Here is a 144,179-nt window from a genome sequence, read left to right as displayed (position 1 = left end):
CACATAGGAGATACAAGTATGTTTCAGGTTGATTTGGATGTCTTTGTTCTAAGCTCTGAACCCTTAAATACATAATCTTCATGTTCTGTATTTAATTGCAGATTTACCGTTTCACGAGAGTCTGTCATACAAACACATGCAGGTGAAGCCTTTACCTATGACATTTCATTTGATGCTCAGAACATCCTGAACATGCAGGGTAGTGTAGGAGGACATGTGACTTTGAGAACCAGCATGCCGAAGGAGATAGTGAAATAAACCTTGGTTAGAGACTTTCTTTATTCAAAGGTTTTAAACACCCCGTAAGACAGTACCTGGCAGCTTTTAACCATAATCACAGACAGCACTCTTACAATCCTGGCAGCACGCTGTGTAGTCTTGCAAGAGGCTATACAAAAAGTTTAGAAATAAGAAAGTTAATTTCCATATTTAGATTTATTTTATGCTACAAGAATCTTGACATTTTCTGGGGGTTATACAATATAAGGTTGCCATTTAAACTTTATTTTGAGAGAGTGTGAAAATGTATATAGATTAATACATAGATGTACTGAGGACATGTGTAAGAATAGCATGCAGTACTCGTAAGTTTAGAGTCATACACTATATGTGCATCTAAAGAAATTAGAACATCAGCGATAAGTTCATTTATTTCAGAAATTGAACTGAAAAAGTGAAAAAAATATCTAGATGTAATACACATTTTGTGAGATAGATAGATAGATAGATAGATAGATAGATAGATAGATAGATAGATAGATAGATAGATAGATAGATAGATAGATAGATAGATAGATAGATAGATAGATAGATAGATAGATAGATAGATAGATAGATAGATAGATAGATAGATAGATAGATAGATGTGGTTGTTGAGTGTAATGCAGGACCGAGCTATGACCAATGTTCATACTGTATTCCCAGCAACGTTCCAGTCTTTTCCCTCTTGGAATCTTACATTATTTGGATTTTTTCTCACTGGATCTTGGACAATTCTTTTGTGTTTTTCTGGGAGACACTAATAGCCGTTAGCCACTTCCTTGTTTTATCCCCTGCTGCGCAGTGACATACTAAAAATAAGCACGAAAGGCTTTATTTACTAACAAACTGAGCAAAAACAAAGCATAAAACACCAAAATAACAACTAATATGCCAGCAGGACATGATAATATTTAAAAAAGAAAAAGTTGTATGTAACGAGAGTGAGCTACTGACGTATATTTTTTTTTTTTAAAAAGTCAAATAGTGTGGCTATGCATCTTTAAAGCCTGTTTTTCTTTAAAGCCTGTTTGTCCTATATACTTTATATAGTTCAGCTGTACTGTGACAAATGTTTTTTTCATAATCAACAGTGACATGCTTTACACACAATGAAGTTCCTTGTAACATTTATACATGTTTATAAGTCAGATGCAAATTTTGATTTAGCCTGCCATTTAGATAAACACAGTAAAATTTAATCCTCAACTATGTCTTTGTTTTTCCAGTGACAATGTTTCAGTGGCTGCCTCAGAGCCCATTAGGCATAAGGTACAACATGTGTTTTACCAGTAATTTTGTTTTGCACATTTGGTTACTCAGTTTGATAATTGATTGGCCTTTTTCAACAAAACTCCAGTTGCTGAAGAAAAAGGGACACATTTCAGCACACTGCCTCTTCATTTTATTGATTTTATGCTGTGCACAATGGTACTCATTGATGATACACAGAGCATGTGGCTTGAACAAAGGTTTAACCATATGCAGGAGGAGTCTTACAATGGAAATCAAAACTTTTATTTGACCAGATTCCATTTTGTGAGGTGAAAAATACATCTGGCACAGTTTGGGTACACAATTGTGCCAAAATCACAGGTCTGCCTGGCACACTGTCCACTGAAACCTATGTGGAACAAATATGCTTCAGCTGGTTCAGTCTAAATGTGCTGCAGTTATAGTAATGATGTGGATCTATAAAATCTGAGCCTTCTCCTAAATTTTCAAAAGATGTTCAATTGTGTTTTGCAGTGTTTAATTTGAAAAAAATAAAATACAAAATTAGTTGTGGCTCAATAAATATGCATTTTGCTTTGTTTAATCAGATATAAATAAGGCATAGTGACATTTGCAATAGTATTTCCACTGCAAAAATATTCTTACACGCTTCACCTTCACAGATACCAAAAAGTTTGCATTTACAGTTTATAGCTTTGGAGCTATAATGGAGTAACATAAGGTATGTAATTTCAGGCAGAAATTACTTCTAAAACCCTCTGGTTTAAGGGTATTTATGACCATCACCCCAGTCCGCCACTCTAGCAGTGTTGTCCAAGTCCTCCATGTGACATTAAAGAGTCATGTCAACCATGACAGCCCTACAATGTCCAGAGCCTTTCAGGTATTCAGACAGAATCTCATTCCGTCTGGCACGAAACAAACACATATTAGTTGATTGATTAATATAAAAGGTAAATCTTCAAGCATTTTTGAGTTTATCTATTAAATGTTTGACTTTGTAAAGAAAAATGCAGACTATTATTTCAGTTTTCTCCTCAGTTTCTGTAGAATGAGAAATGTATTTTTTCTTTTTGTTGAATTTGAAATAAAATAGTGAGTGATCGCCACACATTTATATGGATGCAATGGCTGTTATAAGGGTTTTGATCGTTATTCCGCAGTGATCACCTACATAACAGACCTAAACAAAAACTGCAATTAAAGCTGATCAGTTTGCGGAAAACAAGATCAAAACCTTAAAAGTAATAAAAGAACGATTTTTGGATGTGCTTAAAATGTTATAAACTTTGAACTCTTTATTTTAAAAATATTAAAAAAAAACAGGCAATTGTTGAGTCATTGGTATTGATCAACCACACTTTAATACAATTCCCCTGAACTTATAAACATTTGCTGCAATGAAGCTTTGAAAGTTCTACTTAGTAAGTGCCACTTGTTTAAAAAAGAAGTTTAACGAGTGACAAAGCTTACAAAATGCTGCACTCTGGGAAATTGAGACTACTGGTGCAGGCTGAGCAGGAGGATGGTGAAGCAACTCTATTACCCCTATTATGGGCGCTATGTACAAAGGAGCTTTTTTGAGTCAGAGCTGTTATACATTATATTGAGAATTCTCCCCATGAGTGCTTTCTGATCAATGCGGTATTTACTCTCCATCTTAAAGGAGAATTTCTGATTTGACTCTGACATTTTAAGCATGTTCTTTTTCACATTTGTTTTTCTTCTGGCTGTTATGTGTCGGACATAAATCGAACCTAAAAAAGGTTCTTTGTATTCTGGATCTTAACACACCATATGCATATTGTCTGCAGGTATCAACACATTTTAAATAGGTTCTGTCATGTTTTAAGACTTGACCACTTTGTTAAAAATCTTTCACAGAGCTTGCTTTGCTTTGCAAAGAAAAATATCTTAACTGGTATTGCAATGTTTTCCTGCAAAATCTCTTCAATACATCTGGCTTAAACTCCCATGGCTGTCTGTGCGTAATAGTGCCGGCTCAAACAGAGGTAATATATGCATGTCTCTGAAACAATCAGTCTTGTTTATTCAGACCCCTTGAACCTCCAGGATCAGAAAGTTTCAGCAATGAATTCTGATTTGCTAAATCCCAGTCCAATAAATTGCCTCGACTCTTCACAAACATCAAAACAAACTCTCCCTTTTTGTGCCACCAGCTGTTAGTTCTTGGTGTGAATAGCAGCTGATAAAACACTGGATGATAGAAACATAGCGGATTCACCATTTGTTTATTTGAGCATATTTATTCTTACACAGTGTCTGACTCCACCTCCTTAATTTCCTTTCTCCTAAATATTTGCAGCTCATCTTTCCATGGTTACTGTCTGTCAATGACTGGTAAAAGCTTGAAACTAATGAAGCCATTGGATTTATTTGAAAATGTTGCTTGGTCCAATTAAAAAAAACTGTACTCAACAAACACAACTAGTTTTAGTGAATTTCAGTTTGAGCCTTGAGCTGAGAGGATGACTATAATTTGCAACTTATACTTTTTGAAGTTGCTTGGTAGGAGCCACAGCTCTGCTGAAAATGTAAAATCCCAGTTTATGATCCAGCTGTCATTTTTCAACTTGAATGAGAGTGAAATGAAGATGCAATTGGAAGTAATTGCTGAAAAAAAAACACAGTTGCTGTTTGAACATCTGTTACTTGTCATTGTCTGTAATTAATATGATAGATGATTAGGTATCCAACCCACTCTCCTTAGCTTTACAAAATCCCTGTTTAAGATTTTTTCAGACTTAATAGTTGAACAGCAAAATAGGGCCCTAAAGTGGTCAAATATCCATAAACTGATAAGGAATTAGGCCACAAACCACTTCAAACATTCAGCATGTAGGGGTTATTGAACCCTCATCAGTGCAGGCAGTGTTTCCAGTCCTGTAGCATGGTACTAAACAATGTTATTATTGGTTTATTGCGGCAAACATTTGATTAGCACCTGGGTCAAATGTTATAGAATTGGTGTATATGTCAAGGATTTATAGTGTCTTTAAGCAGTAACACTTGAAACAGCTTGGCATATTGGAGTGCTGCTTAAAGCCCTAGTGTGCAAGATTTTCAAACTGGCGCACCACTAGATGGTGCGCTAAATGAATTACAAATGAGTGTGTAATTACTATTTTGGAAGCTACAGTGTACCACAAATGTGACAATATAAACATGTCCTCCATGTATTAGCTGCTACTCAGAGCTAATATCTATGATCATCGTGTGAAATATTTTTTGGCACAGTCTCCAAGTCAAGGAGGCTTTCTAACCTCAAATATTTCGAGTTCATCACCAAAAATAAAGGGTTATGCATTGTTCCATTTGTTTGGTTGGAATTTTCAGACTCAGACTTAGACAACTTTATTTGTCATCCTGCATGCACAGAGTGCGTACAGAATGAAATTTCTTTTGCATACAGCTTGGAAAATCAAGTAAAATTTAGTAAATTACAGTGTCCATTTTGTGGCTTCAGCAGTTCAGAGTCCAACTTTCTGCAGTTCAATGGTCTGATGGCATATGTGTAAATGTGCAATATGCGAATGTGGAACAGAGTCCATTTTGCGTTTTGCGGCTTCAGCAGTTCAGAGTCCATTTGTGGCTTCAGCAGTTTCGGCAGTTCAACAGTCTGATGGCAACGGGGAAAAAGCTTTTGCCTGACCCTGGTGGACCTGCAGCGGAAGCTGCGGAACCTCTTCCCAGAAGGCAGCAGGGGGGGAACAATCCGTAGTGGGGGTGTGAGGGGTTCCCGATGATGTTAAGGGCTCGGGACACACAGCGCTGTGATGAAAAGTCCTTGATGGAGGGAATAGGTGCCCCTACGATCCCTTCTGCTGTCCTCACCACTCTCCTCTCGTTCTTCCAGTCGGCGGCACTGCATCCTCCACATTACACAGAGAGAGAGCTGGTCAGAATGCTCTCTATGGTGCTTCTGTAGAAGGTCTTGAGGATGGACGGGGGCAGGCGGGCTCTCCTCATCCTCCGCAGGACGTACAGTCGTTTCTGTGCCCTCTTCACCAGTGATGTGGTGTTCACAGACCAGGTGAGGTTGTCCGTAATGTGCACCCCCAGGAACTTGGTGCTGCTGACCACCTCCACAGTTGAGCTGTTGATGAGCAGTGGAGCGTGGTGGGGGGAGGTTCTTCCTGAAGTCGACGATGAGCTCTTTCGTCTTCTCCACATTCAGGATCAGGTTGTTTTCTCTGCACCAGCCCACCAGCTGCTCCACCTCCTCTCTGTATTCTTGGTCGTTGTCATCTCTGATCAGGCCCACCACCGTTGTGTCATCAGCAAACATGATGTGATTGGTGGTGAACCTGGGAACGCAGTCGTGTGTCATCAGGTTGAACAGAAGGGGGCTCAAGTCGCAGGCCTGAGGGTAGCCCATGCTAAGGGTGATGACATCAGATGTGTTCTGTCTGACCCAGACAGACTGGGGTCTGTTGGTGAACCTCCGAGTCGAGCATTTCAACAGGAACGGGCCATAAAGTTTTAATTACGAGTCTGAAAGTTGGTGCAACAACATTCACATTCATGATCGCTGCCTCCCGCAGCGACATTGAGTAAAACTTCCTACTTCGACTTTTTTAATGCAGTTAGTGCTCTGTTATTTATGTAACATGTAATCAATCATACATGTACCATCTTTCAGTGTTCATCAGACGGGATGTTTCATCTCTGTTTATATGCACAAAATACCACGTGGAACAGCATTATTGCTATTGTTTTAACAGCAGTACCTTGTTCAGTTTAACAGTTTAGCACTGCTTAAAAAAGACAAGGACTGAGATCAACTGTAACTTTAAAATGCATTCTGAGACACAGGTTGGCTGTATTTGTACAACTACAAGGAAACTAGAACGTATAAACACATGCTAAAAGCTTTTCACAAATTATAGAAAGAGTTTGATTGTTGTAGTGCTACTTTTTAACAGTTAGGCTTTGACAATAGTATTTTTGATATGCTAATTTTATTAGTGTAATGAAAAGCACATAAATGGTATTTTAAATGATACCCCATTATAGATGATTAGTTTTTGTGTCTAATTTCCTTTATAAACAAACGTCTCATATGAATGAAAAAAAGTTTTAAGTCTGAATAATTTAATAATTATGGGTTAAATGTGGGCTGGATTTAATAAGCTTTTCTCACCTCCCCTTTCTCACCAGGAAATGGTTAAATTTTACTGTGGTATTAATACTTACCTCTCAATCAATATACATCAATAGAATTACTTAATGCCTCTTTAGATGCTCATTAAAATTTATAGCTTACTCATATGGAATAAGGATTTTGTTCATTATATCACTTTATTCACTCCAACAAACTTCTTGTTCCTGTGCATAGCTGCAGTGATTGTTGATTGTATTTTGCTACTAATCAATGTAGCCTAGGTGTGCTGTCTAACATTTCTGGTTTTCTGAGTATGTAAGTACAATTTATTTGTATAGCACTTTTTGCAGACATTAAAATCACAAAGTGCTTCACAATAAAAACAACATATAAACCAAGCACACTATGATTCTACGTATATCCTAGTTACAACCCTTTTTATATAAAACATGTCTGGATTTCTAAAATCCTGCTCATACATGTGGTTTCTTATCTGTCAACAACATACAAGTTTCCTTCATAATAACTACATTAAAAGAAAAATATTTTTGATGTCAGAACTTAAAAATCATAAATACCGGCTTATTAACAGCAGGATTGCTTCATCTGGTAGATATTGTATTCCTGGAAACGGCTTCCGATATCCAGCATAATTATGTCAAATCATGTCAAAGCTTTTATTTCCCCTGAAGTATTTATCACCTCCTGTAGTTGTAAGCCTTCTTTTTGTATCACCCATAGGGATTCTTGCAAACTTTTTGCTAGTGACCATCTCCAGGTCTTTGATGTTGGAAAAGCTTAATCAAAAAGCTTCATTGCCATCACTCTGGGCTGTAAGTCCCTTAACAGTTTCTTGACAGGATCAAAGTTTGGATTCTAGCTTAGCCACTTCAAAAATTTAGGCACTGCTTTCTGAACCACTTCCCCACAATATGGAAGATTTATTTTCCATGTATTTCAAGCTGGATGGCAAATGTCGCCTAAAGATCTGCAGATTGCTTGATGTTGTCCTCCAGCATCTTTCTAATTAATGCTGTTTGCATTGAGATCTCTGAGGGGGAAAAGGAGATACTTTTGTCATTGTAATTCTCTTTTAGGGATCAAATCTGCTTCATAATGGAAATACCTTCAAAGTATCATCACCACTAAGGAAAGCCTTAGGAAAAAGTTTTGCTAATAAAATTGTACAGAGTTTAAAAATAAAATTAAATACTCTCTATTACAATTTGTATACTGTAGAAAGAAATGTCATGTTCTACTTTGCATCCATGTGTTACCTTTATATAATAGCCCAGATGTGCAAATTCCTTTTCAATTATTTCAATCTAACTTTAGTCACAGTATTTGAAAACCCTCACTTCTAATGCACTTCTGTTCAATGTGATATCTATGGATAAATGATATGCTCCTGTGGTATGTTACAACACTTTTGTTCATATGGCAGCAGAACATTAAAATAAAAGTGCTCTTTACACTACTTTTGAATTCATTCTTGAAGTTTGTAAATACAATGCGATTAATCATGATTAATCAGGCAAATTATGCAATTAATTGCGATTAAATATTTTAATCGTTGCCCAGCCCTAATATATATATATATATATATATATATATATATATATATATATATATATATATATATATATATATATATATATATATATATATATAAAGTAACACCATTAGGGCTATGGCACATTTATTCATTTAAATAATGCCACCTTTACATTAACTTAAAGTATAAATATTTCCTATATGATTATTTTAAAGTGGCGTTGACACAAATTATACACCTACAAGAAAATCTGTGTCAACTCAATTTTAGAAGGATGGCTGAACAATGCTGGCAAAAAAATTAATGAACATATAAGTTATTTCAATAACTGAAACCATCCCATCATTAATTGCATATGTTGAATATAGTCAATTAATGCTTTGAGTGTGGTTAATCATAAGAAAACTAATAACTTAACCTTAACTGACTAAATTGTATCTTTATACTTAATCGTGATTTGCTACCACGTCCTTTCAAAGCCTTTTCGTAATCAATGCCCCCCCCCCCACCCCCATGTGTTGAATGAGTGAAGTGTGAAAAAACAGCTTTAATTATCTGTCAAATAACTCATATCACTCATGCATTGACTTTTTCAGCAGATCTCTGTCACCAACTTGCTTTCTCTTTAGCAACAGCATTGTTTAATATTGTTTAATATTCTCCTTATGCCTTCATTAAACATTTCTAGTTCCACTAGTGGGAAATGCACACTTCTAGGCTTCTGATTTCCTGCCATTTCCATGGTGAATCCCGTTATCTGCGTTCCATCGAGGAGGGCTTTTTTCATGCTCATGCGCATGTTCAACTCAGGGTCGATTGGACGCTGTATTTAGTTACCTGATTGATATCACCTGTTCTGAAACCGAAAATGCTCAGTATGAAAAAGTGAGGTGTAACAACTCAAAATAGCTGCTTTTTACTCCGCCAAGTATTCTGAAATGGGGCCCAGAACAACGACGCACACCACAATCTACCCAACTATAAAGGCATCTGCCCCACCTATCAATCAGTGGTGCGCTCTGATCAGCACCTTGCGCACACAGAGTGGGACCCGTGGAACACCATCTCACCAGAAAATAACTTAGTTTATTATTATTTTGTTTCCATTTATTTTTTAGTTACTATGCAGCATAGATTTGCTGTGCGTGCTAAATCTAGATGCAATGCGCGATTGCGTGAAGATTTGTGGGAACATTGATTGGCATCCTCCCAAACATGATTACCTCATCCTCAGTATGTGGGGTAGCATTTGAAGGAGCCTTTAAAATCTCATCGGTGAGCTCAGTAAAGGTTTTTGAGTTATCTAAAATTTTAGCTTCATCTAAACCTTCAACTTGTATATTAAACCCAATCCCAACCAAGTTATTTAAGGAAGTATACCCTTTGATTAATGCTCCCAATTTAGAAATGATCAATCTATCCTTAGTAAATGTATATGTACCACAGGCTTTTAAAAAGCTGTTATTAGACCTTTATTTAAGAAACCCTCTCTTAAACAAGATGACTTAATAAATCACATACCTATATATAATCTTTTTTCCTATATAAAGTCTTGATAAAGTAGTTGCTAATTAAGTATGTGAACATTTGGAAAGTAATGACCTATTTGAAGAGTTTCAGTCAGGTTTCAGAGCTCATCATACCACTGAAAGAGCTCTGGTGAAGATCACTAATAATATTTTCATGGCCTCAGATAATAGACTTGTGTCTGTACTTGTCCTGTTAGATCTCAGTGATGCATTCAATACAGCTGATCACAGTATTCTCCTAGAAAGACTTGAACATACTGTCTGGATTAAGGGAAAGGCATTAGGCTGGTTTAAATATTATCTGTCTCACAGACTACGGTATATATATATATATATATATATATATATATATATATATATATATATATATATATACACACATACATACGCACGCACGCACGCACACACACAAACACACACACACACACACACACACACACATTGTTTTCACTAATCCAGTCTTTTTACACATCGCTAAAGCATGAATTGAATAGATAACAAAATGCTGCTAAGAGGAGAAACCTAGGCTGTCAAGTGATATACTGCATATCAGTCTATACAAAGCACTCAGATTACGCTTTTTAATCACATACCCACACCAGCAGGGCATTATGTGGTGGATCGCATTGCAATGACGAAGCATTACATTAGGACTTGAATTGGATGGGATATTCCATCACTAAAATTCCCCATGGTTGTCCAGAAGCATTCTCTGTTTGCTGGGTTTATCATAACAGCTTGAGACTAGATGACCCGCCAGATGTTTGTAATCTCACACCGAGAAGCTCATGGCTGGGGTCACAATCAGATAAGGACACATAGGCAGGGATTATGAAGAGTGACAGTGAGGAAAAGGCTATATATATTCCAATGTAATCGCTGATACATTGTAGAACCCCCTTTTCACCCTGATCAGAGACACTTACCTAAATACCTTTAGCAGAAATGTCACTAACACACACACACACACACACACACACACACACACACACACACACACACACACACACATATACTTACATAAAGGTGTGTGTATGCGTGCATGAGCATGTGTGTGTGTTTCTCTGCAGTTGACATATACTAAGATTACTGTATCCTTACACATTTTCGAAAGCATGGATAATGATGCCATGTCTTTACAAAGATCTGCTGCTGGCATTTATCTGGGCATTTATATTTGAATTCAGTTATGCACAGTTGTGGATGCATTTTAGGGTTAGGTTCAAACAGACCGCATAAATGTGTACACTGATGAAAAAAATAAATAAAAACTTACCAAGATTTCAAACAGAGATTTAACACCATCCCAGCTGTTAAGTGCAGGATGGGAAACAGGAAGCTGTGTGCCTTTACCATGTAGATTCATGCCTTTAGCATGTAGATTCAGCTATGCAGTCCAACCAACCAACAGGCAAAAGTTGTCCCCTTAAGATACACCCCTTGCAGATTTGCATAATGATACAGAAATGCATACATAAATGTAAAAAGGATACGCAGAAATAAATACCTGAATAAATAGGGTGAAAAAAGCATAGGAAGATTGAAACAGACAAAGATATCAAAACATAAATAGAAATAAATACATTTAAAAATAAGCAATAAACAAAGTAAAAAAAAATTACAAAAGGTAATTTTTTAAGGAGGGACTTATACATTTTATAAAACAAATGGCATCATAAGTTAAGAAAATTATATGGAAACACCAACAGAAAAATCTCAAGACATCAGCAAGGAAGGCATAGCTTTGCTGCAAATGGTTCATCCAAAGAGATAATGATCCTGAGCTTAACACCAATTTAGCTACAAAGTAGCAAAGGGACAACAAGGTCTTTGGAATGACCATCACACATTTCCAGCCCCAATCTATTTAAAATGTGTGGGAAAACCTGAAGCAAAAGCAAAATGCCTCGAAACCTGATTCAGTTACACCAGTTATGTCAGAAGCAATGGGCTAAAATGACAGTACCCTTTTGTAAGATGCATTAGCAAGGATATGCAACGCATACAGTATAAAACCAGTACTACACAAAGAAAATGTGTGTGAACTTCTAACTTTGAAGATGCACCTGTGGCCTTTTGTATTATTTTTTTTAAGTTTAAGTTGATCACAGTGCCTGATCACAGTGTCATAAAATGAACAGTTACCTGTTTGTTTTATGACTCAGATTATTTCATGTCCTTTTTATATTAAATGTTTTCTTTATGCCTCAAGAGTATTTCACACAGCAATACTGTTGTACCTGCTTGAATTTATACACCAGTGGCATTTTCTGTTACCTTCTTAAAGTTTTGATGTTTAAGTTTACAGTGCCAGTTAACAAGCTCTGTTCACATTACATTGGAACTGTCAAATTATTAGTGCAATATATTTTGGTGGTTCACAACCTCAGGGTTAAAGTATGCACTGGCATTTGTCATGTTTACATTTATTACTACACACAAGTCAAATGTGCTGTAATTTTTAATGTTCAGTTCCTGTTACCGTCACATTTCTTTGTACCAATTATACAAATACTTCCCTAAATAAGTGTGCACAGCAATATATACATCTTCCAAAATTTATTCTCAGGGATTTTGTGGTTTACAGTTTCAACACACCACTAGGCCACAGACTGGTCAAAGCACAGCACACTGCCACCATTTTGCAAAAAAAAAAAAAAAAACATGTCCTTATCTTCACATGACAGCTTCATGCTCAGTGGTATATTCGGTATATATGTAGCAAGGTGTATTTGTCGTGTACAGATTCAATCACCCTTTATATGTGAATGGATAGGAAGAGTCATCCTCAGGCATATTAGAGTTAGGAGGAGCATCTGGAAGGGAGAACGTTTTCATAATCATAATCATCTTATTTGCCAAGTATGTGTACACATACAAGGAATTTGACTCTTGATTATATAATGGTCACAGTGTGCTTACTTATACAGTCTGTGGTAAACAGGGAAGAAGTTGAGATAGCACACCGAACACAATAGCCAAACACGGGAGCCCAGTGTAATACCTGACTATAACATCACCTTTTGAGAATTGCTCATTCATCTTATTTCCTGACAGCTTCTTTCAGTATCCTGTTTTCCTCCAGCAGGTGGTTAATATCAGCATACCTGTGACAACAAAATCTGCATTCCAGCTGTTCTTTAGCATCTTCATCTATTGCACGTTGATCCACATCTGAACTCTGTGCAGCTTCATTCATCTCTGAAATCACGGGGTCGCAAGGGTTGCTGGTTCCTATCTACAGCATTCAATGGGCGAGAGGTGGGGTACACCCTGGACAGGTCGCCAGTATATTGCAGATGTTGAACAACCAGATTCCACAAATGCTTCATTCCACACATCACTCCCAATAATCCCCCTCCCATATATACAAAACTAGTCACCTTACATGGACACTGTGAACTCTATTGCACTGAGTAACTGCACTATCTGCATTATCATGTGGTCCATTCATTGTTGCAATACTTCCTATTGTTACATAAACTTGCACTACTAATATGGTCTTACACAAACTTTTCTGAACATATAAAATGTCTCTTTTTTTTGTTTTGCCATTCATGACAAATACTTAGGTTTATCACATTTTTTCTTTTGTCTTCTGTTTTTACTTGGAGCCCTGCAACTTAGTCTAAGTCTAGTACCGCCATTGGCCTTTTACATTTCTCTCATATCGAAAGTACTACTAAATCAGTGTTACTGTGTTCTTTTACGTGTATGCTCTGTCTCAAACCCCCAGTTCAGTTGTTGCAGATAGCTGTACATATGAGCTGGTTCAGATGGAAGTTTCTTCCTGGTAAAGGGGATTTTTTCTCTTCGCAGTCACAACATGCATGCTCAGTAAGAAATTGCTGCAGGTCAATGACTTTATGCAGTCTGCTCAGTTGAATAATAATTGTTATTCATATTATTTCAGGGCACCATTCAAGGAGCACCGTACAAAGAGAGAAATAAAACACAATTAGGAAAGATAAAAACAAGCAATATCAAAACAAGCAACAAAACTAGACAGCAAAATAAAAATGATAAAGAACGAAAATTGAAGGTTATGTTGGATATGCAGTTTGAAAGAGGTGTGTTTAAAGTCTAGCTTTAAAAAACAGACAGGTATTGAGAAAATCAGGAGGAAGTAAGTCCAGGAGATGGGTAGCAGACGGCTAAAGGCCCTGTTCGCCCATAGTACTGAGACGGCAGGAGGGACAGTGAGATGGATGGAAGAGGAGGACCTGAGGGAAGGCGAGTTTGTGGTGACATGAAGGAGTTCGGAAAGATAAGAGGGAGCATGGTTGTGGATGGATTTGAAAGTAAAAAGCAGAATTTTGAACTGAATGCGATAGTGGACAGGAAGTTAGTGAAGCTGCTGCAGGGTCAGGGTGATGTGATCAAAGGTGGGGGTTTCTGGTGATAATCTCAGCCGCTGCATTTTGAACGAGTTGTAGTTTATGGATAGTTTTATGAGGGGACCATACAGGATGGAATTGCAGTAATCAAGACGTGAAGTAACTGGATTATCGACAAGAATGGCACCTGTTTGGGGGGTGAGGGAAGGACGAAGTCGATTAATATTTCTGAGATGAAAGTAAACAGCCCGTGTGGTATTAATAATACGAGGAAAGAAAGTGTACTGTCAAGGACAACACCCAAGCTCTTTACCTAGGAGGGTGGAAAAATTAATTAATTATCAATATTAACTGCAAAACTGTGGACTTTAAGTACATAATTGGTAGCAATAAGGAGGACTTCAGTTTTATTGTCATTTAGTTTCAAGAAGTTGGGAGAAAACCAGGATTTAATTTCCTGGAGGCAAACGGAAAGGGTTTACATAGACAGAACCTTTTTAACGCATCTGTCTGTATGAATTGATAGAACTGACTTTGTAACATGCCTTGAGATAACATGTTGTAAATTGACACTGTATAAATAAACTGAATTAAATTTAATTGACACTAAACACATGCATACTACATGCATACATGCCTATTGTATTTATAATTATCTATCTATAAAACACACTGAATAATATAAGTAAATTTTGAGCTCACACAGAAGGCACATGGTAATTTCTTTTGCCTAGTTTGTAAGGCCCCATTTAGAACGCATGGTTGTGTGGGCAGGTTAATGACATAATCTTGAGAGTAGTTCTTAATCACAAACAGACTAATGAGATGGGTTGAGGTGTGTGTCCATGCGTTTCCATTTTGTATCTTGTTTTTTTTTAAGGTCAAAGAGAATTCAAGAGATTTGGCCAAACCTGTGCAATTAAGTAAGTAAAGCAAAGCCCGTAGCCTCTTTAATAAAATATGCTAAAAATGTAATTGTAAACAACTAACAAACAAAAGAAATGGTTGAAAGGCAATAGAATCAGGTTGTACTTCAATTCATAAATTTGACAAAGTAGCTCAACAAGGGAATCAATTTAATAATGTTTCCCAATGTTTTGTTATTCTCCAGCCTGCAGTGTGGTGCAGTGTGGTGATTTTTTTTTTCAGTTTTTTATTTATTTATTTATTTTTCAACTCTGCGATACTGAAACATGTTTCTCTCCATTAGAGAGTGAAAATTGGAGCCATGAAAGTGTAAAGAATTGGACATCAGTCCCCCTAAGCCCCTGAGGTACATCAAGAAATGTTGGCTTGCCAAGCTCTTCCTGTTAAGAGCATGTTCTGCCTGTGAAGATGGCTTAGCAGCAGAAAGTGCCTTAATGCAAGATGTAACTCTGTCCTGGCTGAGTCCTCCAGTATTTCGCTTGGTAATATATGGGACAGGATGTTGGAATGTTGCAATACAAAGGATGTTGATCCATTGGTTTGACTTGGAGACCCCCCCCCCCAACAAACAAACAAAAAAAAAAAAAATTAAAATAAAAAAAAATAAAAAAATAGAAAACCTCTGTGGAGGTTAACGATTGTGTTTTCATTTTAACAGCAAGAAGAAGAAATGTGACTGGCTGATTTTTTTTTTCTCATGTTATGTTTATGTAAATAAGTTGATCCATGTCCCTTGTTTTGTTAAAGTACAAAAAAGGAAAGAAAGAACTGAGAGAAAACCCACACAGAGAACATGCAAACTCCCCCGTATAAACCTGATCTGTTCACTTATCCTACTTTAATGAAATCAGCAATCATACTTCCCAGTATAAATGCTCCTTGTGCACTTAATCCACAGTCAGATCTTATTTCCGCCTCGGCTACTTTTTTTTCTTTCCTAGGCAATTGAAATTAGTTCAATTTTATTTATATAGCGGCAATTCACAACACGTCATCTCAAGGCATTTTACAAGGTCAAATTCATTCAAATCATACACATTGGTCAAAAAGTCTCCTATCTAAGGAAACCTAGCAGATGATTCTTGACAAGAAGCATTCACTCCTCATGAAAGAGCGTAGAGCCACAGTGGACGTTTATTGGCATTGTTGATGACTTTGCCGCAATCCCTAATACTGAGCATGCATGAAGCGACAGTGGAGAGGAAAACTCCCCATTAACAGGGAGGAAAACCTATAGCAGAACGAGGCTCAGTGTGAACGGTCATCTGCCTCGTCCGACTGGGGGTCAGAGACGACAGAGCAGAGACACAAAAAGAACAGAAGCCCACATTAATCAAGGAATCCTTTCAATGTTATATGGCAAATTGGAGAACAGTAAGAGAACTCAGCAGAGTGAGAAAAATAGACGCTGATGTCTTCCAGTAGCCTAAGCCTATAACTATAGAGATAGCTCAGGGTCATCTAAGCCTCTCTAACTAGAAGCTTTGTCAAAAAAAAATGTTAAAGACATGAAGACATGATTAACATATGAGGAGATATCAATACACAACGTACATACTAAAGCAGGAGAGGATTGCTGGTGTCTTGTTACACCATAAGATATATTTGGACTTCTCTTTCACTTTCTGAGTCCTCCAACATCTCACTCCCATTGCCTTGTGGTAGCAGTGTACACCAGGTTCCTCCACATGGATGGCCCCTAACGTCCATAGACTCAATAGATCGGGGTTCCTCCAAATTCCTTGAACACCCTATGTGGCACAGTGACCAACAAGCCCTTTGGTCTTCAGAGATTGATGTCTTGCTTAGTGATGTTGCAGGCTCTAGAGGCTTTCACAAAAGGTGTGTTTATACTGGTAGATCATGTAGCACTTAATTTGTATACAGGCAGACTTCATTTCACTGATTACGTAACTTTTGAAGGGAACTGGTCCCATAAGAACTTTTTAGGGGGTGTATAACAAAGGAGATGGATACATATGCAAATGACTATTTTCTGGTTTTTAATTATTTTTCTTTATACATAGTTTTTACTCACAGACTATTTTGTCTTGACCCATTACATAAAATAAGATTTCAAAATTATTTAAATCACAAGTTGGTATGCAACAAAATAGGTAAAACGCTAAGTAGGACATTTATATTTTCGCAAGGTATATTGCTGCATTTATTTTGCACAAAACTGCAGTTGAATTCATGTTTACAACCATGATAATTACATAATGAATGATTCTTTAATAGCTATGTTCAAATTCTTGTCAAGTGCAGAGCTGCACAATCTGAATGCACACTGTAGATGGAGAGATGGTTATGGCCCACAATGGACTTCAGCAAATAACAGCAAATCAAAAATGTTTCTGTTGTCAGCTTTGTGGTTTTTTGGTAGGTGAAATGTAAAAAAAAAAAAAAAAAAAGTGTTTGAAAAGTGTCTATATTTAACAAGATTATTATTTGGTATGATGTATTTTAAGCTGACTTTATTTTTGAAAGGTTTTTAATTATTATTTTGTTACATAAAAAATGTGAGAGCAATCAAAAGTAAACTGAGAGTTTTACTTTTTGGTTCAGCTGTTTGTTTTGCTGACATTCCAATGAAATTTGTCAGCAAATTTCATTGGAATGTACAAATGCAATGACAAAGATTTATTTTATCATTTATTTTTTGTAATGGAACACCTCTGGAAGAACCCCTTACCCAAAGGGGAGCAATCCACCTCTTTCCTTTGACACATTTTTTTAACTTTAACTTCATTCATGCGTCGGTTAGTCAGTACGACCCTGATTAGATAAAAGTACATAACTGGAACTAGTTAAACTCCTGATCTTTATGCTGGTTGTTAAGAATACTGTGCAAAACTCACAAGTATTGTTTTTTTCATTGCTTAAAATAAGCTTTGAGAATTGTACCAGAATCTGTAAAAGTGTACATAAGAGTTTGTGGATTATTAGAATAATTCTGATTAGTTTGTACTCATGTTTTTCTCCAGAGTGGATTAGCCTCTCAGAATTCTGGTGAGTGTTTTATGCAGTGGGTCTGGTATGAGGTCTGCGGACAGACAGGGACATTTGGTTTGGAGCAGATTACTGGACAGTATGCTAGTCTTCTGATGATAACCCCACATGAGCACAGATCTCCGCATGAACTGGCATAACATTGCTAATGGGAAAGTGTGCATGTATTTGTGTCTGTGTGTGAGAAGTGGTGATGATGTGTACATCGATGGCTTTATTCTTTTTAATCATATTAAGTTGGATCATTAGATAGACCGATTTACACAGTGCTTTTCATGAGGTGTGTAAGACCAAATCCTATTGGATATCAGCCTAATCTACTGCAAAAGCTCTGCAGCTTTGTTGGGCACGGTATCTCCCTCCACTCATGCCTGGATACAAACATCTAACATTTATTTATCAGATTTAGAGCTAGCAATAAATTGCAACTCTGCATTCTGTAATCTAACTGTGACAGAGAAAGCATAAGGACACAAATTGTTCTCTGATTCTTGAAGTGTGAATACTACAACGGCGCCACCACCCTCACACACCCAAATAAAATTGATGTGTTTAAAAACTAACAAACATGTATTATAGATGGCTACTTTGGGCAATATATTGGGCTAGTTCTTGTTAAAACTTGGTTCCCCCTCCAGAAATTCCCCACCATATTAAGAAACAAAAATGTAATAAGATTTTTTATCTTTGCAATTTATGTCCTGTTTGTTTTAAATGAATCTGACCTTCCCCAGAGGGTAAAAGCCTCATTTTAATGCCACGTCAATCTGAAATGCTCAAAGATTATTCCTCAGCTGCATTTCATAGCGTGAAATGCAGTCAATTCCTGGTAAAAATAGAACCATGATCCCCACCATTTAAAAGAGGATCAGGAAGGAGGTCCTGCTGGTATGACCTTTCGAGTGCGCTCTGGGGGCCAATATGGTGACAGTTCTGAAGTTGGCTCATGAGACCACTTAAGCAGATCTAGTGCAGTTGAATTACTAGGCCCAATTCCCTTATGATGTTTGGCTTTACACATCTCACGGTTAAGGCCAGATGTATTGCAAAAAAAATGCAGCATCTTTGTAAAAAGGCACATGGTAAATAGTTTTGTGAGTAATGTTTTATATATATATATATATATATATATATATATATATATATATATATATGTGTGTGTGTGTGTGTGTGTGTGTGTGTGTGTGTGTGTGTGTGTGTGTGTGTGCTTGCGTGTAGAGAGAGAGAGAGAGCTATACTCAGTAGTTTATTTATTTTGTGCCATCATAAACAATAGAGGTGTCCAGACCTCATAATCTTATAAGACACATAATCATATTAAATGACACAGACAGAGATCCATATCCACATCATTTATCAAACATAAAGTTTCCTCTTTTGAAGATGCCAAGCCTTTAAAATGCACTGAGCCAATTGAAGAACATAATTCTTAAAGAAATATTGCATATTATCTTTATCGCACTGATAAAACACATCTGGACAAACATCAAGGACTTTATAAAACAGTTTACTCATTAAAGTTTAAAGTCGTACACAAAGGACAATTAATCAAAAAGTGAATTTCATTTTTAATTTAATTTAAGTCACAAAGAAAGCATTTTGTTCCTCCACTGTGACACATTCAACATGTTTAATTCAATTCGTAGTTTTGATTTACGCAAAATGTAACTAGTCCATTTGCACTTAAAAGATCCAAAGTAAGAAATTTGTATTTGGTCAATATTATATTTCAGCATATTTCTGTAAATATATATATAAGATCGGCTCCTTCAAATATCCTCTCCACTTGTGTAGCCAAGGTGTATCTATTTGATAAGTTCCAACTAAAAATCTTTATAAATCTGTTGCAGTTGCATTTTATCTCTAATGTATCTGGCTTCACAAAGTTCCCATCCCATATCTCCATATAAGGCCAGTTTGGGTGTTTCTATGCACACCTAAAAATTAATGTAAATCTCTACATTGCACTTGCTCGCTGTAGGGCTGTTACAGCAGCCCCAATCCCCTTCTCGGTAGTTTAGAACAGGACACTGAACTCTACAGACAGAATCTGTACAGTTGCCAGCTCACCTGTCGCTCAGTCACCTAGTTCCACCAAGAGTAAGAGAACTGCCGAGTCCGTTCTTCCACTCCACGTCCCCCGGACAGGTTCTCCATACCTGCCGGTAAGCAGAGCTTCACGCAGCGTAGATCCCCGCACTTGCTCTCGTTAATCTGTCCCTTTCTCTCCCGCAGTGCTTTTGATCCCGACGTCCCAATCATTGTCTGAGGCTCTCTCAGTGAGCATTTATTCATGTGTATCAGCCTAAATAAACATCTTAACTGCTTGTTGTCCCCCGACTGTGTTCTGCATCTGGGCCAAACACCTAAAAACCATGACAAATAGCACATAATCCTCTACCTTTTGAGTCTGATTGGACTCTTATTCCTTTTCATATGTAAGAAATTCATCCACAATAAGTATCAAATGTTTTTTAATAATAGACAAAAATGGTACATGGCTTGTACAGCACTTCAACTACTCTGACGACCCCAAAGCGCTTCACACTACAGTCAGCCATTCACGCATTCACACCCTGATGATGGTGAGCTATGTTAGTAGCCACAGCTGCCCTGATGCAGACTGACAGAGGCGAGGCTACCATACATCGGCATCACGAAAGAAGAGGCAATGTGGGTGAAGTGTCTTGCCCAAAGACACAACGACTGAGACGGTCAGAGTAGGGAATCAAACCAGCAAACCCACAACTGCTTGACAAACTCCCTAACTCCTGCACCACTGTTGCAGGAGTTGGTAAAATGTTAGATCAAAAACTAAATGTAAATGTTGTCAATGTATGATGTGACTTTCTAAAATGAACAACTTCAGTTTTATCACAGTTTATCCTTAATCTCAATCTGTTACATCAGAAATAAATAGTATTCATCAATTTCTAAAGGTCAGGTCCATTCTCAGCAATAATAAGTACAATATCATCTGCATACATCCATATACAGACTTTTAGATCACCTACACTCATGCCCATATCGGCCTCTTTAATAACAGTTATCAAATCATTTTTATATAAAGCAAAGTGTGTATGAGACAAGACATTGCTTTGTTTGGCAATGTACAAGATTCTGAATTTTGATAAACACCCGCTATAGAATTATAGAATTTCCCATCAATTCCTGCTTTTGGTAACTGAAAACACAAAAACTCAGTTAACACAGTCAAAAAAATACAAAATAAATAAATCTATAAAACATGCAACAGTAGACGTTCCTTCCTGTGTCCTGGCATAACTATTGTAGCTAAAGAATATATATGATTAATGCAAGGTATTTTCCTTTGAAACCTATTCTGTTCCTGTGCCAGTAAATCACAATATATATAACTGACCAACCTATCATTGGTTGATCAGTTAAAGTTTAAAGTTTATAAATACAACTAAAACAACTAATGCCCCTTTAGTTCCTAGGCACTCAGGGATCAGTAGTTTGTGACTTTGGGATTGGTTAAATAATAGATTTTTGCAAATCTGATGGAACTAGACCCTGTTCAAAACAAGTAGAGAGATTATACAAAACTGAAACCAAACCAGGTAGTTTTAACAATTCGCTTAGACTTTTTATCATAACCAGTGCTTTCCCTAAGTTTTAATTTATCAATGGTCATTTTAAGTTTACTTTCCATAATGTGAGAGTTCAAATGAAGATTAGAAAAAAACTCTGTGGCATAAGATTTTCCATCTGATTCTTAAGAGCTACGGTAATTTTATTAAACATTATCTCACTGGGGGGGATTACAAGAAAATAGAGCTCCAAAATCAGATTCCTATATTTTCAAAACATCTTCAATAACAAAACACAAAGAATCATCCCCCACATTCAATTCTATGGGGAACTTTTTTTTATTTTCTTAGGCCTTAGCTTACTTTCCAAACTCCAGAAACCTTGAGGATTATAAATTTGATTAAATTCAGTTAATGCTTGACTTTGTTGATATTTTCTCTTATGTATTCTAAGTACTTTACTTACATGTATTCAACCATTCAACACACATCAGTTACTGCCTTTCAAAAACCCAATCAACAATTCACCTTCTCTGTTTACGGTCTCATTTAAACACAATATAGAGGGGATACTCACAAATAAATTACTGATACAGTCTTCCAGGCATCCAATTTGACTTTTAAAGTCCCCACAGACATTAACAGTGTCCACTTCAGCCAGAATATAGATTTTACCCATAGATCATTGTATAATTGGTGGGGATCAGACCGTTTATGCAGAACGAGTCCGGCCAGATCCCAGACGCATCTCGAATGATCCCATCCACCCAGGCAGATGCTGTTTGCCCCTCTCTCATCAGGTAAACACTTCAGAAGCCTCAAAGCCAACAAATAAGCTTAGAAACAGCTTCTTTTGAAGAGCTGTGAGAGCAATGGTCCCCTGTTGGGAGGCTGCAGTCCAACGCTTTTAAATCACCCCACTGTTACCAGCCCATCATTTGTTACAATCACCTTAATGTTACTGCCTACTGCACACTATCATCTCTGAATATCTAAATGCACATTGCTGTAAACGAAGACTCAAATCATCATTGTTCAATAAGCACCATACTGCCTCATATCTTTATCTGTGATTTACCATTTTACGCTAAAAGAAGAAATGTAACCCTTGTTCATTGCCTGTTTGTTTGTCAGGTTTTTTTTGCCTTCATTATGTGTAATGTTAACTGTAATGTGGACCGGAGCAGCCAAAGAGAAATATTGCCACAGTGACAAATAAAATATTGTTGATCCTTCCCAGAGGAGGTGACATGGCAGTAAAGCTAGGGAGTATTTTGTCATTGCATGTTTTAACTGAGCACAAACAATGCCATCATCAGACTTATCAACTAAAATGACAACAAACTGGAACAAAATTTTATTTTGCATGCTGTTTTTCTCCTGGACATATCAAAATTCTGCCCTGATCACTTCATCTTCTATCCTTTGTCATCTCAGCTGCCACAACACCGCCACCATCATGGAGGGGGACCCGCTGTAGTCCCTCAGTGAGGAGCTCATTCACCAGGCCCAGAACATTTTTCCCTTCAGAGTAGAGTAGCCTGGAAATTACATGAGAGTTCAAACCGGGAACTGGTCTTCACACTTCAATTTGTTTTATCCTTCTTATCAAAAATACTTATATATTTGTCTATGTTATACAGAAGTTGTTTTTCTTTCTGAGAAATCTCACTCTTTGTTCTTATTGACAAGAATCATCAAGGCTTTTCACTGCAGAATTCATCTGGTCCTCTAATGGGATTTTTAATAAGTTGATTTAAAGCGAAAATAAAAATTTACTGTGGGAGCTCTCTGCCATTCCTTTATGTATATCTATCTATCTATCTATCTATCTATCTATCTATCTATCTATCTATCTATCTATCTATCTATATATATATATATATATATATATATATATATATATATATATATATATATATATAGACATTCATATTGAGTAAATTTGAATTTGAAATGCAGCACATTTTCTAGATTAACACAGAGTGATGTTCTCAAGCTTTTTTTATTATTTTCTGCTCACCACAAGTCACGTGACTGTGGCTTGATGGGTTGAGTACTTGTCTTGCAATTGGAAGGTTGTAGGTTCAATTCCAGTTTTCCCTTGTCACATGTTGATGTGCCCTGGGCAAGGCACTTAATCCAAAGCTCCCTACTGAGCTGTGTATCGATGTGTAAATGTGTTAGTGAGTGCAATTGGGTGACTGTGACTCTAGTGTACAGTGGTGTGAGTGGTCAGTATGATTGGAAAAGTGCTATATAGGTTCAGTCCATTTACCAACACAGGATGAACATGACAAGGCATTAGAATATCAGCAATAGATCAAGAAGATGCCAAAGAATAGAAAATGGGATTTGGGTAATTAGATGTATATCAATAAATCCTTTAATTGAACAGTTGATTTATGGAAATAATTTGATTAAAAATGTGAAACTCACTATAAACGTTCATGTACAAAAACTTGCATGTGTCAAGCAAGTATTTATTTTAATGAGTTTAGTGATTATGGCTTACGGCAAATTAAAACATAAAGGTCAGTTTCTCAGAAAACTGCAGTATTACATGATACCAATTAAAAAACATACATTATGCTTCCAAGATGCCACTCAAGGAAGAGCTGCATTTGAAATGTGTTTTTTTTTAAAAAAACAAACATCAACATGTGTGACTCGCCTGTGCAAATTCTCAGTTATCAAGGTCATGGCAACAGCATAAACAGGTTTAAATGGTATGCAACCGAACTTTGGCTCAGTTGTTCTGAAAACATTTCGACACCTATCCAGGAGTCTTCACCACTTCTGGCAGCTCACACATGAGCAACCTGTAGTAAGATCGCTGCTGTTTTTAAGCACTTGGAGGCCCATTCCCCGAGGTGCATTCCAAGTCAGATGTTAATCAATGACCCACCTGTAACTATACTGAACGACCATGTGCGACTCCATTTAACTTAACGGTTCTGAATTAACCTGAACCTTGCAAGGCACGGTTCACTGAAAAAAGTGTTATGTCTCTTTTTATGCAGTGCATGTAAATATCTAGTTTCAGTTGAAAACATACATATAGAATATGGTGGTAGTTTTTCTTTTGGGTTGCTTTTTAAGCTACTGTCAGATTTTATCATACCATATTGATGGGAATGGCAGTTCTCTGAGTGTACTGATTTATTAGAATCAGTTAATTAAAATAATTTCTTCAAAAGATTCCTTCACTGAATCATTGAGTTCATGTAACTAGATTTTTGGTTCCGTATAGTTAAAATGGGCAACAAAGCATGGCTTATTTTACATTCAATGTGCTACTTAGAGCTGTAATTCCATTTTCTGTTTCTTTACATTTAAAATAGGCAATACTCATGGCTTTAGTGATACTATGTGTGCTATTTATAGAACTTTTACTGTCCGTTTTGTTCCTTTACTGTTAAAACAAGGCAAGGCAAGTTCATTTTTATAGCATTTTTCATTAACAAGACAATTCAAAGTGCAAACAGGAAATAAAGATCAAACAGGCTTTCATGCTCTCTACATACCTTATTTTCAGTTACTAGCAACCATAAATCAGTCAGCTCAGATGGAAAAAGTAAAAAATGTCTCTCAATATAACTTTTGAATCGAAAATCTATCACTTCTAAAAAAGATATAATTCCAGATTATGTCAGAAAAAAATCTATTGTATAATCCCTGTATTATCTTTTATTATTATTTATCCCAAATCACGTCCAGTCTTCCTATCTCAGTCCATTGGTTTAGTATGCGAAGGACACAGCACCACTTTCAGGTCAAATTCAATTCAATCATACAGACAGATTGGTGAAAAGGTTTCCTATCTAAGGAAACTCAACAGATTGCATCAAGTATTTGGAAAGCATTCCCTCACGATGGAGCAAGTAGCTACAGTGGACAGTCGTCCGCATTGTCGATAGCTTTGCAGCAATCCCTCATACTGAGCATGTATGTAGTGGCGGTAGATGGAATTCCCCTTTAACAGGATGAAACCTCCAGCAGAACCAGGCTCAGTGTGATTGGTCAACTGCCACAACTAACTGGAGGTTTGGGAAGACGGGGCAGAGATACAAAAGATCACAGAAGCACGCATTGATCCAATAATTCTTTATATGTTAGAAAGGGTAATTACAGAGGATCTGCCCCCCCCCCCAACCTGGATTTTGTCAGAGCTAAACAGCAAGCCAGATGTACCTACTATGAAGAGAAAAATAGACCCTGATTTCCTCCAGCAGCTCAGGATGTCCTCAACTACAGAGATAGCTCAGGATAACCTATGCCACTCTTTGTCAAAAAGGAAAGTTTTAGACATAGTTATAAAAGTAGAGTCATGGACTAAAACTGGGAATCAGTTCCACAGGAGAGGAGTGTGATAGCTAAAATATCCGCCTCCCATTCCATGTTTAGAGACTCTAAGAACCACCAGTAAACCTGCGCCTGTATTCACAAAGATTTTCAGTCTCTTAGAGAGCGCCTATCTTAGCCTAAAAAATCCTACCTCGGAGTCTTAGCTTAAAAGTGATTCCGATAGCTGCTGAGAGCGACTCTAGTCCCATTTACACTACCCTTGTTAAACCGATCCATGCCGAGCTCGGTCCGAGCTTGGATCAGTTAACCAAGCCAAGCTTAGTTCTGACGACCGTTTACACACCAAGCTATCTCTGTTCCTTGGATTCCTCGCCTCCTAGTGACGATCTGTGGTACTACTGCTCTCTGGGTTTGAGGGCGGCACCGAGCAAATCAAAATGTCAGTGCCCGTAACATTCAGGCAGTTGTGCTTGGTGATACGTCGTTGTTTGCGGCGAGTCAGGCGAAGACGGCAACTTTTGGTGAATTTACTTGACAGAGTCGGCTTTTGGGAAGTGGATAAGACAAACGAACGTCTTATAAGGATTTACAGATGCAGGAAACAACAACAGACGCTGAGGTTCATCACACTGCTAAGCAGAATCATCACTGGAAATTGTGTGTCACTGTAGGGAAGCTAGTATTTTTATGAATGTCTGAAATGTCAGCTGACCGCACGGAGATGACACGGTCTGCTCATGCGCTGTTCGTTATCAGATAAACGATATAGGGAAAAACCGAGCCGAACCACATGGAACTGGTCTGCATTTAACGCGGCCCGGTTGTGTCTAGCACGGTTCAGTTCAGTTTGCGTTCCATTTACACTCGATAGTTATCTCGGTTACCGAGCTCGGACCGGTGTCGGCTCGGTAAAAAAGGGTAGTGTAAACGGGGTATCTGAGTAAGGAAATGACTTAGAGAGCAAGTTTTGTTTTCCGGGGCGCGCCCGTGGCGGTTAGCGGTTAGCGCAAACCATATTAGGAGGCCTTTAGTTCTCGACGCGGTCGGCCCGGGATCGACTCCAATCCGCAACACTTTGCCGCCTGTCTTCCCCCCTCTTCCTGTCAGCTCACTGTCAATAAAACGCGTGCCACTAGAGCTGCAAACACAAAAAAGTTTTGTTTTTTCCTGCGTCGCTCTCACAGCGTCACGGGTTAACTTCGGTGTGAGTGGTTGAAATAGCACGTCGATAAAGATGACAGACAAGTGGCTTATCCAATCATATGCAAGAATTTTTGATAAGGCCCAGCCCTCAAAAAAGGCAATTCCTATGGAGATGTCCCAGATGGATGTGAGTGGAGCTAGGCGGAGCGAAATCCATATGGCTAGAGTCAGGTTACATTATCTTTGCCATAGCCTCAGATCCATAGAAAGACAATCCTATAACATTTACTTTAAACTGCAACTTTGTGTGCCAATGAAACTCAAACCAGGTATGGAATAGCGCATTGGGTGTACACTCAAAGTATATTTGCATCTTAGCCTGTCACATATTTTACCTGAGGTATCTAAATTTGCATAAAAGGAGATGGGTATTTCTGAATTTGTTACAAACCCAGCTAATTTGAAAATTCCTAAACACATCATTCATTTACATGCATAATGCTTTAGACATATATCAAAGTAATATTACAATCATAAACTATAACAAGCATGCACTCGCCGATAGTGGCAGAAATAGAAAGCAAAAAGAACAACAAAGGGAAGAATTATACAGAGATTTGATAGAAACAAGGATTGATAGACTTTGAGCTTTTAGTATGCAGATCAGCAAGCAAACTCTTTTAGCCCCTCCATCGAAATGCTCTGAAGTGAGCAGTCTAAACTTTCTCATATAAGCCTTCGCCTCAAGCCACAAAATCAAATATTTCAGTCACATTCACCGGAGCTAAGGAAAAATGTCTTATTACTTATGATCAAAGGTTTCTGTTTTCTGGAGGAGACATAGAGCGTCTGCCAGAATTTGCATTAGAGTTGAGGGTGGGTCATTTTCAGTGAATAAATAGCCATTGAGAAACAGGCATGATTATGTTGTTTTTGCGGCATTTTAAGCTCTTTTACTTTTTAAAATTGAAATGGGTAAAAGTTGCTGTTGAAATATCTAGGAAACCCTGTTTCTCACAGTTAATGAGGATGGCCAGGGTAAGAAAACCTTTGAAACTTTTGGAGCAAAAATATATATAGTCTTCTTGCTTTTCCATAACAACTGGTAACAACTGGTTCTTATTTGATAATCTTCATACCCATCCTGTATTTTTCCATTCAGTCTCTCCATAAATATAAACTGACCGGTATGTATGAGTCGCACCTTGCTATTACTGGGTTGGATAACCTTCTGTCTTTTGAGCTGTCTTGATTTTTTATTGGATTAGATTGAAAATGGTTTGAAAAAGACCCCTCAGAGATTTTGGTCTATCCTGTTATAATATATCTTGTATTTGCCGCATATTTTTTTTGCCAGCACAACAATGAAGCAAATATTCCATTCTAGCACATCCCCAGGGTTCTCTATTGGATTACAATTTAGAGTCAGTGGAGGTCACTGGAGAACAGTGAACTTGTTGTTCTTTTCAAGAAACCAGTCTGAGATGATTTGAGCTTCGTGATATAGTGGGAGTAGCCATCTAAAAATGAGTACACTGTGATCATAAAGGGAGGGAGGGATGGCGATGTGCTAATAAATGTTGAAACAGACTCCAACTGCTGACCAACAGATTTGCAAGGAGCAGGCTTAAAGTCTTTATTATGTTTAACAGAGAGGGGGTGAAGTAGTTTGCTGCCAGAGGCTCCAGCATGATTTTGAGAAAGTGAGGAGAGTCATACTATGTGTAGTAAAGTTCCCCTGGAAATTTTTGGATGTAATTTGAAGGAGATTTACCAAATTGTCTCCCTATAGTGTGGTGGGATCATTCAGAGCTCCAGGGTAATTCCACTGAAGGAACAGTGGTGAGTGGGCAAGCATGTGAGTCTCGGTAAGACTACATGAAGAAAGATATGGACAACAGCAGAGGAAGCCATTCACTTTGATGAAGCCAGTTAAGATTAAAAGAGGAGTGTGAGCTTGCAAAAACCAGTAAGTTCTCAGGTAGCCTTTTCTATCCAGATATTAACAGCTACTGAGCCAAGTGTTCACTGCGGTTCCTTTAACAATCTGCTTGTGAGCTGATAAATAGAGAGATCTTTAGAAGCAGTGAGATGATTAGAAACAAGAGTGACTGGAGTGAAAAAACACTGACAGTAAAGAGTGAACATGGGATTACTGGCTCTTTCTTTGGTGGAGTTTTCCTCATTTGGTTATTCTTTAGTTTCCAGTTCAGTCTAGTGTTTGTTTGTAAATTTCGGTTTATGTCTGTTTGATCTTGGTTAGATATGTTTCTTTGGGTTTACTTATACTTCCACAAGTTTCTCTTTCCTTGTTTCCCCCTGTCTGCCACTATGTAATCCAGCTCATTCAGTTCACTGAGTCAACTCATTATCACACATGTCACTCACCTGTTCTCCCAGTACCAGCTGTCTGTTGTTGTCTCATTGCTGGATTGTTCCGTTTCCATTCATTCTACCTCTGTCCAAGTTCATGGTTGCATTTGCCCATGGGCCATGCTGCATCCTGCTCATATTTGTAGATTTTTTATGTTTATTTTGATCAAACGTTTCAACTTGCCAAGCTGGTCCTCACTGTATATCCGCATTTAGGGCCCAACTGCAAAATCTAAACCTGACAATCACAAAGCTGTCAGGTCACACGACCTTTGATTTATGGTCAATGTGATAACAAAATAGAACCAAAGTTCTGCTGTCTAAGTAGGGTTTTGATAGATTGATTCATTGATTTATGTAGCACTTTAAAACAACCAAGACAACCAAAACACTTAACAGTAAGATCACATAAAAAGAAAACAACCATACAACATAAAAGCAGACAATTCTGTTCAATACAATTTATATAACACCAACTCACAACACGTGTCATCTCAAGGCACTTTAAAAAGTCATATTTAATCAAATATTACAGATTGGTCAAAAATCGTCTTATCTGATGAAACCCAGCAGATTATATCAAGTTTTTGACAAGCAGCATTCGCTCCTCTTGAAGGAGCGTAGAGCCACAGTGGACAATCGCCTGCAATGTTGGTGGCTTTGCAGCAATCCCTCACACCTGTTGTGCATGTAACGATGGTGGAGAGGGAGGCAACTGACTGGGGGTTTGAGAAGACAGAGCACAGACAAAAACGAGCACAGAAGCATATATTGATACAGGAATACATTCTATGTCAGAGAGGGTAATGGCAGATGATCTGGCCCCCGGAATGGTAGAATACCAGACCAGATGTACCTACTATGAAGAGAAAAAAGACAGAGAGAACATAAAGTTAAAAGTTTAAATAACAACAAATAATAAAAAAAATTGGAGAGCAGTAGGAGAACTCAGTAGAGTGAGAGAAATAGAACTTGATGTCCTCCAACAGCCTAAGACTACAACAGCTTAACTAAAAAGATGGCTCAAAGCCACTCTTATTAAAGGCTTGGTCAAAAAGTAAAGGTTCAAGCCTGGTCTTTAGACAACAAAATCTAAAAATCATAGATAAAATGCCACCATAATTCTTTGTATTAAAAGCCTGCATGAAAATATAGGTCTTAAGCTTGGATTTAAATATGCCTGGGTCTGTGGTGGAGCAAAGGTCAAAAGGAACTTGGTTTCAGAGTCAAAGTGCTGAAACTGACAATGCTTGGTCATCGGCCATTTTGGTATTTTTAATCAAAAGCCTTTCCAGAGGGTGTATAAAGCAGGAAAATGTTAGCACTGAACAAATGTAGCAGTCAGAATAAGTGTACAAAAGATGCCACTGTATTTACCATGGAACAGTGAAAGAAATAATACAGAAATTGAGAAATTATGGGCAGCAGTGATGCTATAATAGCTTTTTTTCTAAAACAGAAAATTGCTAAGACTTTTTTTTTTTTCAAAGTCACAATTTCAAACACACACACACAACATAATCCATTATAGCATTCCTATGGTTAAATTTTTTATGAGATACCAGATATTGAAAAGTCACCAAGGTTTGTTGACTGTTGAGGGCAGAGTTGCTCCATGCTGTCTCTCTCACCTGTTTCAGCTCACATCCAGTCAGTCCTACACACTTCTTTTGATAACATTTTCTTTTTTTTTTTAAATACTGTTGCCATGCCAGAGGCCAGAGCAGAATGCCTGTTTGGCAGAAGAGTGCAAGCTAGCAATCTGAGCCAATAGCCTGATTAATATAATATAATATAATATAGTATAATATTTAGCCATACAGGGCAAAATTGCAAAAACAGGACATGATTTTTTGAAAAAAAAAAAATTTCTTTATTCTTTGTTTACCTTGATTCTACAGTTGCATATATTTGTAAAAGAAATATTAATGTAATAAAAAATCTAAATGTTTCACCATATGTTCATCTGAAAAAACAGATTAATCATTGACATGAGTTTATGAAAAAGGTTGAATGATTTCGAACTGGGTGACTGTCAATACACTCACCTGTGTTTTTTGTCTCTAGTTGTGTGTCTGTGTCAATATAATGATCAACAAATGGTTATGTTTTGGATAACAAGGATAAAAATCTAATCAATTATTTATCAACATCTTCTAAATATTGAATACTGTCAGCTTTAAATAAAAGTAATTATATCTTGCTATACATTTTTAAACAAATTCCTGTTATAATTTAGTGCTTCTCTGAAGCTGTAATATATTTTTATCCAAGGAGATTACCATAGGAGAGAATCTCATACTGGCTCATACCTAATCTAGACCGCATGGTAGGAATGCACTAGGAGTCTTAAATAGTGGTCCCAAAACCTTAGGGTCACAGCTTGAAAGCTGAAAATACAGTGAAAAAATATTTTAGTTTAAAACAATGTTGGAATGGCGCAGCCATAGCCCAAAACTAAAACAAATAGAAAGTATATGGGGTCACTTTCCAATTTCCATCTTGTATTTATGTATATAGCAAGACCTTTTGAGATTTACCAGAGGAATAATGATTACAGCCTGTTTACCCCTGAATCAATACATTTTCTTTATATGGGAAAATAAACATTTTTAGAAGTCGTTAAAATCACAGTTTTTGATCTTTGATCTTTTTTTTTTAGTATTGCCAAATTTTACCTATTTTACTTTGATACCGACTTATCAAATTGATCAGTTTTGTTATATTCATGGGTTATACTGTGAATTTAAATTATTTATTTATTTATTTAGTGCTCCTCACATCTATTTCCTATTGGGGACAATAACAAATACAATTGAACTGTAGTCGTACATCTTGCATATTTACTGATGATTGTCTATATTTTATGACATAAGTTTCTTAAACCAATGAAATTAGTAAAATATATGCCAAAGACATTATGGACAAAAGAAGAAATATACTACCATATTTCTCAAACTATAATTCACACTTTTTTTTTCATAGTTTGCCCGATTCATAGTCAGGTGGAACTTTTATATAAATTTTAAATGGTAACGCATACTGACCAACTTGAACCAAGTAATAAACATTGCCATCTATAGACGCAAGAGGGCGCTCTGGCCTTGTGGAAACTTCATGCTGCTCCTGTACGCCTAAAAATTAATTGAACTATTAATTTATAAACAACACAGACTGAACACATGTATATATGATGTTTCACTGTTTCAATATGCATTCACCCAGCGGAGCTTTGCGTGGTGCAGCTCGAAGCCCCTAGACCACGACCGAACCCTGTTATTTGGCTGTCCATTAAACTAATAACAGCTAGCGCTAGCTTACTGGTCTGTTGTCTAGGCGGTTTAGAACTTATCTGATGCACGTGAGCTTTACGCTGCTCTCAAACATCCATGTCATACTGTTAGCTTAGCATGTATCTGTGCTCACGGTCTAATTTCAGCGTAATTTTGACAACTTTCAGCTTAACAGGCCATTATGTTGAAATATGCTGACGACAACTTTCTGGGTTGGAGTTGGTGGTTTGTTATGCTAATTTACCCCATTCAATTTACCAGGTATGTTCCATAATATTCAGCCCGTTGTGGATGCCGCTGTGTGATTGAACAAGTTGGTTTAAAAATCCTGCCAAAATCTAAAAGCATGACTGTTTGGTTATTTAGTTACTCTAAATTGTCTTAATGTACCAGCCTCCATGAAATCTTGAATGGATAAGCAGGTGTTGATAAAAAAAATATTATTTTGATTGTCTGTTTAATTTATTATAACCATATATTTGCTTTATCATGCCTTTAGATGTGAAGCTGTTTAAATGCTGACACGACAAGATAGTTAGCATGACAACCATTCTAAAATCCCCCATTCTACTTTTTACATTTTTTATTTAGAGGATTAACACACATTTTAATATGACACAAAGATAACCGTATTAAATACAAAAAAAGCCTTTATTAAAATACTTTATTAAGAAAAATTTCATGATTAAGGTTTTTGTTTGTTTTGCTTTTGGTCTTTTAAGCCTGTCACCTCTCAGCCACTATCCAATCAGCTCAGTCACCAGTCAATTAGCCCACGTCAATTCCACCTGCTGCCAGTAATTACACTCAATTCTTGTCACCTGCTCACCTGCCTAGATATAGCTGCCTCAGCCAATTCATCCCTGCCAGAACGTCTCTTCTGGTCCCGCCTCTTCTGATCTCATCTGGTCTTTTCTTGTCTAGTGTGATGTGCTCCAACTCTACTAGTTCCTGTGTGCTCAGCCATATATACTGTTCTGTTCCGTGAAGAAAGTTGCCTGTATCTGCATGGTGCTGTTCTGCCTGTTTCCCCCTGAGTTCCAGCTGCTTGCTTTGCCCGTTCTGGTGGTTTTCCCCGGTCCACATCGCCTGTTCTGGTCTGTCACTACCTGCATCCTCTTGTCCTCTGCTCATCCCTGCCTGCCTGCACCATCTGCCATAACTCATCTGTCAAGTCTGGTTATACTTGCCTGCCTCAGCTGTCACAACTCATCCTCACAATAAACCTTTTAAAAATGTAACTCTGTGTCCGGCTGAATATCGGGTTCACCAGCATAATTCATTACAAGATAAGGCTATCCATCATAGCACAATTGTATATGAAAATTGTAATTGTCCCTTACTACATAACAAATATGTAACTAATTTCAGTCTTTCCGTGTAAACATTTGGGGAAAAAGTGCTTTGAAGCAACTTAATATGTCAAAAGGGCTCCCATCAACAGTTTAAAATATTTAATTCTGAGTAGCTTTATTTAGTTTTTTGTTTGTTTTTAGAAAATAAAATAGCTTTTTACAATAAAATTAACAGCTTTTCTGAAGATTTACCTGTCATTTTAAATAAAGAAAACTACTGTACAAAAATTGTTTTCTAAAGAAAATGTGTGTTTTAAATAATTATTACAGAGAGAAAGGAAAAATGTGAAGCAATTCAGATGTCCAAATGTGAAGAATTCATATTTCCCCCACCCATTTAGTTAAATTCATGTTATTTATAATGTGCCATTTTACAACAAATAGCATCTCAAGGCACTTTATAAGACAAACAGATCCAATTAATACAGAGAAATATTCAGAAAGGCCAATTAAACACAATCCAATTATATTGACATTTGTTCCTTGCTAAGACCCTAATTGATGCCAAATACACATTGCTACTGCTACTGAGCTTAATTGTCCTCAATCACTGAAGGACAAGTTGAAATTTCAATTTAATACAATTTAAATTGCACAATGACTAGTCTTGCATTATAGCTTTTTGATTACAAAGTTCTTGGCCTATGGGCTAAGGTCCTTAAATTGCATTTGGCCACTATAAAATTAAGATGTGACCCCTGAAATAATCAATATAAGTTAATACAGCTCTCTGGTGAACAGCCAGGTGGTAGTACACAAAAATATTTTCTTAAAGGACCCCTGTTATGTAAGCAGTTACAAGTGTGTTCAAGTGTTGGAATTACATACTGGTTCTCATTGCCGTACTTTGCTCTATCTTACTTACATGTCGATTGTGTTCTCTATTTCCATACTGCTGCTCTGTTACTTTAATTTGTTCTCTTATCTAATGTCAGTTTTTCCTAACCTGACTGTCACCAGATGGCTGTAGGTCCGCTGAGCTCCACATATCCATTTGGACTTGCTGCCATTGGGAGGGATTTCAACACTACATAAAATGGATGAGCAAATCAGGATTGCCGGGCGGAATCTTCGTGGATGTGACGTATCAGAGAAGCGACTGTTTGGATTCAGACAACAATGGCTCGCAGTTAGGAAGCAAGTGATGACCAGTTTTGGATGATCTGACCCCAGCAAAAGCTGTCCCGTTCAGTATGAACGGTCATCTGCCTCGACCGCCTGGGGGTTACAGAAGACAGAGCAGAGACACAACAAGAGAGACAAAAAAGCACTGAAGCACACATTGATCCAGAAATATGTTCTACATTAGATGGTAATAGGGGGTGATCTGTCTTCCCTGGATGATGTCACAGTTAACAGAACGCCAGACCAGGTGTACCTACTATGAAGATAAAAGAGAGAGAACAGAAAGTTAAAAGCTGAAATGACAACAGTCATTTCAATGCAATGCAATGCAAAAGTGGAGAACAGTAGACTGGAGAAAAGTAGAAATCAGTAGAGTGAGATAAATAGGCCCTGATGTCCTCCAGTAGCCTATGCCTATAGCAGCATAACTATAGAGGTAGCTCAGGGTAACATGAGCCACTCTAACTATAATCTTTGTCAAAAAGGAAAGTTTTAAGATTAGTCTTAAAAGTAGACAGGGTGTCTGCCTCACGGACCAAAACTGGGAGTTGGTTCCACAGGAGAGGAGCCTGATAGCTAAAGGATCTGCCTCCCATTCTACTTTTAGAGACTCTAGGAACCACCAGCAGACCTGCAGTCTGAGAGCGAAGTGCTCTGTTAGGAACATACGGGGTAATCAGAGCTCTGATATATGATGGAGCTTGATTATTAAGGGCTTTATACATTAGAAGAAGAATTTTAAATTCTATTCTTGATTTAACAGGAAGCCAATGAAGGGAAGCTAAAATTGGAGAAATATGATCCCTCTTGTTGATTTTCATCAGAACTCTTGCTGCAGCATTTTGGATCAGCTGAAGACTGAACTGCATTTTGTGGACTTCCCGATAGTAAAGAATTACAATAGTCCAGCCTTGAAGTAACAAATGCATGGACTAGTTTTTCAGCATCGCCCCTGGACAGAATGTTTCTAATTTTGGCCGTATTTTAGTCATTTGCTTTTAGTTGTAGCTGTTCTGACACTTCATTAAATCCTTCAATAAAAAAAAATACTGAATTATTTGATGTTGTGTCTGTAACATAGCAGGCAGATCAACAGAGACCCAATTTGAAGTGTAAGAAAGACACAGATTACCCCTGTTAGTCCTATAAGATGTACCACCGCTAACTGAGTTGATAATAAATAGTATCTTACTAAAAATGTTTTGTGTTTATTCACATCTTTTTCAGTTCCTGAATATTGAATGGGTAATTTAGGCTTGCCACTTCTTATGTCCTTTTTATTACATTTTACAGTATGCACATGTTACAGTTGTATTTTGGCCAATCGGTGCAATGATTCAATTCAGTTTATTTATATAGCACCGATTTAAAACTTGTCACATCCAGGAACCTAAAAAAACAATAAAAATAAATGATTATAAGGAAACCCAGTTGATTTTGGCAAGTCATTGATTTGCAGCATTTAATCCTCCTGGATTAAATGTTGTCCCAGCGGAGAGTCAATTGCATTGTGCCATTGAGATTGCAACAATACCTTTTATTGTGCATTGAAGTAGGGACAGGGGAAAATAAAACTCAATCAAAACCAGGCTCCGTGTGAACAGATATCTATCAAAACCAACTAGGGGTTTGAGAAAACCGAGCATACATACAAACATCATATCAAAGCATTGATTCAGGAGTACTTTCTATGTGAAGAAAAAGTTCAAGTTCCTTAGTGGCTTCACCTAGGAGAGAAACACAGCTACGCTGATAGGCTCTGAACCAATTTTTCAGTCTAGAAGAGAAAAGAGAGCACATACAGTTGGTCAAAGTAAAAGTTTAGCCAATAGCTATGTCTAGGAGACAAGGTTAAATACTGAAAGATAGGGCCAAGCCATTAACTATAGAAGCAGCAGTATAGCAGCAGTAGCCCAGCCAATTCTTCTCTCCAGGATAGTGTTACAGCTAAACAGAACACCCGCTGTGATGTAGTTGCTAACAAGAGAAAATACTAAAGTTAAAAGTTTAAATAACAACAACAACAAAAATGCAAACTTGGAGAGCGATAGAGTGGTAGAATGTAGCAGAGTATGGGAATGTGGCCATCATGTCCTCCAGCAACCTAAGCCTATAGTAGCTTGACTGGAGATAGATCAGGAGGACCAAAGCCACTGGCCACATTGACAAGGTGTCTTCCTTAGAGACTAAAACTGGGAGTTGGTTCCACAGGAGAGGAGCCTGATAACTAAAAGACCTGATTCCAATTCCACTTTTAAGGATTCTGGGAACCACAAGTAAACCTGTCCGAGAGGGAAGTGCTCTGTTAGGAACATATGGAATAATCAGATCACTGCTGTATGAGTGAGCTTGATTATTACGAGCTTTATATTTGAGAAGGATCATTTTAAATTATATTTTAGATTTAACAAGGAGGGAAGCTAAAGTGTGAGAAAAATTACCATTTAATTTTCATTAAACGTTTTGGACAAGCTGAAGGCCTTTAACTTCATTTCATGAATGTCCAGATAGTAAAGACTTTCAATAGCCCAGTCTTAAAGTAACAAGTCAGGTCTGGTCCAAAGACAACATGTTGCTGTTATATTGCCAAAAGTATTCACTCACCTGTCTTGACTCGAAGGTGAACTTAGTCACATCTCGTTCTTAATCCGAGTTAAATTTGACGTTGGTCTACCCTTTGCAGCAATAACAGTTTAAACTATTTTGGGAAGGCTATCCACTGGGTTTTGCAGCATTTATGAGAATTTTTTTACCTTTCTTCCAGAAGCACATTTTCAGGTCATGCATTGTGAAGAATTAACTGCCCCCTGTTGGTGGATTATGAGATTACAACACTGATGTCAGACGAGAAGGCCTGGCTCTCATTCGGTGCTCTAATTGAACTCAAACGTGTTCTTTTGGGTGAGGTCAGGACTCTGTGCAGGTCAGTCAAGGTCATCCACACCAAAAGTTCATACGTGTCTTTAAGGATCTTGCTATGTGCACTGGTGCACAGTCATGTTGAAATAGGAAGGGGTTACCTCTAAAATGTTTCCACAAAGTTGGAAGCGTGACATTGTCAAAAATATCTTGATATGCTGAATCCTCCAGGGTTCCTTACACTGGAACTAAGGGGACAAGCTCTGCTGCAGAAACAACATCACACCAGAATCCCTCCTCGACCAAACTTGCTGTCGTTCCTTTTTTTTTATTTATTTATTTTTTTTTACAATACCACTGAAAGATGACTGTGGAATATTTAGGAGCAACGGAATACATGACCATACTCATCCCAGGTGGCATCCAAACACGGTACCAGGCTGGAATTCCCTGAGCTTCTGAGAGCAACTAATTTTTTCATTTTTTTGCATGCCTAGGTGCTTAATTTTATACATCTATGGCCATGGAAGTCATTGAAACACCTATATATATATATGTGTGTGTGTGTATATATGTCACTTGTCTATCTAGAACTTGCATTGCTGAAAACAGCTGTATAGATGAAGTTAAGATTAGTAGCTGGCAGTAATGCTCTTGATAGTTTAACATACAGTTTCTATGGGATTTGGGTATGAACCCCCCCCCCCCTTTTTATGAGAGTCTGTGTAAATACATAGGAGACATTTGAATGAGTCACACACAATTGCTGACATCCTTTAAGCCTGCGTGTATAGGTAAGAAGGAAACAAAACTATTTTTGGCTGTGGGTAATGTGTTGATTTTCCATGTTGATTTTTTTCCCCAAGATCAATTTTTTCAGGTCCTATTACTTTCTACCTCTAATTGACAACTGCAAAAAAGCTCCAGGCCCTTTTGAGGACCCTGTCGTCTAAACATTTCTCGTTCAGCATCATAAACTGTGTTGTTGACAAGATCTCAGCATAGATTAAAGCACATCATAACCCTACATTATCTTTGTCTGTGGACAAAGCACGGAATTGTTTCAGGCGACTTGCCCCAGCAGGGAGGTTTGATATGACGAATTATTTGTGTCCTAATATTTCATTCCAGATCGCCAGTCTAAAGTATGTATTATAGTTTTACTGCAATGCCTAGAGGGCCTCTGTTGCTCTGAAAGTCAATGTTTTGATGTGAGGTGTCATTTTTGAAATATTTCAGCAATTTTCATACACACATATAGTGCATCTGCATTTGTAATATATAAACCTCTGATCATATTCTGAATTTTAAACTTCCTGAGGCATTTCATCCTGCATCATCACACTGCATGTGCGGCACTTATTTATATCTTGTAAACATAGTGATATAATGGATGCTGACACTGAATATTGATGCTGCTATAAATTGCTGAATTATACCATCATCATTGAGGTTTCAAAAAGTTTAGCACTAAAAAAAGCTAAATGAAACAGGTTGGGATGTCCTAATCTGATCCAGAATATTATTTTCACTGGTCTTTTTTTTGGAGTCTCTAAATAAACTCTGTAAATACTCAAGGGAAATTTCTTCCTTTATCAATTTGCATTACTACTTCATACATTTGCGCTGTCCCTTTGTAGCCATATGCATTTAATTTGTCACCGGTGTATTTAAACGGATTGCACAGCCGTTAATTTTAATCTTTAGTTAATTATTTTCATGACTGATCAAAATAAAAAGTCACACTATTGCTTGCATATATTTCCATGTTATTGTTTTATAAAATCTATGTATTACACCCTATTTTCACATTGTTTTGTTTCTGGTCCATGTTTTTCCAGATGACACTTGTGAAATTTGACAGATTATGACTGCTGATCAAACCAAAATAACTCTTTAATCACCACTTTCAAGTTTCCTTACTGTAAACTATCAGTATAATACAGAAATTACACTATATCACTACATGTCAAAAAGTACAGAATACACAAGAAAGCAAGTACAGAATGTCCCTTTGGTTGATGTGAGCTGAAGCACAATGAGTGCAAATTGTCCTGATTTAAAAGGCACTATTTCGCACCCAGAAAATTCAAGTAGAAAATTATTTAAAAATTAAAAAGTGACACAGTGATGATAGGGCAACCACCTCTCAATGCCTGCTGTTACATTGATTTTATGTCAGAATCGCCCATAGAGAGCAATAAAAATAACTAAATCTACACCTATGTTTGTGTGCATGTCTTGCAAAACTGTAATATAGATCATGGCACATTGTGTTGTTGCTCTAACAAAGCTGAGCCCTCATTTTCTAGCGAAGTTGACAGTGAAAGAAAAAAAAAAACTTTACTGGCTGCTGCAGCTTAATGTCTGTCTGTGTCACCTGACCTGGTCTGCGCTTAGGACGCTGCCGTGCTGTCAAAGAATACTATTAAACCACAGCTCTCAATTTATGAACCAGGCAAAATTTTGTTTGTTTCTTTTTTTTCTGTACACAATTACCTAAATGACTAACTAGCCATTTCAAAACCGGGAGTAAACCTGCGAGTCTGAGTCTAGCACAGGGGTCACCAACCTTTTTGAAATTGAAAGCTACTTCATTGGTGTCATACAAAGGGCTACCAGTACTGACCTCTGAACTAGAAGAGTCAGGGTCCACCTTAATTTTATGTGAAATACATAAAAACATATTTTCCAGCTGCAGCAATCTGTCTTTCATTGTCAACAGTATTGTCGAAGGAAGGAATATTTAGATTTTTTTGGGGGGAAATCCAGACGTGCTAGTGCAATAACATAAAATTAACACTCAATAACACAGTTGTTATGAGTTATCCATACAAAAATGGTCATAATTACAAAAATGGGCAAATGGAACTGCAAGGATTACTGAGGGAGTGGCCGACAAAACTACACAAAGGAGAACAACAGCTATCAGGAGTCAAGGTTTCCTTTTTGATCCTAATACCGATCATTAAAAATGTTTAATTGGGAAATCTGTACAATATAATTTTATTCCTCCTAAACAAGAAAGAAATGCTCCAGATTCCCTGATATAAAAACATGAACTTTAGGTCTATTGGTATTTTAGGAAATGCCACACAAAATACACAACAGCTACGAAATAAGAACTTTTATTCATAATATATTCATACTTGTACACAAGTAAAATAAATGCATATCTATGATTTCATTGCAATCCCCAATGAATAAAAGGACAGCATTTGTTTTGAAAATGCTCCCCATATTTCCTTTCTTTCATGAAAATATAGAACTAAAATCCAGGGGAGGTAAAACATTTGTTTTTAGAAACATAAAAAAGAACATTACAACAAATGTATGACTTTGAATAAATAATGAGCAGGGAATCGTTTTTCTTCTTTAAACAGACCGAACATTCTTTGTGTGCATTCTGTCTCTGACTTCCTCTATGAAGCTTTTTATCCATGTTTGTTTTTATTTTATTTTTTTCCTTCGTTTTGTCTTGCTGTGATCTGTCTAAGCAGTAAAAGCTTTTAAGGGGGGAAAGGGAGGATTCTCCAAAGTGTAGCTTAGACACAGTACAGTTGAGTACATAGAGAACAAACAATTTTGGGCACCAAATCAATATTTACATTAGATCTGTTGTGTTCTGTAAAGGCATCCGTTTCTTTTATTGTACTCTTTTCATTATTGTTTGTTTCCAGTGGAGTAGGGTCAACAAGACTCCTTTCTTTTCAGTCACTGTCTGTTGCAGGTGTCACTGGATCTTCTGTGTCATTGTCATTAGCATAAACATTCTTGAGTCCTTTGTGCAGAGTGTTGTCAGGAGTCCTAAGACATGGCTAGAGATATCCAAATCATGGGAATGATGAGAAAGTGCAGCACTTGCAAAGTAGAGCTCTGGCTTTTACTGCAGTGGGCGTCCAATTTGGGTTTTTTGGAACACTTCTTTTTCTTTTTGTTTGAGGCTGTAGATGATTCTGGATTCTCGATAAATTCAGGGTTTAGGTTTCCCAGCGTCTTGTCCAGGTTGTTGGACAAGGTTCCCAGTGGCCCATCGTTCTGCTTATGCTGGGTCTCATTTTTTGTTCTTTCTTGCTGCTTGTATTTGGTCTTGGAAATGTTCTCCTTGTCCTTAAGAGGATTGTTAGTGATCTGGTGACCCTTTCCAGAAATAATTGAGGACTTGTCATTGTCTCCAAGACAACACCTGGGGATGTTGTCGCCTAGAGGACTTTCGGTCGAGGAAAATTTACCAGACTGTGCCTTAGAATTGAAGAGGGTGGTCTGGACTTGTGGTGTTTCGACACATCCCTCCAGTTCTTCACTTTTCAGTTGTTTCAGGTCCTTTCCTGCCAGGAAATCTGGGACATGGCACTCCAACTCCGAACTGGAACCTTTGAAACGTTTGAACCAGTCCCATAATGTCCTTGCCCGGCAGTCACAAATCCACTGATTCCCGTTTAAACGTAAATACTGGAGAGAAACCAGGGGGTCCATTGTCTCCCCGGTCAAGACAGTAAGGTTGTTGAAGAACAGGAACAAGGATTTTAATTTACCATGATCACTAAACGCTCTGGGTTGGACAAAGATTACCCGGTTCTGGTGCAGCAGTAACCGGTCCAGATTTATTAGGCCACGAAACATGTTGTCTGTTACTATCTTGATCTTGTTATTGTGCAGGTAGAGATAAGTGAGGTTGGCAAGGTCCACAAATGTGTCATCGTGCAGCGTGAGAATGTTGTTGTCCTGCAGGTAAAGATACTGGAGAGAAAACATTCCTCTGAAAACCCCAACAGGGAGCTCAGACAGGCCACACCTGTGCAGGTGGAGGGTGTGCAGCTTGGTTAACCCCCGGAAAGCGGTTGGGCTAATGGTGCGGAGGTTGCTGTTGTCTCCAATGTCCAGTTCCTCCAGTTTTTCCAAACCAAAAAAGGCTCCGGCCTCTATGTAGCTTATGTTGTTTGAGTAGAGCCAGAGAACAGTAAGATTGTGGCAAGAACTGAAGCTAGTTGACCTCACCACTGTCAGCTTGTTACTCTGGAGGAATATCCGTTGGCTCCTTACAGGAATCTCTGTAGGAATGGAAAACAGTCCTTGTTGTTGGCAAGCCACAGTTGGCCTGGGCTCACTGTAGCACACACACTTGGCAGGGCAGCTGTCAGTTTGAGGCAATAGGTTCAGCCACATCACCAGGAAAAGGAGTCGCCCCCCTGTGGAGACACAAAAAAAGAGACAAGCAGATCAGCAAATGAGGTATTAAATATCGAACGTTAAATCTGTGGAAAAAGGGGGCATTTGGCCAATGTGCAAGAAATAATAAACCAGGGAACCTTTCAGTATTGTTCAAATGATAGATCTACTTTTGGACCCTTTAAAAAAGTGACAGTTGCATTGAAATACAAAAAAATAAATAAAAAATTTCAAATGTTCTTTTGAAATGAGTTTGATGTTTAACACATTATAACAGAACAGTTAATCCAGTTTATAAAATGGATTCACGGGATGTTTTAGCTTTGATGTTATTTGTATTTAAAGCTGCAGGGGTCCTACCATCTGTTGACTCATCTTGAATTGGGTGGGTGACTTTTATATGGAATTAACGTGATCCAATAGGCAGACATAATGAATGGTGCTTTAGTGTTGCTGAGGCTGACTTGGAAGAAGAACTTACACACTAGGCAAAAAAAAAAGAGAATAATTTTTGAAGGGAGCTATAATGTACCACCTATTTATGCCCTATAAGGCATAAAATCTCAGAAATCTGGGGTAATACTATGGAATGACCATAAATTCTTACAACATGGAGGGAGTCTCTTGAGACCTTTTAAACAGGACATCAAATAGGTTTTTGAGGTCATACTGAAAGTCGCTATAAATAAATCTGATTTTCCACAAATTATGTAAAAAAAGATTAAAGTTAAATGACAGCTTTACTGAAGCTCTGCTGAAAGTGCCTTAAACTGTCATTCTTAATACACAGTGGGGATCAATGTTTTTGACTGCACTTAAAAACATTAAGACGGTTTCTAATTTCTGACCTTAGAAATATTAGGAGTTCAGATATTGAATTGCAAGTTTTGTCAGTTTTGGGAACGTGATTTAAATTTTCTAGCCATCTAGTGTTAATGGACTATGTTAAATGGGCAAAATTTAAGCAATTAATCTAATCCATTTATCTGTTGTACTAATTGGTTTCAAAAGAACAAAGTGATAACTAGAAGGAAGCTTTTTTAAAAGTACAGTTGATAGTTTAACTAGCTTGTGGATGATTCAAATGTAACTATACTGTAGCTACATTATTTAGTTTACAGTTTAAAGCCACGACTCAGAAATAAAATGCAACAGTTTTGACAAAATCAAATAAAAAGGTTACAAATCAAAATAATTAATTTAGGATATATATGTATTTACTTCCAACCCATAACTTGTTAACAAAATGAAAACGCAACCAATCTCACATTAGGTGGAGCAGTTTACATGACACAGCTTGCATAGGTTTATTTGTAAATGCATTTGAAGCAACTAGGTTTTAGAGTTTACAGAATTATATATATATATATATATATATATATATATATATATATATATATATATATATATATAGATAGATAGATAGATAGATAGATAGATAGAGATATATCAAAATCAAATAATTAAAGCTTTGCCTTTTATGATGGCTCATAGTGATCCAACAGAACCAGCTTCAATGAGTTAGAATTTTTTTGATTTCCTCTATAACCCTACAATTTAATTGATCAGACTTTGTAAAGATATTAATAGTAACTTACAGCATCACTGAATGGCTTTAGCATACAACTGTAATTTCCAAGACCATTCTAAATTTAAAATGTTCAATAAGTCTGTTGGCAGTAGGTTTAGCCTAATGTTGATTTTATTGGTTTACCCATGTTAGAGATGAGACACATTTCACTTACATTAATTACTTGTGCATGTGCTCTGACAACATTCTAAAAACTGAATTGGGGTTATATAACCACTCATAAACAACCCCTACTGACATTACACTGCTGGACAGCTGAGTGAGAAACAAAGGTTATCTACTGTTGCTCATGCATCCTTCACGCACAGATGAAGGTGTCAAGGTGCCACAAGCTAATCATATAATGGCAGATACCCCCCCAATTCTCTGAATCTTGTTCAACTCCAGTCCTTACTCAATATTTCCAATACACAGGTAAGGAATTTGAGGCTCTGCAGGCATGACAGATGGTGAATTTGTGGAAAAAAATGCTTGAGCCTTACTCATTCCTCCTTACATCCCTCCGCTCACCCTCCTCTCATTCGTCTGCAAAGTGTTGTGGTGCAGCTCATCTCTGGACCTTGTTAAACGGGGCTCTGGTGTGGCCTGACAGCAGCCCTCTGCTGCACTTTCCTTCCAGCCTCCCTGCTCAGCCGTCAGACTGCCACCGGAAAGCTGTCAAGACGTTCCACTCTTTCTGCACCGCAGCACTTTTCCCTCAGCACTGACTAACAATAGCGATATTTTACCTCACAGCACGCTTCGTGTATCTCCTATGTTGTTTTCATTTTTTTTATCCTCCCTCTGTCCTGCCTGTTCATTAACAGGCTATTTCCACCTACGCATTTCATGCCATGGCACGAATACCTCAAATCTAAGCACAATATGTCTTGTCTTTGTAAGCAACTATTTAATGACAGAATGATCCCAAAATGTCGTCAACTCCCTTGACAATATTAATCTCGGCCTATTATCACCATCATCACATTTGCATCTCATTGATGATAACCGCCTTATTCTTTGTGCAATAATTTGGTATCCCAACAGAAACCTTGGCATTAAAATATCAAGATTAGATCCCATATGGTTCAATCTATAGCCAGGGTTCTCAAACTGTTGTAAAGGTGGTTCTCAGGTTGACTTCAGTGGTAGTCTGACAAAATTTTTGTATCTATTGGGGATGAAAGTTATGGATTAACGATCTTATCAATCAACTAACGAGTAATTGATGAGTAGCCATTTTCTTAATAACCTGACTGTTCTCTTGTGTCAAGAGGATCTCTCTATAGCACAAAGAGAACATTTTTTTTTACAATGTGCTGAATTTAAAAGAAGAGGCACATCATTACATTTTATTGTGCCACCTGTATTAAAGACTGGCTGAATAAACAAATATTTTTTTTTTTTTGTTTTCTTACGCAGTGTTAAATTTAGACATATTTATAAAATATAACAAAACAGGAACCTATTAGGTTACTGAATATAAACTTTGCACACCCTTGCCTTCCGAGCACATTGGTAACTTTTTAGTTGAGAAGTTGACGCTGCATCCTGGTTTTCATTAAATAGTGTAAAATAATTCCACACTAGACTCCATTTGGATTTGTGAAATTGGTTAGTCAGTAGTCCAAGAAATTGTTTAGCAGTACCAAAGCAAATAATGTGACATTATTGTTAAAAAAACAAACAAAATAAGGTATAGAGCAAACTGAATAGACTGAAAAAAAATGACTCAAACAGAATATAGAAATAGCTATGCATTATCTGTAGAGAGTAAACATAACTTTTCTACACTCTTAGAGGTTCCATGTATACAACAAAATGTATTTAAGGGCTAAAAAAATGAATTTTTCATCATATGTCCCCCTTAAGATGTGCACAACAGCACATCCCAAACAGCGTAACGCTTTGAACTTCACCCTCACTAGCTTTGAATTCAGAAAGCCCTTCAGATGGAAAATAAAAAAAATTCAACTACAAGAACTGAAGTCCAGATGTTTAGATTTATTTTTGCTTTCTTTGTATTGATGTGCAAATAAACACATAAAAACATTTATGTAAAGAACCCCTACAATAGCCTGATAAATGTATAGTCCCTGGTAATACTTACACATTTTATAACAACAAATTAAAATATATGACAGAAACAATTTCTTAATTTTAGTCTCATGCTCTATCTCCAATTTAGTTTAATCAATTTTAGAAGAAAAAGTTGCTTCATCTCAATGTAGTGTACTCAGCCCCCTCCAGACACAGCCACATGGAGGACAGGAGAACAAAGCCCGCTGAAGTCCAAACTACACTACTCCACATTATTATTCTGTTTTTATTTATTTGTCTGCACCTACCCTGTTTGTAGGTAGGATCACAAACAAAATCACGGTAGTACCTAATACACCACAACAAAATTCAAAAGAAGAGAATGCTGAGCAAGGCTAGAGAAATGCTAGGCTAACGACTAAGTCAAACAAGTTGTGAGCGCATATTTTCTTTGAAAGTTGCTACAGTTTTGTTGTGGATTCTGTCAAAGAAAGTCAGAGTTGCCAAGTGCAAAGTAGGCCACTATTTTACAGCTTAAAAATCTCCAGATATCAATTTCACACGTACAAACCCAAAAAAATTTTATCTTTACAATTAAAACTATTTATAAAAACCCTTTTTAACCAAAAATGATATTTTCATGTGTACAGGTGGTGTAAATGCAGAAATAAATTGTTGTAAAATGTCTGTCTCGTTGCGTGGACAGCACTTTGCTCTAATTTTAAATCAGCAAGACAATAGGATTAGCAAATCCATGCACTTGGGGACTATCCTAATTACAGTTAGCAAAACAAGCTAATAACAATGTATTTGACAGCAATTTGTATTTTCAAATATTGTAGTAACATGTTCAGCAAAGGAGGCAGTACAGCATTATGTTTGTAAAATATTTTAACAGTTGTTATGTTTTTCTCTCCAGTGACCGACATTTGTTGCTTGACAGCTATATTGGATTCTGTAGTTAGGGTTGATAAGCAACCTCTTATTTCGCCAAAAATGGGACCATCATTACTGAACAACGTTCTTTAACCAAACATGCAACATGCTTTTATGACAACACAGAATAAACACAAAAGGTCCCAAATCCTGTTTAAATGCTATTGTAAAATGTCAATCAGTGTAGTGGTACTTGAAAACAATATATAAACTAGGCATGGCCCGGTTACCAGAGAGTTAAAAAGTCATCACTTCAACATAACTATTATTTTCACCATATTCCTACAATATTAAGCTCTTGCAATTATATGCTATATAAAGTATCAAATTGACTGGTAGTTGTACCACGGCTCAGTCTTTTGAGCTGGAAGATTTCCTCACCCTTTGTCACTAAAGGTTGAGGAAGGCTTTGTGGAGCCCAGTGGGCCAGAGCCTTATCAGTTTGAGCCGCTGTATCAAGGCACTGACTGAGCAAAGCCCGAAGCTAGTGCTGCTGAGGCAGTGGAGGCAAGTTTCAGGACGAGTCAGCAGCTGTCTGCCTCTGAGACAGGACTGGATATTAATTACAGATATCTGCAAAATAATCTTTCCTAGTCAAAACTCCTATTCGAAATATCTGTAATTAGATTTTGACTAGTTAAAACTCATACTATTCACAGTGACATTACAACTAGTCAAAATGACGTTATATATTCCAGCTAGTTAAATTGCTGATTAAATGTTAAAATGTCTTGCCACAGTCACAGTGGCAGAGCTACTAACACAGTTTCTCCAAATTATGTTACAAAAGCTTTTGAACCAATAGCAATATGGATTCGTAATTCAATGCAGGACCATCGTTTAACCCTAAGAGGGCACCACACTGACAATTTTAGACACAAAAGCACAAATGCACTAATTTGTCAAAATAATGACCAGGATCTGTAGACAGTATTATAGGACAACCATGTTAATAAGTTATTGGTAAAAATGAGTTGATTTGGAGGAGAGTTACCATTTAGGAAGAAAGTCAGCTGTTTGGAAAGTCACAAAATGGAAACTAAAGTTTCACCCATTATTGTCATTATTGTATAAGTACAATTGGTATGCTTGAAGGTAAGACCTTGTCTGTTAAGCAGTGGGCTGCATGATGAGTAGATAGACAGCATATTGTAATAACCAGTTAGATTCCCAGTGTATTTGAAGTATTATTGATTTTTTGATTTTTGACAATATCTGCTAATATAGCCAATCAAAACAATAATTACATTTCATGGATAACATTATTATATATGTTATTTTTCAGCAACAAGGAATAGATGTAATTTTCTGTTCATTATAAATTTGCGTTAATACGGTGATACTGTGGTCTATTTTTACATTTTAGACTAATATTTTTAAGCTCTTATTTCTGTTAATAACAATGATTTATTTGTGCTTACATATAAGAAAAGCAGAACATTTACAAGTATATTAAGTATATTTATTGAATATGAATGTTTTACCACAGCTACCTTTGATTTCAACACATAATCTATCTCTGTTGTCAAAATAAGGCTTTGAGCATTTCCTTCTCTCCTTCATAATCTGCCAGAAGCTTTTTTTTCCCTCAAAGATGCATTATTGTACCACAGCAATCTCACTTTGTTTAGAAGCATAACAACTTTTTCCCTATTAAATTGTGGTTCTTATCTCTTCCTGTTTAAGTAAATCATTTTACATCTTACAACATGTGGTTAATCAATCAGCTGAAATCACAACATTCTGCTGTTAGGGCCCTATTCTTCCACACTGTTTTCAGACTGTAGTCAGACTAGCCCACCGTAGTGACAGAAACTAGCATGGTGATAATTTGATGTTTTGTTATTTCCATAAATAACAAAACATCAAAATAATGACCAGGATCTGTAGACAGTACTATATGACAACAATGTTAATAGTTATTTATTAACATGGTTGTCCTATATTACAACCATGTACTATAGAAAAATCCCTTTTCTACACTGGGCGAGTATTTCATGTAATGTACAATATCTAAGATTTTAAAACTTTTTACTACAATCTTGCACATTGAATAACAATTCATCAAACCTTGTAACACACTAAGGCATTCATTGATTACTTTTTGATTCTCATAAGCCTATTAAACAAATGATGAGATGGAAAGCCCTGAGATTGTTCTTTTGCATGGCATGGTATGATTTCACAATATTCTCCATATTGGCTCTTCCTCACATTATTTTCCACTTGAAAAAGTATCACTTCAGTGTGGAATAATTTATTTATTACTGCCGCATGGTTTGAAGCTGTGGTGACAAAACAAAAAGACAACACTTGCATCTGTATCTATAGTTTAGTTGTTTGTACTATATGTTTGTACTATATGTGCATCTCCTTTGTCTTATATGTACAAAACTCTTTGACATGTTCAGAGTGAACATGTCAAAAATAGCCCTTTAGTTTGGCTATGATTGGAAGCTCCAAACTACAGTAGTTGCGAACTTTAGTATTATTAGCAACAAAAGGTTAGCCAGTCACAGCATTCTCACAGTGACACCCCAGTTCAATTTAAATCAATACAACTTTATTTAATGCCAAGGGGCACACAGAAGGAGCACAAACATAAGCACAATATCTAAATGCCCTTGTGACCTCAAGTATATAACTCGTCAAATCCAGTCTGAGCAGAAAGGCTCATAATAAGAGGGTTAATCAATTTTTATCAACAAAACAGACAAACTCAAGGCTATTTCCTTTCAAGCTTAACACACAGAGCATCATATCTGGGACTCATCTTTGTTGGCAAAATCCACATAGTTTTCTATGTGGTGTGGCATGTTTCCAACAAGATGCGCCAAAATACTGAAAGGAAAAGCAAAAGAACAAAGCGACATCAAAAAACTCTCTTCAAACCTGCGGCAGCAACAAAACCCAAAAAACAGACCATTGAAATGAACAAGGAAAAGGACAAATGCTAAAACATTGTCATCCCCTACGTTGCCAGAACATCCGAGAAACTCAATAGGAACATAGTGATGCATTTCAGACCGAACGACCAAACTCTCAGACAGGGGTTGGTTCACCCTAAGGACAACAATCTCCAAACACAATCTAAGCAGCATGCTGTCTGCTAAGTGCAGCGAGAAATGTCCAGACGTCTATATTGGATAAACTAGACAACCTCTTCACCAATGCAAGGCTCAACACAGGTGCTCAGGACAAGACTCAGCTGGGCACCTACACCTCAAGGATAAGGAGCACTCTTCCCAGGACAAACATTTTCAAATTTTGGAAAGAGATAGATGGTACTAAGAGGAGTGAAAGCAGCAATTTGTGCCAAAAGAGAAAAGACAATTCTACACAGAGGAGGAGGCCTCAGTTTCCAGCATTCAAAAACATACAGTCCAGCATTAAGCCTGGGGCCAAGTCAGTTTCAGGACAATTCACACCTTGAGTGTGACCAGACATTTCTAAGTGAACCAGGCCAACAACAGCACTAATGATGCCCTATTGTTAGGTGAGGTCAATCTGCCAGTGAATTAGATCTGCAGAGCAAAACGCCCCGACAGATTTAAAAGCTTAGAATCTCTCCCTCACTATGCTTTGAATTGAGAAATCTCTAAGTATGAAGAGCCAAATATCTTCAACCACAAGAACTGAAGTCCAGTTGTTTTTGTTTTTGAACCTTTTTAGGATTTGCCATGTCATGGGAAACTGAGAATCTTCACCAGCAGACTCATAAGTCACATACTAATACAAATATGATAGCACTTATCCATACAGACTTCCTTTAGACAAAAAATAGTGTGCTGTTTTAATATTGCAAGATGTGGTGCCCTGATTATCACTCCACACTGATGCAAGATTCACACACAGGGGAGAGGTCCTATCTTTTGTTTCACAATATTCAACACTGTGCTTCCAGACATTCTGGCTCTGGAGCGCCACAACCTGGAATTATCTACAACACTCTGCTCCTGGATTTGTCACTTACTCACCAACAGGCCCCAGGTGGTGAGGATTGGGAAAATTCTTACCACCATCAAAAACAACAATAGGATGAACAATAGGATGAAGCTAAAAAAAAGTGAGTATAGCATTTTTTTTTAAATTTATAGACAAAACTTGTTTGCTTTAAAGAAACTTGAGTGTACCTTGATGGCTTCTGACATATTTTGCTGAGTTTCACAAGTTTTGTGTCAGATGGGAAAAAACAAACTGAAAGCCAGTGGAGTGGATAAATAAAATCAACAAACCGTAGCCTCAGTTTAAATGTTGTGGTGCCGGTGCCCCAGCAGAAGCCAGAGTACACCACATTCTGTTGAAAAAAAAAAACATAAAGATGTCAACATGAGTGGAATGAGTGGGTGCAGACAGCTTTGTTTACTCATCAGGGCATCGCTTAGCCAGATCCCTCACTCATTTGCATATGTCCCTGGCATGTTTGCAGCTTTACACAAATGCTCAGTGCTCCTTTGTCTTACAGTTAAAATGCAACATCCATTTTAACACTTTTTCATGCTCCGAAATGCACTAAGTAGACAGAGGGCATGTTGGGACACCACATTCAGCCGGCCTCGATTCATCACGGCAGCTTTACTTTGAAGGGCTGGGGAACAAGAAGAGACAGCTAACATGTCTTATCCCTTTGCTCAGAGTGGAAGTGATGTCTGTGTCAGAGATGAATCACATCATTCTCCAGAGGGACCTCCTGGCCTCTTTCTGAAATTATACATTATTGTGTTGCTGCAAGGCAGGCCGTCATTTAATATAGTGGTAATTCCTTTCTGTGAGCTCATGTATTTTATACAAGTCCATCCATACCTAGATAAATTGTTTTTATATCATGCCCGGATGGAAAACTTTGAGGAGATGCAGAGGATATGATAGTTATATGAAGACCAATCAAAGCAAACTGACGCAGCTGTAAATTACTTGAAGGTAAGGTTGAAAAGGGCAATTACACTCACAAGGTCACAAACAAAGGTATCAAGAGCTTCACATAAAAAGGTAGTATTCAAGAACTAAATTTCATAAAAAGTTCTGTTTTATTCTGATTGTTGAAATTGATATGTTTTTAAAACTCAATCTCAATTTTGATTATTTATTTATAAAAAAAAAATTAAGCACTATGGTGAACTAGTGACAGGAACTGTACTTTTCTCCTTAAATCTTATGACACTGCATGTACTTATCAAAATGCAATCCTTTTTTACCATCCTGTGTTGTGCGTCCCTTTCTGGCCCCAAAACAAATTAAAATGGTGCATAAATTGTGAAAATGTTCATTCATTACCATAATTCCTGTGTTTTAGTCAGTTCATAGAGTAACACGTGACCACAATTGTTACTTGGAACAGCTTACACAGCTTCAGCCAGATGTTTGTTATCAGGGGTATAAATTTAGCATTAGCTGTTGAGTTTTAAGTGATTTATTGGAACTGCTCTTTTTCCAGGGTGGATTATACAACATACTTATCATTATACAACACACCATCAGATAAAATAAAAGCAGTAATTAGATGCAGAAGTTTCATTATATTGCATTTTATTCCAATCAAATCAGGGTAAAAAATTATACACAAAGTCTTATGTACACCCCTACTAATATTTGGTAAAAAAATAAAAATAAAAATCCCTTAGCAAGTTGCACCTCAACCTCATTGTTTTTGCAGGCATCAACAAACTTCTTTAGTATTTCATGACAGCACTGGTAGAGCAGAGGTCCGTGCGATATAACTCAAAAATAATATTCATTATATCAAATCCAATTGATAAAATTTTTCCCCTCCTTTTCATTTCACAAAAGAACAACTTATTTTAAAAACTCGCTTTTATGTCAAGCATTTCATCAGGGATTTCACCTGAATTCAAAGCGCAACTGAATACTAGCTGTGAAACATGCTTGTAAAAAGATAGCAGGCACTGGCCTTGCAAACAATGAAAATATTATTACACAATTAGCTAAGAAAAGGCTTTACTTCACTTGTGCAACTTCAAACTAACTTAGAAAATAAGTAAATTAAAGTGCCTCATATTATGGTAAAAAAGTTTCCTCTTTACAATATTTTAATAATAATAAAAACATCTTTATTGTCATTGCCATGTACATTCCGATGAAATTTGATCTTTGCATTTACCCCATCCCTTGGGGAGCAGTGGGCTGCAACTGTGCGACACCCGGGGATTAAGGGTATTGCTCAACGACCCAGAGTGACATCCGTGGGAGTTGAAACTAGAAACTCCCGGACACAAGCGCAATGCTCTAACCACTAGGCCACCACTCCGATATTTTGACAATATAGTTTCCTAAACATGTATTCAGCACTGGAAGCTATTCTCTTCATGGAAGCCCATAGAGTTCATTGGCAAAATAAAATTTCAGATTTTCCCAAAATAAGTCTTAAAAAATAGTAAATTCAAATTAATTTTCTTCTTCTTTTTCTTCCACTTATCCGTGATCGGGTCTCGGGGGGTAACAGCATCAGTAGGGAGGCCCAGACTTCCCTTTACCCAACAACTTGGACCAGCTCCTCTCGACATGGAGAAGCAGCAGCTCTAATCTGAGTCCCCTCCAGATGACAAAGCTTCTCACCCTATCTCTAAGGGACAGTGGAGAAAACTAATTTCAGCCGCTTGTATCCGTGATCTCATTCTTTAGGTCATGACCCAAAGCTCATGGCCATAGATGAGTGTAGGAATGTAGATCGACCGGTAAATCAAGAGCTTCGCCTTTGACTCAGCTCTCTCTTCACCACGACAGACCGCTATAGTGTCCCCTGCCTATGCATCTCTCACTCAATTTTTCCCTCATTCGAAAACAAGACCAAGAGATACTTAAACTCCTCCAATTGGGGCAGGACATGTTCCGTGACCCAGAGAAGTCACTCTACCCTTTTCCAGCCTTGCATTTGAAGGCAATGATCCTGATCCCAGCCGCTTCACACTTGGCTGCAAACCGCTCCAGCGAAACCTGTAGATCATGACCTGATGAAGCTAACAGGACAACGTCATCTGCAAAAAAAAATAATACGTTTATTTATACGTTCCTTATAAAATAAGAAACGTATAAATAGAGCTTCTTTTCAAAAAGGAAAGTAGAAGAAGAAGGCTGGTCAGAAACAAGCAGAAGCTGTGCACTGCAAATGACTCAAACTGCAGCTGATAACGCAAGGTGAGCAACATCGCTCCAGAAACAAACAGCAGGTGTAGAGCTCGAAAAACAACCAAATTGGTTGAAAATTGGCTCTTATGATCTCAGATAAGCAGGTCCCAAAAACACAGCCACACAAACAGCTGACATGCAGCAGGAGAAACAAAGATGCACACCGCCATCTGCCCAACTAGAAAGGCGTCTGCCCCACCCATCAATCAGGGGGGCGCTCTGATCAGCACCTGCTGCACAGAGTTGGACCGTGGAACAACATCTCACAAGAATTGCAAAATGGTACAAAAAACTTGGGTTATTATTATTTTGTTTACAGTTCAGCATGGATTTTATTTTCCGCGCTGCCTAGATTTGGTGTGTGCAGTGAATCCAGAAGCAGTGCGCGATTACACATGTGCGCAAGTTCGAGAGAACAGTGCATGCACCTACCAGGATCCCCCTGAGGGTATAGAGCTGGTCCAGTGTTCCACAAACAGGACAAAAAACCGCACTGCTCTTCCTGAATCTGAGGTACGGCTATCTAACGGACCCTCCTCTCCACAATCCCTCAATAGACCTTTACCGGGAGGCTTGAGAGTATGATCCCTCTGTAGTTGGAGCACACACCCTCCGGTCCCCCTTTTTGAATAGTGGGACCACCACCCTGGTCTGCCAATCCAGGGGAACTGCGCCTGATGACCATGCAGCATTGCAGAGTTGCTTTAACCAACATAATCCCACAACATCCAGTGCCTTAATGGACCTTGCCACCAAGAAGCTTTTTGATTACCTTGGTGACCTCACCTCCAGAGATTGGAGATCCTGACCCAAAGGCCCCAGGCTCCACTTCCTCAATGAAAGACGTGCTGGTGGGATTTAGAAGGTCTTTGAAGTATTGTGCCCACTGACCCACTATGTCCCGAGTCGAGGTCAAGAGCACACCATCCCCACTGTAAAGTATTAGTGCTTTACTGCTTCCTCCTTCGCCAGATGGTGGCCCAGAATTGCTTCAAAGCTCTATGGAAGTCTTTCTCCATGACCTCTCCAAACTCCTCCCATGCCCGAGTTTTTGCCTCAGTGACCACCCGAGCTGCATACCAATTGGACTGCCGTTATCCATAAGCTGCTTCTGGGGTCCCACAGGCCAAATGAGCCTGATCGGACTCCTTCTTCAGCCTGAAAGCATCCCTTACCGCTGGTGTCCACCAGCGTATTTAAGTATTGCCACCGCGACAGGCACAGACAACCTTGCGGCCACAGCTCTGATAAGCCACCTTAACAATAGAGTAGCAGAACTTGGCCCACTCAGACTCAATGTCCCCCACCTCCCCCATAATGTGTTCAAAGTTCTCCCGGAGTTGGCCCTGCCAGGTCTGACCAGCTTCCTCTGCCGCCATCGGAGCCAATGCACCACCAGGTATTGGTCGGTTGACAGCTCCGCCCCTCTCTTAACCCTAGTGTCCAAGACATACTGCTGCAGATCAGAAAAAACAACAACAAAGTCGAACACTGATCTACAACCTACAGAGTCCTGGTGCCAAGAGCACATATGGACACCCTTAACCTTGAACATGGTGTTTTTTATGGGCAATCCATGGTGTGCACAAAAGTCTCTTTCCAAGGACTTCAAAAAGGGTGGGTAATCTGAATTGCAGTATGCCGCATAAGCACAAACAACAGTCAGAACCCATTGTCCCGCACATAGGTGGAGGGAAGTTACCCTCTTATTCACCAGGGTGAATCCCAATGTACAGACACCAAGATAAGGGGCAACAAGTATGTCCATTCCTGCTCACCGCCACTCACCAGGGGCAACTCCAGAGTGAAATAGTATCCAATCCCTCTCAAGGAGAATGGTTCCAGAACCGGAGCCGTGCAATGAGGTAAGTCTGACTATTTCTAGCTGGAACCTCTCAACCACACACCAGCTCAGGCTCCTTCTCCACCAGTGAGGTGACATTTCACATCCCGAGAGCCAGCTTCTGACGCCGAGGATCAGATTGCCAAAGTCCCCGCCCTCGGCCGCCACCCATCACACAATCCACCCGACCCCTTTGGCACCTCCCACAGGTGGTAAACCCATGGAAAATAATTTATTAAATTGATTTATTGCCCAGCCCTAGTACAGCATGGACCTGGCATTTAAGCACAGTCTGCATATTTGCAGTAGGGTTGGGAATGAGATTTGGCAAAACTATTTTAGAAGCTTAATGCTAGCCTGCATTATCAGAAATATAGGGTCAGTCAGATTTCCACCAATGATTAACTTGCGTCACTGAACAACAGACCGATGAGAAGCAAGCCTCGCTCTAAAATATTGTTAGATGATTTTACTGGAAAACAATGGTGCCTGTGGAAAGTGGCGCACGGGGCGAGGAGTTTCTATACATTTGAGGAACATGATTAGGGAAAATGGGAAAGAAACACCCTAGATTTGAAAATCACTATAGCAGCGCTGGGGTATGGGTGTTGCGGCATTGTTATTCCATCCTCTGGGGAGAACCCTGTTGTCTCATCTGACAATAAATCTTTTCACCAGAAGAAATCTGGCTTTTTGCCTCAGTGGCTCCAAAAGACAAATTACAAATGAGCGTATGTACATTTCTGATCACAATTGCATCAAAACCTGAGAATTTCAACCTGCTTTAACTGTACCACTGCAGCCTTAAATAGTTAAATCTGCATATCATTCACAGCACGCAAAAGAAAAGAGACCAAAACAACATAAAAGTATCAAAAAGTTGAGATATAGGTTTCTTCTTTTTTACAGAAAATCAATGTGTTTTTGTTCTGCTTCAAACTTTTTCAGCACATTCTAATTGTGCGCTTCTACTTTTGCCCATGAGGAGTTTCTCACTTCTTTAGGGAAAAGTGTGAGAATTACAGAGTAGCCTAGAGTCACACGGTCACAGCAAACCAGGAGAATATTCTATTAAAGTTTGCTTTGAACCTCTTTTCCCTTCATAAGCCTGTGAAAAGTTTTATTATCAGTGGAAAAATGGTCTTCATTTTCAAGAGGACCACTGAGTAGCAAAGGAATTGGTTGGTAGGGCATATTCATATGAAAAAGGTTGAGGTAAAAAAAAGACTACGTTGACCTTTTTATTGCATCGGTTACTGGAAGTAAAGTTTTCAAAAGCCTCACTTTTCCTTCTTCATATTGCTTTTTGTGAAGTTAAACTTATTTCTAGAAGTAAAAATCCCTCAGAGTTTGGTAGTTCGTAGTGTTAAAGTTGTCTTAATGCAGAGGTGGGAACAAGTCATTTTTTCACAAGTCACAAGTAAGTCTTAAATATTTCCATTCAGGTTTTGGAGATCAGTCGCAAATAAAGACATGCAAAGTCAAGTCCAAAGTGAACATGTGCACGAACACAAGTCCCAAGTTATAAGCTTTGAATTTTAAAACTAAGTAAATTAACCAAATATGTAATATGCCATCTATATAGCATATACAAATGTATTGAAATACATTTCCAAAATGTATTAATGTTTCTTAAAATGTGCCAGAACAAGCACCAAGTTAAGTTTAACTGAACTTGATTAAAGAAATGGTGATGTAGCATTATACAGTAAATATTAACTGTATACTGTGACACAGTATGGTTAATCTTGTTGGCCACCTAAAAATGTATGTAAACATAAAATAACCCTACTCGGACAAGCACTAACATGACTAAACCTCTGTATTCTTTCACCTAAAACCTGACTGCATGTTGTGTTAAATATGGGGTTTCTGGGTAATTAGTATAAAATTTGAGAAGTTGCAGTCAGTGGTGCTTTCCAACTTGGAACACGATTTTTGCCAACTCACTTTCTTATTGATAAATCATGAACACTGATCTCAAATCAGGCAAGTGGGGCCTGTAATGCTTTAGATGCTTTTCTAGGATTCCTTGGTGACCTCCTGGGTGTTTAAACACTCTAAGAGTAATATTTGGCAGGCCAACCACTTCTTTGAAAGGTCACAACTGTTCAATACAGTATTTTCTCAATTTGTGGATATTGGCTCTCATACTGGTTTTCTGGATTCAGGGTGTGAATGTGTGAATGGCTGGTTGTGGATTAAGTCATACAATCCCAGGGAAGTAATTTTGGGTGCAGTCAAATTTCACTTTTAACTCTTTTGTAACTGAATCTGTTTGAGTCTGAGATTATAACATTTGTGTCTCAAGACTGATTTTAAACCAAGTGATATGACTTAACTCCACACTTTCTGCATTATTGCACCTCATACCTTATGGGTAATATATTTTGATTTGAGGTTGACATATATTAATTTATTTTATATGTTGTTTTGTTTGTTTCTATTTAATTTTCTACACAGCTGTCAATGTTTTTTTTATGCTTTTTTTTGCTTCAGTATTGAACATTTTAAACTTCCATCTTTGTAGTCCTTCCAGATCAGAGAAAACAAAACCACAGAAAATTGCTAAATGATAGGTTTGTGTTTGTTCTAACAGCATTAATGAACCAGACGCTGTGATCTGCAATAAAGATGCAGCCAACAGATAAAACAGGTTATTTAGGACATGACAGACCAGATACTTAGGCAGTAGTCCATCAGCTAATCAGGGTGTCTTGCAGGAGCATCAGTGTCAGCCTTGGATTGCAGACGGGGACACAATTAAGAGCCGAAAGGGAGGGACAGATGAGGTCCTGTTTGACACACATCTGATGCAGCCCTTGCCCAAGCAGATGGCTCATGAATAACTGAAGGAACCGGAGGTCGGCGTGCAAAAGGAAAACCCAGCAACAGACTGATGTTAAAAAACAAGGTCGGCATTGCTGCACATTCTTAGCCTGCGCAAACATGGAATCCTCCTCTTCAGAAAGATGAAATCATAACCCAGCACATGTTTCTGGCTCACAGATGGGTGAAGTCAAACTACTGGGAAGTGACAGCAGTAACAATAGGCAGTTGACTGGCAATATCCTGACAGTGATAGAATGAGCTTGCAATCAGAGGGGTGTCAGATCGAATCCCTTCTCAACTGGCAGGCAATTGGAAGGAAGAGTGGAGGTGAGGAGTTCTCCCTTTCAACAACTGCCATCAAATTACCATCGACCCTTCAATGATGCACTGACCTCCCAGCTGCTCATCACCACTCAGTGGGGTATCAGTCAGCACTGTGATGTGCTCAACATTTGCAAACTGCCACCGCGGCATACTGTGCTGAACACTAAGCTCATAAAAATGCACTCAGTATATAACATGCTTTTTCAAGTAGCTCTTTGCTGTCTCATACATTTGGTGACTTTGATTTGTTATGGATTTTGCATAATTGTGTACACTCCCACTTCGTTAGGTTCAGCTGTTCAATTGATCGCTGATACCAATATACCAATGTGAGAGGAGAATGGGCAGACATGTTTAAAACAACAGGAAGGCAACAGTGGCTCAAATAAAAAGTACAAGGAAAACCATTTCTGAACATCCAGCAGGTCAAACCTTGAATTAGAAGTCCACACAGGGTGCTACTGATATAGGCCAAGAACAGGAAACTAAGACTACATGTCAGCTAAGCTCACCAAAATTAAATATAACCAGATTAGAAAAATATTGCATGTTCCAATAGGTCATTATGATGGTAGAGTCAGAACAAGGTTAATGCAACATAAATACAAGCAAGGTGCGCTTGTATAATGGTGTTGGGGGATATTGTCTTAGCAAACTTAGGGGCTCTTAAAGGAGCATAGCACAGCATTTGTGCACAAGGTTTTCCCCCTCTAGCAACAAGTTGAAATGACACCAGTGTTGTGCACGGGCATGGGAGAAAAGGAAAAGCATCTGCCGCTGCGGCTGCACAGGCCTTTTGTCTAGAGGCGTAATGTCTTCTGAGGTAAGAAAGTCATAAATATTGATGTTAGCCCGTGTTCTCTCACTAATGCGTCAATCATGGCAGAGACTCAAGAAAGTAGCCAGGTGTCCTCATGAACTAAGTTAGCTCACCAGAGAGGGCATGTATGGAAAGAAAATATTTAACTTCAAAACTTGCATGTACCTTTAATACTAATTTAGTATTACTTAAATGTTACATTTGACCTATAATATTGTTTCTCACCATGTCCATACCTTTATGACCACAATGTACTAAACACTGTACTACAAGATCTGTGCAACAAAGAGATCTGTACACTGTATCCAGTGTTCTCAATTCCTGTTACCAGTCAGTCTGCTACTTAACAGCCACACTGCTCATAAAATAGCATTATCTTTCTAAAGGTGAAATACTTTAGTTTCAATACTATGACAGTCTATGTTTTTCCACAGCGCCCTTTCTTGCCATATGCAGACTCAACAAATTAATAGGGCCCCGCAAGCTAGTTGGGAGCCCCAAAGCTAAATGTGCAGCATATTCTGAGGAGAACTAAAGTTTTATAAATGTATCCATTATAAACCTAAAAATATAATCATGTAATGATTTAATATAAAATATAGACATAAGATGGGGTCATGTTTTTGGCACATTTATGCGGCATAAAACACGTGTTAGAAGGAAAATAATGACAAAAGAGGTACAACAACCTGGTTGAAAAAGTGTGCACACCCTGACACTAAAAGTTAATTATTTTTCCCATGTGCCTTGCAGACATTTTTCCAAATCTCACAGACTGTGAGGACACATCCTGTCCACAGCCTTCCTCAGGTAAATGGTAAATGGTCTGTACTTGTGTAACGCTTAATCAATTCTGACGACCCCAAAGCGTTTTACACCACATTAAGTCATTCATTCACACATTCACTCCCTGATGGTGGTAAGCTACATTGTAGCTACAGCTGCCCAGGGACAGGGTAACAGAAGCGGGGCTGCCAGACAGAAGGCGCCATTGGGCCCTCTAACCACCGACAGCAGGTAAAGCAGGTGAAGTGTCTCCCCAAGGACACAAGAGGGCGGTGAGAGCTGGGTGCCGGGGGGTTTACGGGGCAAACTTCTAGCTCCTCCACTGTTGCCCCTTTTCCAGGTAAACCCAGGATCTGGTTAGGCCATTCCAAAAAAGGTCAGGGGTAAGAGTTTGCACACTGCTGCATCAACTTTGCTGCTGCTTTTTATCTTTTGTATTTATCCTCCAATTAATTCATTATTGGCATGGAAAGGCACATTTATTTGTATAACACATTTCAATACAAGGACAATGCAAAGTGCTTTACTTATTGGCTTGTGTGGGCTGTACTGGGCTTATCATTTGTTTTTGCACTTGCTCTACTTGGTTTTGGGACAAAGCTGATGGGGCACGGTTCACAGAATAAAACATTTTATTATGCAGGATAAAAGTCACATTAAATGTAAAAAAGGTTTTGGGGTGATTTATCATGGTGTCATTGTTTTTACATAAAAATAATACTCTGCCCATAGAAACAAAACAAAGTGTTAATAAGGTTCCACGCCAACATAAATATTAGTATTTTTATGTACAGAGCATTTTGTATAGTGTTTTCAAAACAGAAACTTTTATTTAGAACATAAGCATATTAAAAGTATGATAGCACTGTTTCCGCCATCTGAACAGCAGTACATAGCAACAGATGGTAAAAGGAGCATCAGTGATTTACAACATCCTTCATACAACCGGAGACAAGACTGGTAACTTTTACACTTTCTTTGAATTCTCATTGGCAAGACTTTAAACTGCAGGAACTCTAGGGTGTGTGGTTTTAAAACTTTAACATTATAAAGCCCTGGTATAATTTTAAAATATATCAGCTTTCATAATTTCTCTAGCCAGATGACCCCCTAGATTAGGTAGGTATTTATATCTTTGAATTAAAAAAATAGGTATTAATTTCTAATTAAAACAAAAAGAATACCGTATTAATTAAACATAATTCATATATTCTGAACACTATAGGTCATCCAAAAATGAATCTATGTCTTGTATAAAATACCAAAGGAAGATCACAGGTAGTTTTAGCATATTTGTTTCCCTCACACGGTTTCAATTTCAAATCAGCTAAGGTAATAAAATGTAAGTTATTTACTTCCTGACACATTAGTCATGGCTGAAATAGAATCAGGTCTACTTAAATACCAGAAAAGTGGATTAATTAATATGAGGTGGCAGAGTTCCACTGGATTAGGAAGCAAAAATGGCATTTTACTCACAACTCTATTATATTGCTGGCAGCCAACCAAAGTGGTTCCCCGTGTTTCTGCTGGAGCTCCCTATGAAATGTTCCGTGTAGGGTGTAGGGCATCGGGAATCAAGTCTGCCCGAGAGGTTATGCATAATGGGTGAAATCCAGCTTCACGCCCACCCCCAAGTGTCACGGACACGGGCAATTTTTTTCATGTGAAGCCATGTAAAATGCAGAATGTAAGTAATATAAGCAGGAAATAATGCAGGCATCTCCCAAGCACAAGTATGTGGGGGTGTTGAAATGCTCTCCTCGAGCCAAAGAAGGCCAACAATTCACAATGCCCTACTTTAAATTTTGTACTGTCAGTAGTGCTGCCAAGAGATTTTGCATAAAAGAGGGCAAAAGGCTTTATCTTGTCTACACAAAGCTAGAAAGAAAATAAATGAAGGTATGTGCCTAAACACACAATCTTTGTGTCTTGATGTAACAAAGCTCTCAGGCAGACAAGCACCTGTGTTACAACAACCTTCTCTGTTCCCACTTAAACAAAAATTCCTTTCCAGGATTTGATCAGAGCCTGTACATTGGGGCAGTTGGTAGCACTGTTGTTTAGTTGTTATGGGGGTACCATGCCTTTTGCCCGATGACTGCTGGAGCTAGGCAACTCCCTTGTGACTCTACATAGACAACTGGATATTGGATGGATTTGAGCAGCAATCTACACGAGGGCTGGACGATAATTCAATAACAATATATATAGTGTGATAGAAAAAAAGGTCAATAAAAAGTTCAATAGAAGAACAGTTTTCCTTCCATTCTAGCCTATTATATATGTTAATACTACAGTCATTACATCCTCCCAACCAGTTTTTTATTTAAACATGTAGGTTGGTTGAATCAAGGATTTAGTTTGAATTTAGTGTTTGTGCATTCTTTATCTGAAAAGAGTTCAGTAAGCCACAGCATAAAATGACCATGGCTGCACTTAAACATATGTTCTACCCTGCCTAAACTATACCCAAATTATAACCAGGAAGAAGTTGGAAAGAAATGCCAGTTTAGATTTCAACTTTTAAAAAGTATCCCAAGCATACCATATGCTCAAGCAAAACTAGCTGCTTTGCCTGCCAACAAAAAGTTACGAAAGGTTTCGGCATGACATGCACATATTCCTCCAGAGACCTTTTTATGAGTAAAATTGCTTGGAAATATTTCATAGTAGGCCAAAGTTCTGGAAACACCAGAATGGAGTGTCCCTATGGTGCAGAAAACATCTGGCACAAAGAAAACACACTAAAAATACAAATTTTTACTGGAATTTTTGTTTCTCATTTTTGCAAAATGTTTAAAATAACCATTGAAACATACCTTTGTTAACAAGTCATCTGAATTATATGTTTTTTTGTGAAATGTTTTTTTTTCCCAGTTAATCTGCTCTCGTTGAAAGTTCTGGTTTGGTAGTGTTTAAATTAATAGGAAAAAGCTGTTCCCTTTTTTCTGAATCTTCAAAGGACTCTAACTGCCCCACAATTATCTACACATAGTTGCAAAAAGGAAAATGAACAGAGAAAAGCCAGCACCCTTGACCGTCAGAGTCGGGATGCTATTTTAACAGTCGACAATGTTTCTATCTAATTTGGATCTTCATCATTTCAAAAGTTTCAACATTATCAAACATGTATTGAATACCTTAATGCATGGTTTCAAAGTATTCAGCTGGGTAGAAAGTATAGTACCCTTAAGTACAGAACAGAAGCAGCTCAAGATCATCAAGAAGGAGCTGGGTCTGCAAAAAGATGAAAAAGAAGCAACTGAGGAGAAATTTATGGAGAGATGCAAAGGCAGGAATGTCCCTCGGCTCATCAACGATGTCATAAATGAATGTTCATGAATAACAGGCCCAAGTCCAAGTCACGTCTCGAGAGCTCCTGCCCTGCAACACTTAGATGCAGCAATGCACCAACACACCCGAATCAAATGACTGAAATAGCTTCCTCAGCATGTCACCAAGTTGTGCAGAGAACTGGTAATTAGCCATTCATTTGATTCAGGTATGAACGAACAGGGATGAGTCTAATAGCTGAGAGATAGTGGCTCTCGAGGACTGGATTTGGACACCCAGTTCTCAACCGTCCACAGCGGTCTGTGAACTTCACTGCCTAATAAATCAAGCGTGCCCTTCCTTAGGAACATATGTACATGCAGCACACCAGTTCTCAGACATGTGGTCTGTAGCTTCTAAACTTTCATTCCTGATTAATTGAGATAAGAAGTTTGGGACTTGAGTCTAAGGCTGCGTGAAGTAAAAGTCAAGTCTTTTTAGTGACTTGAGACCAAGTCTGTAACTTGAGTCACCATATCTAGTTTAGAATTCGAGTTAACAGTCACCACAAATGACCATCACTTTTAGTAACTACTACTAAAGAAAGTGGTAATAAAAAGCAAGTATGATTTTTACCTATATACTCTTAATATTACACAAATGTTATAATAACTGTAATACCATATTCTTGATTAAGAGCTTTTATCTTTGAAGTAACAAGCGGGTTATATTCCTCCCTTCTTAAGATTCTACCATCCTCAGTTTTGAAATAGCTCCATGATTGGGTTGCCTTTCGTGTACTGATGTGAACATTCCTTACCCATTACCCAAACCCATACAACCTTGTTGTGTTCAAATATAAAAATGCCACAATCTTCTACAATCAAAGTTTGATGTGCAGACTTAAATTATGTTTTTTGCGTGACAATGTCATACATCAAGTCCTCCAAAAAGAATGACTTGCTTCTGCGAAGAAACTGAGTAACGATCTATGAAACTGGGGAGGCTGTGAGCCCCTCGGTTTATGTACATTCTTCACTGGAATGTGAGTGAATAAGGCTAAATGAATTACTGATGTAGTATTTGAAAATGATAATGGCCTTGGTAAATATTGCATAAAAGCTTCAGATAATGTTAGCACCTCCCCATGTTAAGAGTGAGCACACAGAGCCAGTGAGGAGTGACAGCACCCACAGGGTGCCTTGCATGTTTGCACATTTGAAGAAAGCACACAGAGGTGGCCTGGCCACAAGGCATGCAGAAATGACTGAATACCCATTTTAATGTAATTTTCATTTCATTTTTGTACATCTGTGCCACAGGCGTACTTTAGCTCCCTAAGAATAATTCACTTTGTTTCCGAGGCATGAAAGTAGAGTGGGTACAAACATTATCCACTCCACTTTTTTTTCTGACAGCTTCATTACTACAAAATAGCTGTGTTTGGCAGCAGCCCTCTTAGAACTGGCACTTGTGCTTGTTGGAGAAAAACTAGCTCTAGATGAATTGTTGTGTTTGAGTAAGAAACAACTGGAAAGAAATATATCAAACAGTGTATTATACGGAATCCGACTAGTTTATAGTAAACCTAAGGTATTGTGTGAGGATTTGAGTGGTTGTTATTCAGTGAAGTTGTTGGATGATAAAGAGTGTCTGTAAAAAGAACTATGACTCAATGAAGTTCTCTGTTTTGGCCCTTTTGTAACTGGATTACTGTTTTTTTTTTAACTTAAGTAAAATTTAAGATAAAAGTTGATATTTAAATATTTCTTGCACCACACTCATCTGCACCCTTATTATGTAACACATTGCTAGTGCTGGGTTGGACCTTCAGAGCTACACAAAATATTTTTTGACACAACTTCAACAAGTTGTGGAAAATGTACCTCAGTGCTCTTGCTCTGTACTGACATGAAAGCATCACAGAGCGGCTGCCGGTTGTGACGTGGCTCTCTTGTTTCACCACATCCCAAATGTGCTTTATTGAATTGCGATTGGGTGACTGCGGAGGCCATTGAAGTACAGGGAATTCATGTCATACTCAAGAAATACAGTCTGAGATGATTTGAGCTTTCAGCTGGACATATCCGTCAGAGGATGGACTGTGGTTATAAAGAGCTGGACATGGCCTGCAACAATATCTAGTTCTCCTGGTTTGAACTTCAACATGTATTTTTTTTTTTTTTTTTTTTTTTTTTTTTCATGGGAGTCTTTTCTGTGAAAAGATTTTTAAGTCTTGATCAGAGCTTATTCATTTTGCAGGTTTAGATGAAACTTGGTTTTAATAAATACAAACAAGCTGTACATTTAAAACATCTATACATTTAAACATGGTATCAGAGCTGAATTTTTGGCCCTGCATTGTAAAACAATAAGAAAAATAACTCAACATCTGTTGTTTTTAGATCAAATCCTGTCTCTCATCTGTTCCCAATTAATTGTACCCTTTGTAAGAGAATCTATCAAATGTCATTTTCAATTTTTCTTTTTCCCAACATTTCCCTACTTTAATAACTTATTTTCAACCTTTCCCAGTAATATATATGTTAAAACATACAGTATCCTGGCATATATGACTTTAAATAGGTTGTTTGATAATTCCTACAAGTTTGACTTTGTTACAGTCCTCATACACTGAGCTTTGGGCATTTTGTCTACCTCCTATACTATCCTCCTCAATATCTATTGTTTTAAAATGATATTTTACCTAAATTCAGCCTTGCTTGTAAAAGTTCCAGTTGTTTAACAAATTTTATTACTAGCTCTCGTTACACAGTAGATATGTGAAGGTTTAGGTAAATAACTATTTCAGAACTATTTCTTCACATGTTCTGCTTATGTTTCCTCTTGGTCATTTCTAGTTTTTATAGGTTTGGTCATTTTTAACATCATGAATGGTCATCTGCCTCGACTGACTGGGGGTTAGAGAAGACAGAGCAGAGACACAAAAAAGCACAGCAGCACACATTGATCCAGGAATCCTTTCTATGTTGTGTGTTAATAGCAGATGATCTGCTTCTTCTGGATGATGTCACAGCTAACAGAACACCAGACCAGATGTACCTACTATTAAGAAAAAAATGACATAGAACATACAATTAAAAGCTGAAATAACAACAAACAATGCAAATTGGAGAACAGTAGGAGAACTCAGCAGATTGAGAAAAATAGGCCCTGATGTCCTCCAGTAGCCTAAGCCTATAGCACCATAACTATAGAGATAGCTCAGGGTAATATAAGCCACTCTAACTATAAGCTTTGTCAAAAAGGAAAGTTTTATGCCTAGTGTTAAAAGTAGACAAGGTGTTTGCCTCATGGACCAAAACTGGGAGTTGGTTCCACAGGAGAGGAGCCTGATAGCTAAAGGATCTGCCTCCCATTCTACTTTTAGAGACTCTAGGAACCACCAGCAGACCTGCAGCCTGAGAGGGAAGTGCTCTGTTAGGAATATACGGGGTAATCAGAGCTCTGATATATGATGGAGCTTGATTATTAATGGCTTTATATGTGAGGAGAAGAATTTTAAATTCTACTCTTGATTTAACAGGAAGCCAATGAAGAGAAGCTAAAATAGGAGAAATATGATCCCTCTTGTTGATTTTCATCAGGACTCTTGCTGCAGCATTTTTGATCAGCTAAAGTCTTCAAACTGCATTTTGTGAAATTCTTGATAATAAAGAATTACAATAGTCCAGCTTTGAAGTAACAAATGCATGGACTATTTTTTCAGCATCACTCAAGGACAAAATTGTTCTAATTTTGGCAATAATCCAGAGGTGAAAAAAAGGAAACTCTGGAAACCTGTTTAATATGGGATTTAAATTAGATGTCTTGGTCAAAAATAACACCAAGGTTATTTACTTCATTGCCAGAGGCCAATTTTCAGTTCTTTCTATCTAAAAAATAATTCAATTTTGCTTATTGCTCCTTTAAATTTGTCTGCCTTACCTCTTGATATAGTCACTCGAGCATACACTCCACACAAAAAGAAACTTGTTTGTCATTTCAGAAAAATGCAAAGGTGGATGTTTTGTATAGCAGAGTGACAAACTGAGTTCATGTGAAAATGCAGTAAATAACAAATATACTGTTCAGTGCCTGGGGGCAAGATGGTGAAAATGAGCCTGAAAATATTCAACATGACAAACTATTATTGGCACCCTTTTTATGCTATAATGGGTTACCCATCTTTCCTCACTTTCATCCTGTTCTGCAATGTTGCAGTCTGTTAAAATTGTCCAGCTGACTATGCAGACTGGCTGCAGACGTGTCAGCCTCAATCACCTCAGCTTTTCTGAGAACAGGCAAGCAAAAACAGACCAACTGTAACCAGAAGGTGTGGCTTCAAACCCAGAAGAAATCACTGAACTCCTAACTTGTTAAAAATGCATTGTATGGTACATCCATAAGTCATAAAACACACAAAACAAACACATGTAGGCCACTGAAAAGATTCCAACACAAAACAGCATATTTCATCCCAATACCCATAACCGCAATACCGCGCATGTATTTTTTATTCATCACAGTGGAGAACATCACAGCTGTCTTAACATGCAGAAAGTAGAACAGATCGGCTGTCACCACACAAGTCAGCTCGCTATTTGAAAGAATAAAAATCAATAATTCTAAACAGTGTGCATTGTTAAAGTACCGTCAGCCAATTTCACACTTTTTCATAACTCTTTAAAGCATTTTACTACATTTTGTTCAAGCTTACAACTCTCAAACGGATTGCTCCCCCTCCCACAGAAGGAAACTAGAGTAAAGGCCCCACTGGAAAGACATACAGGGGGGAACTCCACCAGTCTTTTGAATTGTCATGGTGTCTGGCATAAAACTATCTGTAGCAGAACCTTGATGTTTTCTGAGATGAAAGTCTGGGTATGTGTCAAGCAGATTTATTTTTTCCAGCTCATCCCATAGATGCTCAGGTGGAGTAAAATCACTAAATTGTAAAGGGCAGGTCAACAGGTTAAACTTGTGTTTCTAGTTTGGAAACCATAAGGGTTGGTACCAGGGTTTCCCCCAGAAAATCTGGTAATCCTGGCAATAGGTGTTGAGGTGGGTTGCGGTGCGGGGGGGTTGTAAACAGGGGGAAGCGCAAGGATGCATCGTGCTGCTCGAAGGAGAGGCGCACCATGAATGCAATGTGCGTTTAAGCTAATAACAGCTAAACATTAAAGCATTTCAAATACACAAACTATGCTTGGCCTGGTGGCCGGGGGGTAAGTAAAGTCTCATAATACGGTGGGGGGAACCCTGAGATCTATGACCAACACATCACAGTGTCCTAGTTAGCTTGCAATTTCCCCAGAACAAATCTCAACGACAACCGGATGTAAGAGAATATGGGATTCATCAAACAAAGCAACCTTCTTTGACTGCTTCAAGGAGCCGCACAGCTAATCATATGTTTATTTTATGTCCTTGTGGCATATTCAATAGTAAACAAGGGCCAATGTGAACTCTTTGACTGGTCAGCAGCCACCCTCAAACCCTTAAGGTAAAATACAGTAAAAACTTCAAGGAAGAAACAACTGAGCTTCAAGGATAAAAAAATACCTCTAATGGTTGTTATGGAGACTTAGTAGACTACAGTCGCCTAACAGTATTCTAAGGGTTGTTTTTTTAAAATCTGCCTTAACAGCCTGCTTACTCTGTGTGATGACGACATAAATTTGGGTCAAGCATTTTTTTGTCACAGTTTTAAGCATTTTAATTATCGCTGTATCTCCAGCTATATGCAGGTTTAGATGTTTTAAACATCAAAACATGTTTCCTTTAATGCCTCCCACTTTGAAGAGAGGCTAAAAAAGTTACCTTATTTTTTATTTTTTTTATCTTATATGCCAAGTCAACGGAAGTTAAAGATTAGCAATTAAAAGTTGACAGACATTTTTTCTGCTATTGCAGTAAAAAAAACGTAATTTTTTAAGGTTTTTGCACATGAGGTAATGAATGCATCACCCCCATAAGACAGCCGTTGTTTGCTATTTCACCTACCAATGGTCAGAGTGTCACTGCTAATCAGTCTAAATCCCAGACTGTTCAAAAGACCTTATGTACTAATTATGTATATATGATAGATTGGATTCATTACTGCCTTAGAGGCCTTGCAACTGATATCTCACAAGGTGCATATGTGTTCAGCCTCATAATGTGACCAGTAGCCATCATTATCACATAGAGCAGCTGCTTAAATTTCCTCATAGTGCCAGTGTATGACTCATCAGGACCACATTGGAAGTAATACAAGCATGGATAAGAAAACGCCAGAGGAAGAAGCAGCTTCTGATATGTGCATAAAATTAAAGGAATAATAAATAATTTTGGTGGATCATTGCGCAAGCATTTGCTAATTCTGCCCAGCTTTCTCGTATATCCATCTATTTAAGATTTTCAGGCAGCCCTGGAGGCATGTTGAACTGGAAAAGACAAACCTCCTCTTTCCTTTCATCTTCAGAATCAGTTCCTGCAAACAAATGTGGTAGGGCCAATACCATGAGCCCTATTTATGCCGCTCTGCCCTGCAATAGGAGCCATGTTCTCAGCAGTACTTTTCTCCCATCGCATTAGATTTCTGTTCACAGGTCTTTCCCAGATAGGGTTTGTCAATGGATGCGCCGGGATTTTGTTGTGCAGTGAACACGATTGAGAATCCAGTAAATATCTGCGAAGGTTGCAATACTCTGTGAACATATGTGGGTGGATTTTTGACATTGGTGAGGTATAGCATCTCATATACTTCCCTGCCTCCGCATACATCTGATTCATTCTTTATCCCATACCTTTCACTTAAAGCGTGTAAAAACAGGCGCTTGAAAGTGAATGTGGCCTGCTGTCGAGTTGGTGTTAGCTGTAAGCATTAAAGCAAAATTATGGAGCAGAGGCATTTAAGCACACAAGAACATTCCTTATTTTCTGATGTGCTCCACATTCCAAGTCCAACCAAACAGTACTCTTCAAAGAAAGAGTGCAAAATTATGAGGTGCTGAAAAAAAAGCATAAAGGCTGCCTCCACTCTCTTTTTTTGTGTCCATTAACCTATTAATTAATTTATCTAAATACATGAATCTAAACATCTGAAATTACCTCCAAAATTTACCAGTCAATCATTTTTGGCTGGTAAATTGTTGACATATTACTGACGTTTTGCCAAATATGACAAGAAGTAGGAATAAACAAAATGGGCCTCAGTTTAGTTATAAGTGCAGTACTGAAGGAAAATAATCTGTTTCTATTACAACCCTTAAAGCTCTAAAATGAAATGATTGTGGCAGTACCATTTCCATGTAACACAGACTTACTTGCAACTTTATCAGGTTGACCTTGTTAGTATAGGGTCGTATCCTTATTTGACTTCCGAAACATTTTAATTATTGATGGCAAGGATTCAACAAGAAATTCAGTTCCATATTGAAATGACAGCATTGCGCAGTTGCAACAGATTTATGCACATCAATGATGCAAATCTCCAATTCCCCCGCATCCCTTAGGGATGGGTTGTGATCAGTTGACCGTGGAAGCCATTGGAGTACAGTGAACTCATCTTCATGTTTAAGAACTAGTTTCTCCACAATCACTATCGAGCTATTTCCTTCTGGATAATTTTAACCTAAACTAGTGCACTCTCACAAACTCCCACAGGTGCTGGGTCCCAGGTATTAAATGTTCACTTATATACAGAAAGCCTATAATTTATTTATTTATTTTCTTTCACTTTCTTTTTTAAGGTATCACATTACACATGTCAGCTTAAATAATAATACATATGATTTAGCAATGGTATCAAGGTGTTACTCGATTGTATCTGTTGCTTTATGTCTGTTGGTTGTGCTGTTCTTTTTGCGTCTCTCTTTCCAGGTGATGGAGCAGACAGAAGACGTTTTATCATTCTCTTCCTTTTATCTCTTCTTTCTTTCACCTCTTCTCTTTCTTTTTTTTCTCTTCTTGTTCTTCCTTTACTCTCCCACTTTCCCATTGTAGTGTCCATATAATTTAAAATTCTCCCTGCAGGAATCACAATAAAGCTATTTACAAGCATAAATCAAGCGGAGCATTATGGCGAAAGCTGTTTGCTCCACTTGTGAAAGCAAAATCTGTCAAGCTCTATTTGGCATTAAGACATAAATTCGTATTGCCACATTGCTAGACAGGACACTGGGGAAAGAAAAAAAAAAGAAAGAAAAAAGAACTAGTTTTGGATGATATGAACTTTGTAACATGGTGCATTATTCAGCTGGGAATAGCCATCATAAGGTGGATACACTGGAGTCTTAAAGGAATGGATATGGTCAGCATTAGTACTCAGGAATGCTAAGGCCTTTAAAAATACTTAACTCGGATCGAGGTGTCCAAATATTACACTATTACACCACAACCAGCAGTCTGAACCATTAATAAAGGTTTTATGTTGTTTATGCAGCATTCTGACCCTACCATCCAAATGTCAGTGACAGTGGCAAAATCACAGAGTTAAAAATGTGTATTAGTAATGAGTATTAAATGAGCTACTGTTTGCTTTTTATCATTGTCTGTCCAAATGGTGTTTTCTTCTACAATACAGCTGATCGCTGGATTATTGACTGTTGACCAGTTAGTGGCGCCAATAGCAAACTGATGTATACAAGAGGCCTCCAGACTGCAGCCTGGGAATCTCTGCATACACAAAGAGGTAAAGGAACAATTGCTTTTGTTGAAAAATTTAAGAAATAAATAAAAACAAATAGGTACAAATTTGGTTCAACTGATAATCTCTTTATTTTGATTGATTAATATAGTTGATTTTATCAGTTACGTTAATTATTTGCAAGAGCTCTGAAAAGTCACCTCTTAGGTTTTCTTTGAGTAAAGGTGAACAATATTACATTTCTACACACCAGGTACCTCATCTGAGATTATCTGATTAAAATGACATCAACAAAATTCGGAACATCAAACACTAGCTGGGAAACAACAACTAAGACTATCATCTTTTTTCTCTGCTGTGGTTCATGTGCAAATCATGTGCACTGACGCTATGGATTCTTGAAAAAGGCAAGATCAAGAACAATTTCCATTTGGATTCTAAAATTGTTTCCAAACATTTGTGAAAAAAACTGCATGGTGGAGGTTTGCCAAAGTCATGGCAAATGCCTCTAAAGCAAGCTTATGAAACAACTATTTAAGCATGCACTTCCTTCTTTGGAAAAAAATGAAAGGAGAAAGACTTGTGCATTATTTACCACCCGCCTCAATACCGTCGCATTATCCGCAGACAAAGCAGCATACTGCAGAAAGATGGATTTTTCTGGTGTGAAGCTCAGATAAGAAGTGTACAGAGACGAAATTATATGAAACTGCGCAGAATGTGGATCAGATAAAGAAAACGAAAGCAGCCAAGTGCAAATAAGTAACAATTTAGGAAATTAAATACTATCAACTAATCTTTCTTTCCATTTGCCCTGATATGGGGCAGACCATTACTTCTAAGACCTTTTCTTTCACTTGAAAGGTCAAATCCTGACACAAAGCTGAATTCCCACAGGGAAGTCATCATTCCTGCTCAGGTGAGGAATGATCCGAGTCTTAGTCATTCTAGTGTGCCCTCAGCACGCCCTCTAACCCCTTCAGCCTATCTTTCATGTCGGCCTGGGTCCATCCCTGAGCGAGACTAACACCTTTTTGCAGGGTGGACATCAAATGAGAGTTGAGCAGACATCCAGTAGTGGAAATGTCACTGTGTCTGAGTGATAGGTTGGTTAGGGCATCTCCAAATAACCCTGTTTTGTGAATAACTGAGTCAGGAGAGCTGTGGAATTTGTGGCACAGGCCAGCATATGGCAGCCACCTGAGACTTTATCCTGCCTAAGAGAAAAAAGAAAAAAAAAAAAGACTCTGAGGATTTAGACAGAACCTTTCGTTGAATTCCAACTCAGGTGTGGATGTGTGTGTATAACCTAGTGTGTGTGTGTGTGTTGCTGTTCTCATCATTCCCAAAATGACTGCAGGACTGTAAATGATGCGCTGGCTCAATTTGAGTGCCACTGTACTGTGGGACGACTCAACTGACAAGACTTCCTGCTTTGCTGCCTGGGTAATGAGTCATTCCAGCCCTGGAGAAAAACAATCTGGTATTTTTAAACTGCATCCTTCAGCTGTTCTTTTCTCCCCGGAGCTCCAGCATGTAAGCTCTTGGTGGCTCGTAATTTGAAAGCCATTTCTAGACCTAGCGCTAATGTGCTTGATATGTGTGAATAATATAAATGCATTATAGAGCTTTTAATGGTACTCTCTGGCCATCGGTGCTCCACTGATTTATACTTAATGCTCGGAACAACGCAACAAAGTATCCTATAAGAATTAGCTCCAACCAGTAGTCTGCTGCTGTTAGCGTCTTTTCGAGTTATAAAACTGATGAGTAATGAATGGTAGCAAAAAAAAAGGCAGAAATTGCTGTTCAGTTTAGTAGCGAGAACAAATCTTTGCCATTCCCTTCTAGTAACAAGACAGGCATATGGAAATAAATTTGGGCCGAAATTACACAGACACCTACCTGTTAGAAAATATCGTATTATAGAGCAATGGATACTGATGGACCGTCAGACACACGTCAAAACATACACCTCTTATTTTCTGTTAAACAACAAGCACTCTTGTCAGCTTTAGATGCTTCATGGCGCGGCACCCAGCAACACATTTTTTTGTACTTGTTCTATTGAACATTAATACAATACCACTCCATTAAGATTTTCATAGCTGCTTCAACTTCTCGGTTCTGCTTTCTTTGTAGTGTAGCGCTATTTCTGGTGAGAAAATAGTTACAAATCGACAAGGAAATATTGATTTTACAGGTTTATCGGCTATTCTGTTGAGACCTTTAGATTAAAGCTAGGGTCAGTGATTTTTCCCCAAGTTTCCCCAAGTCCCTGTTTAAATAACGTGCATGTGCAAGACCATCTTATCTTGCTCTTCTGCTCCTTAGGGGGACTGCATCAAAAAAAATTTCTCCAAAATACACTCTGGTCTTATTTCTTTTTTCTGAGGCTTTCCTCTTCTTCTTATAAACTTGTACGCAGCTTGTTTCTTGCGACTGTCAGCCATGTTCAAAGTATACGGTGTGAGTAGCAGAGCTACAATTAACGGCTAATACCGACGCTAACCACCAACATAACCGCTAAGCTAACCAAATACATAAAAATTTAACAAAAAGTGTTTCTAAACAGGATTACTAACTATAGCTTTAAGTAAATATATAAAAAAGGAATGGTAAGCTAATATTTAAGTTGTTTAAAATAACTGAACATTTTACAGTATAATACATTTTATTTTAGTGTAGTAGATAATGAATTTATGTTTCATATGGTAGGCTGTCCCAACTGTTGGCATATGGAAATAATTGCACTTAGCTAAAATCAACAGAAATAACGATCTGTTCTGGGTGTTAAAGGCATCAAGAGACACACCAGGTTGCATAGCTCCAAATGTGCTTGCCTCCTAAATGTGACAAAACAATCTCTCTTCTTTTTGGCCAGTTTGATTGGTCACTGTCCAATTAGTTTGCAGTCATAAGCACAATCCTGTATGTTGGTGGCTGAACATATAACATATATGTTAACAACACACATGGTTTGACATCGGTCTAAATCTGTGCAGGTTAATACTTGTTTTTAGCAACTTCAAGTCTTGTCATACCTTAGAAGCGTGTGGATTGAATAGTGCTTGGGACCTGGGATGAAAGGTACAGATTTGACGGTGTCCTTGTGTTTAACAAAATAAGGAAAGCTTAAATTGCTGAAGTCCATCTGTGGGGATCTCTGCATTTGGCATCTGGAAGTGAGATAATCCTCATCAGTGCAGTGTAATATGGAATTATGCAATGGTATTATGTCATTGCTTTCAGTACCACCTGTGTGCATTCCGTAGCAGCGACAGATATGTGTGGTAAAATGGTGTCAATAAGTTGCGATGCAACTTATTGACACCATACTGGAGATGTCCAGTAAGCTCTATTACGGCCTGCCCTAATTGGTCATCTGACTGTGCAAGTGGTCAAATATGCAGGCAGGCTATTCAGATTTGTTATTAGCAGTGTGTATCTCCCCACACCACTGGAAAGCAAGACATACACAATAGAATGACAAAGTATTAATGTTTGCACTGCATATGACTTGCATTGTATGACCATTCAAATACACTAAGAGTAATCAAAACACAGGAAGCAATACAATGTTTCAACAAACAGTAATTTCCTAAATAAAATGCCATAAAATATAGTAAAACTAGATTTCAGAAGATCTTAGGCAATACAGTATATTGTGCTAAATTGCAATAATGAAATGTTTACAGTATCTTTACCGTGCCTAAAGTGAAAGAGTAATTTAGCTCTGTATTTATTTTCATAGATAGTATGCATAGCCCAGTGTTGCTCTGTTTAACCATGCATCTTTCCTTGAAGTAACCATACACTGACCAACTGATGATATTCCATTAAGTTTCCAGTATATCTTTCCTGGACAAAATTTTAAATTGGCTTTCACTGCAATTACGTGTGTCCACCCTGGTTAATCACATAGAACGTGCTACTCAGTGCACCCATGATACAATCCAATCAAATCCACTTTATTTATATAGCACATTTAACAACAGAAAAAAATTTCCAATGTGCTGTGCATAACAATAAATAAATAAATAAATAAAAAGGACACAGAGGACCACACAACTACGATTAGCTGCTTCAGTGCCTTTTAATGTATTAGAATTTGGTACTATATAAAAAATACAAATCATATAAATAAAAAAGAAAGTTTAGTGGAAGTCCTTATTGTTACCATTTCCTTGTGAAAAAGTGACCTCTTTGTTAAACTTTTTTGTCAATCTATGTTAACAAAATGGCTTAATGCTTACCTCTGAAGCCTTTCCACCAATTTCTGAATTGCATTTGACCTATTTGCAAATGAATCCCCTTGTTATATGCTCTATCGGTTGTTATGGCAATATAAAAAAATCTGAGCAAAAAAATCCCCCTCCATTCTCTACAATTGCACATAGAAGAAATATTTTGACAAAAAGTCTTGGTTACTTTTCAGTATCTTAAAGCATTAAATCCAAATTCCTAATTTCAAATAATCATGTAAAGAGGAAAGTAAATGGGAACTGTTCTAACTGGTTATTGCCATTATTCACATATTCTTGTCGATGTAAGCTGACACCTATAACGTACTGCTTGGCATATAGACATACAGAGCATTAAGTCTTTTAACTTAATCCGCTTTTCCAAACAACCTCCCCTGACTCTTTGTGTTACATATACAGCAGGAGGTGCTCTTGTGTTTTTGTGAAGGATTTGTATTAGCTAGTGGTTTGTACACATGCCTCTTCACATTATGCTTAAATGTTTGTGCACTGCATAACTCGCAGCCCCGATGAAACAAGAAAGAGACAGCCTTGGATGAAATCCCTCTCAAACGAAAACCTTTACAGTATTCTCTCTGTCTGTTCGGATTCTGCTTAGAGAGGTTCTCTCTTTCTGCCATATCACTTTAGCAGCCATCACCTAAGGGCAGGGATTTCAATCATTGTGCTGAGCTCGTATCTCTGTCTCCGGCCCCACCTCCCCTCTTTACTCCCAACGTGGCCAAGTGCCTCTGCTATGCTAATTTACGAGTGCACACCAATGCGAGCAACCCGAATTTCAGAGGTCTCTGACAGACCTTATTATGGGCCGTAAATTAAAGGTTTCGATGATTCGAATCTGCAGTACAAAAGAAAATAAGTTTGCTCTATTGTGGGGAATATCCACTCAAAAAAAATTAATAAGAGAGCAAAGTATGTTTGCAAACATACTCATGAGCGAGAAAAATAGCCCACAGTCATATAAACAGACAGCAAAGAAAAGCTGCTAAAAGTTCACAGGTATGCGAGCGCATTTCTACAGGGCATCAAGAAATAGCAGCTGTGCAACGACACTAGTGCTTAACAATGGATTATGTTTGCGCTTCCATTTTGTTGTCTGCATCTATGGTAAACCGCCCACAGAAAAGAGGGGTAAACAAGAAAACCGAAGCTTTGCATTTGCTGCGAGCAACAACTCTCCCTCCCACAGATTATCATTAACCTCACAAGCAACCAAAATGAGACTAGTTGCTCATACTGGAACTAATCCAGCACATGCAGAAGAGTAACAAATCATAGCATGCTTTAATCAGCCTCCTATTTTGCAAAGTACCTTACAGAATGCCTTTGAGAATCCTCGCACAGTCTCTACGCAGCTCTAAAGGAACTCTTAAAAACACGACACTCCACACTTGCAGAGCTTCCTTGTGAATATGGACCTCCATTTATGATTAATAGCATTACCGTCTGGGCTAAGATAAGAGCTCAATTAGCTGTGTGGGCAAGGACCTTGACTCTATCTCCAATGACTAATCCCATGGCTTTTGTTATGATTAGCTTGAGCAGAGTTTTAATCTTGACTTCTGAGTGGCTGACATTGGCCAAAACACAAGCTACTCAGTAGCACTAAAAAAAATGCACTGCTACGGCAGGAGATACAATTCTGCATTGTATGATAGGGGACAATCAATGATAGGGGCAAGGGTGTAAGATTAATCAACAAAAAAGTCTGTACCCACATGTTCTCTGTTAATATCAGGGGCAACACTCATTGGCAGTAAACTGCATTGTGTCCTCGGAGTCACAAGAATTCATCCATTTTATTAATATCCCCGCAAATATCCCCACAAACATCCCAGTCATCCTGCTGGGCGTGGCTGCGGCAAGAGGAGTCTGACTTGGTGCTGGATTCCAGCAAGTAGAATTTTAATTAAAACAGGAATGTCCAAAGAGACCTGGAAACCTTTAAAATAAAAGCACATTTTAGATTTTACCAGTGGCAGCTGGTCAGTAGGAGGTGCTTGGGCGCCACGCCCAAAATAAGACAAAGAAAACATGAATTGCAAAACAAAAAGTAATTATCACATCAGTTCTCTCATAAAATGTACGTGATGTTTGATTTTTTTTCAGCATTTCCATTTCATTTTCAGTTATTTTTATTTATCTTCGACAGAGTGAAGACGGACAAATGAGTGTCTACGTGTCTGTGTAACCTTTTGCCTTCCATGCAACTTCCTGCTGGTCTCTAAGTGGCTCCTAAAAGATTATCCTTGGGGCGCAGGGCCCAATCAGCACTTTGTTTTTTTTTTTTTTTATCTAATCAGATTTATTGATCATATTTGTCAATCAAAGTCACTACTGTGGCAGATCAGATGTGCAGGCACGAATGTCACTCACACATGGTGCAAATAGAAGAGTCAGACTACAACACCAGAAGCTATGTATGAGATATAGATGTTGAAGATATGAATTTTAAATATGCAAAAGTAAAGAATTTAAATTAAAGTAGCTATAAATAACACTGACATCTTGTGGCTCAACTCGGTACAACAGCTTCCCCATTACAACAATCTAATATAAACGGTGTGTTGTTTTTGTAAATTTTTACTTCCACATGACAGGTACATGATGTTATATTCTGTTCTATTTATGGTCTGCTTCCCTCACTGGCTTCCATGTTTGCAGGCTGCTGCTCTTTCGCTAAGCTAAAATACGAAATGCTTGCGCGCTGCTGTGGGAACCTCATAAGATTGGCTCAGTAACCAGGAAGTAAACACGGGCTACACACTGCACTGAAGTAGTTCCGGATCGTACCTCTAGGTTTGAAAAGAGAAAAATGCAACTAAGACATTGTTGATGGAGAGGACCGATTGTTTATAGGGAATGTTACTTTATTACCAGGTGACAAATGAGAATGATTCAGGTTGATTTTACAGTAAATATCTTATAGTGCTTTTAAATATTCCCATTTCAGTACTTTTGTCGTTATCCCATTGTCCAAAAGCTGAAGCCGTTCCTCTGTCCATGCATCCATTTACAAATCTGTTTGTTCACCATCCATCCATCCGCTCACCTTTATTCCTTTGTTCCTTCTTTTTCACTTTTCAGACTACTGTAGAAATATAAAAATTTATAGTAAATACTATAGTTTGAATGTAATTTGTTTTGGGGATAACTTAGGGACAACAAACTAAAAAGGCATTTTGACTAATTCAGTTACATTTACTTAGCAGTATGTGTACTAACTACATAAAATAAAGGTATATTTACACTCAGTTTTTCTACAGACTTTTTATGTAAAAATGGCAGACTTTTCCGGACTTAATTTTCTGAAGTTCTCAATCATGTTCTTATTGAAATGTAAAATTATAAAGTTGGGTATCTAAAGTTGGTAGATATTTCTCGTGGGGCAGGTTTACATATATACAATCCACAAAAAATACAGAGAGAAAAAAGGACTGAGAGACCCAAGAATGGGATGAAGATAGGACACAAGGAAAAAAAGAAAGAAGGATATCACAAGGGGAAAAAAAGGACAAAATGGATGAATGAAAGAAATAAAGGATGACAAGAACAAAAAAAGGACAGTGAATAAAAGAAGAGTAAGACACAAGAAAGAAGGGTCAAAATAAGGTACAGAAGGAAGGTAGAAGAAGAACACAAAAGAAAAAGTAAGGCAGGACATAAGGGAATGACAAAGGGAGGAAGAGAGGTCAAAAGGAAGTTCAAGAGGAAGGAAAAATTGACATAATGAAGAAAAGTCAGCATGTATGGAAACATAATGAAGGAAGTCCACAAGAAATAGAGAGGGAAGTTGCACACAAAATAAGAGAAGGAAAGAATTACACAATAAATAAACAAGGGAAGGCATGAGGAAGGATGAAAGGAGAGGCACAAGTAAATAAAATCACAATGAAATATGCAAGGAAGGACAAAAAGAATGAAGTTTATAAGGTAGTGTACAAGGAAAGGTCACCAGGAATGAAAGGAAGTAGGGCATATGAAGCAAAAGACATGACAGAAAGCAAGGACACAGTGAAGAGGGGTCAGAAGGATCTACACAAGGAAGGATTGAAGGAGGGAAGGATACATTGAAGGAAGGAAGGCACGATATGTTGAGGAAAGGAAGAATATGTTGAAGGAAGGAAAGGAGGTAGAAAACAAAATGTAAAGGACTAGAAAGAAAGAAGAAAGGAAAAACAAAGGGGACAGAACGAAGGAATGAGTGGAAGGAGCAAGGAGAGATGGAAGTATTGGATAAAGGACACAGCATTTAGACAATGCGTTTTTGGAATAAACTCTAAAAATACAACAATTTTGCCTCAAAATTGTTTTTTGCATACTCATTCAGAGCGGAAAAATACTGAAATCAAATATCCTACTTTTCCAGACTGTGTAGGAACTCTGTAAATGAACAAAAAATAAATAAAATAATAACAAAAGATCAGATCCTATTTACTTTAGACAAATGAATTTTTATATGAAAAATATCTAAGAACTCTTTAAGTAAATATATAACAAACATTGAAGAAAATGAGGAATACCTTTGCGCAGCAAAATACAGTAACGCTTGTGTTTGCATGTAGTCACATGTAGCTGCATTAGCAGAAGCGATTTCTGCAGTATAAAGCCCTTCCTGTATGATGCTCCACTTTGTAGCACTCACCCTCTGCGGGGGGAAACGCAGCGCACCATCTGTTCTTCAATCCCTCCTTGCAAACAAGGGACACACCAACACAGCAGAGACAGAGACCAGCACACACAGGCGGCCGCTATTCCTACACCGGCGTAGAATTGTGGAAAGCAAAGCGGCAGCTGAAACACAAGTCATCTAAATATGGGATGAAAGCGCTCATCAACTGCTAGGATTTGATCAGAACATCGGGGATGACACCGCACACAGATAAATGATGCAAATTGAGGCAGACAATGCAAAGGAGCCGCCTGCAAGGAGTGGGACTCAATATATTGAGGTTTGAAGAGGTGGCAGCCTTGGGGAGAGGCAGGACAAGAGGGGGAAAGAGAATGACAGAATATGCAGACAGTACAAGGAAACAGCAGGAAAAAAGCATGGTCTTCAAAAACACAGACATTACAGTATCAGCAGTGAACAGGTAAAGAGAGAGAGAGAAAAAAAGGAGAGTCCAATTTTAATATAACCCACCAGAAATGTGAACTGCCTCACAATTTCTAAGCATAAAATGAATGAGGCTGGCTCATCACATACAACGTGTGAATTCACACCCTGGACCAAGCGTGCTACCCAGTAATGTAGGCAAATAACAATAAGAAGTGTTAGGGTATAGACAGGTAAAAAGAAAACAATGCTACAGTGGAACATGTGAGACAGGGCCAAGCTTGCCCTCTAGTGTTCATTCCTCTGTTCTAAGAAAGCTGTGCATGCTGGCAATTAAGAAAAAAAAAATGAGAAAAATAGGCGATAGATAGATAGATAGATAGATAGATAGATAGATAGATAGATAGATAGATAGATAGATAAAAAAGTAATCTAGTGTCAAAGGCCATGAGCAAGTATGTGGGTTGGAGAAATAAAAGAGACTCCATTCAATGAGAACTAGACAGCTTCACTAATGGCTTATATGCCCATGGATCAAGACCAAAGTCAGCTCTACATTAATAGAGAGATTTATTATATGAAAGACATGAAAAAAAGAGTGCAATCCATTAAAAAGACCTTCTTCCCGCCTGACTTTGAAACCCTCCATTGTGTATTTCCGGCTGGCAGTTTGATTAAATAACGTGTGGAGATTTAACGCTGAAGTCCGTGCACCGGGTGAGAACAGCAAGGCACATCCAGAAAGCTTTCACGTTGAACTTGCTTCGGACTAAGGAAATAACATAAAGTTGTTTAATGACAATGGGAATGGAATGAGATGGTGCAAAATTAATGTGATTCAACTGCCTCAGTGATAAAGTTTAATGGACCAACAACCTCGTTAGAAAACCCTGAAGTTTAATTGAACAAACACCAGCATTAAACGCACAGTACATCATCCTGTCATCATAAACTTTGATCAGAGCTGGTGCAGAGAGAAATATCTGCAAGCCTTTCTCCACTTGTGCCACCTTTTGCAGGCGTTTTAAGTAAGCAATTTCGGTCCTCACACCTTATTCTTGGTCATAAATGGTGCAATGTGATTTCCATTTAACTGCAAAGTTTTTTTTGCAATTAAGACGGACAGTTAAAAATGATGGCCTCAAATTAAAACGCTTATGTAATTTTTTGATTAAAAATGATGACTGAAAGACAGAACAAAATGTATGTCTAAAACAGCTAATTGTGGGAAGCATGAACACAGCTATCAGTGTTATGCTGTGTCAGCCCAAACCCGATGTGAGTGTCAGGGATATCTGGTCAACCAATTAGAGAGACTCTGCTATGGACGTAGTGGCGCATTTTCTGACAGGACGAAAGGACCGTGAAAAGCCGGGAAGTCGACAAGGGAGGGCAAACTCATCATTGCCGTTTGTGCCCAACCTATTATCTATGATAAATTGAGCTATCACTACAGAGACAATAATAAAAAGGACCTTGCCCGGAGCAGGATTACCGAGGAAGTTGGGATCTCAGCTAACTTGTCAAAACTTTTACCACTGTAAACATTAAAATATTTTCCAGCAATTGTGAGAAAAAAAAACTGGGTAGCTCTATCCAATGCACATCAGACAGTTCTGTCCACATTTTGCTCAGAGGGTCAACTATAATCTACACAAGCATCCAAGTTGAGGCGTTGGATGCCTCTTTGATGCTCGAATTGCATTGAGTCGGAACGCAGCATTATAGCTTTAAATGAATATAAGACAAACAGCCTTGAACATGTAGAGCAACAGAAGCCCATCTTCAATTAACATGTTACCATTTAACGGCTATTCCACAGTAGAAAAGACTTGATTCTACCATTTTTAATATTTTTTTATTTTCATGAAATCAGAGTTTTCATGGTCTTATCATAGCTTTGATGATTCTTATTCAGCTCATTTTATCTTAGCATGGTAATCTCATGAATCCATTTACACACCCATCCATCCATCAATCAATCAATTCCATCGATCCTAAAATAACATATTGTTTTCACTTTCTCATAATCTTTTTTACCCACTTAATTCTTACAGGATTGTGGGGCAGCAGGTGATTCTCTCCAGCGGTGATGCTTGACAGGTAGGTTACATCCAAATTATGTCAGACAACCATGCATGCACAAACTCCCAACCAAAACCAATTTAGAATGCATGATTGATTTTGAAGTCTGAGTACCTGGAGAGAACAAATGTACACATTGGGAAGGCTTGAAATATCAGTGCAGATAGGATTCAGTCAAAGGCAAAAAGGATTCAAACCCAGTACAAGACAAAGGCTGCCGCAAGCCATACAGATCTGCTCAACTGCAGGACACAATCATAAGTGTTTGACCTTAAAAAAATCCCAAAACAAATAGACAATCTTTGAAAGGTGCATATTTTGAATGAAAAGATAAGATACATTTTATTTTTTGATTTGTTTTTCCTGTATTTTAATCATGTAAAGCGCTTTGCCTTGTCTCTTTACTGAAATATGCTATATAAATAAATTTGCCTTGCCTTGCCTTACACTTTATTGCCCCCTAAGGACAATTTGTTGTGGGCAGATGTACAACAAAACGACACATTACAATACAACAAGAAAAACGAGACAAAGCCACGTTGCAATACAGACAGATAACAAAGTAAGACAGTCATACTAAAACATGGCAACCAAGCATAATACAATGCAATTATATAAGAGTAAATAAGGAGGAACTGTTGCATGTCCCAATGTAAGTTCATAAGTTTTGCATAACTTCATAAGTATAATACACTGACACAACGTTAACAGATTTATCATATTTAGCTAAATCAGTGGTGGGCTCTGCTAACCAATAAGTTAGCTTCACTAACCACTTTTCCACTGACTAAAATATTAGCTTTGCTAACGCTAAACCACTAAACAGTCAAAGGCAAACAACTCTATTAAAACAAAGGAAAGATGTTGCACAGAGAGGCTTCATAAAGCATGCAGACAACCAAATGACCATCACACAAAGATTGCTTTCCCAATCATGCTGTCAGAGCAACCAAAATAAGTTACAGATCACCAAAATAACCTTTAAATCAAACTTAGTTATCTCACTCTCACACATGCACAAACATTGTCATCGTCCTATATGTAGTGAGCACCATATGTTGACTTCCTTTGATTTCTAGTCATTTTTAACCTATGCACTTGCCCTGAAAATAACCCTTGACAAGTTTATTTGCACAGCATATTACAGTAACAAGACAACTCAAAGTGCTGTAGATGAACAGAACATAAGAAAGGAAAACATTAAGAAAGAAAGAAGAAAACGACATTGCAGTGGAATTGTAGCAGCAGGTTAAGATACAAGATAAGTTGTACTACAAACTTCGACAATAAAATTCAAAAGCAACTCTAAACGAATGGGATTTTAATATCAATTTGAAGGAACTATGGGTTTCAGCAGTTTTACAGCGTTCTGGGAATTTGTTCCAGATAAATAGAGCATAATAACTAAATGTTACTTCTCTGTCTTTGGTTCTGGTTATGGGTATTCAGAGTAGATGTGAGCCAGAAGACCTGAGTGATCTGGAGGGTTGATACACTGATAACAAGTCTGTGATGTATTTAGATGTCTTATTTAGATAAGACATTCAGGGATTTGTAGACTAGTAGAAGTATTTTAAAATCTATTATGTGAGATACAGGGAGCCAGTTTAAGGACTGGGTGATGTGCTCTACTTTCTTAGTCTTAGTGAAGACGTTCTGGATCAACTGCATCTGTCTGGAATTTTTGGCAGACCTGTGAAGACACCATTGCAATAACCAATGTGACAAAATATAAATGCAAGGATTAGTTTTTTGAGATCCTGCTGAGACATTATTCCTTTAATCCTGGAAATGTTCTTCATGAAGGCTGACTTTGTAATTGTGTTTAAATGCCTTTGAAGGTTTAGTTTTGAGTCTATTACTAAATCCTGATTTCATACCTGAGTAGTGGTTACTAGCTGAAGCTGTGTGTAAAATCTTGATTGCTTCTCCATTGGTCCAAATGACTTCAGTTTTGTATTATTCAACTGTGGTAAATTTTGGCACATCCATGCATTGATTTCTTCAAAAAAATTTAGTCAGTCCTTGAGTGTTGTTGTTTTTCTTATGATCTGAGCTATAGGGAACATGTAGATATTAAATACAAGGGGACCCAAGATGGACCCTTGGGGAACCCCGCATGTGATTTTGTGGTCTCTGATATTTACCTACTGACACAAAAAAAGTCCCTGTCCTTTAAGTAGGATTTAAACTAGTCAAGTGCCAAAAAGGCCAACCCAGTTTTCCAGGGGCTTTAAGAGAATGAAGTGATCTGCAGAATCGAATTCTGCACTGAGGTCCAATAATACCAGCACTGTGGGTCTTCCACAGTCTGCATTTATATGTATGTCATTAGACATCTTGACAAGGGATGTCTCTGTACTGTGGTGAGCACGGAAACCTGACTGGAAAACACCAAAGCGGCTAGTCATTGGTAAGAAGGTGTTTAATTGTTGAAACACAGATTTCTCAATAATCTTACTGATAAAGGGGAGGGTTGAGATGGGCCTGTAGTTCTGCAGCAGTAGTTTGTCCAAATCATACTTTTTCAACAGTGGTTTGATATTTGCTGTTTTTAGGCACTGGGGGAAAACACCTGACAGAAGGGACATGTTTATCATCTGAGTCAAATCAGACGTTATGACAGGCAAAACTTTCTTAAAGAAAGCTGTAGGTAGAACATCGAAACGTCAGGAGGAGCAACTTAGTTGGCGTAGGATGTCTTCTACGCTTTTGCAGTTTATTTGGCTGAATTTGGACATTTTGTCAAAATCAGTTCTAGAAGGAGACAACTGTGGTACTGAACTTGATTTGGATGTACAGACTGCCCATCTAATCTTTTGGATTTTCTCAGTAAAGAAGTTAAATATAAGGAGTGGTTTGGCTCAAGACTAATATATATTCACTGCACCTCACCCCTTTAACCTTTGTCTTTTTTATGACTACTTATTATTAATAATATCACATAAAAGAGATATATATAAAACCTCTTTACACATTGTCTGGTCATTGTTGCTTCCTTGAGTAGAACAATTTGCTTGTCTTAGTTGTGGAATTTTTATACAGCAAAAAAAAAAGATCCTTTGCTTCAAAGTGAAGCTTTCCTTCCTGTAGCCTTTTACAATATTTCCTCTTGTGTTTTACACTACTGGGCTTGTTCCATACCAGAGATAGTTGGTTGACACAGAACAGGACAGAAGGGTTATGACCTACAGTGCAATACAGTCTCTAGACCACAATGATATTATACAGACAAGATAAGCAACTACCCTTTAGAACTGGAAAGACCCATTACATTGGGTTATACAATTTTCTCTCCGACGACTGTCCTCTGATACAGGCTTGAATAAAAATGCAAAGCCTTCTCCTTGTTGGAAGGGGACTCGTGATTATGGATTACTACTTATTTTATATATATATTTCTCCATTAAACTCAGGCACAAAAAAAGGGATAGGAGAATCAGAGCAGGATTTTCACATGCAGATTCAAATGTACCATCAATCATTTTTGTGTTGAAAATAAATTCCTGTTCTATGGGTCTGATTACACAAGGAACATATTTATTTGAGAAACCTTCAAGATTGATGCTTACTAATAGTGGACCAGTTGCAATACTGCCAGCAGAATGAACCCAGCAGTTGAAATAAAAAAAATCTAAATATCAGTGGATAATTGTCACCTTTACAAATGTCACTTATCCAAAAGGCTTTTCTGTCAATACCACTCTCTACTTAGAAATGAACAGTTGGTTTCCAGCATATGCTCAGGACTAATATCCCAGCGGGAGAACTTATCTGATGGGAGCTTACATTTAAATTGACATTTTAAAGATCAGACTTGAGGTCACCATTTGGAGTCTATTCCCTAAAGAAACGTAGACTTTCTTGGGAACATTGCGACTTGACACACTCCCACAAACGAAGTCGATAAAGTATCTGCACATCAGGAGATTCTGACAGTCTGAGAGACAAAATCACATCAATCATGTGAACTCCAGTTCTGTGGCTGAGAATAAATAGGGAGCATGGACTGGCAGTTCTTTAAATAGACACCAAATGGGAAGAATATAGACAATTTCTCTGACTTAGATAGGTCCAGCTTTCTTAAATTGCTCATGAGCTTTTTCCACTGCTGTCAAGAATGCATTCATACCTGATTTGCATTTACTGTAAATTGCATCTACAGTTGACTTATTTTACTGGTGCAAACATTTCTGCATTTGGACCATTTACAAGAGTTGCAATGTTATGCAGTGGAGAAAAAGTCTGCAGCAATATAAAAGTGCTTGTGTTTGCACCTGGCAGATTAAACTTTAAACAAATGAGTTTCACATTAGACCTTTTTGTTTGTTCATGCATTTTTTTCCTTAGTCATCCCTCTTTTGGTCTTCATGTTTTGTGGAAAGGAAGGCTATGTAAGTAATGTTCAACTGGGAATAAACATGTTGAATCTAATCAACCCTGATGATTTATTTTATAAATATGATTTTGAGAAAGACATGTGGCTGTGCAACATTTAAACTTTGACTGCAACACATGACTGGGCATATTTGACAGTTGCGAGCTAACTTGGCTGAAGTGGTACAAATAGAGAGATGACTTACGCATTTATGTATTACTATTTTGTGATTTTTCATTATATCCTTTTTATTGTTACATTTTCTTATGTATTGTTTTTTTTTACTTTACACTTCATAGTCTAAAACAGTTCACGATAAATATTTCTAACTTTTTGAAATTCAGTCATTTATTTAGAGTAACTTATTTTAAATAACAAAAAATTGAAAATTACATCCAGTGTTTGGTAAGAATAATCAGATTTGGCCATGCACACTTTTATTTGCAGTGTGGGCGTGAGGAATATTTCCTGGACCAATAGCAGATAGGAGGGAGTACTGCACAATGACAAGGCTCCCAGTGAGGGGTGGTACCCATGGCAGCACCTGCTGCACAATGAGTAAAATCAGAATGACCCTTTTTTCCCCATGTGAATCTCCAAAAGTCTCCAAAAACTAAATTCAATTGAATTCAGTTTATTTCAATTTAGCCCCAATTTACAACACATTTCATCTCAAGGCAATTTACAGTGTCAGATGTATCAAATCATACAGACAGATTTGTTAAAACATTTTAAAGGAAACCCAGTAGATTGCATCAAGTCATTGACTTGCAACATTCACTGCTCCTGGATCAGCATGTAGCAAATTGGACAGGTGCTTGCCTTGTGTTGTTGACTTTGCAGCAATTCCTCATACCGAGCATGCATGTAGCATAAGGGAGAGGAAAGCTCCTCTTTAACAGGAAAGAAAACTTCTGCAGAACCAGGCTCAGTGTGAGCAGCCTTCTGTCACGACTAGCTGAGGGTTTGAGAAGACAGAGCATACAGACAAAAGGAGCACAAAAGCACGGATCCAGGAGTACTTTCTATGGAGAGAAAAGTAAACCTGCCACAAATTGCAGTACCGGCTCCATTAGTGGCTTCATCAGGAAAATAAATATCTTGGTTAATGGCCATGACAGCAACATTAATATTTGTTATCAATATCGACCCAACTATTTATATGGATGCATCCCTAAACATAATGTTAAATGTTCAAATAAAGGCAAGTAATGCAAAATTGGAAAGTAGTAGGAGAATGTAGCAGAGTGGGGAAAAGTGGTTGTTATTTCCGCCAGCAGCATAACTACAGAGATAGCTCAGGATAACCTAAGCCACTTTAGCTATAAGCTTTATCAAAAACGAACATTTTCAGCCTAGTCTTAAAGGTAGAGAGGGTGTGTCCCTCATGGACTAAATCTGGGAGTTTGTTCTATCAGGGGAGGAGCCTAAAAACTACAAGATCAGCCTCCTATTCCACTTTTAGAAACTCTACGAACCACCAGTAGACCTGCAGTCTCAGAGTGAATTGCTCAGTTAGGAACATACGGAACGATTAGATCACAGATGTATGATGGAGCTTGATTATTAAGGGCTGTATAGTTGAGAAGGATAATTCAAAATTCTATTCTAGATTTAACAGGGAGCCAATAACACCAGAGAAAGTCACTACATTTGTTGCTCATCATGATTTGAAAAAAAAAAAGGCCATTAACAAGGTAGAATACTAAATACTAAACATTGCAACAAAGTCGCTAAGATAGCAACACTGTAATTTCATTCAGTACAGTGTTCGGTTGCCTTGAAGACCGAATGCAGGTTACTAGACTGACATCGCTTAACAAAGATCCCAACTGCGTCTTGGTATTCTGGCATCTAAAGGAAGATGTTATATCTTCGGGTTTATTGCATATTTGTGATATATACTGAATGAAATTTGAATACATTTCTTGTTAATCATTACTAAACATAATCTCAGCATGTCCCTGTCCCTAGGTAACGTATCACGACTCCATCCATTTGCAGCTTTCTGTAATCATTTACAGTTTGATCGCTTATCACAAGAGGTGAGAGGAATGCTGTCCAACTTAATTCCACAAGAGACCCTTTCCACAGCTTCATAAAATACTTAGATTTTAAATCAGAGGCTGCAAGTTTTACTTTTCTCAAGTAATATATCAGTCTGCAAACACTTTTTTGCTAACACCTTTTTATCACCTTCCAAATATTTTGAATCCAAACAAAAGCAACAATTGTGCACAATTAAAAGAGAAAACACTCAAGGTAAGTTTTTTCAGGAGGCTAATTTTGCTTTAACCAACATCTGTTCATACCTTCAACAAAGGCATCACACATGTACATTCTTGATTAGAAATAAAACTAACGGACCATTTTTGCCCATTCAGTATAAAAACAGTGCAGACATTCAGCTCCCCAGGCTAACTTATAACAGGACAGTCAAAGCAGCAGGTGTTGTATTATGGGACCCATTGACTCTTGGAGTTTCTTTGAAAACATTATTTTTTTTTTTTGCTGCTGGGGACATCTGGACCTTGTTCTGAAGCATTTCGTTGCTGGTTCAAAATGTCGTCTTTTTATACATGCCAACATCTGACATGTTTTATTTTATGGAGTTGTGTTTTGACATTTTCTGTCTAACGTCCAACCCTGCAGTTCAACGCTGCTTTTCTTTTTTTTTTTCTTAAACGCAAGTCAAGTCAAATCTTTTTCACACTGCACTTATTTTAAAAATACCTCCGCAATGCTGAGAGCTATGCTTTCCAGGTTCAAAAGGCCAACAAATTTTAGAGGAAGCAATTTGTTGACATCTTGCATATGGCAACCCAAAAGAAACTGTTTCGAATAGAGAAGTGGGCTTGTGTAGCCGCATTCCACTCATTTACCCACCAGGTTATTTAAGTTATGTTTAGGAGTATTAGCTTGAAGTATAATGCTTTGAGAAAAGTATACACTTTAAGTATCTTTTTTTTAAACCTATTTGCTCAATAAAGCTGGATGTCTGATGCAATCACCCCGGGCTTAAGGAAATTCATAAAATGCTTCATTGTTTTTATGATTTATAGACCAAACCTTTGCTGGTTTAATAAGATGAATATGTTTTATAAGGCATAATACATAGCCACAACTGCAAAGCGTATCTACATAATAATGGGATGTATGGCCAAATGGGTCTCTTGGAATAATTTGTTACAAAGTATCTCACCTTCTTCTCAAAGCTGATAGTCAACATCGCTCACTTTCATCTGTTTTTATCACCCCCTCTCAGATAGATAGCCCATCTGAGCAGCTTTGCGAATAGTCACTGTGGTACAGTATGTAGCTAATGGGGTAAATATAATAAAGGCACCACGCCATTTATCTTCTTACTACTGTTATTTTTTGGTCAATTAACCAAGTCAATATCCTTCATCAGTTTTACCCACATTAAATCAAACGAAAATTCATCATGTGCAGTTTGGACACCTTCATCAGGCTGACACCAAGGTAAAGGCAGCTGGATGAGAAATAAAGATGATCGACTGACAGCCATAAAAGGTAACATGAGCTTGGGATAGTGGGAACATTGAATAGTAGGTAAAGAAAGTGAAAACTAAAGCTTACGTAAAGACTGCTATGCAAAGTAGAAAAAAACAGAGAGACCAGAATGCAGAGAGTGGCATTGGTATGCATGCTTTCATTCCATAACTGCCTTTCTAAGTTCTCAGGGATCTCCACTGCTGTCTGATCTTCAACACCATCACCAATCCCGCTAGATCCTTTCCAAGGTCTCTTTTCTCCTGTTTTATCTTAAACATACCATGTCGGTGACAGCAATGTCGTGCGGGGAGGAAGTAGCTAAAATCGTTCTTTGAGAAACTCATGAAACTGTTGTGACACACTCAATTCTCTCCTGCTACCTGGCAATGCAGAGGGCGTATACCCCGCCTAGGGGATGTGTTTGAAAGATAGGATCTGTTTTAAGATACAAACAGGGGCAAAAAGAAGTTTTCTCAAAAATAAAAAAAACTACTTTCAAAGAAATGACAGGCTATTGAAATACATAAACATCTACTGAGTGGCAGAGAGAAGAGGCATTTTTGGTCTTGCACTCATACTGTATGTTTTGCAGTTTGGCTCAGTTGATCCAGAATAAACAATTTCCTATCCCCAGCAGACTTAAACTCAAAAGTATGGAACTAGTATGAAAAACGTATAGAAAAATTAGATGAAGATTTTAAATTTAGGTTAGAGGTACATTGGGTGATCTTTCGGCAATATGTGTTATACAGAATGGGTCATCAACACTGTGGAAAACTGCCTTGTTCTGTTCACTTGCAGCATCAAGGTCCTTGGTTTAAATCCCAGCTTGGGCTCTTTCTACATATTGGTGTAAAACTTAGCTTTGGAAGCTGGTGATCTACTGAGAGATGGATGATGGCACTATGATTTTGGTGAGGTTCTGGTAGAGCATGTCTGGGTTGATGTTGTTGAAGGCCAAGCTGAAGTCCACAAAAAGGATTCTGGCTTAGGTTTGCGGGTGGTCAAGGCCGTGCACGATGAATGTAGTCCCAAATTGACAGCAACCTTGACCAGCCTGCTTTCCCTGTACACAAACTGCAAGGGGTCCAGTGATGTCCTGTGAGCTGTGATGTCTTTTAGATTTGTTAATATCAGTTGCTCAAAGGATTTCTTAACCACAGACGTCAAGATGACTGGCCTGTAGTCAAGAGTGACAGTAGCACAGAGCCTATAACTTTATCCCGTAACCATTGGGCAAGAAACTTCACACGCTTTGCCTGCTGTTGGTCGCCAGAGGGCCCAGTGGTGCCGATTGTATGGTGTCCCGCTTCTGTAGTCGGCCCTAGGGCAGTTGGGGGAGTGGTGACCTAGAGGTTAGAGCAGCGCACATGCATTCAGAGAACACTTCAATTACCCGGTTTGAACCCTATAGACTGCCGCTATAGGTCCCTAAGCAAGACCTTTAGCCCCAGATTGTTCCCCAGGTGCTGACCACATTGAATGGATTAAATGCAGAAGACAAATTTTGTTGGAATGTACAATTGCCAAGACAAAAATGTCTTTCTCATTCTATCTGTGGCTAAAATGCAGCTTTCCACCACCAGCATGTGAATGGGTGAATGACTGAATGTAGTGTAAAGAGCTTTGATGTCAAACGTGTTAAAGTGCTATACAAGTGCAGGCCATTTACCATTTTAACCTTGTGATGAGACTTTTTCTTGGGACTGGGATGATGGTTGAGCGTTTGATGCACAAGGGATCCTCACACATCTCCAGAGACTGATTGAAGATCTGAGTGAAAATAGGGGGCAAGTTTATCAGTGCAGGTTTTCAGGCATGAGGGGGAAACATTGCCCCGTCCAGGAACTATTCTGGTCTTCTGATGCTGAAAGGGCCTATTACAATCCTCCTCAAAGATCTTAAGTTCAGGTTGGTCTGAGGAAAGAGGGATGGTTGGTGAATGTTGAGTTTTTGTGTCAAGAGTAAAATGTGGACGAGATGGTGGGAAGTCTAAATGGCTGCTTTTCAAACCTCCAGTAGAAACTGTAAAGGTTGTAAGCCAAAAGAGAATTCTGCTCAGGACGAGGGGATGGGGTCATGTGGTTAGTGATGTTTTTCTGACCATTCGGTACTGCGGCTGGGTAATTAACAGGAAAGCATTTTTTTAGCTTCTCGTTGTTTCTGGTAGCTGCCCTGATCTCCTTGGTCAGTTTTTTCCTGGCCTATCCCTGCTGGAACAACTTTGCCTCTAAAATCGAGTGACTTTTTGTTGTGCTATCCATCCATCCATCTTCTTCTGCTTATCCGGGGGTCGGGTCGTGGGGGTAGTAGCCTCAGTAGGGAAGCCCAGATTTCCCTCTCCCCAGCCACTTGGGCCAGCTCCTCTGGGGGAATTCCAAGGCGTTCCCAGGCCAGCCGGGAAACATGGTCCCTCCAGTGTGTCCTGGGTCTTCCCCATGGTCTCCTCCTCCTTTTTGTAGCGCTAATAGAGATATTTGGCCAAGATTCCCACATAGTGGGAAGGACCAATTTTGCAGTCCCAAAACACTCACAGATGGGTCATTTCTCACAAAGGAGTTCCACTCATATGCATTTGGAACAGGAGCCCTCCAGACAATCCTTGCTGTCCAGAGAACAAATAATTTAATTATGCTACTGGTATTTTTGGTCCAACTGTAGAATTGCTTTTAATGTTATAGTTAAAGAACTTGTTTTTCCCTGACTTGTATGTTTTTTATAGACCATAAGGTTAAAACCAAAGCAATGCAGAAGAACTAAACTTAAAAAAACTGGAAAAAAAAACCTCAGCAATACTGCATTAGTTTGTTTTACAGGTGAGTTTTGCCAACTAAATGTCAATGCATACTCCACAAGAACTGGGAAATTGGTTCTCTCACCGACATACTGGCCGTTAGAATGAAAACGCATTTTAAAAAGAATGTTTCTTTCTTGTTCTAAATAGCTTTAGGATATTTTTATACACTCTTTTGTCTCTCCAGTGATGTTATTTCTCTACTCAACAGCTTCCATTACAGGTATGTGCACAGTCTCAATTTATGCATGCCAAACTGCATGCTGACAGCAACTTTGTGAAAAAGACTTAATGAAAAATATCATATTGGTTTTATATCAGGAGATATTGCACCATGAGTGATGATTCACCTATTAGTATTAGTGTATATACATAAGGGTTTTGTTTTTGTTTTTTTGTTGGCTCAAAATAATAAAACGGAGACCTGATATAATTAAGTTAATTTATTTCCCCTTTGTTAAAATGCTCTTTTTTTTGTTATTTTCAGTTCTTTGTGTCTCCAATGTTTCAGGTTTATTTTGGTCACTTCATATTTAAATTTGGGATGGCATCCTTGAAATTAAAGGAAGATAAAAGGAAAACTGATGCTCTGTTAAAATCTCTTTGAAGATAGAGTCGATATATGCCAGGAGAATGCCTTGGCCTTATTTCCCTTCCCTTTCCTGTCTTCCTGTGTTCAGCACAGTAGATGAGAGATAACTGCACACTCAGCTTAATAAAGGTTTACCTTAGGTGGAGGAAGTCTTAAAGCAATGTTACATCTTGCTCCTTGTGGCAGAAACCAGGCTTTGTTTTTTTGTGTTTAACTGACATCTGGACAATGAATATTTATTTCTGTGTAATTACTGCACATCTTTACATCCTACTCAGCAGAGAGACACAGACTGCACCTGTCTCAATGGATTTTCAGAAGTATAAATTAGCATCATGGTTAGTGTGAAAACATATGTTTACGTGAAGAAGCAAAAACAAAACACTTTATGCTTTTAGTCTGCAGTATGTTAATGGCTGCTCAGAAATAACTATTTTTCTACCATAGTAGCCATTATGCAAGTCCTTCATGCATTTAACCTGCATAATCCTCCATTAGAGTGGCAGATTATTATAATAGAGAAAAAGTACAAACAATTTAGGACATTGAAGGTCAAAACTGGACCGACAATTTTGTATGTTAATTTTGGTGATGTAACATATAATTTCCCACCTGTTACATAAGACTGTTGTTCCAAAACGTCTTTCAGCAAATACCCTTGCACATACACATAAATGTTCACTGTAAAACCAGCAATAGAGGAATCTAATTAAGAACATGTAAATTGCATTCCATCTTTTTATTTAATGAGAGTTGCTGTTACCCAATCATTAGTCTTTTTTTTTCTTATTTGAAATTAATGCATAGACTCAAAAGATGACTCTCCAATGACATTAAAAACAGACCCACTCACTAAATATTCTTGCAGGCAAAACATCTTAGGTTCCTCTTTCTTTTAGTATTACCATTGACTTTTTCTTTAATGTTGAACCTCTAGGAGAGCGCCTGAGCCAAATAGCATTAAGTGTGAGAAGCTATCAGTCACAGTTTCGATGACACCCATATCAGTACTCTGTGCCCAGGCCACCATCTTGACGAGTCATGAACAAGTCACACTACGACTTTAATAAGCAGTTAATTACTCCTGTCTTGACCTGCTGGTAAAATGAGCCAATGTTTCTGTTATCTGTGGAAAACTGCATTAGTGTATGCACCCCCTCTTAATGGCCCTAATTAGTTGTAAAAGGAGCTTATTCTCCATTTAAGTGGATGAGGAGTCGATACTGTAATACGGTCCCAATATGCTCAGCTCCAACTCTATCTCATTGAGAAGGTAGCGCACAAGGGGATAGCTCTCACAGCAACAGCAAAGAGCCGATAAACTCACTCTGTGATAAAGGAATTACATACAGGCAGCACTCACTCACTGCTGATGTGAAAAAAAAAAACATAATTAGTTTGATGATTAACTGACAGAGGGATCGTTACAGTAAGGCTGTTTCAGTTGCAGTTACATAATGTGGAAAAAGTTTCCATAGGAGAACACAAGGTATCAGCAGGGCCCTTCAGGAGAAAAATAAGGGAGTCATCTCCTTGTCTATGTAAATAAAAACATATACTTGAGATCACTGAAAGACAAGAGCTTCTATGTGAAACGAAACCAACAACAGCAGAATTTTTTATTTATTTATTGCTATTGTTAAAGTAATTTCGACTTTGATTGGCAGCGTTTTAACCTTGCCTGCATGCTGAACTCTCACGCAATTTTGTGGGTTAGGGTTAATAGAATAAAGGGAACACTAAAATAACACATCTTATACCTGAATGAATTAAATGTTCTTGTTTAATACTTTGTTCTTTACAATGTTCGATGTGCTGACAAAAAAATCGCACATAAATTATCAATGGAAATCAAATGTATTAACCCATGGAGGTCTGGATTTGGAGCCACACTCCAAAATAAAAGTGGACAAACACACTACAGGCAGATCCAACTTTGATGTAATGTCCTTAAAAAAGTCAAAATGAGGCTCCGTAGCTCCGTGTGTGGCCTCCATGTGCCTGTATGACCTCTCTACAACGCCTGGGCATGCTTCTGATGAGGAGGCGGATGGTCTCCTGAGGGATCTCCTCCCAGACCTGGTCATGCTGGAGGATGTTGCAGGCAGCTGCACGCTCTCCACGGCAACTCCAGACTCTGTCACGTCTGTCACATGTGCTCAGTGTGAACCTGTGTTGTCATCTGTGAAGAGCACTCTTCTCTGGCAAATGGCAAGCGTCCTGCACAGTTTTGGGCTGTAAGCATTACCCACACATGTGGACGTAGGACCCTCATACTACCCTCATGGAGTCTGTTTCTGATCGTTTGAGCAGACACATACACTTTTGTGGCCTGCTGGAGGTCATTTTGCTGGGCCCTGGCAGTGCTTCTCCTGTTCCTCTTTGCACAAAGGCGAAGGTAGTGGTCCTGCTTCAGGGTTGCTGCCCGCCTACGGCCTCCTACACCTCTCAACGCTTATAATTGTTCATCTTTATTGATTTTATCGATTCGTTGTTGCAGCCCTAATTCAAACGTCACCAAAACATCAGCCAGAACTGAGAAGTGGTCTATGGTCTGTGGTCACCACCTGTAGAACCACTCCTTTTTGGGGTTTTCTTGCTAATTGCCTATAGTTTCCACCTGTTGACTATTCCATTTGCACAACAGCAGGTGAAATTGATTGTCAATCACTGTTTCTTCTTACGTGGAAAGTTTGATTTCACAGAAGTGTGATTGACTTGGAGTCACATTGTCTTGTTTAAGTGTTCTATTTATTTCGTTGAGCAGTATATATATATATATATATATATATATATATATATATATATATATATATATATATATATATATATATATATATATAAAATGTTTTTACAGCAGTAGTGGCTTGTTTTCACACAGTAGGCTGACCGGAAAGGAGGTTTGAGAGAGGTGGGAAGACATGAGGCAAAGGGTCTCACACCGGAATTGAACCCTGGTCAGCCACGTCGAGGACTAAAGGTTGCTCTATACTTGATGCGCATATGTTCCGCACAGAAATGAGATGTTCGGACACAACGTCCGCAGCATTTATGCTCCGTGCGTCCTTGCATTTTTCTCCTAGACTCTGGAGGGCAGTGTTGCGCTCCTACGGCAAGCGTACTATACCCCACTACACGTAGAAGTAGAAAACACAGTTGTTTCCAACATTTCAGCTTCTTACTTTCTGCCAAGAGTGACTGTGATTTCTGTCCAGGAATTGTTAATTATTTGTTCATCACGGTGGTCCTTTTTGGGCCAAATCATAAAGATGTCTATATTTACAAACCTCCCCCTGAAGGAGCGTGGCTCGTCTGCCATGTTTTTTTCAGCGTGGGACTGTCCCTGTAGTTATAAAATTTCCCAGTTGCGTCGTGCCGAAATTTTTGACTGCACGGAGGGGCGTTAGATGCCAAAATTATGTAATAGGGCCATGTGGACCTCGTGGATGCTTCAAGCATAAACCAGGCTTAAAGCCTCCGTATATGGGTCGGGCTCACTACCTCTGCGCCGTCGGAGTATGTCCCTATAAAATTTATTTTCAAAAATATGTTCACATATATTCTGAATGCCTTTACAGCTTTAGAATTCATCCAAAATGCCATAAAACTACAACATGCAAGGCAAGTGAGCACATACATATTAATGGCTTCAGAATAAAAAAAGATGAGCTAAACGTAAGACTCAACCATAACATTACTATCTTTTGTTTTCTTCAAAACAATTGCATGTTTTTTTCTCTGTCCTCTTGAACTTACATTTTAAGTTTAAATGAAACAGAGTCTGGCCAAAGATATACATGTGAAAAAAAAATTAACATGCTCCGCTGTGATGGTTTCTACCACAAAAAGCTATAGGGCAGGTACTACGTCATTCTATTGCTTATAATAATCTGTCCACATTGGGAAAATAAATATTAGGACCCCTGTTACACTTCCCAGCATTTTCAAACATATCTTTTCAATTTTTCCAACATGCATCCAAATGGCCTAAAGGATTTCAATAAAACAATTTGGTAATGTTACACTCAACTACATCAAAAGTCATAACAAGATCCTGCGAGTGGCTAATGGGCATCCTTTTAAGCTCAGACTGGTGGTGAGAATGACATCACACCTGAGTGTTCTAGTTGGAAGTCTAAAAAATCAACAGTAGGATTAGCTATTTATTGTGGGGCTAGTGTTGGCAGTCCAAGCAGATAACAAGGAATTTCTCTTCACAAAAAAAGGTTGTACAGTGCTATCTAAGCTACAGGTCAAGGAGATACAAACTCTTAGAAGTGATAATGAAGAGTTTTTACAGTCATCTCTCACTATGCATTATTTGCATAGCAACCACATTGGAAACTGAACTGAACTCAAGTTCAGGGCAGCGTTTTTGTAGTCCCAAGAAAACTCTGAAAATTATATTATCAAAATAAAAAGGGTATGTCTAGATATTCTCAAACAACAGCTGCAGTTGTTGTTTTCTTTCAGTTTTTCCTCTCAGTCATTAACATCTTCAGCATACTTTTGAAGCTTAAAGAAGACAGTCAGATGTGGAATAAATGATTAAAATACCCTTCACCACTGTTGTGGCTTCTAGGACAGAATACCTGGGGGGCATGTGCAACATTGGCCTCAATTTCATTTCTTTTAATAAGCTCTGGATAGCCAGTCCATATGTATAAACCACAAACAGAAATCTTAAGAACCCTCTTTAAAACTCTATTTGAATGTGGACTGGAAGTGCAAACAAGGCAGAACATTTGTTTTGCTAAATTTCTGTGTTGGTGCGGATTTGGAATTGTTTTTTCATACTGAAACTCTGCATGAGAACACAAGGTGGAAGGAAAGCAGAAAATCTCCATTCATTAAAATATCCATGTTGATGTAGCGAGGCCCAGTGTCTCGTCTCTTATTCCCATCTGTAATAAAGTTTCCAGTCTCCTGTCCTTCCGGCCAATTGCTTTGTGTGGAAAGCAGTGATGTGCTCTCTTATAAGAAAGACCTAATGGCTGTATATACTTTCTTATGCATGGTGCTAAAGGTTTTGAATCAGCATCTCTCCATTACAGCAAAAAGTATGGATAGAACTGACGGGAACTACAAATGAATCCAAATAATTTCCCACCACAGTCCTTCCAGTAGGAGCACAGTCTACATAATAATAATAACAATAATAATAATTGAATAGGTCCCCTAGACGTGTTCTTCTCCAAGAGACAGTCTGTATAATACACTTAAAGGAGCCATGGGCCAAATGTTTCAGCAAAGAAGAACCAGTCCAGAACTATCCAATTCTCTTTTTCCTTTTCAAAAATTGCAGGTTGTGTCTTTTTAGGGTATGAAAAAGTAACTCTTGGATTTTGACAGTTTACTTAAGGTTAGAAAATGAAGGTAGGTTGGGACAAAATGGCAACTCATGGGAACAAATTGCTAAAGGTGTGGGTTAACCAAAGTAACTAAGGGAACTACTTAACAATTTCTTGAGCAAAACTCCTGAGCAATGATGAAACAAAATAACTGGAACCCGTTACGTACTCCTGTGGAGCGATGCAACATGTTATGGAAAAGATCTTGTTTTTTCAACAAACTGGTTGAGATTTTTAAGTGAGCAAACACACATTGGAACACACAAACACACACAAAACACACAAAAACACACAAAACACACAAAAACACATTGGAAAAAGCCAATCCTGCATACAAAGCCATTTTGCTGAGGGATTTTTTTCCCCCCAACTGGTGCTATTTGCCTTCTAAAATATCATTGGTATAAATCATCCTTTATATTTACTTACACAAGTCATTTGATTGATCCTTTGAATTTGACTATATCTATTTGAAACACAGCCCATTCATACCAAGTTGTAGGTGAATTGTGCTTTGGGAATGTGGGCAGGAAAAAAAAAAAGCTGGAAACTTTTGAAAAGTCACATCTGTCATGAAGCTGATTGCATTGATCGACAGTTTATGCTTTTCTCATGTGTCTATGGATACTTGTAATCCCAGCATTAAAATTGCAGCTATTTGAGCTGAGTTTTTATAGACATTACCACTCATTGCCATTTGGTTGATGTTTAAAAAAAAAGGTGATGATGCACGTGTTACCTTGTTGGAAGAGGTTCTCATATGCAAGCTAAAACCTGAAATAGCTGTGTGGATTTTTTTTTTTAACATGGAATCGTTTTACACAACCTTTATGCAGAGATATTACTGACCAACGGGTCACACCGATATCCTAGGTATGTTATTTTGCTGCCTGGGCATCAAAGTATGTGATAGATGCTTCTACTTTGCTGTTACCTTCTTTTTAAAGTCTGTTGTGATTGTGGCCCGTTCTAGCTCAGGTTTAAGTTTTCTTCCTCTGATTTGTCACGATTTAGAAATTGTAAATATGATTCAAGGGGCTTTGGGGAGTCACAAATGTCGTTAACCTGGAGGAGAATGTGCAGTAATTTCCGTTCTGTTTCACCAGACTAAATTGCGGAAGTGTAACATGAAACCTTCACCTCTCCTGAAAATATTGCTCTGCTGCTCAGTGCCGTTTAAGTCGGCATACAACAGCAGATTCACGCAGTTTCTTTTTACTTTTAAATATGTGCTCGGATGTTGAGTTAGTTCTTAAATGTGTTCGCGTGAGCAAAAAAGGAAAGGGGAGGAAGAGTTTGTTCTCTGTCCTGTCTCATATTTCACCGTGGTTTCAATTGACGCTTGTTCTTGTGATGCCTTTTAAATGCCAGGTGGGAAATACTTAACAGCTAGGCACAAACTCAATATGCTAATGCCTTTCAGTGTGGCCACACAATAGAAGAAAACATTACCTGTCAATTACCCATGGCAGAATTGCTAAACCACCAGAAATCTCAACAATACAAACAAGCTTAAATGCAAGCTGAAAGTTGCGCTCTCAATTACTAAATCATGTCAGAAAAATTAACCCCTTGAACTTATTGTGATTGAGTTGAATTGCATTACGTTTAAGGGGGCATATGCCAGTTGTAACTCTATCAATTACTTAATTAAAGTGCCAGGTGGAAATTTCAGGCTTTGATTTATGCTAACAAAGTGAATGCTGACCTGTCAACACTCATTTCCCATACAAATGGAAGGAGGTGCACTTAAAAAGAAAGATATAAAATGGGAAAACAGAAACAGAAGGGCCAGAAATACACACTACATCAAGAAAGTATTGTTGTAACAGCCTATTTCATTTCTTCCTGGCAATTTTCACTCCCACGAGAATCTTCTCCCCTATGATAGCACAGTGGGACTGAATTGACTTCAGACTATTTTGTTTTTCATACAGATATCATCGAGACCCCCTCAGCGTAATTTGTTTACAGCTCAGAAACAGAGAGTTGGCAGTGCTCATTTATCTCCCTGGGATAATTGGTGTGATGATGGGCTTCGCTGAAAACATGAACATGCATGAGGACAAGCATGTAAAAAAAAAATAAACATTTATTCCTGCAGACCTCAGAACAGGGGGTGTGAACACAGAGCCAAACCAATGCACATCAGTTTTTCATCCTTTTGTGCTTCAGCAAATATCACTTATGTTATTGTCGCACCTGGAAATTTAGTTTAAAAAAACATTTCATTATTTTTATGTTGCACCGTAAATTTTTAAATAGCGGATTGTATCACTTTTCAGTGTTGGCAAAAGTGAATTATGCTTTATTACATATTATTTTGTGTATCAAACAAACGTGTTTCTTTCAAACAGAAACTGTTGAAACAATCCAACAGTTTCTTGCCCCTCATAGTGATGCCCACAATAAAGAGAGACTGTATTGGTGACTTCAGATCCCTGCCTGTCTATGTAATGAGGCCTACTGTGTTCTTTCCTCAAATATCAACAAACAGCTTTTCATATTTCAGAGTAGAGAATACCTGAAACACTTGTCAATGCATTTACCATGTCAAAGCAAAACTTATGACGCAGGACAAGTATTTATCTACACACAACTAGGTACAACCTCATATAAATGTGTCACCAACAGCTATGGACCAGAAAGTATTTCTGACTGACTCATGACAAGTCAAATATAAACTCAAAGGTTTCTTTTTTTTTTAAACCGTGAGCACAATATACATAAGTACTACTAGCTCAAGCTGACAAGAACACTCATTGGTCTGGATAAATTGTTAATGGTAAATGACCTGTACTTGTATAGCACTTTATCAAGTCCTGAGGACCCCGAAAGCGCTTTACATTACATTGTATCATTCACGCGCTAACGGTGGTGAGCTACACTGTGGCCACAGCTGCTCTGGGGCACACTAACAAAAATGGGGCACCCATACAGGTCCACAGGGTGCTATAACTAAGTGAAGAAAACATAATTTGCAATTGTCAGCATCAGTGACAGCTTAAAAATGAAGTCAGAGGAAGCATAGAGATCTAAGAAGCTATTTATGAAATGCCAAGACATTTTGAATTCATTCAGGCAGTCAGAATGAAAGAGAGTAAGATATCTATAGATAATAGTAAGGCTGTACAAAGTACAACAAAGGAGCTCTGTTTCATCCCTTAAGCTTTTCTGTATGTCATAAAACATTGATTTTTGAAATGTTGGAATCCTTTTGGAAATCTGAGTCTAAGAGACTGGACTTTAAGCAATGTTAGCAATGCATGCTAGCTTCACAAATTGATAACACAAGATACTTAAGATAATTTCAAATGTCAACTCTGTAATCATTTTCTCAGTTTTACAACATTGGTAAAAGCCTGTTTTCTATGTTTGGAGAAACTTTATTAAAGAGAAAGCTACAAATAAACAGGGCCACAAGGGCATCAATATTTTAGGGTTACAGGAAGAGAGTGTTTGCGTGGGCAGTAAAATAATATCTGCCTATCTAAAGTCTTCTACACAAACAAAAAGAGAAATAGTAAACCTTTGTGAAGAACCAATTTTTTCGAGTCTCATAATTCACTTAATTTGCAGAAACAGCAGATATAAGAACCACCCTTTATTAGAATGCATAAAACACATGCTTCTTAGTACACACTTTGATAGAGGAATAAGATACAATTATTGGATAAAAGATTCCTAAACTATTGATTAAAAGAACCATACTGATGCTGCCTCAACCCATGAGGCAGAACCACCCACAAGTTTCTTTACTCTCAAAATTTGTATTCTCTAATTGTGGTATCTCACAAAATGCAAAATTATAGGCATTAGAAATTTGTCAGGGTCTTGCAAGCTCAAAATGTCCTTGAAAGCTGCCTTCAAGGGGAGAGATAAAGCAATCAAAGACAAGCCAGCCAGATGACAAATTGGTTCATCATGGAATTAATTTTCGGCAAGTTTTAGGAAAACAGTGACAGATTTTAATGCGCAAATTATTGCAATATTTTGAGCCAACACAACTGAGAGGTAGGAGCTCAAAAAGGAGCTAGTTTTGTGACATACAGAGAAATCACTGTCTTCTTCAGTGTGCAGGAGGGGAAAAAATATTAGGATATAACAATGAATCAATAATTGTACAGTGAAAAGGGAAAACTGGATTATATAATTTCCATCTGCTCCTTATATAGTACAATCTGTTTTAGAGTGACTTCTCCCTAGCACACACCACGTGATATTGTCATTACTCCTAATATTAATTTTAATGACCATTCACAGCAAGACTGTAGCTCTATTCGTTGAGTCAGATATATATTTAAGAACAAAGGGTTTTTCTGTGGAAAGTTTGGTTAAGACGTTTCATTTTTTTTGCTTTAAGAAAAACAAACACAGCAGTGTCCAGACTCTCATAACTAATGTGACTGAGGTAAGTGAAACACAATCAAAATACTAATGAAGGGCAAGTAATACTGTTGAAGTGTGGTATGTTATTTCTGCACTTTAATGCTGCACCCACCAAATATGATCCAGAAACACATCAATTAGGCGCACTTCACACAAATTCTGTCCAAAAATAGCAAAAGAAAAAAATGCTAAAGAATGGAAAAATAACTCATCACAGACATTATTTTATCCTTTCATCTACTCATGATGTGACAGCCTTGGAAGGAACTCCGGTTCGCATAATCCTCAAGCCATGCATAACATATGGTCGATGTGAAACCCATTGTGGGCTAAGTGGCTAAAGTCCATGCTTGCCTCTTTCCTGCCAGCCTCCAGATCTGTAATGAATCCCCTCACATTACCCTCCCTCTATCTTCCCAACTCTCCCCACTGCCTCCCCTGAGCCCAGCAGATTACAGATATCATTATAATGGACGTCCTGGCAGGCTAGTTGCGGTCACATTTAATTTGCCATGGCCTGATATCTACACAAGATAATCAGCATTTACACCTGTGAGTGATGACAGGAACAGCACCAAGGTGTTCACTCGTGAAACGGTAATAGAATTATAAAAAGAAGATTGATCAATACAGTGTAAACTGAGTTAAAGAAAACAGTAAGTATATATATATATATATATATATATATATATATATATATATATATATATATATATATATATATATATATATATATAGGTGCATCATGTGAAAGAATATGCATTTTGAACACAGTCCACAGGGACAAGGGAAAGCAAAGATGAAGCAAGCTTGTCAGATTTGCATTTAAATAAGAATAACCTACTCTGAGCCCCTACATGACTAAGAGCATAACCTGATTCACCTGGACACAAGATTTACACGCCAGCTTAAAAGGAATTCGTTCTCCTTTGTGGAATGCTTTGCTCTGTGAGGGCAGCCCTGTCAATTACATGTAGATAAACCTAAGTGTTCTTGCAAAGTGAAGGTTATAGGCTGTTCTTACTCTATGAGACAAGTGGGATTTTCATTGATTCTGCTGTTATGCTTGTGAGTATGTTTAGAGTCTTACTTCCCTCTACCAGTTGCAGGATTATGTCTTTCCTGTTGTCCAAATCCGCACCTTAGACCATTAATTTGTGCATGAGTGAAGTAAAAAAAAAGTAGTACACAGCTATTAGAATATATATATATATATATATATATATATATATATATATATATATATATATATATATATATATATACACACACATATATCTATATCTGTGATTCTATCTATCTATCTATCTATCTATCTATCTATCTATCTATCTATATACACATGTAAAATGCGCATGTAAAATACAAAAAACGAGCCTGGCCTTGGGGGGGGGGGCATGCCAATATTACAGTATGCTGGGGGAAGGGTGGGTGGCTTTCCTTTTCTCAAACTCAAAGCCTAATTTGAATAATAATAATAATAATAATAATAATAATAATAATAATAATAATAATAATAATAATAATAATAATAATAATTTATTTCCATTATTCATGAAAGTACTTAACTACTTCAAAATATATCTATATATACAACAGTTTGAATGCACAAGTACAAAATGGGTTGTTTACAGGAACAAAATAAAGCAGGAAGGGCCAAAATGGGGATGCACAATTATAGAATGAGGTACAAAATGGCAGAGGCAAATTGAGCTGCAGCTATTTATAGCTTTGTATTAAGTCATATACATACGTTTTAAAATGTACTTGGAATGTACTTTTGATGGTCTCTAAAAATGTAAATGTATGTCGTTTGTCTTTCAGTTGCTTGGCATTTATCTATTATCCTTACTTGACTCTAATGCTGTTCAAATCCTGGATCAGTCAGCTACTTCATCTGAATGGCAGTGCAGCCTGCACGAGGAGGAGCCAAGAAGGGTGGACTTATAAGGCTAACAATGTATCCATTCACAGGTCTAATTTAAGAGCGGCTTCTTCTCTGCCTAATTAACAATTTACTAGGCCATCAGTCACTCCCCATGTGGTATAATCAGCGTCACCCACGTTCAGTAGCTATTTGCACACCTCCAAATCTGCAACAAGATTAGAAATGACATTCAACTTTTAAGGATACACAAAAAGAAAAGAGGGCACTGCTTCAAGGATTCTCAGAGAATGACCATAAAAGGAAAGGCTGAACTGAAAGCTGTTCCCTCAGCTGCAGAATGAGATTTATATTTAACAAATGAACCACTTCTGATATTGCATGTCAGAAGCTCACGCCACATAATGTCGCTGCCATGTTGAAACAATCAGGAAAGGCAGGTTCACTCAAAACGTTTGGCTTTACGCTAGGGACTTATTTAACTTGTGCCTAAACGGTGTCAGGACATCTTTTTTTTTTTTTTTTTATTGTGTGGGTCAAAGCTACTAAGCCACTTGATCTGTTCTGTAGGCACAGGCACCTTTAAAGGATTATGATCCAGCAGCTTTTTTTTATGAAAATAAAGATAAATACTCCAAGTGAATCCACTTGCGCTATCCAAAAACTGCATGGAGCTAATTCATCTTCTTGTCCCTGTTTAACAACCTCTTCAAGATGAGGGTTAACATTTATTTCCCTTTTATCAGATTAGGAAACAAGTGCCGGGTTTATGTGTGGATTGTGGGGGAGGGGGAGGGGGGGGGGGGGGGGGCGGCCTGTTCTCTGTTGGTTGTCTTTCCAAATTTTCTAACAGCACAATAATAACCCACAGAGAGGATTAAGGACTGGCAATCTGGGGGAATAGCATATTCCGCTTTGACTGCTTTACATTTTTGCCCCTCAGCTTCCTGTGTATAAACAAATGGAATTTTGCTGGTTTATCCACTTAGTTCCTCTGTCTTGCTGATTAGCGGCGTAGGGCTGAAAGAATGGGATAACCTAGAGTGGTGGGTTCCAAGGATAGCTGAGGCCAGCATGCATCTGTGTGTCTCTCCGCGTGTGTTGCTTAGGATGTGTATATGCTTTGTCTTCACACCCCCAGATCTGAAATGTGTATATGTGATTGTACTGTATAGGAGCTGCTTCAAGGGTGCGGCCAATTAAAGAAGCTCTCCAAGCAGTGTGCTCATCAGGATGCAGTGAACATAGCTGATCCACTCCTGGATAGCTTGAAGCTGTCTGTCCCTGGGACTGGGGCATTAATACCCCCTCGCTTTGCAGCACATAGTATTGACATCTTTATCCTATAACCACGGAAAAATCCATAAGAAGATGGATAAAATCTGTCATAATTGTGCACACCATTCTTAGTTTTCTCGCATGCATGTGCTTGACCCCGGATATATACAACAGCATATATTTTAAATGTAAATTAAGAAAATGTGTTACTCATCTTGGGTTCCCATTTACTGGTGTTCCATAAAAAGAGCTGCTATTTTTAAGTAGTGTGAGGCATCGCCATACGACAGGACTGCTTAATTCTGCATCTTTATGTTGCTGGCCAAGCCTTCTCCAAACACAGTCAGGATGAAAGCAAATGTTGTAAAGATATAACTTTTTTTCTTCTTCAGACATGCTTAAATTTAATGTCAACAGTTTTATGAGCCTATTACAAAACGATTGCACATGGGAAAGATGCATCCATGCAAGAAAACAAAGTGGTTGTGCTTTAATTTTATATTTTGGGGCAGGGAGGGGAGGGGGGAGTAACCAATATATTAAGTATTTTTTTATCTTTTATTTTTACAGTAAATTGAATTTGTAATTTCATGCACATTAAAATTGTATTTTACCTTGATCACGTCAATTTAATAAAAAATTGCGACAGAGCTGTTGTACTTGTATATTTCTGAAAAGAGCAATTTAGAGAGCTACTGCTGTGACTAACTACGAGTACTTTCTTTGTTTTTATATTGTTTTTAATATATCTGCTGGCCCAGAAATTATTTAACTTAATTTCTTTCCTATAAAGAATCACTAACTGAGAAACCACTGCCATTACCTGTAGTCTGTGCACAGGTACGCGCAGAGCTCAGATTTACGAGCGTGAACGCGGGGTCACACTATAAACTGCTCAGAGGTAAGAAGTCTTCACACTGAACTGTTTTCTATGTGGCACGAAGCTGACACTGAGCTGCTTCGGGAAATGTAGGAATTTGTCAAAAGAATTTAGGCCAATAAGTGTACTCAGCTATCAAGGGTAAACTGTCGGCCGAGAGTCCATGCGGCTCATGGTTTGTGCACAGGACACCCAGGTGTGTGGGAGCCTTTAATGCTTCTCCTAAGCTGAGTCGTCGCTCCTCTACTTTCAGCTCAGAGTAGGGACGGGTACCAAATTTGGTACTTATACCGGTACCAACCGAATCCCGTCAGTACGACCAGGTACCGATTCACATAAAATCAAACGGTACCATGTTCCGATACCCAAACGCATCACTGTGACACTGAGGAAGTAAAGAGTGGGCGATTTTCCATGCGGAACATGAACACAGCATTGCACGCAGAAGAGAGGGATGACGTCAGAAGCCACTGGTCCGGTCAACAAAGCATGGCTGATAGAAAGCGCTGGCTCTGCTTTTCAAAATGCGCTGCAGATTACGCTCGCTGCAATATCTGGGTTCCCCTACCACTAAAGACATGCTGGTCAGGTCAGCCATTTGTGGCGGCGCACTCAGTCGCAGCAGCTCAGGCTAGCCCTCCATCTGAGCTGCGAAATGTTGTTGTATGTACCTTATATGTATAATGGAAAATAATGAACATTATCTATCCATGAATGGATAACACAGATCCCAAATGTAATAATATGAAAATTGAATAAAGTTAAGCTCCAAAATATTCTAAAATCTGTTAGATCTAGATTTTAACGAGATTTTCATTCAATTAACTAGTAAGAAGGAAAAAAAGCCGATACAGCCTTCAAAATATAACCATGCATAAAGATAAATGAGCAAGACAGAAACATACAAAAAGAGAAAGATGGATAAATAAGAGATAGTTTGAGAGAGACAGAAGCTGGCTGCTTATATAAAGCTGTATTATGTGATATTAATGGAAAGCTAAGACTAAGAAAAATGTTAGCAATACTACAACACTAAAATAAAGATTTGTCTAAGTGAACGTTATCAATGAATCAGATGGAACAAACTTTATTCTAATAATCATTAATCAACAATTAATCATAATTCCATTATTTTTTTGCATTCCTAAATAATACAGTATTATACATCTAGGCATGTTCTATCTTTTAGATTTTCCATAAAAAAGTAACTTAATTCGGAAAAAAACAACTTTGAAATGGGTTCTACCTGACAAGGCCTCTAAAGATATAATCAATCGTTGTTAACATTTGAGTTTGGACAACTATGTCCATTTAAGTAGATTTTACGTGGTTTAAAAATAATTTCTGGAAAATTTGTCATTTTCGGACAAAAAAGTTAAGCAATGACTGTCAGATGAAGACTTTTTAATATAAATAAGTCAGAAATCTAAAATGAATGAAGTGAGAAAATTGTGCTATTGAATCTTTTAGTTAGTATTGGTCCATCACTTATGTGGTGGACTTCTGAGTGAGATTTTATTTGGGGCACTTTGGTTTGAGCAATCTTTGACACTTAATTGTGATTTTTGTGTAAAATAAATAACCAAAGGAAAAAGAGAAACATCGCCACCATATTTGCACCCAAATAACTGCAATGCAAGAACTAAATCTTCTTATTTGCATTTAACAGCTCCCTGTAATTTTATTCCAACTATGTGATGGACATAACATTTCATACATTAATGGAATTAAAACTTTTTTCACACATACCTATGGCTGTTTTTAGATAGGTTTGGTTTAACAGGTCAAATTGGTAAACTAGTTCCCTGACTTGTGAAAAATAAGAAAGAGCACCATTTATGTTTCTGTAACAAAATTAGTTCCATTTTATAGACATATTGTATGTAACCAAGTGGGAACATCTGCTCTGTCTGGAGCAAACGTTGCTGTCTTTATGTATGGAAATTGTGTTGTGGACCACACAGTAACTTTTGAGGAAGACCTTATGGCCCTTGCCCACTGCAGGCAAATCTGGCCCAAATAAGATTTCTATGCAGGTCAATTGACCAGGTCAGACATTTTAGAACCAGTGGAGACGCTCAGATCTGGTCTAAATCCTGCTCTTATCAAGTCAGATTTGAGCCACTTTCACATGTGGTACTGTAACCGATTCATATCTGATCTTTTTGAATGCGACTCCAGTGGGAACCACCAAGGCGAATTCAATGCGTCTTTGACGTCACTTTCGATCAACACGTGTCACAACTTCGTGCCAGCAGCAGCTGGAAGTGATAGCAGTTAGCGTTAGCAAGACAGATGGCAGCTGACTGCTGCCACAGCACTGCTTGATGGGGGTGACAGCGAGACTTTAGACCTCATCAACATATGCAGCAAAGGTTCTACTCAAGATGGCTTGTATAGGTACCGTCTGGATGAGGGACGTAGCTCATGGCCCTGAAAAAAATGTGTGTACAATTCTACACATGGAGGACTTTGCATTGCCAAAGAGGTTTCCACTCGTCACAGTCCATTGTATTGCATTTTAACAGGGGACAGCGCGTCGTAATATGCCCTCATTGCAAAGCAATAAAAATGATTGTGGCAAGTGTCCTGGATATATATTTTTAAAAGTTGGCCTCAACTTCCTAAAGTTATGAATGAACTCTGTCTCTGTGAAGTTGTTAAAATCCCTGCCCCATCAGTCCTAGCCGCATCTCCGCAGCCAAACAGACCCAAAACTTTGTAAAGTGCCAGAGTCTCATTTTGCCCCTCAGCATCCATAAAACCTATTTCTTCCATGTTTGCTGGACCAAAGTGGCCTGCGTGAAGTCATTGATATTGATATTGGTCTTTTGCATATGTGGGTCAGATTGGAGCCGTAGACAGTTCACACTGGAGTCAGACATAGGCACCATTTTAAAAGTAATGGGAACGACCTCAAAAAAAAATCCGATTACAGGAAAATACAGTAATTGAGCATTAAGACGTAGTGGGAACATAGCCTATATTTCACTTCTTCACTGTGATTCAATCTTAGTGTGCAGCCCCTAAGAGACTGAAGAAGAGTGTTGGTTCTTATACATAGGCAGGTTAACATACCAGGAAATGGTGCTGGAGCCACAATTTTAAAGCTTGTGTACACACAAAACGTGGCCTGAATCTACAAAAAAAAAAAAAGAAATGGAAAATGTACGGTCCTCACAGCAACACATTTTTTTAGACACTGAAGTGCCTTGTTAGACCTAGAGACCGCACCAAAATGTGTTGCTCTCAGATGCACCTCTGAACAGGGAAAAGAAGGCCAGTAGGGCAGCAATGCCACATGCTTGCTCAGTATGAGGGATTGCTGCAAAGTCAATGGCTCGATTCTATTTGTTTGGCTCACTTAGCTGGCAATAATGAACAGAATTAGACTGCACTGCATTATAACTAGGATCAAATTGAAATGTTCTTAATTGGACATAAATCTGTCTACGCGTAATAGTGTTGATTTTACTGTACACTTCTGTATGTACATTAGATTTGTTTGTCAACAATTTGTACTGTATAAAGTGAATTGAACTGAACCGGACTAAACTCGAGACCTGTTCTTGAGAGTTCACCATTTTCCTTCTGTCAAAAAAAAAAACTTTCACCAGATCTGATGTTTCATGATCTCTTTCCTCAGAGGGATTTCCAAAGAGCTACTGTTGCACATCTAAGACAAAACATGGATTACCAGAAAAAAATTAACTATGACCTATTTAAACGCTCAAAATATTAATGGTTTTATCAGTTATTTGGGCTTCTCAGCCCTTGACAGATGAAGTCCAGGTGTTGTCATTAACTGTTAAATGTTAAGTAACATCGTTTTGGCAGGTTGTGATCAAAAGCATAGGTACAGTTTGCCCTTCCACTTGTAAGCACATTGAAAACCTATGGGGATGGCACAAAAAAAAGCTGATGTTTGTCCTTGAGCAACTGTGGTAACATTCTGATGCAACATGGGTGACTATGATTATATAAATATATTATTCGGGGGAAAAACATTTTTTTTTAATGATTTTAATGAAATATAGCTGCCAGACTGATTAAAATTTTAGAACCAGAAGTTTAAAATCCTAGGAAACCGAAAGGGACAATCAGACTGAAGAGTTGAGAATAAATGCTGAAAAACCCAAAGCTTAGCTGGAACAGTCAGCGTCTCTTCTGCAGCGATCACCATTCTTCCCAAATACCTATATTCCAGTCTAGTGTGCCGCATTAAATTTCTACAACCCCTGCAGACTGTCTCTATTGTTCAGAACTGTGGTCTGCTCATTGGTCGTATTGGCTGATTACAGAGAATTGTGAAAAATTAATGTAAGCTGCGTTCCCAAAGTAGCAGCCAATCTTTCCCTTGTATTGTTGCAGCATACTGGAGCATCCTGATAATAGACACCTTAGTTGGAAAATATATTTCTGTCTTTTTTTCCCCATTTTACTGCCAGCACCTTCTTCAGACCTCCCCATAACTCACAGAGCGTTACACGCACAAACAAATGATCCTGGTAGCCCCCCTCCTGTGCTTGTGTAAACATCCATACAAGCACTAAGATGGATCAATTTTACATCCCCTTTCAAGAGGTTTGAGATGTCTTGTCTCATTTTGAAGTTACGACTTGGGTGTTTGATCTCATCTAATACCCCTCATGCAAATCAGTCATTTTTCTTGGCCTCTTTCTCTCTTTTCGCAAACAACCTTTCCACTAACACTCTAATGTGCTCTACATCCATCTTGTGGCCTGTTTTTCACCAGCCAGAGAGTTTTTGTGGAGGAAGGGGGGGGGGAAAAGGTACTAATTTGACATAAAACCCCCTCATTGTATTGTGGTTTAAGACTTCTGAAGAGAAAGCATTCAGTTCCACCATAATGGTTTTATCCATTCATTTGCACTTTATTGGCTTTGCTTGGCAGTAGACAGGGAGCAATGGCACCCCCGAGCAACAGCTTTCCCACAGAGGCATTTGATCATATGCTGACTGGGTGAAAAAGAGTGTAAATTAAAGTCCCTCCTCACCCTGACACTTTAAACACGACAGGCCATATTTTCTCAGCCAAATCAGGAGCCCGAGAGATGGATACCAATTATAATTGTATCCGGAATAAAAAAAAAGGAATCAGACATAGGTGTGTGTCAGTAGGCTGGTGCTAAATCACAACAACAGCAGTTGGATGATGAAAACTTGCCTAGAGGGTTTGAGGGACCCAGAGCCATTCTTTGCACAGTGATGGGATGTGCACTTGAATTTGCATCACTCTGTGACATATCAAAGAGAATACACAAGCAGATGTGGCTCTTTGATTCTCCTCGCTGTGAGATGCAGAGTTAGTCTGTTGGTCCGCCATAATCTACGGCTTTCTTACGTTAATCCTTCAATTTTAGCCAAGTAATGAACATCGTGAGGAAGATAAAGTGCGTACAGCATGTTGCATAAGCTCTATGAGAGAGAGAGAGAGAGAGAGAGAGAGAGAGAGAGAGAGAGAGAGAGAGAGAGAGAGAGAGAGTGAGAGAGAGAGAGAGAGAGAGAGTGTATGTGTCAGCTGGCAACTGGATTTTTACGCGTGCTAATTTTGCAAACTAGTTGGTATACACAACACACACCTTTATATTTCTATCCTAATCAGGATGTGCCATTCCATTAATTTGGTTGACTCCATCCCTAACCTAGGTCCAGATTCTTACCTCCCTGCGCTAAAATTTGTCATCTGCGCTTGCCCACTAGGGTTTTCCAGGACTCTCCATGGATGTTTGCGTGCAGCCTTGACTCTTTGAGCACTCTATGAATGCCAACAGCAACTATAATGCTACCAATTTACAGGATGGTACCAAATACACAACCGTTAAAGAAAACCACGGGTAAGATCATGAGTGGAAGAAGAGAAATACAGTCTGGTGCTTTTTTTTGTTAAAAGAAAAGCTTTAATCTTTAGTTTAGGTTAGTTTCTTCTTCTTCTTGAAGTAGCTGGTGTACAAACCAGCCCATTGTTGCTCCCGTAGGGAAAACCGTATATTTCTGAGTGGAAAGCTGTACTTTTACAGATCCAAAAGTAGTATGAATGTGCTTGTCAGCATGGTCTAAGGTCAATGCCTACTCCCAACCTTTACACATAATCGTTATGAGTACTTACTAAATCCCTTAACCCTTAACCTAAGCTTATTTAATATCCTAGCCCTAATATTTTACCCCCTAAATTATTTCCCATTAGCTTTAAACTTGGCTTTAGTCCAAGTGGTGATTGGTCTTAGGAATGTTGGTGATTATATAAAAAAATCCTACAGAGGCAACATAAACTAGAGCTTGATAACACTTAGATGCAAGTTTCTATTTCAGTTATTACTAACATATTGTGTTGACTACTATTTTATTTGAATAATAATAACATGGCTAACACTAACTCAAACTCTAACTTTGGTACCGAAAAGGAAAATATCCTAAAAGGCTCATGGTTACTTTGCACCATTCTCAATTGTATTCCCATTTCGTCCCTTCGGACTGCCATTTTATATATTTTTTTTGTTCAAATTTGTAACTGTAAATAAACCATTTTGATTCTGTGTACCTAAATCATTACATATCAGACTAGGCTTCTGGCTAGTCAATTTGTTATGATTTATAGAGATAAATATGTTTTTTTTTTTCCTGAGAATTCTTAATTACACCATATTTCCATTTATGGTGGTTCTCATCCCCTAGGGGCCAACTGGTTGTTATGAGATGTGACAAATCAGAATCCTCGCTCAAACCAAAACAACCGTGAATAGGTTCCTGACTGCATTATTATGTGAGAACATAACAACATTCCCTTACAGTATCATTACAATTAGTCAATTTGCCCTTCTATCAATTTGTACCCCAATTGTGTACTTTTCATACCGTTCTACAAACCTGTGAACAAATACTTTTATCCATATACCTAGGTCATAACATTTAGTCTGTTGTAGTGAAGCATTTATAAGAAGGGTCTATTTATGGAGTTGAATTAGATTAACATAAAATGCTTAGTTCTCACATACTGTATGTTGTCTGAAAATGTTGTACTACATTTTATTCCCCTTTATTTTGGTGTAAGTCCCTATCTAGGCCTGTTGGCTCCTATAAGTGGTTGAATATTTGATCTGATTAAAATAACAATAAATGGCCTCCTGTTTGTAGATATTATATATTAGATTAACATAACCACATTCCCATGCAGTAGACTACCAATAGGTTACAGAAAATGACTTGATGATTGCTATCCTCTTGGCAGCTTCAGTACAAAACAACCTGTACTAGACTGCTCCATTTTGTACCTGGAAAAAGTCACTGTGAAACAACCAAAAAAGGTATGAAATGGTGTAGGACGAAATTCCCAGCACATCTCCTGAAAAGGTAACACAAACAAGTGCACAGGCATAACTTTGCATTTCTGCTCTTATTTGAATGTTATTGAATTCCATTTATTTCAGTAAATTCGAGCTGATCTCTTTGATTTACACTTTAGTCCCAACCCTATACCCTAAAGCAAAAACGTTTGTTCCACCACATTAGGACTGGGCTTTGATTCTCACGTCTGTCAGGTGGAGGATTTTGCAGGAAAAGGTCCAGGAGAGGCGGCGTAAACTGCGCACACACGCGCACTCGTAGTTATCTCATGGTGCTCCTTGTCAGGCAGCACTCGCCATGCCCATGTTATTATCTCTTCACTGCATTAAACATAAGCTTTTTGCACACAAAAGTAGGCTTGGGTGCAGGCAGGTGCCAGAAGACAAGCACGCCAGGTGCTTCTTCATCCTTCCTCTTCGATCTCTCCTTCCTCCGCGCGCAACTGTGCGCGCTCTCAAGCCACTTACGCGCGCACGCACACACACGCACGCACACACACACACACACACACACACACACACACACACACACACACACACACACACACACAAATATCCTTTCCTTGCCAACAATCTGGCCCCCTGCCAGGGATTAAATTCTTAACCATTTCTGGCGGGAACGGGATCGCGTCCGTGCTCTCATTAAAGCACCTCCAGGTTCGGTCCAAAAGCCGCGCGGCCCAGTTCCCGTCACTTTGGCGGCACCCTGAGAGGAACGATGCCACAAAAACACTAATTATAAGCCAAGAAGCTGGAGAGGGATGTGGTGCTACTGAGCCGCCAAGCGGACCATCTGCAGCCTCCATCAAAAGGGGAGAAAAAAAAAAGGCTAAAGCGGATGCCGGGGTTAAGTTGAGAAATTGGCCAGCATAAACAGAGCAGCATACTGTCTGGTTTATTTATTTAGAGTAACAACGGAGAGGCTCCTGCTTTTCAGAATTCTAACTAAATTAGTCAAGGTCGTACGCATCTGCTTCGCGTCAACTAAAATTGACGCATTACTGTGCTATTATATAAAATATACATATGCATATGTTGTCACAATGCAAATTAGAGGTGTTTTTGACAGTATCAGCCATCTATCAGGTACCAGTTTGACTCAAACACAGCGAAGTAAACTCCAATAAGAGCAGCTGGTTTTATTTATCTCGCTGTTCTGTCACACGGCACCGACGCGGTGCGCGCAAACCCATCGAAATCTTTCGAATTAACGAGAGAACTTACTCTTCACTTACCATCAAAAACGACGGTCCTCATGGTTTAGATGGGGGTGAAATCCGGGAGCACTATAAATCCAAGTCGAACGACTCCCGGTCGTGCGCAGAGATAGATCAGATATCCGCTATTTAGTGCGATTTATGGGGTGATTGCAAATCCCAGCAAGTAAAGGTGGTGGTGGGCGAGAAAACGATCAGCTTCGCAGCCTTCAAACTTTAGCCGTAGGTCTTCCCAGGTGGGGAGCCACGTCTCTGCTCGTACCCTGGCTCAGTCATGTGGATGAGGATTTCAGGAAAAAGTCAGCAGTAAACATCCAAATTTAGATCAGCAGACTCGACACCTCCCCGAAAATGTGGGACGAGCAGACAGCTCTGGAATAACAACAATAAAAGAAGAAGAAGAAAAAAAAGAGCTCAAAGTGTTATCGCAGTTGTGGAGGACAAAATGAATCCATATTTTGTAATCGCAGGACACATCCAGTTCGAACAACTGTTTCCTTTTTTTTTTTGTCACTGTATATTTTCCAAGTGCACAGAGAAAAGTGTGCGGCGTGAGCGTGGACGACGGCCGCACTGGTGCGCATCAGTGTGCGTTCACCGGGGCGGGGAGGAGATAAGGGCGGGGCGGCGAGGTGCGTCTGGCGGAGAAAAAAAAAAAGGAGACAGAAAGAGATGGGGAGAGCAAAGGATGAATCTTTTATGGCTCTGTGTCACGGTACAAAAGAAAATATACCCCCTTTTTTTATTCAAAAAGAAAAGTTTGAATATTTATAATGGCAAAAATGTCTCCAGGCTCTTTCCCGTCAGCGATCCACGGTGCCCGCATTTAGGCTATTAATAGAAAGTGGTAAAATTTAAAGATTTTACAGGAGAGGGGGGACTCGCAGACCTAATGACATTTCTTGCAGCGCCGTGCTTTCGCTCTGATGAATGTTTTATGCGCAGGGGTTTGGGGTTGGTGGTGTGGAGCACGGTGACGTGCGGCGAATCTATTTGTATCGGACTCGGCCAGGCGCACAACATGCATAGAAAAATAAGCCCTAAAATAGAGGCACAGTGCCAACCCTAATGCTGGGACCTGAGCTTCCTCCCCGTGACGCTCCCGCTCTCACGTCTTCGCGAAGTTCCCCCTTCACCATCAGAAGAAAACAGATTTCCATCCTGTCTGATTACCTAGACAGGATAAACTTTATTTTTGATTAACGTGTTTGTGTATAACAGGCTCCTTCTGCATTTCCCCGGTAATCACGATTTCTCCTGCTGGATGCACAGAACCCTTCATTTATTTTGCATACATTAGTGATGACTTTTACTAAGTGATTGGATGTTAAACAGCCCAGCCGCACTGCCACTGCTGATTGTACCACAGACTAATTTAGCTGCGCTCATCGGGTCTGCATCTAATGCTGCATGGGCCTTGCTCAAACCCATGAGGATTGGGGTCTTAATACTGGATGGTTATCTTTAGGTGTTACACGCCCCCTACTGGCACATATTAAAATAACGCGTTTTTTTCCTCAAACTGTGCAGGAACTATAGATGTCACCCACAGTGTCTGAAAGACTACAATTGATTAACATGGGTTTTTAGTTTCCAGCAGAGAAATATTAGATGAGATGATGTTTTTGTCTTGTTTTTTGAATGATATTACTTATCTGTGTATAATGTCCCCTAACAAATGTAGACTGACAATGAGAAATACTACTAGCTGATAAAGTATGCCTTTCCACTGGAGGAAAACTTCATAAAGGAATTACTATTTTGTTTTTGTTGCTTTTTTTGTTGGTTTTTCTGTTGTTTTGTTTCATTCTTTAGCTTATTCTGCTTAGTGTGTATTTGAATTGATGACATCACAAAAAATCACACTGATCAGCTTTAGACATATTGTGAAACATTCAAGATGCATTTCAGTTGCAAGGCTGAGCCACAGTTTGTCTCCACCGAACACCATCCAGGACGGATTCTGCCATGGACAGCGATCAGATTACAATATATGTACCAATCTTCTTCAGAACCAGGAATCTGTTGGTATTGTTAGATTTCCATCTAATTGATTCTGTCAATATTTGTCATATTGCCATGTCAAATATTGCTATTATCTAGATTAAATCACAATAAAAAAAATAGAAAACCTGACCATGATATGGTCTGTATGTGAAAGACTATATCTAAACTTAGTGTAGATACAGTACAGCCAATATTCTCATACAGAGGCTCAAACATGCTCTTGCTACAAATATTTAGATCATATTTGTCTGACAGGTTCCAGTTTGTTTGTGTTACTCTCTATGCACTTACTGGAGTACCACAGAGTCCAGTCCTTGGGTAAATTTTATCTTACATATCTATCTATCTATCTATATATATCTATATCTATATATATATATATATATCTATATATATATATATATATATATATATATATATATATATATATATATATATAGCTGGCTGCCCACAGGCTCGTCCCCCCGGCTCCCGGGGGCTTCAGCGTTGTGGCTGTTGGGGGGTTTCCTGGGGCCCATTTCTCCTCTTCCCTCAGGTGGAAGAGGCTGCTTTCCCTGTGTTGTTTCCTTTTGGGAACCTTTGCTCTGAAGATCCCTTCAGGCACCTGGGGTTCTGGTTCCCCAGGTGTCTGCCTCAGTGCTCTGCTGGGTGGGTCTTTGGCTCCTCACATCCACTGCTGAGCATTTTCCTTATGGATAAACCTTACATACACAAGTGCACTCTCCCAAACACCTACAGGTGCATCGATTCAGGCGCTTACAGATTAACTTATTTACAGAAAACCCCTGTTATTATCTTTAGCTGTCACTTTATATATTTCATATTAATTAATACTGTATATTCTTCAGTGATGGTATCAAGGCGTTGGTTGTTTATACCTGTAATACTTTATCGGCTGGTTTTGCTGTTATTTTTATATCTCTATTTGCAGGTGTAGAAGCAGACTGAGAGGATGTTATATTGCTCTATCCTTTTCCTCTCCACCTTCTTCTTTCTCACTAATAGAATTTTGTCACATCTGTTTATCTTGTTTTTTTCCTCTTCTACCATTTCTGTGTCCATTTAACATGAAATAGTCCCAGCATGAATTCTAATAAAGCTTTTTGCACATATAAATGAAGTGGAGCATAATGGCGAAAGCACTTGTGAAAGTAAAATCTGTTGGCTCTTTTTGGCATTAAGACAACAATTCTTATTGCCACATTGCCCGACAGGACACACACAAAATATCAATGTTTTAAAACGTACCCCTACTTTTCCATAACTTTATCTCTAGCCATCTAGGGGTATCCTTGGTCTTCATGATGGTAAATGGACTGAACTTATATAGCGCTTTTCCAGTCATGCTGACCACCCAAAGCGCTGTACACTTTAGCAACATTGACCCAATCGCTCTCACTAATGTGCACACATTCATACACCAAGACGCAGCTTGGTAGGCAACTTGGGGTTAAGTGCCTTGCCCAGGGGCGCATCGACATGTGACAAGGGGAAGCTGGTATCCAACCCACAACCTTCTCATTGCAAGACGACTAATCAACTCATCAAGCCACAGTCGCCCCTTGATGCTGTTTGTTTACTAATGTTCTCCAACAATTCTCTAAGGACTTCAGAGAAGAGCTGCTGAGCCAATTGGTTGATGCATATGTCATTTAGGGGGATCAAATCAAATGTGGGTAAATTAAAATGCATGCCACACTTTTCAGATTTTTATTGAACTCTTTAGGAATTTCATTTAGATATTTAATATATAAAAAATATTTATCAATTAAAATCTTGAGTTAAATACTGAAGTTTGAGGTTGCAATGTGAAACAGTTGAGGGTTGCTGAATGTTTTTAAGGCTCTTTATGCCTGGCACCGGATCAGGTCCTTGCAATAATCACAGTACACTTTGTAGATTGAGACAGATAATAACCAAAAGATTACCACTGCGAGCAGGTGAATGGAAACCACTGCCAGGTGGGTGGTTTAGTCAAGTGAAATAGGGGGTATACAGTAGGCTAATCCCAAGCTTACAACAACCACCAATGTTGAATCACACCATCAGAATATGTCAGCGAGCCGCTCGTCTGGTATTCGCTCACAGCAGGGATGAGCCGGCCAGATGGCCTGTAGAGACATGGGCCAAGGCCGCCACAGCAACCCGCTGAGAACGAGGTCACCCCGCACAAAAGGAGATGCTGTCACCTTTTGTGGTTATCTCCGTCTCTCCTGATATGTCCATACGCGCCAGGCTGGGTAAACACATGCATGTGCGTACTCCTGTCACCCTGTTGTATAATTCTGCTTTTGAAGCATGTCAGAGGCTATACAGTTATAGTAAAGAGATGGGATACGATTAAGTGGAGTAAACAAAATGATGTGGAAGAGAACATAAAGCATATACCTGTGTGTGCGCCCTCTCCTTACTTAACATTTTATTCGCAGCACCTTTTTAATATTACCATCTTCGTCTTGCGCAGGCTGCCTGACAATACAACAGTAACCCAGTTCTGGAAGCGTGTTTGGTGATAAGCAACTCTTCTAACAGAAACTGAACTCGACAGAATAAGAGCATGCTTTGCATACATAAGAAAGATCCTAATTAAGTCAAAGCAACATCGTTGACAGTATTACAACAAGACATTCTCAGATAATTAATCCCTCCTAAATATATTTAAAAAAAATATATACTAATTTTATGCCTGGATAAGATGCTTCCATGTGCCAGGAAGTTGAGGGGGTGCAGCACAGCTGATTACTGCCTCCTGGAACATCAAATAAAATGCTTGTGAGTAGGCCTACTCCTTTTATTCTGCTATTATATATCACAAAGACACGAGGGAGCAAGTGAAAAGGACACAGGTAAATTGCCAAAGGGAGCTCTGACGGTGGAGGCCTTGCACAATGAGCGACTATAAATTAACTAACGGCAGATCATTTCCACGTGAACTTAAAAAAAAAAACGAGATTGAGGATCTTTAATTCATGACAGTAATGAAATGAGTCAAGCTGTTGAGTCTCAAAGGCAGAGGATCCCTATAGACTGAGGCTCTACCATTCTTTTCATCATAAGTCTGACAGATCAAAAGGAGAGCAGGGGCATAAATGACTTCCTTTGGTAATGGGGAAGTTAGCTGTATCCTGCTGCTACAGGAACTGCATTGGGCCCAGTGTTAATCACAGTTTATGAATAAAAGCTAAGGATTTTACTCGGTTTATATCACAAAATGAGCAGGTAGAACATGAAATTAAATTTATGCTTATGTCAAAGGTCCTGGAGGTCTTCCGCAGTCACTTATCCTGTGACATATACACATTTCCTCTTGAATGATCTTCCCTTGTGTCTCCCATGAGGTTCAGAATTACATAAATATTTAAAAATGGTGCTGGCATTTGCCTTTGTAACATTCTCTGCTGCATTTAGTTGGTGTTGGACCATAACTAAGTCTGGAATGGTATATTTATCACTTTAAGCTGTTTTGCTTTTTTAGCTTTCTGCTAAACAAATTGTGGGTGGAGGCTTGGATGAAAAAGTTTGGATTTATCTGGAGGAAATAAACCAGTAAAAAGAGAAAAATAAATAAATAAAACAGAAATTCTAATCAGAGAGGGAATCCTTGCTGGCTTAGCTTCACAGAAGGCCTTGTTTTTGTAAAATGTAACCTATTATATAATAGGTAAAAAACATCAAGGCAACGCTTTTATAAATTGTCAGAGTATGTGTATTACAGTTGTATGAAAAATAATATTTGGGCTCTTTCCACATTTCTCCTTTTATTTTATTTTTTGTCCTACTTAAATGTTTCAGATCAAACACATTTTTATGTTAGATAATGATTATGTGACTTCAATGAGTAAATCTGAAAAGCAGTTTTCAAATGATTTGTATTTTGAGGCAAAAAGCTAACCAAAAAAAAATGCCCCTTAGTAAAATGAAACTGGCCACTAAACCCAATAACTGGTTGTGTGACCTTTGATAGAAACAACTGTTATCAAGTATATGTGATGACTGTAATTCTTATATTGTCGTGGAAGACTTTTGGCCCACAGTTCTTCACAGAATCCTTTTTTATTCATCCTCATTTTATGTTTTTTACACCACGATGTTTTAGGTAATACAACTGCATTTTAATTTAATGCCATACTAGAATTTGATTAGGCCACTTCAAAAGTACAATTTTGACCAGCTGCATAACCCAAGTTAAAAAAAAAAATCAAGAATCTTTACTGTCACCATGTATTACCATAGTGAAATTCTTTTGAGACAGACTTGTTCAGGATGCACACAGTTTACATAAAACACACAGACACAACAAGGCATAATATTTCCATACAGTTTTTACACACACACACACACACACACACACACACACACACACACACACACACACACACACACACACACACACACACACACACACACACACACACATATATATTAGGGCTGGGCAAGTTAACGCATTAATTTCGCATTAACTCATTAGACTATTAACGGCGATATTTTCTTTAACGCGCATTAACGCATGTTGCTCACATGCTTTTATTTTGTGAAGGTCTGTTGCTGCGGTGTAGGGGTTTGAATCAGAACAGTAGGTGGCGATAATGCGCCAATAACCTCGCTGTCAGCCAAACCTCGGATTCAGAGGAAGAAAGATGCTGGCCGGAAAAAAAACAAAGCCCACATGCGGAAGGCGGTGTTTCCCGCAGGAATTTGCTTAGGCGAGGCGGTGAGTTGGCGAACGGAAAAAGTGTTGTGCTGTGCGGAGCGGAGCGGGGGGGGGTCTGCATCGACACCGTCGGTGAAGTCGCTTGTCGTTTCAAAGTATCCATGTGTTTTTGCCTGTTTTTCCCCTGCCATTCACTATATGCACGCGAGAAAGCAACAACAAAAAAACACGTGTCAACGTCAAATAAACGCAAGCATATCGAGTTAGCAAGCATTTCAGTTTAAAGTTCTTCCAGCATTGAATATGACAGAAACAAGTTAGTTGTAACCACTGCCAAGTTAAACTTTGGTATTGAACATAAAATGGTAATGCTGCTCCCTGCGGTTACCTCAGAAATTGCCTGTTTTTGGTAGATTTTTTTCCCCATAAAGAGAATTCCCTGTCAGTGGCAATAAGCTTTAATTTATTATTATTGCTATTTTTTGTTTTACATGTTTAAGTTGAGCTTAACACTAAATATGTGTTACTGATAAGTGCTACAAATGTTACAACACTTTTGTTCATATGGCAGCAGAACACTAAAATAAAAGTGCTCTTTACACTACTTTTGAATTCATTCTTGGAGTTTGTAAATACAATGCGATTAATCGCGATTAAATATTTTAATCGTTGCCCAGCCCTAATAAATATATATATATATATATATATATATATATATATATATATATATATATATATATATATATATATATATACAGTTCACATAGACTATAAATTGCACTTTTTTTCTAAGTTTGGCTGATCCTGTGACTTATAGTCTGTTGCGACTTATATCGATTTTGAATGGTAAATCATACTGAGCAACATGAACCAAGTAGTAAACATTACCGTCTGTAGCCACAAGATGGCTCTCTAGGCTTGTGGAAGCTATATGCTGCTCTTGTACCACTTAAAAAAATTATTGAAACATTAACGTATAGACAACAAAGACTGAACACATTTTTGTATGTTGTTTCTGTAATTTCCCTCTGGGATTATTAAAGTATTTGCGATTCTGATTTCTGATTCTGATTCACTGTTTTAGCATGTATTCACGCAGCACAGCGTTGTGTGGTGCAGCTCGAAGGAACCAGACCGCAGCAGAACTCTGTTATTAGGCTGTCCGTGAAGCTAACAGCTAGCTTACAGGTCTGTTATCCAGGTGCTTTACAGTTTCTCTGATGCACGTAACAGTTATGCTGCGCTCAAACATCAGTGTCATACTATTAGCTTATCATGTAGCAACGTTATGCTCACTGTTTAATTTCAACCTAATGTTGACAACTTTCAGCGTAATGGCCTCTTACACTGAAATGTGCTGACATGAACCATCCTGGGTGGAGTTGCTGGCCTGTTGTGCTAATTTACCCCATTCAACCTACTAGGTATGTTTCAAATCATTCAGCCAATTGTGGATGCAGACAATTGTGTAATTGGATAAGTTGTTTTACCAGGTTAAATGTCAGTTTTTAATCTTGGATTGTGTGATATAAATTTCTAAATAAATGCCACTCATAGTCCGGTGTGACTTGTATCTGTTTTTTTTCCTCTTTATGACACATTTTCTGACTGATGCGACTTATATTTCAGAGTGACTTATAGTCTGAATTGTATGGTACATGATTGCGCTGCCCAACCCGCTTCCTGAGAAAGAAGCTTAAGGTGTGCAAATAGTCTTTAGATTCAATGTGAATTACTGTGTTGTTACATTAATTAATCACTCAACAAACTTATTTGTTGTGCAATAAGCCTTCACAGTCCAGGAGAACATCCCCCTGTATGCACTGCGGGGCATGTTCAGTCTTCCCGGACATTCCAAAGTCCACTATGACCTCTTTGGTCTTGCTGGTATTCATGGGGAGGTTGTTCCTGATGCACCACTGTGTCAGATTGCAGACATCCTCTCTGTAGTGAGTCTCATCATTGTAGGATATGGTGGGTGATATACGTGGGTGAAGATAGCAGGGCTGAGGACACAGTGTCCAGTGTTGAGCATCGGGGTCAGAGCAACAGGACAGTAGTCATTGAGGCAGGTGATGTTTTTTTCTTTTGGGAACAGGCACGATGATGGAGGATTTCAGGCAGGCAGGGACCATGGAGCGCTACAGGGAGAGATTAAAGATGTCCAGAAAGACCTCTGCTAGTTGGTTAGCACATGTTTTTAGCATCCAACCTCACACCATGTCTGGACCTGCAGCCTTGTTGGTGCTAACCTTCTTTAAGGAGGAGGCCTCTCGGTGCAGCTGCAGGACAAGGGGCTGATGTTGCATCTTTGGCCTTTGGAAGATGTTCAGACTTCCTGCTGCTTGGAAAGTCGAAGCACATGAATAATCTGTTTAAGGTGTTGTGGAGAGCTGGGTCATTGCTGAGCTGCTGGTCACTGCGCTCTAGTCCGTGATAGTCCTGATTTATCTACATGTGTTGCGTGGGCTTTTGCTGCTGAAGTGGTCGTCGATGTGCTGCTTGTATCTGTGCTTTGCCTTCTGGATGCCTTTTTTGCAACTCACTTCTAGTCCTGCTGTAGGCCACTCTGACTCCTTATCTAAATGCTGCATCTCTGGCCTTCAGCAGGGACTGCACTGTGCTGTCCACCCATGGTTTGACCTAAAGTTTGCTTGGTCATTAGGTCACAAACTGATTATTCACCAAGATCTGCTGGTAGGGAGCAGAATTCCATAAATCAGAGTCCTGAGGCAGCACAACAGTCCCAGATCATCACACTACTACCGCCCTGCTTGACATGTGGGTAGACGTTGTTTAATAATAATTGAACTTTATTGATCTCACAATAGAGAAATTCACTTCTGCATCTTAACCCATCCCCTTGGGGAGCAGTGGGCTGCCAATGTGCGGCGCAATTGGGGGTTAAGGGTCTTGCTCAGGGACCCAGAATGGCAGCTTGTGGGAGTTGAACTCAGAATCTCTAGGACCGAAGCTCTGTGCTCTAACCACTAGGCAACCACACCCCTTATTACATGTGATGTAACTGGATGCAAGACTACTTCTTGTCGTCAGACCAGTACAAAATAGAAGTAAACAGGCCTGGATGTGGTTACTGAAATGAAAAAAAAAATATATAAACAGTTAATTTAGGTTTAATATGTTTTCATAGGCTGTTGAGAATTGTCTTTTTTCCAATATTAAATTAACAAATCGTCTACATTTACTCAGGTCATATTTGCCTTTTTGTTTGATCTTTTTGTCTGACAACGTAAAACAATGTCTACATGACAAAAATCAAAAACAGAAAAAATCTCTAGGTGGGGTATACTTTTTTCACAGCACTGCATTTATTGGTAGCAAAATCCCTAACATGACACATACAATTGTTTATCTTCCTGTGTATTAAGGGGTAAAGTTGTAGTTCTGTAATGAAAACAGGCATAAGACATTTATGTCACTAAACCATTATTATCAAATCATGTATTTTGCCTTAAAGCTCTAATAAGAGAAATCCTGACAAAGAGGCATGGATTGTATATAGAATAATAATGGCCTCCTGGGCGCAGAGATGAAAGGGGCCACCCTTTTGGTACCCCTCTGAGGAGCAATGCACCCAAATTGAAAGAAGAGCCGAACAAAGAAGCCCCATGGATGCAAAATTCCTGCTGGCTTTTTTCCCTCTAATTGGGTGTCTTACAGATCTCCCCCATAAATCTCATTTGTGTTGTGTTACATCTTATTTGTGGATTCCTTATGCCTGTTTTGGGCATGTGTTGTGAACTCTTTTACATCTGTCTGAGGTCATTTTCTTCTCTTGCATTATTCGATTGTTCGAATTTCTGGGCAGGCAGTTGTGCTTCACTGAACTTAAACGCCTGCTGTCCGTTTGTCCAGTGGAAGCTCAATGTTTACTGGCATGATAATAAAATAAATTCTGATGTGGATTTTCAGGTCATGTTTAGACCAACACCCCTTTGACACTGAAAGCAACTAGTAGGTTTTCTATACCCAGTCTATCCTGAGTGGTTCACAACAAGACACCATGAAAGGGGGTAATCAGAAAACCAGAAATTAACAATAACCACCCAAATCTAAACAAGAAATGGTACCCAATACATATTTACCTAATACAAACCAATAATTCTAAACACATCTAAAGGTCAATCACAAGAATAAATCAAATTAAGCATAACTATTTCAAGCACTACCATCCAAATCTCATTGGTTTGCACCAAGAGCTTTTAAGCAGCATCTGGGGCATGTTTCTTGTCTCTCCCTTTTTCTGCCCTGCCTGGTTGAGGAGACAAACCTGGAAGAGGTGAGTACCTGTTCCAACAGTTGCATTGCTAATCCCATTACATAAAGTAATGGCAAGGCAAGTTTGATTATATAGCACTTTTTAGTAACAAGACGATTCAAAGTGCTGTGGAACCCCTGGTCTACATAACATCTGTTATCTTTTTTTTATTTAATCTTCTCTCTTATTTTGCAGTTCTGCTTTTATTTTGATTATTTTGTGTTACAGCTGTTGAGTTTTATGATTTTATTTTTGGTCAGCTATTCACTCAGGGTTTGCTTATGAGCAAAAAGCTATTCTAGAAAGGAACAAAAAGTCAAGGCATCAGTACAAATTAGGGGTAAGAAATGATGTTGGGGTGTATTTACCTGGAGCCAGACAGAAATCAGAACAGTGAGACATACAAATTGACTGAAAAAATAACACTGAATTTAATTAAAATACACATAAAATACTTTTAGGGATATTTATTCATCATAATGAAATCACTTACAGCAGCACCATGCAACTTTTAGCCTCTAGGGGCACTAGACCTCGAGCTTCCTGGTTTAGAACCCTTGAAGGCCACTGGCAACACCGCACTGCCACAAAATTAAACAGTCTCCCATTTTTTTGGAATCAGAGAGCAGACCGCTATTGACCAGCAGATTGACAAGCTATTGAGTTACTTGTAAAGACAAGACCACATTCACCCTTGTACAATAAATGCTACATCAGAGAAGCAAATATACGTCTGATCAGGTAAGCAAAGTGTCATATCTGTTTTGTTTTGTTGTTAAGGCGGTCTGAGCTCAGACCGAGCTCAGTTTAGGTGGAATGACCTATAATGGGTCACGTGACCCAGAGTGCTCTAGGTCACATGACCCATTCAGTGACAGATCTAACCATGTAAAGTTACTTAGGTGAGTTTTTGAAAATGGCAGCCTGCACGGAGCATCAGTATCTGCCAAGTGCTGCATAATGACCAAAAAAAAGAATTTAATATATCTCAAATTAAGCTAACACTTGGGTCAAAACCTGCACTGTTTTGCTTTAATTATAAAGATAAAATAATGTGCAATGGTTTAAGAATATATATGTATGAAATTGTTTGTTTGCAGACAAAAAATGGAAGCATGAAGGGAAGAAATGGAAATGTGTAGGTATGCATTAACAGGGATCTTCAACTTCAGTCCTCGAGGTCTGGTGTCCTGCAACTTGTATGTGTGTCTCTTACCCCGTTTACACTACCCTTTTTTAACAGTGCCGAGACCGGTCCGAGCTCGGTAACTGAGATAACGCTCGAGTGTGAATGGATCGCAAACTGAACTGCACCGTGCGAGACACAACCGGACCGCACTAAATCTAGACCAGTTCGATCGGTAGGCTCGGCCCGGTTTTTCCCTCGCTTGGTTCTCTGATAACAAAGAGCGCATGAGCGTTTGTCTTCGTTTGTCTTATCCACTACCCAAAAGCTGACTCCATCAAGTAAATTCCCAAAATTTTGCCTTCTTCGCCTGACTCTCCGCAAACAATGAAATATCTCAATTATAACCAAGCATAACTTCCTGAATGTTACGGGCGCCGCCATTTTGATTTGCTTAAGTCCCTGATTTAATCCTAGACAGCAGTAGTACCGTAGATCGTCACTGGGAGGCGAGGAACCGTGCTAGCGTGATGTGTAAACGGTCATCAGAACCAAGCTTGGCACGGTTAACTGAACCAAGCTTGGTCTGAGCTCGGCATGGAACGGTTTAACAAGGGTAGTGTAAATGGAGCTACTGCTTCAACACACCTGAGTCAAATAATCTGGTCATTAGCAGGACTCTGGAGAACTTGCCTGCATACCGAGGAGGTAATTCAGCTATTTGATTCAGGTGTGTTGGACCGGGGAGGGACACATCTAAAAGTTCCAGAACACTTGACCTCAAGGACCAGAATTCAAGACCTGTGCAACAGTTTGACAGTGTAAAGGACACTAAGTTACAGAAAAAACTTCAACTATACTTAATAGAATGTAGCTGTTGCAATATGTAACTTCTATAAAGGGCATGCCAACTTTTATCTAATTATGTAACTGCATTTCCACTCAGAATAAGCCTCTTAGAACTAAAACTGTCCCCCTGAAGCATAGTCCAGCCTCACTCCCAACACCATTACACCTAGCAACATCCTTTTCTTTTTTTTCTTTTTTTGTTTTTTTTTGTCAGCCTTTCCATTTTTTCCCCTCCAAACTTCCAGGACAAAGAGTTCACTCTGCTCACCCGGCTCTTTCTCATTAGGCCTAGGAGTCAGATATTAATTCTGGCCTGGGTGAAAACCCTGTCGCCATTAAGATCGGGTGACAGCTCATTTTCCTTGGTGGCCAGCGGAAGACAATGGCGGTGATGGAATTGTTTTTTTTCCAGTCTGTAACCTCATTAACTCATTGGAATAAAGACAATGTGGAGTTGTTTGCATTAAGCTGTAATTATGCTGATTCACTCACTTTGTGGCTCTCTTACTCACTCTCTCTTCTCTTTCCATTTGCCACTTTAATTAGATTCTCCTCCACTCAAATACTGGCAATGTGGATCTGGTTGTGACTCGTAAATTAAGCACCCACCTACATATCACTTCTCATGGTGTTTTGTGTTTCCTGCATGGGGGGTGGGGGGTGGTTGGACAGTGAGGAAGGACCCCATCCCACACAACAGTGTCTTCGCTAGTCATATATAACTTGGCCATATAGGCTACATTCCTCGAAACTGTCAGTGGGTCGAAGAGGACAAGTATGTGTAAATTTATTCTCACGTAACTTCATATGCTCTGGTGCCTGACCTTGATTTTCCCTCTTTTTGTCTTTTCTAGTGAGAGCTGGAGATGTTGGAGGAAAACAAGGAAGACAGAAGATTGAAAGGAAGTGTGATGCATGGATGAACACAGGCTTTGTGCATCTGTCTCTTGTCGATTTGATCTTGTCTGCTGAGTGATATGAGCATATATAGCGTAGATAGATGTATGCCATGACTTTTTCCCAGCACCTTTCATTGATACACATCAGTGTAACCACAAGCAAACAGACTTCCAGGGACTTTGAGAACTAATGAATAACAATGAAATCTAAATAGATTTAAAAGTAGCTGTCCACGTTCAGGGAATCCACTTTTGTTTTTTTAGACATTTGCAATTTGTCTTTAAACATAATACTGCCCGAGCTTAACTTCTTCCTGCTTGCAAGAAAATGTTAGCAGGGAACCAAACTTTTATATTTATATTAGACATAAAAAGTTTTGAAATGCAACAGCCCTCAGACAGCCCAGGAATTTTCACACATACTGCAGCAAGGCGATGAAGTTTCTTGGAAGATTAGAGAAGGGCAATAAAAATTTGGTATCTTGCCTAAGGCCTAAAATTATCAAGTTTATTCTCAGGCTTCCAACGCAGGAAGAGATATAAAAAAAACATGAGATCTTGTTTTTTTTTTTTCAAACTTTGATTTACAAAACAGTGGTTTCTAAATAACTACAAATTATTTAGAAAATCATCAATATGCCTAGTGCATGTTAATAACACTTTGTAAGAAATACTGTTGTTTTGCTCTAATTTTATTTATTCCCTATCTATTTTGGGAAACTTGGCTTTATATGGAACAAAGAGGTCTTCACAAGTTGAACAGACAAAATTAGATCCTGGTTTCAATTTGAACAGTTTTTATGCTTTATGCTAGGTGAGAAGTTAATAGGTTTGATCCAAATATTAGGTCAAAAATTGTGACCCAGTTTTATTTTAGCTGAGACACAAAGGAGCCTGATCATTCTTCAAAGATTGCCATTTTGAGCGATAAATTAAGACGATCAAGCTTTAAAGAACCTCTTACATAGGTTTTTAACAGCTGAGTTGTGATAAATTTAATTTCCCTCTAAAGAATGTGCTTTGTCACACAAGATGTTAGCTTTTTGCCTGCTTAGCAGTTTGCACAACCTAATGCTATTGTCATTCATGCTTTAACCGAAGAATTGGTCATTATGTCAAGACATTGAAAAGTATTCCTTTTTAGTAATTCATGTAAAAAAATAGCACTAATTGATTGCATTTATTTCACTATTTGTGTAATTGAATACACAATTTATTTCTGTTAATTTGATGATATAAAGGTATGGAAAACACCAAATTCAGTTTCTCAGACAATTTTAATTACTACATAGAGCAAAAAAATATTATTGATACAAACATTTAATGTAATAGCCATACTATTGCCTACCCAAACAAAGCGAGGACAGCTGACCCGACAAGTGTTCGGCAGGCAGTCACTGAGGTAATGAAGCCACAAAAGGTAATTTGGTTGGTGGTTGTTCATAGACAGTGATAGAGAAGAGGCACAAGCAGAAGGGATAAAAACAGCAGTGAGAGGATCGTAGCACAAAGCTCTCTGAAGAGTTTGTCGGAGGTTAACAAGGCATGGCCTGCAGCTGGAGTCAGAGTTTCAAGTGCCACCACAGATGCATCAAGGACCTGGGCTACAACTGTCACATTCCTTGTAAAACCCCTTATTCGCCATAGTCAACATCAGATGCATCTAGACTAAAAAAGAATGACAAAGATGGGTTTGGCTGAACCTGAAAAACTTCTTGGTCGGCTTGGGGGTCCCATCCAGACAAAGCAACTGCGAAACCAACAACATCTGAAACCTGCTCCCCTGCAGTGGCTTCTTCTGGTTAATCGTATCCGCATAGCTGGCTACAAACTGCCGCATGCAAAACCGACGAAGACTTCGCCTCTACCCTAACGCGCATACTCTAACACGAACAAAAAGGTCTGGTAGACTTCAGAGAAGCAGTTGTGTTTCATCAAGGAAGATGACCAGGAATGGAATGGTTTTTACTGAGCATTAACAAGATTGGATCTACGGACAGAGAGCTGACTGGTTAGTGAGCGGTAGGCACACGGAGCCGGGAACGTCTTGGCGCTTAGAATCAGGTCAGAAATACCAATAAAGCGAACTAATGCTCTGACGCCTTCCTTCTGCCCTTTAGCCGTCTTAAATGCTCCTCTTGATGAGCGGGAGATGGGAAACACCTGCTGCCGGCGTCCACCTGTCGCACCCTGCAGGAGAGAGGTATGAACAACACACACCACGGCTGAGCTGAACCACATACCTGACAGACCATCAGAATGAACAAAAAGTATTGACAAACAGAGGTAAAATAAGCATTTTTTCCTAGTTCAAATATTTCCAAAGGGACACTGAGCCAAAATTACCACCTCATCTTGACCACGACCAACTAGCCCAGAACTCCAAAGAATTTATTCCACAAAAAAGTAAAAAAAAAAAAATTAAATGACACAGGGAATAAGCATTTAACAAACTTAAAATATGTTAAATACCTTGTGGGAATGTCCTTTCTTTCCTAAATCTTGAAGGTTCTGGGGAACCTTTATTTGTGCTTTGATCATTTGCTCTTGCCATAGTTTTTCAGTTGGGTACAAATATTTTTCTTCCAGAAAAGGTGTGTTCAATTACCTTTTAAGAATTCAGGGTTGGCTTCATTTGACCAGGCTGTATACTACCAGTATTTCATTGGCTTGTAAACCTTTATCAAACTTCAACATGCTTTTTTTTATAGTGGAGTTTTGCACAGTGAGAGACTGTTGCAACTGAGTGCATTACTTATTGTTTTCATAGAAAAATTAAAGAGTGCTTGATATTTTCTGCAACTCTCCATGAGTGCTCCTTGTTTTTCAGTAAACTGTTTTGATCACCTGTTAGGACCCAGCTCTGCCAGGGGGAATAAGGAAGTAACAGTAAGACCAGGTGTTACAGGTTTAAAGTCAAATGGTTTAATTGTTCAGTTCTGGTTGAAAATCAGAGCCTTTTGACTTGTGAGGGCCATCTGGCTGGGGGCTGATTTATGGTGAAATAATGTTCTTTCCACTTCTAAAATATGGCTCTAACAGCACTCTCTGAAATATTCAGAAATCTAGAAATACACCTGTCATCATTGCCTATTATCTATTTTGCAACAGTAAAACTTGTTTGTAAAGGTTTTTTTTTGCTTTTATCAGTTTTACAGCTTTGTGGTAATGAGAAAACATTTGACAGGCAATTTTCTTTTATAAGATAAGAGATACCGTGACAAGATCCTGAGGCCCATTGTTGTGCCATACATCCAAGAACATCACCTCATGTTGCAGCAGGATAATGCACGGCCCCATGTTGCAAGGATCTGTACACAATTCTTGGAAGCTGAAAACGTCCCAGTTCTTGCATGGCCGGCAGACTCACCGGACTTCACCCACAGAGCATGTTTGGGATGCTTTGGATCGGCGTATACGACAGCGTGCACCGGTTCCTGCCAATGTCCAGCAACCTTGCACAGCCATTGAAGAGGAGCGGACCAACATTCCACAGGCCACAATTGACAACCTGATCAACTCTATGCAAAGATGTGTTGCACTGTGTGGCACAAATGGTGGTCACACCAGAGTCCCCAGCCCCCCCCAATAAAACAAAACTATACCTTTCAGAGTGGCCTTTTATTGTGGGCAGTCTAAAGCACACCTGTGCACTAATCATGGTGTCTAATCAGCATCTTGATATGACACACCTGTGAGGTGGGATGGATTATCTCAGCAAAGGAGAAGTGCTCACTATCACAGATTTAGACTGGTTTGTGAACAAAATTTGAGGGAAATGTTGTCTATCTTTATTTAGGCTACTTTACAACAATTTTTCTGATGAATGTAGCTCAATAGCCTACCTATACTACTTAGCATGTAAAAGGATTATCTTATTTTACATGAAAAAAACATATTTATTTTCATTTATTTGCATAACTTTACCAGAAGTTCAGTAAATTCTAATCAGGTTGTTGTATATGTGTGAAAAATTAAGAGGCTCAATAAAGTCTCTAATGCTCCAACTCCAAGAATTGGGTCATAGTTTTTGACCCAACCAAAAGAACTAACAGCGTAACCCAAAAGTTTTTTTTTTTTTGTGTTTATGAATAGGGATGTTTATTGTGTTCATTTTTAATGTCTTTAAATTGGTTTAAAGTGATTTTTTAACTATTCAAAAATATATATAAAAAGCTTACTGTTTACAGAAATATGTTCAAAATATATCCCCGGCAGAAAGGTTTTGTAATTTAGTTTGTCTTTGAATGTTAGGAGTTGGACCTTTAAAGCAATTACATAGACTCTCCCTATTGTGATCAAAATTCTCAATATTCACAATTTAAAGAAGTTAGTAGAATGTAGTTGATATTTAAAATGTTCCTTATTGTATAGGTCCAGAACATTTAAGCTTTAGTTCCAAAATCAAACTTTCTAAAACCATCATATGATCTGAAAATGTTCTTGTAAGATCATATGTAGAACCTTTATAAATAATAATGGAAAATAATGCCAAAAAGTCACCAAACCTAAGACTGGCATGCACAGATAATTATTTTATCTTCAGTAACATTTTGTGGGTAGTATTTTGAGCTCAGGGATATTCTGTCATCTGTTCACCGACATCTTTGTCTTGAGTTTTCTTAATTCCAGCATCTTTTGTTCATAAAGGACAGAGCTTTATTATTCTTCATGTGCAGCACTATGTGGCCATTGTATTTTAAAGACAAGCTGCTCTGCCACCGTCGTGATCAAAAACATGTCCTTCTTGTTGTCGGCTTTGTGTTACTGTGTAACAGCTGGACAACAGAGCAATTTGTCCTGACAAGCCCTCTACAAAGGAGCCATATTGCTCTGTCTCAAATTCTAGGTCGGTTCAGGATGGATTATTAATCTGCATTTTGCAATGTTAGCTGACACCCTCCTCTTGGTTCCTTTACCCTAAGTAATTCCCATCGCAGATTATTTAGGGCACTAATGTCTTCACTCTGTCTAGTAAAGTCAATTACACCCACTAAATGGAATTAGTTAATTTTCCTCTCTTCAGTCTGTGCTGTCTCCGCTGGCAACGTCTCTTCACATGCCTTTCACATAATGGGACTTTTATATTTCCTTAATTTCAAACATTCAAAGGGACCATGAAAACTATTTGCAATAGCTCAAATACAAAGTTACTCCATCTTAGAAGTGTTATAAATTGGAAGTCCTTCTCAATCCTCGAAACAGAGTGAGTCTTGATTTAAGATACAGATTATTTAGGGTCGTTCACAAGCTTCTCTTGTGCTCTTGAATGTGATGAGTCTTTCTTTATTTATGACACAAAATGTGATGATGTAATCTCAGGACTGGTGTAGTCAACAAGGTAACTGCAGTCTAAGTAATTGCATATTAATAAATATTATGTAAGACAACAACACGCTATTTCAATTATTTTTAATTAAAAAGGTAAAAGATTAAAAAAAAAAACAGTGTACGTGTATCACCTGGCAGTAGGTTCAGATTGAAAGTCTGATGGCGTGTCCATCTCTGAATATAAATTAATCTCTGCTGTTAAATCTTTCAAAGTATTATTGTATTCTGTGAGATACTGGAAGTGTGTGAAGGCAAACAATCAATCTTCGACAGAATCTCAATCTTTTGTCTTTAAGCCTCCAAAAGACGATAAGACATGACCATCAGGATTGCAGCTCAGTGGTTTGAAACATGACCTTTACACTCTGATGAATAACGACAACAGACATGCCACATGCCACCAGTGTGGACGTCAGAGAATTCAATATCCATCAAAAAGCTTTGAATTATAACCGGAATCAGAATCAGCTTTATTTGGCCATGACTGTGCACAATCAAGGAATTTGACTTCTGTTGCAGAGCTTACAGCGAACAGACATTAGGAATTAATACATACGCAATATGTTTTTGTTGTAAAATAAGGTAGGTTGCGAGTTTGTGATAGGGCAAATATACATATCTTGTTTCACAGTGGTACAGCTGAATTCTCATTCATCAGAATGACAGCTTTCTCTGTGGCTGGTCCTAGGAAATAGTTCTCCGTCGCACTGGCAAGGTGAAATTCTAAACAGTTTGTGCGCTGCATGTGCGGTGCTTGCAGAGATATTATTGGACATCTTTCTGACCTTAGATCTGTACAAATCCTGGATGGAGAGAAGGTCAGTCCTGATGTTCCTCTCTGCATTCCTAATTGTCGTGACGCCAACTGTAAGATCGCTCCTCCCATGCAGAAGTGTACCCAAGGCCCAGACATCAAAAACAGTGTAATCTACCTTATCTACTAACAATGAATCAAAAAAGAGAAGGGGAAAAAATGTACAAACAAGTTATTAATTGTGTCAGTAAATTTAAATACCCAACTTAAAATATAATAATTTTGAAATATAAATTTTACTTTACACTACTTAATCAATGCTTTGTACAAAATATGAGTCCTGTTAACTCGTTATACCTAAGAAAGACTCAACTTTGGCTACCAGCAGTTGCAAAATACAAATATCCAAAATACATAAAACAAAGCAGGACTGACGTCAAATATCACCGTTTAATTTTACCGTGAAGCATAAAACATTTCTGAACAAAGATTGAGATACCTTTGCACAGACAAACATGCGGTAGTTCCCTGTTGATCACAGTTGCGTTCAGCTGCTCTTGAGGTTGCTCGCATGCCTTTATCCATCTTTTACATTTTACTGGAGTCCTTTTAGGTTTTGGCAAAGGAATAAACTGTATTACAACCTCCAGGCATTCAGAATAATGTTTGTCTGAGTTGAATTTTTTTTTCCACTGACAATGTTTAACCATTTTTACAGATGTTTTTTAACCAAATCTCCCTAACCACAATGTGTCATAATATAAAATTCTGAAAATGTTGTCAGAGGTAATGGGTGTGCAGCTTCTATAGGTAAAGGGGGGTTTCACTTTGGGACAAAGTGCAATTACTGATTGTCCAGTTACGGATGAGTCTCCTAGATTGACTGACAGGCGGCGTGACGTCAGTTAGCTGCTTTTTAACTTCTCACTGTGGCTTTTCTTAGCTTCTCTAATCTCTGTGGTGAGTTTGTCCTGGCCTGCTTATACTGGGCCTAGTTCCAACCGTAGTAAACCTCTGCTTAGGTCCGACGCAGCTTTCTCACATGTGAAGAAAATCACGGTGTATTGTTACATGTGTCCTACGCCATAAGATTGCATGAAGTGAAACAATAACCCCAGCCCCCGCCCCTCTTTAGCCACTCACTCAGGAATAATTATTAGTCAAGTTTGATTCATGGGTATAACACCTCTCTCTCCCTTTCTTTCTTTCTCTCTCTCCCTTTCTTTCTCTCTCTCTCTCTCTCTCTCTCTCTCTCTCTCTCTCATATAATTTTTCTTTTCTATCTGTTTTAGGGTCAGATTTTAGCGATTCTGTTTATTTTTCAATTCAATTCAATTCAATTTTATTTATATAGCGCCAAATCATGAAACATGTCATCTCAAGGCACTTTACAAAGTCAAGTTCAATCATATTATACAGATTGGGTCAGATTATACAGATTGGTCAAAAATTTCCTATATAAGGAAACCAGTTGATTGCATCAAAGTCCCGACAAGCAGCATTCACTCCTGGGGAACCGTAGAGCCACAGGAAGAGTCATCTGCATTGTACATGGCTTTGCTGCAATCCCTCATACTGAGCAAGCATGAAGCGACAGTGGGAAGAAAAACCACCCATTAACGGGAAAAAAAACCTCCGGCAGAACCGGGCTCAGTATGAACGGTCATCTGCCTCGACCGACTGGGGTTACAGAAGACAGAACAGAGACACAACAAGAGAAACAAAAAAGCACAGAAGCACACATTGATCTAGTAATCTGTTCTACATTAGATGGTAGTAGCAGGTGAGCCGTCTTCTCTGGATGATGTCACAGTTAACAGAACGCCAGACCAGGTGTACCTACTATGAAGAGAAAAGAGAGAGAACAGAAAGTTAAAGCAGAAATGACAACACATAATGCATAATTGAAGAACAGTAGAACTCAATATAGTGAGAAAATTAGATCCTGATATACTCCAGTAACCTAAGCCTATAGCAGTAAAACTATAAAGGTAGCTGAGAGTAACATGAGTCACTAGTTATAATTTTTGTCAAAAAGAAAAGTTTTAAGCCTAGTCTTAAAAGTAGACAGGGTGTCTGCCTCACGGACCAAAACTGGGAGTTGGTTCCACAGGAGAGGAGCCTGATAGCTAAAGGATCTGCCTCCCATTCTACTTTTAGAGACTCTAGGAACCACCAGCAGACCTGCAGTCTGAGAGCGAAGTGCTCTGTTAGGAACATACGGGGTAATCAGAGCTCTGATATATGATGGAGCTTGATTATTAAGGGCTTTATACGTTAGAAGAAGAATTTTAAATTCTATTCTTGATTTAACAGGAAGCCAATGAAGGGAAGCTAAAATTGGAGAAATATGATCCCTCTTGTTGATTTTCATCAGAACTCTTGCCGCAGCATTTTGAATCAGCTGAAGAGTTCGAACTGCATTTTGTGGACTCCCTGATAGTAAAGAATTACAATAGTCCAGCCTTGAAGTAACAAATGCATGGACCAGTTTTTCAGCATCACTCCTGGACAGAATGTTTCTAATTTTGGCGATATTCCGGAGGTGAAAAAAGGAAACTCTGGAAACCTGTTTAATATGGGATTTAAATGACATGTCTTGGTCAAAAATAACACCAAGATTTTTTACTTTATTACCAGAGGCCAGGTTAATGCCACCCAGATTAAGTGATTGGTTAAGAAGTTTATTTTTTGAGGACTCTGGCCCAAAGATTAAAACTTCGGTCTTGTCAGAATTTAGATGCAGGAAATTTAAAGTCATCCAGCTTTTGATGTCATCAAGACATGACTGCAGTCGAAGTAATTGATTGGATTCATCAGGATTTATGGATAAATATAGCTGAGTATCATCAGCATAACAGTGGAAATTAATCCCATGCTGTCTGATAATTTTGCCTATCGGAAGCATATATAGTAAAGAGAATTGGTCCAAGGACTGAACCCTGTGGTACTCCACAGGTGACCCTAGAGTTTGAGGAAGATTTATTATTAACATGAACAAATTGGAATCTGTCTGACAGATACGATTTAAACCAGCCTAATGCTTTCCCCTTAATCCCTACAGTATGTTCAAGTCTTTGTAGGAGAATATTGTGATCAACTGTATCAAACGCAGCACTGAGATCTAACAGGACAAGTATAGACACAAGTCCATTATCTGAGGCCATGAGAATATCATTAGTGACCTTCACCAGAGCTGTTTCAGTGCTATGATGAGCTCTGAAGCCTGACTGAAACTCCTCAAGTAGGTCATTACTTTGTAAATGTTCACAAAGTTGATTAGCAACTACTTTCTCAAGAATTTTAGATAAGAAAAGAAGATTAGATATAGGTCTGTAATTTACTAACTCATCTTGATCAAGAGAAGGTTTCTTAAGTAAAGGTTTAATAACAGCTACTTTCAAAACCTGTGGTACATATCCATTTACTAAGGATAGATTAATCATGTCTAAAATAGTGCCACTGATCAAAGGGAATATGTCCTTAAACAACTTGGTTGGGATTGGGTCTAACATACAGGTAGAAGGTTTAGATGAAGCTAAAATTTTAGATAGCTCAGAAAGCTCTACTGCTTCTAAACAGTTCAAACACTGCGCAGATTCTAAAGATTCCTCCAATGCTGCCTCACTTACTGAGGACGAGGTAATCATGTTTGGGAGGATGCCAATTATTTTATTTTTAATGGCATCAATTTTATTTATGAAGAACCCCATAAAATCATTACTACTAAGAGCTAAGGGAATGGATGGATCAACAGAGCTGTGGCTCTGGGTAAGTTTGGCAACTGTACTAAAGAGAAATCTAGGATTATTTTTATTCTCTTCAATTAATGATGAAAAATATGCTACTCTAACTCTGCGGAGGGTCTTGTTATACAACAATAGTCTGTCCCTCCAGATTAAGTAGGATTCCTCTTGGTGTGTAGAGCGCCATTTTCTCTCCAATTTCCTAACATTGTGCTTCAAGGAACGCAGCTCTGAATTAAACCAAGGAGCCAGCTTCCTGTGAATAATCACCTTCTTTTTCAAGGGAGCTACATTGTCTAATGCAGAACGCAATGAGGAAGTCACATTGTTAGCAAAGGTATCGATTTGTGAATGGGAAGAAACAGCAATGCTGCCATCTACAGGGCATTTCTGCAATACTGAGGATATTAAGAAGGGGACAGACTCTTTAAGTTTTGATACAGCATTATCCGATAAAAATCTACTATAATGGAACCCTCTTTTGGGGGTGGAGAATTCAGTTAGATTAAACTCAAATGTTATTAAAAAATGATCAGACAGGACAGGGTTGTGAGAGAATACTGTTAATTCTTCACAATCAATGCCATATGTCAGAACAAGGTCTAAAGTATGGAGCCGAGAGTGCGTCGGTTTATGCACATTTTGAACAAAACCAATTGAATCTAGGATAGTTTTAAAGGCTACACTAAGGTTATCACATTCAGTGTCAACATGGATGTTAAAATCACCCACTATAATAACCTTATCAGTATTTAACACCAAATCAGATAAGAAATCTGACAACTCATCCAAAAACTGAGTGTAAGGGCCTGGTGGACGATACAAAACAACAAACAGAAGAGGTTTTATTGCTTTGCAGTTTGGATGAGGAAAACTGAGGGTTAAATGTTCAAAAGAACTGTAATTATTAGTTGGCCTGGGACTAATTAATAAATCAGACTGAAAGATAGTTGCCACTCCTCCTCCTCTTCCCACAGATCTGGGAATGTGGAAATTTGAATAACTGGAGGGGGTTGACTCATTTATACTAACGTAGTCCTCTTGTAGCCAGGTTTCTGTGAGACAAAACAAATCAATCTGATTATCAGAAATCAATTCATTAACTAACAAAGTCTTTGGAGGGAGAGACCTTATATTTAATAGACCACATTTTATTATTTTATTTTTAGGTTCAAGGTGAACCATATTGATTTTTATTAGGTTTTTATGATTTGTTCCTTTTAGATCAGTTTTTGATCTGTTAAGTTTTGGTCGTGGGAAAGACACCGTCTCAATAGGATAATGGGTGGGTAACAGTACAGAAGCTGCAGAGAGGTGTGTTAAACTACGGCTCTGCTTCCTGGTCTGGACCCTGGGTTGTCAGCATTTAGGAGAACTAATAAATCCGGCCAGATTCCTAGAAAGAAGAGCTGCACCATCCAAAGTAGGATGGATGCCGTCTCTCCGGATCAGACCAGGTTTTCCCCAGAAAGTTCTCCAGTTATCAATGTAGCCCACGTCGTTTTCTGGACACCACCTAGACAACCAGCGGTTGAATGATGACATGCGGCTAAACATGTCATCACTGGTCAGATCAGGCAGGGGACCAGAGAAAATTACAGAGTCCGACATAGTTTTAGCAAACTCACAAACCGAAGCAACACCAACTTTGGTGACCTCTGATCGGCGTGACCGGGTGTCATTACCGCCAGCGTGAATAACAATTTTGCGGTATTTACGCTTATCCTTGGCCAGTAGTTTTAGGTAGGATTCTATGTCGCCTGTTCTGGCCCCTGGTAGGCATTTAACTATGGTCTCTGGTTTCTTTAGTGCCACATTTCTCATTATGGAGCTGCCAATAATTAAGGTCGGCTCCTCGGCGAGATTGTCGCTCAGAGGGGAAAATTTATTAGAAACGCAGATGGGTTGGTGGTGATCTGGGGTCTGTAATCTAGAGCTATGCTTCCTACGAACTGTCACCCAGCCAGCCTGGTTACCAGGCTGCTCGGGTGCTACTGCTTTAGGTTCGCTACGTGAAGTTACTCTATGCGGCTCCGCGCTAGCAAAAGAGCGGCTATCAGCTGGTTTTTCAACAGCACGGAGCCGGGTCTCCAATTCTGACACCCTCGCCTCCAAAGCTACAAAAAC

The 144,179-nt window shown here is 38.5% G+C and overlaps 1 protein-coding gene across 1 annotated transcript; it reads right to left on the bottom strand.

Moving 5' to 3' along the window:
• Positions 1-41,101: 41,101 nt before the first annotated feature.
• On the bottom strand, positions 41,102-119,017 carry rtn4r (reticulon 4 receptor). Its single transcript, XM_012851102.3, has 2 exons — positions 118,429-119,017; positions 41,102-43,178 (listed from the first exon to the last, which is right to left on the bottom strand). The coding sequence occupies exons 1-2, from the start codon at positions 118,448-118,450 to the stop codon at positions 41,797-41,799; spliced, it is 1,404 nt and encodes a 467-aa protein (XP_012706556.2). The 5' UTR covers positions 118,451-119,017; the 3' UTR covers positions 41,102-41,796.
• Between the last annotated feature and the right edge of the window lie 25,162 nt (positions 119,018-144,179).

The sequence above is a fragment of the Fundulus heteroclitus genome, chromosome 12, assembly GCF_011125445.2.
Source record: "Fundulus heteroclitus isolate FHET01 chromosome 12, MU-UCD_Fhet_4.1, whole genome shotgun sequence".
Classification (NCBI taxonomy): Eukaryota; Metazoa; Chordata; class Actinopteri; order Cyprinodontiformes; family Fundulidae; genus Fundulus; species Fundulus heteroclitus.
The sequence above is the reverse complement of the archived record's forward strand: the minus strand, read 5'-3'. Positions and strand labels throughout refer to the sequence as shown.

Bases quoted from the DNA above. Each gene is read 5' to 3' on its own strand.
- rtn4r (XM_012851102.3), bottom strand. From the start codon at position 118,450: ATGAGGACCGTCGTTTTTGATG. The intron at 43,179-118,428 runs GTAAGTGAAGAG...GTGTCTCCACAG, and splicing joins GAGGACCGTCGTTTTTGATG to GGGGGCGACTCCTTTTCCTG.